Source organism: Lutra lutra, chromosome 6 (assembly GCF_902655055.1).
Source record: "Lutra lutra chromosome 6, mLutLut1.2, whole genome shotgun sequence".
Classification (NCBI taxonomy): Eukaryota; Metazoa; Chordata; class Mammalia; order Carnivora; family Mustelidae; genus Lutra; species Lutra lutra.
The window spans coordinates 78,841,828-78,986,006 of NC_062283.1; the positions used below are offsets into that span (position 1 = coordinate 78,841,828).

The window sequence follows — 144,179 nt, forward strand, 5'->3', positions numbered from 1 at the left end:
TTTTCAACAGTACAGTATTTTTTTTAATGAAGAGAATTCTCACTGCAGTGGCTATTAAAGCATGGTATTGTGTTTAGTAATAGTCGTCTCACTGGGTTATTGGATATAATTTTTACGTTCTCATTTCAGAGTACTATGTGGCAACTAGGCTGTGCCCAGGAAAAGTCATTCAAAACTGCGTGTTTGGAAAAATTTGGAAAAAGTTACTCTGAGAAGTACCAAGACAGTTACAGTTGTTTACTTAGCCTCACATAAAAATTAAGTATGGTGTTTCATAATTTTTGCGTTTTTGCATTTTCGGATTCCTCTGCATGAAATTCTCTTCTCTCTAGTCTTTACATGGTTGATTATGCCTGGATAACATCTCCAGAAAGCCTTCTTTGCACTCCCAAAACTCACCCCTCCGATTTTTTTTTTCTAATATTTAGTGTGTTTTCCCATCATAACACATCCTCCATATGGCTTCTTTCTTTAAAAAAAAAATAGGTTTCTACTGTTAATTTTTTAAAAGAAATTTGACTTTAGAATAAGCTACTTGGGCTCTCCGCAAAGTGGAATTTAGAGAAAACAATGGGGCCACTACAATATACTGAACACTATTTAGCTTTAAGAAGCTTGGTTGACATGCTTCCATTTATACTCTTGTTATTAAGTTTGAACAAATGCTCTGTTTCTCTTATTTGCTTAGATAATGCCTACTAACCTTAAAATACTCAGTTCAGATTTTACCTGCATTAGGAAGCCTTCTCTATCAGAATACAAAGAGAAAAACAGATACAAACCCCTCTGAGTATTTAAAACACAGGAAATTAGCACAGGAAATTGACTTTGCATATGAAGGACAAGTTTAGGAATCTAACCAGTGCGGAGTGGGTCAGCTCTGAGAGAGGGAAAGCAGAAAACCATCCCCAAGCTTGACAGACAAAGGGAGAAGACGGGATTATTGGAAGCAGCTAGAGGACGCTGGAATCCTGGCAGAACTTGCCAGGTAGGAACCAGCATCACAAAAATAACTTGCCTCTTTGCTTCCCTCACTTCAGTGTCAGCCACAGTCCATAGCCTCTAGGACATCAGCTATTGAGGTTAGCTCTCCTGAAAGTCTCCCTGCAGAGCAAGGAAAGGATGAGGCCGTGAATGAGGCACAGAAGAGTCCCTGCTGGCTCTTCTCTCACCTGAAACAGTAATCTCCATTTCTCCACTTACATCCATATTAGATGTTGTTCTTATGGTCTTATGAAATATGACTGCATTGCTTTGCATTGTGGTTACCTATTTACTTGTGTGGGAGATGCTGATATGCATGAGATCAGGGACTATGAATATTTGATGACTAAATGAATAAATGAATCAATTCTCCACCATGCTCTCTTCACCTGTTAACACACAATACCGCTTCATTTTCAGTCCCATGATGCTGATAAGTTTCCAAAAACTCATGGCTATAGCCTTTGAAGGCTAAAGCTTGCCCCATGTAATTGAACCTGGATGGATAATCAGTTGGACCTAATCCCTGGACGTTATAGCCAAATGTAACATGAGATTTTAGCCATTCCTTTCCATCTTGTCATTCTATAAATATACTGCCATGCCTCAAGGTATTTCAAAATAGGCAGTACAAATTTTACGCCTGGGAAAGAATAAAATACTTCCTTCATATTAGGGAAATTATAACCATAGATTTTTAATGTTAATATTTCATATTATCTTATTGCAAAATCATGGGATCTTATTATAAAATATTTCCCTTCTTTTAGATAAAAAAAGAAAATAGGAAGTCAGATCAGTAGAATAGTTTCATTCATTACAGCAGTCACTTATTTTCTTATTGTGAAAAGACATCCTATAAAGTTCTGTGGTGCCAAATATCCCTGTAGCTCAGATGTGTCTGAATTGAAGCATGACTCTTTCACAAAAGGGCTTGTAAACTGAGAGTTTTTCCCAAACTATGTTCCATGGTTTAACAGTCTGTTACCTGAACAGATAATTTTCTGGTCAGATCAATTTAGGAAATGATGAATTAAACAAAAACAGACAAGTTTCTTTACTGAAGAAATTTTTATTATAAGATGTTAGCATGCTTTGAATCTCCAAGAAATAAAAATAATTATTTTTTAGCAGAATACTTGTATAAAAGTGAGATTTTGAGATTTGTGAGAAATTCTACAAAAAAATACAATTTATTGTCAATAGACAAAACAACTACTTGAGCATTGATTTTTATTGGGTAAATAAATTAAATAATAGTAATTAATAGAAGTTACAAACTGATTGGAGGAAAATGTTATATATTTTTAGATTCTTTCGTGCTACCTTTAAAGTGAGAGTTTTTTGGCACCTGGGTGGCTCAGTGGGTTAAAGTGAAATTTTTCAAACTTAAGATTATTTAATGTTCATATTTGATTGAATTAATAAAATTCTTTTACAGGAAAAAGTCCCATCAAATGAAAGGCTGTGTTATTGCATTTGACTCTCTTATCCACATCTACAACCTTCCATTATGATATCATATAAGAAGTGTCATCCTTCATCTCATTGTATGAGATCATATGAGAACTGTCAACCTCAATAGCTGATGTCCTAGGGGCTATACAAGAAGTGTCATCCTTCATCATAATATGCTATAATGATATAGCATAATATCAGTATATGAGGAGGAAATAAAAAGTTCCTGAAGTGTTAGCTTTGTGACCTCTTATTTACAAAATAATCATTGTTGTCACAGTTGCCATAGTGAAAAATGAAGAATGATAAGAAAAGTCATTCATTAACTAAACAAATCTTTGTTTTCCTATTATGTACCAGATATAGGTACTTATAAACACTTAGCTCTTCAGAATAATTATTACCTTAATATATGTATAAATTTTAGTTTCTACAAATAAATACTATAGTTCCTGGAGATTTTCAGACCCTCTGACTATAACTGTTTACTTATTTTTATATTTTATATCTATTGGAAGATTAATCTAATAGAGAAAAATTTCTGTGTGGGTTTTCATATTTCTAGAATAGTTGAGTTATGAAACTAAGCTTTCATAGCTAACTATTAAAACTTGGTTTGATTATGGCAACATTTCTTCCAAATCTGTATTTTCTAAAATTATAAAATGTTTATCATATTATGCTCTTTTTTATATATGTAGTAATATAAGCACTATTTTTTTAAATTTTGTTTTCAGAAAAAAAAATTTTGAAAAGTTTGCTCTTTTCAAAGTTTGGTTTAGCAAAAGAATGACTTCAAAACAAGATTTGGTGGTAATTTTGTTATAAAATATCCCCAAGTCCCTATAAAAATTTAAAGAGAAAATAGAAGAGCAAAACAAAAATTCCACAGCCAACATCTTAAATAAAATGAGGTGATAACATATCCTTAAGAAATCCAGAACATGAGCAAATAGGACTAAATCAGTAATGACAGTAAATATAAGTGTTGCAAATGTTTCAGAAAGAAATTTGGCAAATCCTATCAAAATACATATATATTATACCCTGACATCCAGAAATCCCAGTCCTAGGTATATTTGAAAACCTAAAAAAACATTCAATAAGTTCATAGAAACATTGTTTGCAGAGGCAAAAAATTAACAACAACCCAATTATCTCTCAATAAGAGAATGGATTGATGGACTTGCTGTTTATTCCTACAGCGAAATACACTAGATAAAAATAATGAATTAAAGGAACATGGATAAATATGTATGATTCTCACAAATAATACTGAGCAAAAATTTTTTAAAATGCAGGTTGCAGAAGAATATTAAGGAATGATAATTGTATGGATAGTTGTAAAATTTGCAATAAATATTAAATATTGTTTAAGATATGCCTTAAAAACACATATATGTGGATATATGTAGACATATATGTGTGATAAATGTATACCATAGTATAATATACAATATATGTTATATATATATTTACATGAAATTTATGGACACAACAATCATTGGGTGTAGGCTATTGGTTGCACTGGGACTTGGAAAAGAATGCTGTAGGGAAGGTTTACATACATTTTAACTGCATTAGTAACATCTCTTTTCTGAAATAGATGGTAGCTCCATCCATGAGTAATCATTGTATTGCTCTTTACAGCTTTTAGTGCCTCAAATGCTTTATAATAAATGGAAAAAGTCAACAAAACCACTTTCCCTGACTCTATGAAATATAGTTCTCTTGTTACACCTGTGACCTAGAGCAAATCTCTGTATAGTCTCTTTTTATACCAATCCTTAGTGTGTATACTCCCATGTGCCACACAGAGACAGATATTATTACTTTTGGTTTTCTTGTCAGAAGTTCATCATTATTATTTAATAACATTGCCAAGTAGATATAAATAACTTGCTATTCAGGATCATTGTAGAACATGGTCCTTTTCAAGAAGCCTCTTTTTTGCCCGAATGGCATCCAGCCATTTACAGCAAATAAAACTCTCTGCTCAGGAATGGAGGAAAGGAGTAAGGAATGACTCTTTGGTTCCTTAGTCTCTCATCCAACAAGACATTGTGCCCCTCTAGTGCCTAGTGATTCTCTAATGTTCTCCAAAATATCAGCACTTCACATGAGGGTTTCCACTTACCTCTCCTTTCAATTTAAGAACAGAACAACCAAATTATACAAAAATTTCCACCTGTGATTGCTGAATACTTTCCTTAGACTTTAAGTGGCTATCATCACATGACCTAAAACACTGTCTCTGATTTTGGACATAAACCTTGCCATTTCTCTTTAGAGAAATAAAAAACTGTTTCATATAACATGACCCTGACCTATCTTCGTATTTCCAGTATACCCAGATTTTTCCATTCCGACATGTTTGCAATTCTGGAAGACAGTGTATACTGACATAGAGATTTATTGCCAGAAGCTTCCCAGTGGAGTCAGTGGCAGGAGATAAAATTTGGTCACAATTCACATGTGTTTGAAATGAGCATTCCAGGAGAAAATGATTAATTTCTCTTTAAAACCCAAAGGATAAAATACCATACTCACAAGCATTACTCCCTCTGTGTTTGCTCAGTCTCTCCTTTGTTCATTTGTTTCTTTTTACATTTTCCTCCCATTTTTTTTTTTTTTACTTTTTTTCAAGCAATGAACCAAGTTATTGTTATCCAGGAGAAAAAACTTATAAATGTGTAAAAGAATTTTATTCTGCCATTGACGCTTTCAGAAAAAAGAATGAAGTAAAGCACAGAAGAAAAGGAAAACTGAAGTAGAATAAAATGCTAGCCCTGAAAACTACGTTAATACTCCCAGTTTGGTATCCTCACTTTGTAAAAGAGGAAACCTAGAAAGTTTAAGTATCTACTCCTAAGTCATTTCATTCATGCAAGGGTTTGTCGAGAAAGAATGGGGATCCTGATCTTCCAGTTCTGAGAATCAGGAATCTCTGAGCTTGTAGGATGATACCAGAAGTTTTATTACCAGGCTTTCATGTTTTGACTTAAACTCTGATCAACATTAAAATGTTTCCCCCCTCCCTTTCTCTCTCCAAATAGTGTCCCCAAAACAACATTTTAAGTCTTTGTCCACTATACCATGCCAAAAAGCAAGTATAGATAAGAATAAAATTGCATAATAAATTATTTTAACCATCATAATATCAAATGGAAGTGACTGAAAGATGTCAGATTGCCTAAATATTTCAGCTACATTAAAAAAAATGTATATATATTCTTGCCCCTTGTGTGCAAGGTAATGTACGAGTCATTATAAAAGTATATGTGGCAAGGTTTTTATTTATGTATTAATATCAGGTAGTGCTTGTCTATTTTTTTAGTATTTATACTTCACCTGCTATCAAAAAGTATTCCCTGAGCCTATTAAATGGAGCATTGTTAAATGGCAGACTAGCAAAACCATTAACATAAGGATTTAAAAGAAAAAAATCTAATAGCCACTTCCATTCAGTTGCACACCCCAAGCTCCAACCATGGTCGTCATTGCTGAGTATAAAAAGGTGAATGAGGCCTGGTCCCAGTATCATGGGGTATCTCACATCCTAATGAAACATTTCATAATGCAGGCAAACTCTATCTGTAGACAAAACTGATTACGCACTCTTCAAAATATCTGCAAAACAAGCAGGCAGACTGTGAATAGAAAGACCTTTTCTCTAAAGTTCCAAAGAAATTTAGAGTCCAAGAATTTCAGGTTTAGAAAGGATCTTAAGAGGTCATTTATTCCCACACTTTAAATTAGTCCTCTATCTAATGCATCTCAGCTGAGTGCCTCTTTGTGTTCTCCTTGACCAACTCCAGTTATTGATGCTACATTCTATTTTGAAATTTCTCTAATCACTAAATTTTTCCTTAATATAAACTGAGTTACTCCAGACCATGTGTTCCAGTCTGTGGATTCAAATGGGTTCCCAATTAAAACTCCATTAATTAAAAAACATCCAAATTAAAATATCCGTATTCCAAATTAAAACATCCACATTAAAATATCCATATTCCAGGGGCTCATGCCCCACACTGACTCACATAGGAACCCAGCTCTTTAGAAATTGTTTCCTGCAACTCCTCGTATTTCTGATTATCCCAGAAAATATCTCAGAAAGTACTGACCAACACATCAAATCAACTGTCCATTAAACTGTTATGTAGAACCTGCCACTTCTTCTAGGCACGGTTGTCTCCCACTAGTAACTTGTCACTGTTCACCTCATTCCCTGGGGTTAGCAGTGGCTGGGACAGCCCTGAGCTGTACAGTAATCTGTAGAGCAGTAGGAAAGACATTTTTTCTCCCAATTTTATGGTGTATTCTGTTGCTGCTTATATGGCCATATCATCCCTCCCCAACCCAGAGCCTTCCAGGGCTTTTAATTTACTGCCCAGCCTCTACCCCCATGCACAGAACAAATTTGACTCTAAAAGTAGCTGAGTCTGAGATGAGTGTGAATGACAGGTATGACACTGTATTCAGAAAACCTTTTCCCCCTAAATTGCTAAGACGTTCATACTGGAAGCCCCACAAATGGAGTTCTGGGATCACCTGACCAATTGATCAGTCAGGTCTATGTCCTAGTGATAGGCACAACTTAGATTCAACCTTGAATCTGTGATAGATGGGCATTGAATAAAGTTGTGTGTCTTGTTACATATCTAATATCCCCTACAGTTAGTACACATAGAAAAAGATTAACAATGATAATAATCATAATAGTAACATACACTGAGTATTACAACCTTACAGGCAATATTTTGTTTAATCCTCACAGCAATTCTATGAAGTGGATACTGTTACTATTCCCATCTTATAGGTGAGTAAAGTATGTCAGGAAAAGACTAAGTAACGTGTTTATACGTAACTATGAGGATAGTAAGTGGTGGTACTGGAACTCAAATGCAGGCAACCTAACTGCAGAGCTTGTGAGCTTAACTGTCATATGTCACCCTCTACACAGAAGAGGCTCAAGAAATATTTTGAGGAAGTGACTGTAACTACTTCTTGTAATATGAATACATTGATTCTTTACTTCCTTCTGGAGACATAAACGGTGTGTGTTCACAAAGGAGGCAGTCACATATTTAAAGATAATTCTCATGCCCCTCAGCCATCAGAGAGTTTTGCTGTTTCAGTCATAAAGAGAGCGTAGGTACTAACTACACAGGTACCTCTTAGGGTGACCTGAAGATCAAAATGCTGAGCCACTCTAGGAATCTGAAAATGTCTCTATTTCCTTTGAGTGAGTGGTTTGAGCACTTAGTGAACCTTTCCTGGAAAACAGATTTCAACAGTTTGTTGCTTCTCTCCTTCTCTCCAAATCTATTTCCCGCCAGTCCTTTAAATATCCATTGGTAAATACCTTCAGATGCCTTCCTGCACAGCAATCTACACTCTTCAACTTTCCTATCCTTTTCTCCACACTGTCTCTCCTGCATCTAGAATGCTGGCTCATCATAGGTTCCTCAACGCATGCTATGCCAGTTCCTCTCATCTTGGAAATGTTTAAAGTAAGTACATTTACACAAAGGTCATGATTTATTAGAATTTCATGTATTGAATCATCAGGAGACTTTGTTTTAAAAAGTGTTAATAACTAGAGAAGACAATGGTTAATTCAAAAGAATTAATCCCTAACAATGGACTAGGAGGTTGAGTTGTTGGTTTTTGTTTGTTTGTTGAAGATTTATTTATTTTAGAGAGAGTGAGTACAAGTGGCAGGATGGGGCAGGATGGGGCAGTAGGAAAGAAAGAATCTTCAAGCTGAGCATGGAGCCCCAACAACTGGATCTAACAACTTATGAGATCATGACCTGAGCCAGAACCAAGAGTCAGCCACTTAAACAACAGAGCCATCCAGGTGCCCCTCAATGGAGTAGGAGTTTTGAGGCCTGAATAGTACTAAACAGTTTTAGGATAAGATATTTTCTTGAATCTCAAAAGAATAACCACAATAAGTTATGATGCACCTAAAAATTCCTTTATCTTATTTAGCTCTTTAACACCTTAAGATGTAAGTATTTTGTCGCCATTTGGAGAAGATAGGAAAATTTCTTAATTTGCACATCTAGTCAGAAGCATAACTGAGACTTAAACTCTGACCTGTTTGACACTTTGCTACTGCTTTATTGCCTAGCTGACCTCTTATAAATTCAGTTCTTTGGTGAATTCCTAGGATAATGTCCAGTTAACCTGAAAGACTATTTTGAGTTAAAATAAAAATAATTTAAGGATATCTAACATACCTTCCTTTTAATGACAGTTTTTAAGGCATTAGCCTTAGAAAATTGATTTGGTGGCCCAGAGGAAAGGCTTATCATGGACATGTTTGGGGGTAAGTGGGACTTTCTCTCAAAGTTGTGTGGGCAAAGAGCTCCTTGTGGAAATGGGCATTAGAAACTTGGCTGACAAAACCTCCCTCTGTCAGTAATAAGTGGTTTGATTTTACTTAGTTTGTCTGCCTTTCCAATTCCTCAACTATAAAATGAAGATTTGACAGGACCAGAGCACCTCAAACCTGCAAGCTCATCAGATGAGTCATCTTTCAAAATATCCATACCTGTTTCCCTTCACTCTCTTCCAGAAATCATACTCAAAGACTTGTTGCATCCAATTAAGAGGTCTAACATAACTTCTGACTTTACCATGTTATGGTTAAACTCTGGGAGGTATCATCATCCTCTACATAATAGGGAAAATAAAATCAACCAAAGCATATCAATGTAATTTTGTAATATCATGACTTTTTTGATTAGACACCAGTACTAGATAAAAAGTGAACCACAACAACAAAAATATATGTAATGTCAGAAATTTGGTTGACTTCATCTTTCATTTTATTTATTAAACAGAAGATATGCGTTGATATACTATTGTGATTTAATTGATTTCCAGTTAATTTTGTCCTCTTTTTCTTATAAAGGATGGGATCAAACAACTGAGTGGGTTTTTTTTGATAGGATTCAAAAGAAATATTTTAAAATTCAGGCAGTGATTTCTACATTGTGCACATGATGTCAAATAGCATGTCTGATTAAAACTTTCATTTTTAACTAGTTGTTTCAGCAATATTTCTTTTCCATCTTTATTTTAATCTGTCAATAGTATTTTAAATCTCTTAATTACGGATACCATACGTTTCATTCAGTATGTGAAACATTTGTCTCATGAGAAAAAATTCCCACTGTGGCCTGATCTCTCACCAGTTATGCATTCGAAGAAAAATATTTCTAAAAGATTGAAATGAGGAACAACATAGCAAACTTACAAATGGTACTGTTGATTGAGAGCACAATAGACAGTACCAAACTGTTTACAGATGTTATACTTGGCCCCTTTCCCAGTGCCAAATATTTGCATGGGAGATAAAGAGCATAATCTATTCCTATATAATGACTTTCCTCTCCAAAATCTTTTGAGGTTGGTTACATTTTAATAACCATTTGCTCTTGAAAATTGATTTCTTTCTTGAAGACCATCTGCATCTGTATAGCTAGGCACCCATTCCTTCCTTATCTTCAATACCAAATATTGGCTTCCCACCACAAAGTGCATGCTTGCTACACTGCCCAGTAGATTGTGCTCTTGCTGCTGTGAGGGAAAGGGAAACTCTGAGCGATATAACATATAGTGTTTTTTTTTTCTATAGAGCATCATATAACCATGTGGTGAAGTGAATAAGAAGACAGATTGTGATGCTAAATGATCTTTCTTCCTATTCTGGCTTCACCAGTTGTGTGATCTTGAATGCATGACTAAGCACCTTTAACTCATCTTCAGAAAGAAAATAACAGTATATATTTCCTAGAGTTGTTAGGATGATTAAATGAGAAAATGTATAAAGATTAAGTGCTCAGAAGAAGGTAGCTGTTGTATTTCTGCAGTGTCTCAGAAACACAAGAAAAGCCAATGTTGGGGGGAAAGTGGCTGTTGAGTCTAATGGAGGATAGCAGCGAATTTCTTTCCTGGGAATTAAAGAACTGTTTCAAATGTGATTGGTGAGTTGAAGTATATTTCTACTGTAAAAACCTTCTCAGAAGGATTAGATACAGGATAGAGATAAGAATACATAATTTTCCAGGTGCATCTCTTCTATGAGGAGGTTAGTATTATTTAGTTCAGTAGTTCTCTAACTTATCTCATTATAAGATCATTAATGGATCTGTAAAAACAAATAGAAATAATAAACCAGAATAACAAAAAAACGTGATTGGGTCTAACCACAGACCTACTCTATCAGAAGGTCAACGGTAGAGATATAGAAGCAGGTTTTTTTTTGTTTGTCTGTTTTAATTTATTTTCAGCATAACAGTATTCATTGTTTTTGCACCACACCCAGTCCTCCATGTAATCCGTACCCTCTCTGATACCCACCACCTGCTTCCCCCAACCTCCCACCCCCCGACCCTTCAAACCCCTCAGATTGTTTTTCAGTCCATAGTCTCTCATGGCTCACCTCCCCTTCCAATTTTCCCCTAACTCCCTTCTCCTCTCTAACTCCCCTTGTCCTCCATGCTATTGTTATGCTCCACAAATAAATGAAACCGTATGGTAATTGACTCTCTCTGTTTTTAAGAGTTCTCCATTTATTTCTTTTTCTTTTTCTTCCCATTTTATTTTTTTAAATTTATTTATTTGATAGAGAGAGCACAAGCAGGAGGAGCAGCAAAGGGAGAAGGAGAAGCAGGTTCCCCACTGAGCAGGGAGCCTGACTCAGGGCTCAGTCCCAGGACCCTGGGATCATGACCTAAGCCGAAGGCAGACACTTAACCAACTGAGCCACGTAGGCGCCCATCTATTTACTTCTGATGCACAGTAGAAAATTGTTGGGATTTTTAAATTCCCCTCCCCGTATTCACAGAGCCATATACTAATTATTACCCTGATGACTCAGGGAAGTCATATTCTTGGTAATTTACTTGCGGAAATGCAAAAAAAGAAACCTGTTTTGGGTTTTTTTAATAGTGTTTCTATGAAGAAAGAAGAGCACTAATAAAATGTGTCCAGAAGTAATTAATTTTTAGCACTATTAACCTACATTTAAAATAATGTAAGTGTCAGCATATTAACAGAAATACAAAGTTAAACGAAAGCAGTAGAAAAACGGAATTAGGGAAGTAGAAAAATTTTCATAATATAAAGATTATATTAAAATAATGAGATCAAGCAAAAGACACAAAATGATACAGAGAATATATAAAAGTTAGGATCAATATATTCAATTTAAGAAAGACTAGAAGCAAATAAAACAAACAAAAAACAATAATCAAACATATGACTAAAGAGATGTTCTAAATTGAAAAGAGAACAGGTGGGGCACCTGAGTGACTCAGTGGGTTAAGCCTCTGCCTTCCGCTCAGGTCATGATCTCAGGGTGCTGGGATTGAGCCCCGCATCAGGCTCTTTGCTCAGCGGGGAGCCTGCTTCACCCCTCTTCTCTCTCTGCCTGTCTCTCTGCCTACTTGTGATCTCTCTCTCTTTGTCAAATGAATAAATAATGTCTTCCAAAAAAAAAAAGAAAAGAAAAGAAAAGAGAACAGGTTTTTCCCTCAGGCAAAAAAAGAACTATAAAATATCCATACCTTAGACATGCGGTGTAAACATTTTAAAAATGTTTAAATATTAAAAAAAATCTAAACAGATAAAAGAACAGGTTATCTACAACTTACAGAAACTGAAGTGATCTTAAAATTTCCTTGTAACACTAAATATCAGAATTAAAATAATTTGGGGCAGTTGGGTGGCTCAGTTGTTAAGCTGCTGCCTTTGGCTCAGGTCATGGAGCCCCACATCAGGCTCCCTGCTCGACTGGAAGCCTGCTTCTCCCTCTCCCACTCCCTTTGCTTGTGTTCCCTCTCTTGCTGTGTCTCTCTGTGTCAAATAAAATCTAAAAAAAAAAAAAAAAAGATCTTATGGACTTTATGGATTTTATGCTTGAATAATTTAACATACATTTCATATATAGAAGCCACAGAAAAATCTCCTCAGATATATAAGAATAACAACAAAAAAATAAACCAGCCATTAAAGTTTCTGGAAAACTTTCTTAAGAATATATTCCAGAGGATGAGGCGCCTGGGTGGTGCAATAGGTTGGGTGTTCTACCCTTGGCTTTCACTCAGGTCATGATCTTGGGTTCATGGGATTGAGTCCCATGTGGGTAGGTCTCTGTGCTCAGCACAGAGTCTGCTTCAGGCCCTTTCTCCTTCTCCCTCTGCCTCTCCCCCCTGCTTATTCTTCCTAAAATAAAGGAAAAAATCTTAAAAAGAAGAAGAAGAAGAATATATTCCAGGGGCGCCTGAGTGGCAATTAAGCTGCCCCACTCATGATTTCAGCTCCGTCATGATTTGGGGTCATGAGATCAAGTCCCTTCCTCAGGCTCTTCACTGAGTGTGGAGCCTACTTAAGATTCTCTCTCTTGGGGCGCCTGGGTGGCTCAGTCAGTTAAGTATCTGCCTTTGGCTCAGGTCATAATCACAGGGTCCTGGGATAGAGTCCCGTGTGGGGTTCCCTGCTCAGCAGGAGGCCTGCTTCTCCCTCTGCCTGCCACTCCCCCTGTTTGTGTTCTCTCTCTCTGTCAAACGAATAAATAAAATCTTTATGAATAAATAAATAAATAAAAGATTCTCTCTCTCCCTCTCCCTTCGCCGCTCCACCCTTGCTCACGCTCACTCTCAAAAAAAAAAAAAAAAAAAAGTTATAGTAAACACAGTAATCATTAAGTAAAGAAAGACTGAATAATTACTATAAATATAAGGAAAAACTTGAGTGCAAATGCTATAAATAACTTTAAAACATTAACATTTCAGGGGCGCCTGGGTGGCTCAGTGGGTTAAAGCCTCTGCCTTCGGCTCAGGTCATGATCTCAGGGTCCCAGATCGAGCCCCGCATCGGGCTCTCTGCTCTGCGAGGAGCCTGCTTCCCTCTCTCTCTGCCTGCCTCTCAGCCTGCTTGTGATCTCTGTCTGTCAAATAAATAAATAAAATCTTTAAAAAAAAACAAAACAAAAAAAAATTAACATTTCACAATATTTTTGGAAATCTGTTAATTCTTTATTAAACTTATAAAATTTTATAACTGGGTAACAGGAAGAGAGTTCTCAAATTCCAAATTTCAAATCTTACAAAATGAAAAGTCATATATTTTCTTTTCTTTTCTGCTTTGATTTGATAAAGAAATATTTGTTTGAGTTGATTTTAAAGACTTAAACATTCACAGAATGTGACTGGAAGACAACAAACAAAACATCGCATCATAAAAAGACCACAAGGAAAATAGAAGAGGGTTTACAAAACAAAAGAAAATACTCCATTAAGATGACAGAAAAACAAACCTCACCAATAGCAACAAATAAAAATTATTTAACCTCTTTAAGTAAAGGACAAGGCAATCTAGTTTAATGAACAAACTCATTTGTATGTTGCTTACAAGAGATACATGAAAACCAAAATCATACAAACATTTGTTTGAATATTCAATAGTGATTTAAAAGGCAAATATAAATCAATGTCAGACATGGTAATAAGAAAATACAACAAAGTAAGATTAGTGGCAAACAAACTAAAGAGATAAGAAGGATCATAAATAATACTTTGATAAAAGAATTCACAATGAAAACAAATAGTGATATGTGTAAGAAAAAATTGAGATCCCTCCCAAAAAAGGTAGTGTTATAAATTAATATTGCTATTCATAAGTTTGGGTCAAATGTTAGCAAAAATTAGCAAAGAATTTTATTAATGTAATGCTAATAGATTAAGAAGTAATCATTAATAGATTAAAAGGTAAACATTGAATTCTACAAGATATATTTACATATGGTCATAAAACATATTGAAATTTTCAACAAATTCTAAATAATAGAAGTTTTCAGGTAATATTTGACCATTATATAGACATAGCCAAACTTAAAAGCAAAGTTGTAAAAATAAACATCCTATTGTCTGGATATGTACTTAAATATTTTTACACAACTGAGACAATTAAGGAAAAAAATAAATGCAATCTAATTTCATAAAAAATAAGTATATTAATATCAAGATATCTAGGGTGCAACCAAAGTTACATTCAGAAATAATTATGTAGTCTGATGGAATTGTTGTGTTTAAAAAGATGACAATTAAGCATTCAGCCAAAATCTGAGATTTTAAAAAATCTGCTTTAGGAGAAAATGACTAAATAGAAACCCCAGCCAATAACTTAGAAAAAAGAAATAAAAGATGGAATTAATAAATGAGTCTCGGAACTAATTCTTGAGGAAAAGTAAAATAAAACATCCTAAGTAGACAAAATTTCATTCAAATTCTACTCAAGAAATTAAAAGCCAAGCAAATAATGTCAGAAATCAAAAGAGGGACATAATAAAAACTGAATTCATAGTAAGCTTTTTAATTCTCAGGGCTTTGTTTTGTTCATTTTATTTATTTATAACCTAGCACACACATATTCTAACACTTCATAGGTGTAGCAGGCTCTCATAAATATTTATGCAATAAATGAATATGGAAGATATTAAAATTGTAAGAGGACACTTTGCACAGCTGTGTACTCATTAACTCTAAGAAAAAGTTTCAGATTCAAAGAGTTTTATGCTTAGTTCTTTCAATCTTTTGAAGGTTAAATACTTTTTTATTTGTCCTAGGATGTATAAAATATGAAAAACTTTCTGGTTCTTTAATGAAAATAGTAAAATACTAATGAAATTGGACAAAAATAGAAAAGAAAAAAGAAAAACTATCACAAACCTACACGAACACAAAAAAGCAAAGCAGGCACCACAAGTGAGAACAGCATCATTTATCTGCAATGGAAAAAAGATCAATAAGGTGCTAGCAAACCTAATTAAAATATTAAAAAATGGTTCACCATCTTAAAGTTGGGTTTCTTTCAAGGATGCAAACCCAACAATACAAGGCTGCATAGCCTGTGGTTATAAGCAGGACCTTGAGATCCAAGCAGCTCTTGATTCAATTCCCTATTCTCTCACTTAATCATGGTGTAACATTGAGCAAATAACCTCTCTGTGCCTTAATTTCCTCATCTGTCAAATGGGAATAATAGTATTAATCTTAAAGAGCCAGTAGGGAAAATTAAATTTTGTGTAAAATACTGAGCATAGCATCTGATGTCTACCAGTGTTGCTAGTATTATTATCATTATTATTGTCATCATGATCATCATCATCACTATCATGATTATTTTATTTAATAATCTCAGTCCAATTTTTATTCCAGGGCAGTAATGTGTACAACTGCTACAATGGTTGTTTTATAGCATTTTGATTGGCAACATGATTAAAGAAAATCAAAGGAGGGGAGGAATCATCTGTATCATATAATAAGTGAAAATGTGTCTAATTCCAATATTCTCCTTTCCCCAGGCCCAGGAAAGCTTTCCTTTGAGGCAGGTGTGTATAGCTCATGCATGGCCCATGCTTGGATCTCATCTGGGGAAAGCTGAAGCTCTGGAGGACATCCATGCCTTCGGCCCTATGATACACTACAGTCCTGATGTACTTACACCTCACGTGGGAATATTTTGTCAGCTAATACCGGTGGCTGCTCAGTGGTAAAGCTGGAAATAAAGTCATGGATGAGCTATTTTCCAAAATCTAGTGATTGATTTGGAGATGGCACAGTCCCCCATAATTTTAATTGGGGTTGTGTTTCCTAAGGAAACATGGCAAGTGGAGGTGGGAGATAACTAGCAAATGTCCCACTTTGTTCAGGGAAGGGCTAAGTCCAAGCACAGCCTAAGTCCTGTGCTTGCTTTTACTGTATGGAGTAAATTTGTCCCACTCCTTACATTAAAATAGGAAATGAAGATCAAATTATCTTTTCCATTATTGTAAACAGTTGTGTAAATGAAAAGATTGTCTTCTTCTGGGAACCCCACAGCCCACCAAGGAATCTTATGAAGTGATCTATAATCTGATACAGTAAGAAAAAAAATTCTGGGACTTTGATTCATTACCACTATGCTCACTACTATGACACGGCCCAGTAGTGCCAAAATTTCACTGCCACCCAAAACTGCACTACAATCACTGAAAGGCAGCAGCTGGGGCACTAGTGACCTGTCCAAAAACAAGAGAATTGATCAGGAAGTGGAGAAATGCCACCTCATAAATGTCACCAACCACATTTAACAACCACCAAGAGTTTACGCTGACCAACTTTGTATTTGCTATGATAAAAACGCCTCTTTCACAATACTGAGACCACTGAATTTCTCATGGACTGAAACATGCTGTAGCGCAATTACCTCCTCTCCCCGGGAGCCCTGCCATAGCCACAATATTTCCCTCGAGATGGACATCAATGTCAGATTTACATTAAGTACCAGTATCTTTCAGAAGAAAACGTGCAGCAACTTCTTCAACTTCAGAAACTGATCTGGATGACCAACAGGAGGATGCCCATAAAATTTATGGGAGACATCTGAGAGTGGAAGAAAGCATTAAAATAATTAAATTTGTATAAGTGTTGTAAAGTTTACTATTCAAAAATATAATTATATGTTGTTTGAAATTTTGCCATGTTTATAGACCTTAAAAAGTGCACTTCTATTCAATAATTACTTTTAGGGGTGCCTGGGTGGCTCAGTGGGTTAAGCCTCTGCCTTCGGCTCTGGTTATGATCCCAGGATCCTGGGATCAAGTCCCTCATTGGGCTCTCTGCTTAGCAGGGAGCCTACTTCCCCCTACCTCTCTGACTACTTGTGATCTCTCTCTCTGTCAAACAAATAAGTAAAATCTTTTTTTAAAAAGTTAGTTTTAAAATTGAAATTTTTAAAGATAAAACTAATATATATTTGTATACATCAAGAAAGGTTAAAAGATTACATTGATTATATAAACTATTAGGAAAGAAATATTTCTGGCACATTTTCACATACCTTATTCAGTTGCTTAGCTGATTCTGTCTCTAATACCATGTCCAGAAGCAGAGGAATATATTTTTTCATTAACATTCTACATTTAAAAAATGTGAAATCATTGACATTTTCACAAAACATTTCTTTGCGAAAGAAGTAAGAAAGTATCCTTTCTAAATGTTCTGTCCAAATAATTTCTGCTAGATGAAATATACTCTCAAATCCAATTTATTTTATACTGGGGTAAATATTTCAGCCCAAATATTTTCACAGGCACTGCCTTTTTGCTTCCATTTACAGTAGTTTCCTTCAACAAATATTTTTATAAGACAACATTTGTCAAATAAGTTGTCCCTATTTATGATTTCCCTGAAAGCTTTGCCAAATTTAGATGCTGTGGAATTGTATGTTTTCTCAATTTCAATACAGGATATAAATGTATTCAATTAAAAATAGAAGATTTATCAACTAATTCTTCCTGTAAGTCAGATATTCCAATGCTTTTATACAATTTCATAACTAAATTTTATACACTGTGGTCTCATTCTTTTAATTTGTTCAGCTTCCCATTGCTTTTGTAGGAAACATCTTCCCCATTGGCAAGATAATGTCTTCAATAATTTCAGTTTGCTAAAAGCTTCAACTGGAAGTCATTGCTCTTCTTGCCATATCATTTGTTGAATAATTTGCTTAAAAATTTCCAGCTGATTTTGAAGAAAATGCAACCAAAATTTGGAGAAATCCTTTACAAAAATATAAGTATCTTCGTAGGACATTAGGGCTGATGAATAAAGTAGTTAGTGAAAGGCTTAAACAGTGCTAACATCTTATTGGTGAGAATCTAGAAGGAGAGAAAGATCATACTACTTGGCTGAACATGTTTTAAATAAAAAAAAATTAAACAAATATGAGTTTTACCAATATTAGTTATTCCAACTGTGTACTTATAAAAATATGTACAGATTTTGACAATTGTAGCTTCTATTTCAGTTGGTAGAATATTACAGTTTCTTTGAGTGAAATTATGAATTTTATGTACAACTTTATGTACAATTTTATGTACAATTCCCAATACATTTCTCCTTCACAGGTTCCTTCGTTTAGTGAGAACATTGTTGTTACCATGCTGATGTGCTCTACAAAATTTTCTATTCATATTATCACCACAAAAACAAATGCTCTAACCTCAGTGTTGCACTTTCAACATTCATAACAATATCAGATGTTTTACTTTTGAGAGAATAAATTCCAAAGCTTTACTTTGATTCCAGCAACCATATGGGGGGAAAAGAAAAGAACAATTATCAGAATTACTGATTTTCAATTTGAAGCATCTGCTGATACAAAACTGATGTCCTTTAAACTCGAGAAGTTCTGCTCCTAATGGAGCCACAGCATTTTCTGCCATAACTTCCAGCTTCGTGCCCGTACAAACACTTGGAATTGAAAAGGAGCAGCATTAACTTCAACCAACAATCAATGGATCTAAATGAAAACTCATGCTTCCAAGAGTGATGTGTGGACACACCTTATATGACTGCACGGGTAAAACTGTCCTTTTGGGTACAGTGTTCCTAACATAACAATCTTGGATTGATACTGCCGGTTTACTTTTCATCTCTTCAGTGATATCACATGGGCTTGGTGATGAGCGGAAAATTTAGTATGTATTTTTTTAATTAAACATGCACTTTCATTTCTTGGGGTCATTGATGACAGAAGGATTTATTGCTAAATTTAAAGAGTATTACTAAACAATATGATACATAGCTACAGATTTATAATCGGTAGATGACATCACTGTACCGAGAGCATTGAAGCTACTTGCTACACATTTATAACCTGAACTGCTCAGCCTTGTATATATGTAAAACCCTTGCTTCTAGGGTCCTGGTGACTTTATGAACCTTGAAACCCCCACAGGTTGCAACACAACTGGCCATTACATCAAGGAGCTGGCTAAAGAATAACATCTAATACATGTACTGCTTCAACCACCGTCAGGACCAAAAGAGGTAGCTGCCCATACCCAAACGCTTTCCACATTGTCCTTAGATCTAGAAAGGATGAAAAATGGAAAGGATAAAGAGAGAGGCTTTTGCTGGTCATCTGCCAGTACATATGTCTTATACCTACCGCCAGGAAGAAAATGACAGGAGCTGGCAATAAACTAGCAGTCTACTGGAGGCATCCTGACTTATTTTTATAAAACTATCAATAGTAATACTTGAAAAAACTAAAATATTTGGGCATAGGACAACTGAATGGGATCCTGGGACCAAAGGGTGCATTGAGAGTCTCCTTTGCACAAGGGGATGATCCCCCTTCTAAGGAGAAGACTTGTTTAGGGACCATTTGCTGAGACCACACCTTTGGGTTTTTTGGAGATGAAATGGTCATCAAAATATGATCCCCAAGCTCTGTGTCTGCCCACTTTGCAGAGTTCAATTTTGCAAAGCATGCAGTTTTCCAGGCTGTTCTCACAATGAACGCCTTTGATTCAGATGTGGTTCAGAAAGCACCGCATCCCCTCTGCCACCACTGTTTGAGACTCTTCCAAACCCTCGGCCAAGGGCAGTGAACACGGGAGAGCACAGCCGGTCCTCTGCTGGTGTTGTTTTGAGAATACCAGCCTTTCTCAGCATCCACGGGGTAGGCCGTCGGCCCTACGTAGGCTTTCTTGCTTAGCCTCTTCTCTTGATGCCACTCAGCAGCTCTGAGAGCAGCCAAAGCCACAGGAATGTCAGGGTGATTATTGGCCAATGTCAAACTTACTTTGCAGCAGAGGCCCTTTAAGTTCAGGAGACAGATTTACCTTTCTTATGGCCTTAATAGAATTAAGCAAATCAGCACTTCCTGCTGAAGGCGGGCTGCACAGCCACCAAGCTAGCAGTATCATTAAGAAACCACATGTGTTTAAAATAAAATTGTTTCTAACATTAAGTCTCAAAGACCTGCTCTTCTGGCCTACTTTGTGATTTTTAAGATTCTGTCAAGCTGCGATGACTTTAACCTTATTCTTTGAAACACTCTCCTTTTCCCTCTCTTCCTCTGTTCATCTATTAAATTGAATTTCCTCTAATGAAAAGAGAAATAGAATATATTCAAAATATACTTGAGGATCAAACTGGTGCCACTTTTTTCTTCCTCATAAGACTTTTGCACCCCATTTCAATCAGCAGTCCCGGGGTGATTCCTATCCCAAATAGAAAACACTGGCTTTCTCACTGCTCTCGGTTCATGTAAGCTGCTATTCTCCCAGGTGTTATCATACTTTCCTAAGAACTGACCCTTGCATTTTCTGTTTACTTTTCATTCCCATGCTGTCTCCCCAATCTGACCCTTAAGAACCTCTTCTCTGTGAGAATGAACCTAACTTTCCACCTTTGCTAAGCTAGCGTCACAAGTGGGTAGAGCCGGAATGGCTGGTCAATGTCTGCTGTAATCTACTACACACAATTGGTCAGATTTAACCTCTATGCCTCAGTTTTTCATCTGTAAACTGGGGCCAGTGATTGTTCTCCGAAAGCTGTTGTGAGGATTAAATGAGTTATACATAAAGCACTTAAGAGGTGATTGGCCATCTTCTCAACTTTAGGAAATCAAGTAGGGCAGAGACATCATCCATTTATAGTCAATGCAGAGAAGCTTTGAAACTTGCTTAAGGCAACTCTCTTAGCATAATACAGCCAAGGTTATTAGTTTGATTGATCTAAGATCAAAATAATGTTCCTGAAAGAGACATGAATTCCTCATATAGAAGACATGGTCTTCACAAGAAATCAGTCCTCAGGGTTTGGGACATGTTTGATTTCAGATGTGACAGAAAAAAAATCAGCAGTCCAGAATGCACACCTTGTACAAAAATCAGAACTTTTCTCTATATTTCATTCAAGTAATTTATCCCATAGCAATCAATATTTTTTTGAACACTTCAGCCATAGGTGTTCAAAATTATTTTTGGAAAGGTGTTACTAAATACACATCTATCAAGTTTTTTTTTTCTTTACTCGCACATGTACAACAAATGATGGCAAAAAAATCTTTTTTTTTTACTTTGTAAGTCACACATATTATAATTTTTTTAAGAAAAGTTGTATGACTTTTTGAACCAGAGTCCTTATTTTTTTTAAAGATTTTATTTATTTTTTTGACACAGAGAGAGATAGTGAGAGAGGGAACAGAAGCAGAGAGAGAGCGCGAGAAGCAGGCTACCCATCGAGCAGGGAGCCCGATGTAGGGCTCCATCCCAAGACCTGGGATCATGACCTAAGCCAAAGGCAGATGCTTAAGAACTGAGCCACCCTGGTGCCCTGAACCAAGTCTTTAATAGTAAATTTAGGATAATTACATCAGGACCCAAGTTAATGTCAAGGTGAGAAAATGTAGGTAAAAGTACCTCGTAACCTGTCCAAATATGAGATATTAAATCACATGGTTGTGGTTTCATGTTTCAGGGTGTTGCAGGGAGGAGAAGTGCCTGGAATGGCCAGCAATCCCTGTACCAGAGCACGAAAGATTACTCCAAACTTTGCTTTCAAAGAGAGGAGAATGCAGGAGTGTCAACGCTCAGAGACCTCAGAGAAGAAGACCCTTTACTCTTCTTCGCTCCTGCTTTTCTTGATCCTTCAGAATAATCACAAGTCCTTATCACTGTTTCTCAAGGACGAGATGTGTAACAAAGGGTCTTACAGGAACTAGGAGGGTCTGTTTACCTGAAAGATACGATATGCTAATCTGCGTGGTCTAAGAGATCTGCTAAACATAGCCTAAGGGACAATGCACACATCTCTTAGATCATCACAGGGGCCTTTTTGGGCTAAGAAAGCTTGGGGAAGGCAACTCCCCTTGGTATTCCAAGGGCAGAGTGGTCACGGAGGCCTCGGCATTCCAAAGGCCCACGCCCTTCGTTGAAATCTTCTCTGCCCTCAGCAGCCTCTGTGTTACATTTTAGCAAGCCAGGTATTATGGGTGATTTCATGCTCTATATTAAACCCCAACAGAAAAGGATACTTGTTCATGGAAATTCAAACTACAATTGCTAGCCCATTTATCTATACCCATTCTCCAAGTTCGAGTCTGCTGTCACCTTTAATGGGTAATAATAATTGTTATCAATGATTAATCACCTGTAGTTTTCCTAAATTGGGATAGGTGCTCAAAACATAATATTCCTAGACTCATACTGTTAGTCCTATGAATGTCTGTGGCCTTCTAGGGAGGGCTCACTCTGTTCTCCAGTTTGGCTAGTTTTCACCAGGAACTCTCTTTGCCTTTCCCTTGTTCACATCAGAAAAGGGCTGGTCCTGACAGAAGATAGGCACACATCCCTGAGAAATTCCAATCAGTTCTTTACTCCATGTTATCAGGTGACTGAACACAAATTTAAACTATTAAGAGGCTGAGCATGGATAATGCTGTGTTCCCAACTCAGTCCAACTATGGTTGTTCTTGAGCATGGGTCTCACTGCCCGACCTTCTTCATTTCCCTTCCTTTCTGGACTGTAGCTCTTCTTCAAAAGTCCTTATGCTTCCCTTCCACGCTGGCTTCCTGAAATGAGTCATTGCATTTTTATCTCCCACCAGTTTTTTTTCTGCCAAATATTTGGAAAAGGAAACTAGGACTCTGAGAATGAAAGAGACCATGAAAGTCATCAGGATAGGCTTCTGCTTTAGTTCACTACATGTTTTTACTTTCTTTCTTCTTTCTATATTTATCTGTCTATTCTTTGTCTTAAAAAAAATAAATAAATAAAAGATTCAGGGAGCCTTGGTGGCCCAGTTTGTTGAGTGTCCCACTCTTGATTCCAGCTCAGGTGGTGATCTCTTAAAAAAAAAAAAAAAAAAAAAAAAAAGCTCATCTCCTGCCAATAGAATTCATTAGTTCTTCAAAAAAGATCCATATCATCCTGAAAACACAGCTTTGGATCTTATTAAATAGGCAGAAACTATTTCTTCCCCCAACTGGAGCTTCATTAAAACTTCTCTTCTATTAACTTCTTTTAATGAAGAGAATCATTCTTCTGGATCTGGATTACTTCTTCCCAATCTCTGTTCATTTATTTGTTTCCCCTTTCATTACATCAAAATAGAGTCTTGTTATGGAAAAATGCCCCTGTAATCCTCACATTAACATTCCAAACTAAGCATCTAGTGTTAAATATGAAAACCTGTTAAATTTATTAGAATTTCATGCTACATCATTAGCAGATGTAGGAACAATTTATTGACGCAAAGTCAATAGAATGAACAAAGCTTTTAAATGGAAAATAGCATCCAAATATATTCATAGGCAAAGATTAAAATATCAGAAATTCTAAAAACATGCAGAAAAATTATGACCAGCAACACTAATACTGTTATTATAACAACACCGCATCAATTACCACAACCACCATGTGATTTGAGACCACCTCAGAGACCAAGGGACACCATTAGCCTAGAGTGACTAAAGGAAACCGCCCTCTCCTGATCTTGCTCAGATTCCTTGCTATCTTGTGGCCTGCTGCCTTGTAATGTTCTCTTATCTCCTGCTTTCTGAACTGGCCCCTGTTCCTGATCATCATAAGCTGAATTACAGAGGCCCGGTCTCTTCTGAGTATCAGCCTTCCAGGTATTTTCAGAGAATTACTGTTACAGAAAATTGTTGAGAAATAATAGTTAAAATTAAGTTATAGTTTCTGCAAATGGAAGAACTAACTGGGCATTTCATTGAGCTAACCTGGCCCTATCAGGGATGTGCCTCGAGATAGAAATATGACACACTGATTTAAACCTTTAACAAAGTAGGGCTTCTATTAAAAATCTGGGTGTTTACCCAGAGGAAAATAAAAGTACTAATTCAAAAAGATATATGCACCCCTGTATTCATTGCAGCATTATTTACAGGAACCAAGGTATGAAAGCAACCTAAGTGTTCACTGATAGACAAACAAAGTAGGTAGATAGATATGGATACATATACATACATACCATGGAACAATACTCAGCCATAAAAAAGAATGAAATCTTGCCATTTGAGACAACATGGATGGACCCGGGGGTGTTATGTTAAGTGAAATCAGTCAGACAAAGACAAGTACCATATGATTTCACTTATATATGGAATCTAAAACAAAACAAAACAAAACAATAAATGAACTAACAAACAAAACCAGAAATAGAGTAATAAATACAAAGAACAAACCGGTGGCTGCCAGAAGAGGGGGTGGTCAGGAGAATGGGCAAAATAGGTGAAGGAGATTAGTTGGCATAAACTTCCAGTGATAAAATAAATAAGTCACTGAGATGAAAAGTACACATTAGGGAATATAGTCAATAATATTGTAATAACAATGTATGGTGACAGATGGCAACTACATTCATTGTGGTGAGCATTGCACAATGTATAGAATTGTTGTATCAGTATGTTGTACACTTGAAACTAATATAACATGTCAGCTATGCCCCAATAATAAAATTTTTAAAATAAAAAATAAAATAATACAAAAAATTCTTATGTGAACACCTAACATGTAAGTAATCAAAGGAAATTTTAGATTTTCTCTCTTAAGACAGTCTCCTATCTTTAGGCTCACAACAAAAAACGTTACCAAATTCCTGTTAAATCATTTTAATTTTCACTAATACATGCTTTGGTGGACATATTTAATTCATATGAAATTCCAATAATATAAGATCAAGCTATAAGACCATTCTTGGCAATCGCTATGAATAATTGCACCCTATATTTCTTCTATCTGTGTGGCTTTTACAGGGGCTTCCCAAACTCAAGATGAGACAATTGTGTTTAACTGTGTTCTATTTTGGAGCTACTGCTTGGCGATTTCTGCTTCAGCCTGAGGGAGACAGCAAGACGTTAAGAAGCAGCAGGCATCTTGCCATATGGGGTCCTATAGTAGAAGCCCATGGCCTAACTGAAACATGTCTGGGCCTAGCCCTGCAATGCCAAGATTTCCTATGACCCCAGATGTCCTCCAAATTAAGAACAGTTTTTCTGGTTTATGCATTACTATCAAAAATTTTTAATATGTATTTGACAGCAGCCTAAAACAGCAACAGAGATTTGTGGAAAAGCCAAGATAGTCTGATCCAGAAGTCTTCATTTCTTATTTACATAAAATTTCCCCTGCATTCTGAAATCACTGATTATTTTCTTCTATCTTGAATACAATACCCTATTTTGGTTAAACACAAAATATTTTTAAACATTGTTTTAAAGAATTTGCATTACTCAACTCTAGTGAAATAGAAGACATTCCTAAGAGAAATTAAGTACTTTTCAATGGTTGGGTTCAAATCAGGTACTTTGGAAGATAATGCTTCTGTGAAATCTTAACAATTGTTTAAACCCCAAAAGCCTGAAGATAAACAGATTGCTGAGGAGGGTGGGCTGGAGTGAGCCTGGAGCTCAAGGATTATCCTAAGGTGAGAGTGGCCAAATTCAAAGGACAGGTCAATTATCCAACAGAGGAGGAGAAAAATCCTTGATCAGAAAAAGGATATTTAGGAAAAGTCAGGACAGATAAGTTTGGCAAAGGAATAGCCACTGACCTTTCTTTTTTTCTGTGAAATAAAATGAGAAATCACAATCAATTCCATGAGAGAACATGAAGAAAAAGTCAAGTGCACTGTAAAAGAAGTTTAAAATAGAATTAGTTGACTCATGGGTTGCAAAAGTGATCATATAGCCACTCCTGTTTCTCTTGCATTCACTACCCTAACAAAATATATATGAAAAATCTAACATATGCCAAATTTCAAAAGTACTCCAATCTAAACATATTGATTGGTATCTTTTTCATTGGAAATTATCATTTCTAATTGCTGCAACACAAGTAGACCATTAGCTAACTCAAACCTAGACCCCAGAAGCACAGCACTCTGACTAGACCAGAGAGAGGAGAGTCAAGCTACCACCCATGTTCCTTGGAATACTAGAGGTTCAAGTCCTGTACCACTGACAAGAAGGGCTGGCAAGTACTTTCTTTGACAAGATGCCCATAGTCATTCCTTCCTTCCTTACCAACACTATCCAAATGTTTTTAAACCTTCAGACACTGGTGTCTGTTACAACTCAGTTTTGCCCATCTTACATTGACCCAACTAAATCACTTCTCATTACAAAATATCATTTTTTCATCAACTACCTGATGAATAATGATTTTGGATCTATTATCCGGTAATTTTGCTAGTTGCCTGGCAAAAAAGCATCAGGCCTCCACCAAAGCAGTAGTGCATAATATCTGAAGTAGTACTAGTTGTTTGTTCAGAAGAGAACATCTGTGACTTTTCATGCAATGTTTAAAAATTTTTTTTAATTTTACTGATATTTACTTTATACATGATAATGTTGACCCCTTTAAAGTATACAGTATATTCAATAGTATTAATATATCTACAGAGTTTTGCAACCATTACCATTATCTAATTTTATTTATTTATTTATTTATTTATTTATTTATTTATTTATTTTTAAGCAGGCTCCCTGCTGAGCAGAGAGCCTGATGGGGGACTCGATCCCAGGACCCTGAGATCATGACCTGAGCTGAAGGCAGCGGCTTAACCCACTGAGCCACCCAGGTGCCCCCATTATCTAATTTTAGAACATTTTTATCAAGCCCAAACAGATAACTTGTACCTATAGTCACTCCCTATTTCCACCTTCTACTCTAAGTCCAACATAACCACTAATCTACTTTCTTTAAATATTTGTCTATTCTGGACATTCCATATATATGGAGCCATATAATATGTGGTCATTTGTAACGGGAACTTTACATCCCTGCTATAGTATATCAGTACTTAATTTCTTTTTATTGACTAATAATATTCTAGTCTAGATATACCATATTTTATCTATTCATTAGTTGGTGGAGATTTCCATTTTTTTGTCTATTATGAATAATATAGATATGAACTTTTGTGTGGACATATGTTTGAATTTCTTTTGAGTAGCTCTCTAAAAGTGGAATGGCTGGGTCTTATGGTAGCTCTATGTGTAATATTTTGAGTAACGCCAAAATGTTTTTCAAAGTGGCTGCATCATTTTACATTTCCAATTGTGTTAGGATTTCCATATCTCTACATCCTCATCAACCCTTGCTAATATCTCCTTTCCCCCCCCCATCGCTATTCTGGTAGGTATCTGGTGGGTATGAAGTAGTACGTCACTGGGCTTTTGCTTTGTATTGCCTATTTGATTTGTATGACTGATGAAGTTTAGCTATTTTTCAATGACATGTTGGAGATTTGAATGCCTTCTTGAAGAAAGTCTATCTAAATTCTTTGCTTTTTAAGAATTGGGTTGCTTGTCTTTTATTATTGAGTTGTGATATTTCTCTATATATTCTGGGTACAGGTCCCTTATTAGATATATGATATGCAAATAGTTGCTTCCAGCCTGTGGGTTTTCTTCTTTTTTCATAATATCTTTCGAAGCACAAAAGTTTTTAATATCAATTAAGTGCATCAGTCGATCTTGTTTTTAATCAAATCATTGCCAAATCCAAGGTCACAATGCTGATTTTTTTTGCTCCTTGTTAAAAAGGGAACGGGACCCAGTTGTAAGGCACTGGGTATCTCTATACCATGACAGGTCACAAACATCAATCCTTGCATAGCTTTAATAAATGTCCTTAAGCATGTCCTGGTCTGTATTCTTCTCCTACTGCTTTGTCACCCAAAAGTCCCCAGGCATAGAGGAGCAGGGCAAGAGGAGATTGGTTGAAGTAAGCAATTAGAAAAAAAGAAAAAACTTACTAAGAGGATGTCCAACAAGGTGATCAAGGGTGAATCGTAGGTGTGCAATGATAGAATACTGCTATGGCAGGAAAATGACGCCCCCTTCCCACATTTACCTTGACAAGGAGATATAAGAATGAAGGGTTTTCTGCTTTCGGCAGTTGGGATTACAGAGGAGGACAATGGACTCTAGTAAGGTATATATGCAGGATGACTTTATAGCAGTGACATAGTTAATAATTATATAATATAAGCCTCTGGCAAGGAGTCCTAATTTTGAGAAGAAATTTCACCCTTCAGGAAAGCATTGACGACTTCACAGCTGCTCACTGGCCTTAGGACAGATGAATGAAAAGAAAGTGAAGGACATTGCAAAAATTCTCATTTGCCAAAGCTAGTGTATGTCACCAGTACCCAATGACTTCTACCTCCCAAATCTCATGTAAATGGCCCTCATCAGCAGAACCTGAACTATATCAGATTCCTTTCATTAAGGGATTCTGGGAAATTCAGTTGCCAGGCTTCTAGGCCTTGTGATACAGGGAGACAAAGGCAGGGTAGAATGGACAATATTTGCCAAAGATAATATCCAGCATAGAAATGTTGGGAGGAATCATTATTATTGATATCAAATATGGGTTATAAAGAACAACTTAAAGTAGGTCTCGGAGACTGAAGGAAAAAGAACAAATGGAAACGTATAAAGGACCATATAGTAGATGTGGATGGCAGAGCCTAATGATCGAGTATATACATATTGGACATTACTGAGGGGTGAGAAAAAAGATTGAAGAACATAACACATTTCCAATTGTGTAATAGAAGCTAATTTTCCTCATCTGAATGTGTAGATCGAAATTCATAAAACAGAAAGAATTCAATCCTAGATGCATTCTAGCAAAATTTGATAATTTCAAGGATTATTTTTAAAAACAGCAATAAACATGCTTGAGAAGAATTTTAAAATACAGATTACTAAATGCAAGAAACTTATACACTACAAATGAATGTGTAAATTTACACACTAAAAATTTCTGTAGTTGTCATTATCTTGATAAGAAAACTACTTGTCACATGTAGTTAAAAGGTAGAGACTGTTCAAACTAATTAGTTTTAGTTTTGCCTGATGTACACATGACTCTAGGTTAAATTGTCAAGCATTTGTCTTTCAGAATGATTTCTCCCTTTTCAAGGATCCCTTATTTCCTCCTTTTCCCTCACATGGTATGTAGCCCAGGAAAAGCATCCATGTCCACAAGACAGGGCAGAGGTTAGAGAGTGGCTTCTACTCTGCATCGACCCTCACTTGCTCCACTGGAAAGTAAGGTCTTTACTCTGTTGTTTTGTTTTTTACCTGATTTTTGGGCATATTGCATTGGTTTTACCTAGAAGCTGCTGTTTTCAGTTTCTTCTTCTTTTTTTTTTTAATTTAAATTCAATTAGCCAACATCGTTAGTTTCAGATCAGTATTGTGCAGACATTGAGCTGAATTCTCCTGGTACCTTGACCTTGGTGTAGTGCCAGTTCCAGAGATCCCTGAATTACGCAGCCTGTTGGTCTTGAAATCAAACCTTTTCTGGTCAGTTCTCTCAGCCCTGTTGTTTCTACTCCCAGTCAAGAGTTCCCAGAACGCCAAGCAAAGGCAATAGAAATGGAAATCTGGGATCTAGCTCAAGGATATCTGTCTAGACCCTTTCCCCAGGTATCTTTACTATACCATTTGATTGACAACACTCCTGTTTTAGGAAATGCCAATTTTCTTCTAGGAAATGCTCAGAATATCTCTAAGTTTTTCAGCTTTTTGGTCTACTCCTTCAAAAGGGAGACACTTAAGCTTTTTGCTGAGGAATTTCTTTTAAAACCTTCCATCTATTTGCACTGTGTCAATTCCATGATTCAGTGAGAACTGACCCTAAAGCAGGGGTAAAGAATGCAAAAGAAAAGAACAAATAGAAATCACCAGTATAAAGATGATCAAACATTATGAGGGATTGGGAAAGCCTTTCCAGGTGTCACTTCTTTTGATAGTGCTGAACCTGTTCACACGTTGCTCTCTGTCAGCAGAAATGTCATCCTCTCAATGAAACGTCCCCCACTGCTCTCCATGTAGTGTTAGTCCCTCTCCTGTGCTCTCCCACAGCACTTGGTTCCTGAAGCCTTACTTTTACTTGCTGCCTACTTGTCTCTGTGTCTATGAAGTCCTATGCCTGGCACATAACACATGCTCACAAGTGTTCATTTAATCAACTAATTCAGCTCCTAGTACTGGTATTTTATCCAATTATTTCCCTCTATTTCCCTTGAATTATTAGACTGCACACAAAATAGGACACAATTATAGGACCTGAGACTGATCTTGTTATCATATAAGACTGTTACAATATGGTCAGGAAATTATTCTAATTCCATCTGGAGCTCAGTGTTTTAGAAAATTTTTACTGCCTCCATTCCTTTATCTTCCAATTATTTTAAGCTTCAGTTAAACATATTAGCTCCGTAGCACATTTAACTAACTCTTTTTGCCACAGGACATAAATGTGATAATTATTGTTTTGTTTTGTTTGGGTTTGGCTTGTTGCCGTTAATGCCACCAGGCTGAACCCATGTACCAGTTTGTCTCTCAGAAAAGTAGCCGTTTAACAAATAATAGAGGAAACCTCTGAGTTCTAAAAATTCTTGACTGTGTAAAATACGCTTGTAACCTGCAGCTTATAGAATCAATGCATATCTTAATGGTTGTTCAGTAGTTTAAGAGGTGTTTGAATTATTAGGTGAGGGAAGTCACTGTAACAGTTAAGCAAAATAACTAAATACATCTGAAGCCATATAATTTAATGTATTAGGAGCAGATCTTTTGAAAATTTCCAGAAAGTTATCCAATATCCTATTGACCATCATTTTAAGACACATTTTATAGCTCAAACCCTTAAGTGCCTACGTTGTTCACTAAGGGAGAAAGAAATGGCATAATGGCAACCCTAGCCATGGAAAATATGCTGTTTCTTTAGTACACCATTATTTCCCAGTAAGTATTGTAATTGAGAAGAAACTTCCCTTAAATGTGCTAAATCAATTAATTACCCCCACACACTTGCTTTAACATCCTGCACTATTGAAACAACTTCCAGATGTTACATTTGCTAATAATTCTTTGGTCATCGTGTTTCAGTGGGTTGGCTGTATCACTCCAGAGGCGGATGCAGAGAGGCAGAATCACAACTGTCCCACATGTCAATCACTGGTGGTGAGATGAAGCTTGGCATAGCCACACACTCATTTTTATCTTGAGTAATTGTTTAATCACTTTATGTCTTGACTTCCTCATCTGTAAAAATGAGAGTAGTGATGCTAAGAACACATTAATAACAAAAATGCATATAAGCAATTCTGTGTTTTGCAAAATATATACGTGTGCGTACTAGTAATCATACTTTGATGTCCCATGTTCTTGCCTAAGAATGATCTCATTAACTTATTTTCCCATTGAAAATATGTGTATGGCAACGTTACATTCTGTTTGCTATTAAATGCAATCTTTTTTCATTTAAAGTCTAATGCTTGTTTTATTTTAGCACATTTTTTAAAAATGTTATTTTAACATACCCAATGAGTTATACTTCTGAAGTCCACTGTTGTGGAGAATCTGAATAGCATTATGTTTACCCTAATAGGTTTATTCATTAAATGTCATTTACGAGATGGAGAGATACATTTGGAATTGCTTCGCTGCCTTTAGATTTTCTAGAATCTTTAAAACCACATTAGCATTAGCTGAACTTTTTCTCAAGTTTGTCAGTCCTAATAACATAAAGCCATGCAGCAAATTTGCTTTCAATATCTTTCTTCTAGCTTTGTGCTTTATTAGAAATAACTCATTTACAGAAAACCTTTTATTTGAATTGGTGGTAAGAATAAACACATAGTTCTCTGTGACTTTTATTATTTATTATAAAGTAATTTGGCAGGGTGTTGTGTAGGCAACTAAACAAAATAAAAGATTAATCAGAACTACCAATCTTTTTCTGATTTGCAGAGTAACAGAAAACAGCAGCCCAGCCCGGTTTTATTCCCCAAAGGTTTAGTTCAGTATGTGCCAGTGATGGAAAACATCGTCCGCCTATAAAGCAACAATTAGGGCTGGTTTCCATTGACTCAATCAGTCAAATGTAAAAATACAAAAGACCAATATAAAATAAGCCCTCTTCTGTGGGCCTTCACATGCCAGAAACGTGAACATGCTTGGATATGTGTTGCTCCTGCTGTTTACCAAGGCTCCACTGGAATTTTTAGGTTTAAAAGTTCATATTTTAATTGCAGAATTGAATACAGAAGGATAAACATCAGCAGTTTCTCCCCAGGTTACAGCAGAGTTTGCAGGAAGAAAAGACATAGCTGGAAGAGAAGAGGATTAAATTCACTTTTTAGAGAAGGTTGGTGTCAGTGACACCAGTTGATAAATTGCTTAGTATCTTGGTATATTCATTTTTTATATGTATCCTGTATTAATTGATAAAAAATATTAGAAAAACTGAAGACTACTTAAAGTTGTTGGCATTCCCGGAAATAAACACACTTACCCAGAATTATATTTTAAAAAGGCCTGTTAGCATGTACATTGTCCTCCCTCTATTTTGAGGGTAGGGTCACAGAAAGCAATTTGCATTAATATCAATCTATCCAAAAAGGAACTCCTAAAATCAACGATAAAGAAATGTTAGAGAAAGGTAGAGGAAAGACATGAAATTCAGGTATTTTCTGAAAAACAAAACACCTAAGGTGATTAATACCTGCTAGTTTATGAAATGCTATTATACATTCACTAATAATCAGGTATTTACTATAACAAACAAACACAACATGTGTTTTATTATTTGGAACAAATTTAGGGTAGAGATAAGGAAGATCTGCCTGGCACTGAGAGGTGGGGAATTGAGAGTTACTTTTGATATCCTCTTCTCCAGTTAGAGCAAATACAATACTGCTTGAGAGGAAGGAAGGTAGATAGGTGATGGTTAAAGGATTTCTTCAGCTTAACCCTTGTTGAACAGTACACTTAGAATCTGTTACAGTAATAAGATCTTTGTGTGTCTATGTATGGTGACCTTGTGAATAACCTTTTATTCAGTTGAAATGTTGCAAAAAAATCAAACGTTTCTATTACTACTTTAGAGGATGGAAAAGCATTCCATCCCTATATCCTTCTTCTCCCTAACATTATGCAAAGGTAGCATATTATTTGTGTTCATAAACTTTTTTTTAAGATTTTATTTATTTACTTATTTGAGAGAGAGCATGAGCAGGGGGAGGGAAAAGGGAAGAAGGGGAGGGGGAGGGGTAGAGGGACAAGCAGACAGCCAACTGACCTGGGAACCCAATGAGGGGCTCAATCCCAGGACCCGGGGATCAGGACCCATGCCAGAGTCAGGCACACCTGTGTTCATAAACGCTTAAAGGAGTATTAATTCAGCATCAGTTGCTGCCTGATGACATAGGGTCTTTGCTTCAGTTTGGTAGGAATATGTAAGGTTTGTGCTTTTTTACTCTGTAGCTTGGAGGGAAGAACAGAGTTGTGTTCCTGGGTCCTCTGTCACTAGGCCTGGTGTCAAATGTATTCCAAAACAAGAAATTAAAAGTGAAAGAAAGGAAATTCCTATTCTGGTTAAAATGAGAAGGGGATGAAACTGAGAACTACCAGGTTTTGTGGTGAATCTCCATAACTTAAAAGTTAACACTTATTATTGAAAATAGAGCTACCCTATGACCCAGCAATGGCACTACTGGGTATTTACCCTAAAGATACAAACATAGTGATCCAAAGGGGCACATGCACCTGAATGTTTATAGCAGCAATGTCCACAACAGCCAAACTATGGAAAGAACCTAGATGTCCATCAACAGATGAATGGATAAAGAAGATGTGGTATATATACACAATGGAATACTATGCAGCCATCAAAAGAAATGAAATCCTGCCATTTGCGATGACATGGATGGAACTAGAGGGTATCATGCTTAGTGAAATAAGTCAATCGGAGAAAAACAACTATCATATGACTTCCCTGATTTGAGGAAGTGGAGATGCAACGTGGGGGGTTTGGGGGGTAGGAAAAGAATAAATGAAACAAGATGGGATTGGGAGGGAGACAAACCATAAGAGACTCTTAATCTCACAAAACAAACTGAGGTTTGCTGGGGGGAGAGGGGTAGGGAGACGGTGGTGGGGTTATGGACATTGGGGAGGGTATGTGCTATGGTGAGTGCGGTGAAGTGTGTAAACCTGGCAATTCACAGACCTGTACCCCTGGGGCTAATAATACATTATATGTTTATAAAAAAATAATTTTTTTTTAAAAAGGTAAAAAAAAAAAGTTAACACATTAATGAGCTGATGATTACCAGGCCTTTAGCCATTTGGCTTCTGTTTATCTCTCTCTCTCACCCCCTCCTAGTTGTCCTACCATCTAAGCATATCAAACTACTTTATGTCTCTAGAATGTAACATCCCCTTTCACTTCTGAATCATTTAAGTATCGATTCTTCTGCTTTGACCAATATTTCCCCTGGTCTTTCCAAAGGCTGGAATAATCTAAAATTAACATCATTTTCTTCTAAGAATACTAGGTCAGCTGGCTTTGTTTTCCTGTATTCTCACCATGGTAGGTAGAGTAGCTTGATGTGTTCAGATTCTGAATCATCCTTCCATGATGTGCATTACTGCAATCCAACATATTTTCTAGAGTTTCTTGTACCTAAGATTCTGAGTAAAACTTAGGTTCCCTCCCTTAGCTGCATCTGTGTAAGATCTGGAAGAGAAAGGGAGACAAGGGCCATGTTTCCTTATTTTTCAACTATTTCTACTGGCTTACAAGGTAATGAGGACATATCTTTTTTTCTACAGTAGCACTCTAATTTCAAGGGCAACAGTGATGTATTTTTATTAGATCACAGGTACTACAGAGTGTTCTTGTGTTCAATTGTTAACAATGGCGGCTCAGAGAAAAACACAATCAAGGTAATCATTTAATCATTTCATATTATGTGGAGGAAAGAATGATACAAAGTTTTTCATTATTCCCAGCAGTTTCTACAACGATGCTTATCGTTATTACAGCACTCCTATAACCAAACTCTGTCAGACTTTGTAATGTTACAAAATCAAGAACAACATATAGAAAGTACATAGATGTAGTATGAATTACTCCGAGGTTAAAGTGTTACCCAGGGATCATCTTTGCACTTGCATCTCTGGGCAAGCCTCAGTAACAAGGTATCAATGACACTTGTTGTTGTTGTTTTTTTAATAGCATAGGAAAACCGTTTTTGTTTTTGTTTTTGTTTATATTTTTTTAAAGATTTTATTCATTTACTTGACAGACAGAGATCACAAGTAGGCAGAGAGGCAGGCAGAAAGAGAGGGGGGGAAGCAGGCTCTCTGCTAAGCAGAGAGCCTGATGTGAGGCTCGATCCCAGGACCCTAGGATCTCCAACCCACAGAGCCACCCCATCTATGACACTTCTTTGCAAGTACTATTTTGACATTTGAAGAAAGAACTCTATAATTCTATCCCATATGAATTACTCAGATTTTGAACTACGTGAGGAGAGATAGCAGTAAATATTGTTTTGTATTAATGTCTGCAGGAAAAAAGAATGAAAATTATTTACATCACCTAAACAATTTCATAGTAACTCCTGATCACCTTGAATACTAGATGGGGCGATAAGTGTCTTAACTTTCTCACTCTTTTGAGACTGAGGTCTATGAAAAACTTAACAAAAAGCAATTATGTAGCATTGACCCAAACAAATTAATAGAAGGTGCCCAGGAAATGACAGGAGGCAATAGAAGTGTATCACCATAAAAAGTAGACACAAAACAAAAGGAAAATATACTAAGAGGATGGAAAGCAAAAGCAGCATAAACTATTGGACAGGGTGATTTTGGGGGGTAAGATGGTGGGAGCAAACAGACAGTCTAACACTTATAATCATAAATTACTAACTTAAAAAGGCCTACTTGAAAGGAATGTTGATAGTGTATATTTTAATCCAGTTAAACATTAAGATTTTTCACTCTGTTGGGATCTTAAATTTCTCTATGTGTCCCGTGTGCTCTTATTTTGAAGGGCCAGTTTCCTCATGATTATTATATTCCAATTACGGCTTTCTCCTGCACAACATCTCGTAAAATTATCATATCGCTTCTCTCCTTTAATGTGTTGTAACACTTATTTTGATGGTGTCAACATCAGTAACATGCTGCCTTCATGTTGTCGTTTAACTATCATATCTGAAGAGCAGAATTTCTCATAATTTGTCTGTAGCCACCCGCCCTTGTAGATGATAACATTAGACATTTGGAATAGTCCTGGCAAATTTTATTGAGTGAATAAATGCCTGGCACAGTTTTCCGAACAGAGGTAGTGGGGCACAGACTAGAAAACTAAATCCTATATTAGGTGTGAGAGGAATGCATCTCAGCTCTGCCAGTGCCTCGGTTATGACCAAGGTAGTCATTTAGGCCTCTGGGTCCTTATTTCCTCATCTATGAAGGGATCTCTAAAGCCTCTTCTAATTCAAGTCTTTTTGGAACCTATGGATCTTATCTATATATTGGGATAATACCTACAAAAAAGTACGGAAAATGAGTAAGAATATGGCCTCTAAAGGAAACCATACTATTAGAGATTTACCTCCTTAGTGTGTACTTAAGAATTATGCCATGAGATATTTCATTGTATGGCACACAAATCTGAAAATAATTCACCATTAAATATGCTACATAAGCTGTAAAACTCCTCTAGCTAAAAATGTCCCAACTACCCTAAAGAGCCATGGAAACCAAAAGGAAAGGTCAGTTTAAAGGTGTGGAAAGTGATGTTAGGAAAAGGTTACTGACACGTGTCATATCATAAGTGTCACTTTGCCAAAATAAAAAAGAGGTTGCAATCCACTTCTGTTGTGGTAGCTGGTTATGATTCTCACATAAAAATGATATATGTCCAGGAACACCTCATTATTTTAATAGTATGCAAAGCTTAATGAGGAAAGGATTAATATCTTTATAACCCCTACATAAAACTGGACTTGAATTATATATATATGTAATATATGTAAATATATTACATTAACTTATAAATAAATACACACATATAACATCTTTTTAACTTTGCAATGATAAGACAATGGCATAATATAGTTAAAAGTCATATAGAGATTTTTTTAAAACCGATCTGATTATCAAAATATAGAAACAATATTTTCTGAGCCCTCACTTTCCCTCTCCTGTACAACTCATCTATCTATAAGATCTTGTATTTACTGAAATATCAGAATGATGCCCCCATCTTCCTACATCTGGAAGGTAGAATTAATAGTCATAATCATAATCAACTATACTCTTTATGGAACCTTTTAGATAAATTTTGATGCTGTTTTTTAAGGCTGTCAGCCTTATCAATTCCAGAGAGTATAGTTTTGACCAGGTACTGGAATTTGTATCTAGTGTACATAAAATAAAGCCTAAATGTTCTCTGAAGATCAAGGTATAGAGCAAGTTGATTAACTTGTGGATAAAATAAGGTCGATTTTTAAGGAACTAGTTAAATATGTGTGATTTATTTATTTATTTTCCCCTGAGTGGCTAAATATTAATTCTCCATTATGTGCAAACTAAAACACTGGAAACTCAACTATTTCACCAATATCATAGTTTAAATTGAATCCTTCTTAAACTCCAAAATAAAAAAACGGTAGAAAGAATGTGGGCCTTGAAGGCATCCAAGCCAAGGTCACACATAGAACTTACCGAGTAATGGAGATGGCTAATGTGTATATGTGTTTTCTTGTGTGTCATACACATGATGGAATACTACTCAGCAATAAAAAGAAGCACATAGTGATACTTCTGAAAACATTGATGAATCTGAAAGCCATTTTACTTATTCTAGATCTTGTTTTGGTTGGTAGATACCCAGGTGTATGCAATTTAGTCATCTTCAGGTGCTATAAAAAAATACCACAGACAGGGTGGCTTAAACAATAAAAACATTTATTGAAACAATAAAAATATTTATTTTTTAAAGTTCTGGAGGCTTAGGAGTCCAATATCAGGATACCATCCAACTCAGATCCTAGTTGCTTGTGCGAGCTCTTTGCTGGTTTGCAGAAGATCACCTCCCTATAGTGTTGTCACATGCCTGGCAGACAGCTCTGATGTCTCTTCCTTTCCTTATATGAGCAATTATTCCATCATGAAAACTCCACTGTCATGACCTCATCTAAACCTAATTATCTTTCAAAGGCCCCATCTCCAAATACCATCACATTGGGGGTTAAGGACTTTACCATATGAATTGGTGGGGGGACACCTTTAGTCCATAGCAGTAACTGAGAAAATAACTGAACCAAACATTAATAATTTCTGAATTTTATTTTATGTAAATTATACCTCAATAAAAAATTGTGACACAAATAAGACTAAATTTTTGGAAATATTTGGCAACTCTGAAACTCTACACCAGAGATGTCTCCAGAGAGGTCTGCTTCATAGCATTCTGCCTTTAAGTAGGGTGACATATATCCAATTTACCCGGGATTATGCCAGTCTATACACGTTGTCTCAGCATGAATATGAATGGCTTTTCCTTTCACTCTGTAAAGTGCCCACTCTGGACCTTAAATTATATTTCCCTTCCTAATAAGCACCTAGACTCAACCTCTGAGTGACAAGCCTAGGAACTTCTTTCCCCTCTCTGGATTCTAGTGGTCACCAACACCAAACTGGGTGTTATGACATACTCTACCTCATCCATAATGCTGTTGTTTGTGACATAGATGAGTGATTCTAATACTGGCTCAGAAAATATCTCAATCAGATGGCTCATTCCCACACCCAAAAGTTTGAAGGTAGAAATGTAAACCAGTCTCCTTTCCATTTAATCTAGATTTCTATTTTTATTAATTCTCTGAATTGCCATATTTTCTTCCATATTTCTCAAACAGAATCTTCTCAGACATTTATGAGCCTCGTGCATCAAATAACATATTATTTCTTCCATCATCACCCCATTCTAAAACTTTATTATCTGCAAATTTTAAATCATCATAACAGCAGAAAAGATCCTCCATCTCTTTGATCACCTCTTAGGGGTATCTGCCCTAGAATTAGAAATAAGTTGTAAATGAGTGCCACAGGGTATAATTTGGAAAATGGCATTTTTATGTTTGGATTTTGTTGAAAAATGAAAGGGAGGAAAGAGAGAGGTGAAAAGAGAAAATGAAGAGAGGAAAAACAGAGTTTCTACATCAAATTCAGTGAAGAATTCAGTCAAGCTGTAATTTTAGCCACAGTAAAAGTCTACAGACTTTTCACTGAAAGTTACCAGACACTCCTTTGTTTAACAACACATACCATGTGTTCAAAAGTGTGCCATTCAATTAGGAAAAGAAAAAGCTAATTGTCTGATTTCTTTTACACAATATGTGAAGGAATAAAAATAAAGATTCTTGATTCCCCTGTTTTGTTCTGTGATTTTCCACTGTTTAAGATGAATATTGAAGATGAAGAGGAAAAGAACACATCAATGAGAATATTGCAAATACTTTCTGCCCATAAAAATGGATAAGCTTTAAGATTCTGCCCCAACTCGAAGATAAAACAAAAGTAAGAGGCAGAGATAAACCCTTGTATGTATGCACAGATATCCACATGCATTTACTTGGTCTCCTATGAATTGTATGTGGTTTTTAACTATATTGAGGGCCTCTAATAAGCCAAATAGTGAATCAGAGCCAATGGTACAACCAGCTGATTTAGTAAATTCATTCCAAGAGCTGATCAAATCCAATAAAACCAAAACAAAAAAATTAGGCAAGTGAGCCATTTGGCTGAAATGGTTGATTGAGTAGAAAAATACACTCCACAGTGCCAGGCAGACTAATACTCAGTCCCTCATAGACAAGTTAAAGGAAGGCCCCTCTTACGAATGGATAAGTAATGGGTCTTTGTTCATCTCTGTCTGTCTTGGGATAGACCCAAAACAACTCCTGAGCTGCAAGGTTTCTACTTTTGAAAAGAAGCTAGAACAAAATATTACATTTTGCATAGAATTTTGACTGATGACAAATCTCATCACTCTTCCCCTTGGCTGGTTCTCACTTTCAAGGTTTATCTGAATATTAACTGCCATCAACAGCTCAAATTTTCAATTAAGTTCACTGCAGCCAAAAGCATTGTGATATTAGAACATTCATGATATAGATAAAACTGTGTAGCAATGACTGCCTGTCATCTTAACAACATGGAGGCGTGCCTTTTCAGGGCATTAGCCATTGCTTGTTTCTGTGCATGAGTAGGAAATATTGGTAAAATTTGTACTGTGAATGACAAGAGTAGGAATGAAAAAGTATCATAGAATGGTTTTCTATACTGATTAAGAATGAAATTTTTATCGCTTTCAGCTCTGCTCTTACATCTGTTTCCTGGAAAGAAAGAATTCAGTGCCAGTAACAAATATGCTAATTACGATTTGGGCCATAGCTTCAAAATCTTTAAGTAAATGCTGAATACTTTAGTTCAGTCAGGAAATTTGCTAAGACACATTTCTTCTGACAACTGCCAAGGAGAATGTCTGTTTTTAATACTTGAAAGATATACCAGATTTGCACTTTTAAATAACCACAGTTTTATAGCTCCTATTGGAGTCTTATTGAGCTCTTGACTACACCCTCAGCATTGAATGTCAGAAAGAAGCCCACTTCAAATGGGTATTTTTGCTGCCAACTATACAACTACTCTAGACGGCATTTATTTCAGAGTCAAAGAGCTAATTATTTTGCTTTTCTTTTCCATGTAAATTCAGCATCACTGAACAATGAGAGATATAAATGTCCAACCTGCTGGTATCCAGAGTGCCTAAGTCTATGAGCCCAGCCAGCCCTTTTATCATGACTATCTTTAGGGGCAGGGCTATTCTTCATACTCAAATTTATTGTGTTGTGGTCCTCATTATTTTTAGATAGGCAGAAAAATCAACATTGCTATGTAATGATCTCTTTATTTCCCTCACTTAAAACTGGCATAGTTCTCCAAATGAAGCAGCCAAATTGGTGACAAATGGTAGAAAAGATTTTCCAATTATAGTTTTCCGGCAGAATATGTTTATGAAGAAAGCAGTAAAGGCAAAAATAGGCTTCATTTCAAAGGACTGAATGCATTAATGTATCAAAGATTTGTGCAAATATTTCAAATAAACTTCTTTTCTAGCCTCCACCTCTTCTTTCTCATGAAGATAAAGAAATCTAACTCCTGTTCATCAAGAAAGATTCAAATTTATTTACAACTGGATTTGAGCCAAGCTATGTTTCCTTAACATGACTCTGGCTGTCTTTTCAGTACAGGCCTACTCAGTATAGGATTTCAATATAGCTGAAATAAATGTTAACTTTCCTACAAAGACAATAGTCTGAATGTCTTGGCACTTTATGAGCAAATGGCACATTTTTCTGCTTATTTCAATTATTTGGTAAAACCTCATGAGAAATAGTAAAAATAGTCAATGCCTTAAGATTGTTCTTTTCACATCTATAATGTCCCTTGGAACTTGATATTCTTCAGAGAAGAAGAAACAAGTAGGTACTACTTAATCATCCTTGTCAACATCATCAGAATTGCCCTCAGCATTCCTAGAGCCTACTATACACCAAGAACTGTATACTTACAGTCTAATATCTCAATCAATTTCCACAAAAATCTTATATAAGGTAAATACTATTATCCAATTTCACGGTTGAGGAAACCAAGCTTCAGAAAAGTAAAGGTCACCTAGCTATTAAGTGGCAGAAATGAAATTCATGTCTAGGTTTGTTGGATGAACAATGTTTGCTCTTTACATTAGGTTATCTTAGAGGAATGAAAGTGAAAGAGAGCAAGGCAATTTTCTCTCAGGGAGAATAAGGTAACAAAATATATTTCCCACATTTTTTCCTATCTAATCCCCCAATGGTATCTGGGCTTAAAATATTGGTAAAATGTATTTTGAACTTTGTAAATTAGAAATCTTGCCTTACATATATCACCAAAACATGGAACACACGTAGGCGTTTCAGATTAGAAGATCTAGGAATACTTACAATTGGCTGCAGACTATGTCCAACCAAAGGTTTGGTCAGAAAGGACAGCCACAGAAACCACAAAAAAGTAGAGATGTATTTTTGGAAGAATAAAGGACAGTTTAACTTAAAGAAAAATCCCAGATTTTCAGGTCAAAGGGATTCTAACGAACCTTCTAATGTGTGAACTACTCTACCACATCTGATAATTTACTTGAGTATCTACCATGACAGTCTATTTTCTCTTGAGTCATTTATCTATTTACTCATTCAACACATCCCTAGGTATTTCTTGAAATTATTGCATGTCATGAACTGTGCCAGGCACTAAAAGGATAGACAAGTCAATCATCCTTTTCCTCTAGGTCTTTCTTATGTTGTCTCTTTCACTGCTACTTCCGATCTTAGGTATAAATTTTATCTGTTGAACTAAACAAAATATGGTGTTCAAGGCATAGCATTTCAATATCTTAAGTCATCCAACCTGCCACTTTGGACGGGAGTTGGTCTTTCCCCCATTTTTATTTTTTTATTTTTTTCCCTTCATTTTTAGAGAAATGAGAGTGGAAAAACTTCATCCTATGGAGGCGTCTTTGGTTTTGAAGAATGCAAAGGCCATTGGGCAAACAAAGGGGAAGGGAGACAAACTGGTTGATTAACATGGCTCTAGTTTAGCTTCAAGGGATCACAATAAAGGGCATGCTAGATGTATTTTAGTATTATCCAGCCACTTATAGCATTAGAAAGCAGAGGTTTGAAGGAAAATAATGAATATTGGCTAGAGAGGCATCTGGGTAGCTCAGCCCTTTGATTGTCTGACTCTTGAATCTAGCTCGGGTCATGATCTCAGGATGGTGAGATTGAGCCCTGTGTGAGGTTCCACATGCAGCAGGGAATCTTGAGATTCTCCCCCTCTGCCCCTCCCCCCACCTGTGCACACTGTCTCTCTTACTCTCTCTCCATTTTTCTTTCTAAAATAAATAAAATAAATCTTATGTATTGGCTGGAATAATCCTTGTCATATACCTCTTGAAGATCTAATTGCAGGCATGAGTGATTAGATGGGGTAGAAATGCAGCAAAAGAAAGGATATAGTAAACTCATTTCCTCATATAGCATGGCATGGCTCCTGATTCTATACCTCTCCTAATCACTGTCCTCTGAGTTTGTTCTAGTTTATCTATATCCATTATTAAAGAAGGCTCCCCAAAACTGAACTCAATATTCTATTTTGAATGTGAATGGAGGAAGTAAAGCAGAACAAATGATTATCTTGTTCTAAATACTGTATTTTAAACTAATATAACCAAGTCTTGCTTTGTTTTTGTTTTTGTTTTTTGTTTTTTTTGGTCCCAGCACTGACTCATGTAATAGGTTTATTTTTTTCTGTAACTCCATACTGTTTATAGCATATACTTCTATACTAAGTTTTTGTCATCTTTTCCATGTGCAGCTGCTGTTCAAACTTATTTTATTAGAAACCGTCTCTCACTCCAAATTTTCATCCCTAAATAAACTGTTAACCAGAATAATCACACTATCTCCCTATTTTATTATCTATAAATTTGATGAGAATACCATATATAGTTTTTTTCCACATCTTATTTAAGAATGGAAAAGAAACCCAAGGCCAAAGGTGTGACATTCTAACAACTACCTACTGTAGAGGGACAGAAATCTTACAATCAACTACATTCACCATTAACCTCTTATTGTCCTTACATCTGATAAGTTTCTTCACTTTCTTCATGAGAAGATATAAAAGTAGATGTCAACTCCCTGCTTAAATTGTCTTTTTTTTATTTAAACAATTTATTTAAACTAAAAAATATAGTTTATTCATTTCTCCCTATCCTGCACCTCTTACCTCTGATAACTAGCAAACTGCTTTCTGTATCTATGAGCTTGTTTTTAATTAATTAATTTTTTTTGGATTCCACATATAAGAGAGATCATATGGTATTTGTGTGTGCTTTTAATTTTTTATCACACTTCCTCATGGTCCAGAAATCTAATTTAAAAAAAAAAAACAGAATATCTTATCTTTACAGAAGCATGATGAGCTCAACAATCCCAATTTTTTCTTATGATACTTAAAAAATGTTACTAATAAATAATCACACACTACTATTCGTGAATAACTGAAAAATAAAGGCATGTGTACTCTTGATAGTGGAAGCAGATTTCTCTCTTGTTTTTTGTTTTTGTTTTGTCTTTTTTTTTTTTTTTGAGAATCAGAACACATGCCAATTTTCTACTTCTATCTTATCTCATTCACTGAAATTCTTCAGAGACCACTGCATTTATCTATTTAATATTTTATTTGTTCAGTGTTCTGAAATACAAATATTCCAGAGCAGGGAGGGGACTGGTATAAATTTGGGGATTCTAGAACTCGTTGATAATGTCTTTATACTTTCTCCTACTTTGACTGACAGTACTGAATATACTTCTGTCATATAGTGATCTATGGCCATAGAGTCAGTATCCAAACAGGAATTAAGGTCTTATGAAGTTGGGCCTGCTTTTTCTTTGAACAACTTGAAATCTTTACTAGGATCTATGGAGTTCAGGAAGAATGAATCAAAAAGAGAAAAGGTCAGGAATTCAGAAACAGCTTTCAGAGAGCTAAAGACAAAATGACTTTATAATTCTACTGCCTTACCCATCCTCACTATCTGGACCAGTACATCTCACGAGTGTTGTCCCAAGACCAGCAGCAACAGCAACTGCTTAGAGCTTGTTAGAAACACAGATAGAAAGAAAGAAAGAAAGAAAGAAAGAAAGAAAGAAAGAAAGAAAGAAAGAAAGAAAGAAAAGGGAAGGAGGGAGGGAGGAAGAAAAAAAGAAATACAGATTATCAGGTCTCGCCTCTGATCTACTGAATGAGAATCTCCAAAGGTGAGGTCTAGGAATTTGTATTTGATCAGTTCTCTGGGTGATTCTGCTGTATGTTAACTAATAGCTTTCATTCCTCAGATGTTTGGAATAGCAAATCTCCTAAGTTTAAGGTGCATTAGTGGATTGAATGCGAAATCTGTATTAAGGTTGAGATTTCCTTACTCCTTGTTCAGACCCAATCCATTCATTTTGTATTCCTCCTCAAAATTCTCATTTGCCTTTTCTGAGTAATCCAATGGAACTGTTTTTTCCTCACTAAACTTCAGGATGTATCAGGAGCCAGATCCAGCAACATCTCTTAAAAATAATTTTTCTTTGGTATCTTTTCTATTATAAGATCTTGCCAAGACCTTGTATTCCACTGCAAAATCATGTTGATTCAGTTTACCAAATGTTTGATTGAGCCAAACCAGGGATGTGCTTTAGGAAGTGGCAAAATATGGTGGAAAGTGCACCAGTTTCAGAATCAAATAGATCTAGAGGCTATTTACCGTCTGCCACTTACTAGCTATGTAATCTTGGGTAATTTTTTTAATGTCTCTGAATTTCAATGTCCTTGTCCATTGGATTTATTGTGTGATAAGTAATTCTTTATTTGATTATTTGTCTGTTTACGGATTTATTTGCATATGTCTATCTCAGTACAAACAGCTGATGAAGCAAATATGAAGTGTCTAGCCCTTTGCCTGGAGCCCACAAGATGTTTAAGAGAAGTCTAACTCTTAAATTCTTAAATTAAATGGTGTTTAATTCTCTTTTGTGTTTTGCCCTTATTTCTTTTGCTGCTGAGAATCTTTTCACAATGAGTTAAAGCATCTGCAGAGCCAACCAGAGGTGTGCAGTAATTGGCAACCTGAATATCATAGTTCAGATAAAAGGGTGAAAATCTAAGGTTTGCCACTCTAACCTTTAGCCCTGTGGTATCCAATAGGGCGGTCAAGTCTTCCTGAAGACTTGAAATGTGCCTAGTCTAAACTGAGATGTGATAGTTAGATGTAATTATAAATATGTAATAATACCAGATTTCACAGAATTCATGTTAAAAATAATGAAAATATCTCCCTAATACATTTTTATGTTTCTTAGGTATTAAAATGATAATATTTCAGATATATCAGGTTAAATAAATGTGCTACTAATTTCACTTATTTCCTTTTACTTCTTTTAATGTTGCTATTAGAAAATTCAAAATCATATATGTGGTTCACCTTTGTGGCTCTCTTAATATTTTTATTGGACAGAATTGCTCTAATTCATGGGGCTTTAGACTACATTTGCTCACCAAGTAAATAGTTTTGTATTTTAATTCTATTTGACTAATTTAAATATAGCAATGCCAATGGTCCCACATTAATGTACTTTCAATTTGTTTTTAATAACTACAGAGAGGACAACAAACTCTCAGTGAACTTGCTTATATAGCGCTACTTAAGAAATCAGAGGCAAAGGCTGGGCAAAGTCAATCCATGCAAAAAATCTCTACCCATCTGGTTTTTCCTAAGAGAAAAACCATTTCATGGCTGGTTTAGTAAACTTTTTACATAGGTGCAATGCCTTAATGCCCAAAGTAGAAATTACAGCTCTGAATGGATATGTACTGGTAACCTATCATTCTTTTAACAATAAACATGATGGGCCAGAATTTGCATAGGTAGTACTATTTTTCAGCACATATATTACATTAAAACTATGAATAAAATTATCCATTCTCCCTTCACTTCTGCCCCCACATTAGAAATGTCTGTCTTCATCACCTTCCTTTTTCTATACCTTATTAAGACCAACATCACCTTTACTTTGTACCTTCCCTAATCCACCTTAGCCTCTCTGTTATTGGCAATACTTATATTAGCCTTTCACTGAACATGATTTTGTCAGTTTTCTGTTTTTTAGTGTAGGTCTTATCTACCCATCCACACCCTGATCTCCCCAAGGGAAGAGCCATATCTTATGTGCCTTTGTGTACCTCACAGCCTTTGTTTAAGCAAAGCAAGTAGGTAATGTTGACTATAATAATAATGATGAAGGTAACAAAGAAAAATATGAAACTAACCCCTATGAAAATGTGCAATATGATGACAAGCTCCTTAGGTTCAAGAAATGTCCATGGTGCATTTTGATCTCAAAGTTATTTCTACAATTCAAATTTATCAGGGCTAAAATTAAATTCATTAATTTCCCTTCCCTAACTTATTTCTGTTTTGCTTCCTATTTTAGTAACCGGTGCTACTGACTCAGGTTAGAAATGTATATATCCTTAACTTACCCTCTGCAACTAGTCCCCAAGTCCTCTTGATATCCCTCAAATCCATTCAGCTATTTCAGTCCTCATGGTTAATATCTTATCTCATGCTTCCTGTCTTTTCCCAGCCCCTGGCCCAGTCAGTCTGAGCTATGAAAAACATAAATCTGAGTATACCATTCCTTTGCTTAAAGTCCTGATACTTTTCCAAGAGATAAAATCTCAATTCCCTCGTAGCATTGATCAAGTTTTTCATTATAATGTAGTCCATTTATACTACTTCAACATTAAGTCTCACACCTTTTCTCCTGACCCGAAATCATACTAACATTATTTTGTCTGTTCTAATCAGGCTTTCCTTCCTTTACCTCTGGGCCTTTGCACATACTATTCCCTTCACAGAACACATTCATTCTGTGTTGCTTTATTAACTTCTCCTACCAGCTCCAGTCTGTTTCTTCCACTGAAATGTGAGCAGAGAAGTCAGGGTATATCTCTTTTGCCATTGTATTTATTACCTTTAGCAACTGTATCTGGTCCATGAAGGGGTTCAATATTTTTTGAAGAAAGGAAAAAAGAGGTAAGAGTTGGCTGGGGGCTGTGTGTGTGAAGAAAATAGGGAGGTATGGAGAGAATGAGAAAGAAAGAAATTTATTTTACTATTCTGCTCACTTTCAAATACTTGAGGGTCATTCCTTAACCACCATTTTAGAGAATACTTATAGGCTGTTGCTTTTTATTCTTGATTCAATTATAGTCTCCTTCTTGCAATTAGTCTCACACTTTTGTGAGGAGTTGGTTGAATACAGTAGCCAACATTAATAAATCAAATTATTCCACCTAGGGATGAACACCCACCAAACCCCAATGGACAACTACACCGTGCTTTTACAAACTCAGCTCACTGGCCTGCTCTAAATACCCATTTATTACTTCCATGGAGTCAGCCAATAGCCAAGTGAATGCAATCAATTAAAAACTTAATGGATGTTTGTTATACACTCAGCATTGCACTAAGCACTCAGCAAACAGTAAATGAGTATGTGTCTTGAGAATCTGGAATATGCTCCTAAGAAACTTTGTCAAACTAAGAAAATAAAGCTAAACAAAATACAAGAAGCAATCATAGAGAAATAATGTGCCAAATACATGCTTCTGAATTCATGCATCAGAGTAGCTTAGAAAGAAATATCAAATTGATATTTGATCAATGAGTATCAAAGAAATGGCAACATCAATTAGAACTTCAAAATGAGAAAGCACAAAATATTAACCTATAAAAAAGCCCAATGGAGTTAACAACTAGGTGGATGTTTATTCACCAAAATCTCTCAGTCAGTAAAGGTACAATCGTGAAGGCCTGCTCTGTTCTCCCAGCTATTTAAATGAAAAGTAGAACGCCAAATACAGGGCATTCAGCAATCACTGACTCAAGCCATCGTCCTCAGCCAAAAACACCTCCCACATGTGTGGGGGCAGCAGCCAAGGTGTTTTGGTCAGGCCCTGTGAAATTGCCTTGGCTGACTAGGCTCTATGTGAGTCCAGCAAGGAAATAATACCCTGTCTTGTTGCTCGACCACATGTGCTCTAAAGCAAGAAACGATATCAAAGATTCCAAAACATCTTATCGCATTTTGTGCTCAAACTTTCAAACATTAAAAGGTAAAATAGTGTAAATGCTTTTGGCCACTTTCTTTTTCCAGCCAATAAGAGACAGTATTTGTTAAACTGTTGAAAGGAAACACGGCAGCTTATAGTCTCTTAGATGGGGCCATTTCACTCTATAAACACTGAGTTTGTTTAGAAGCCACAGTTAATTCTACTACCTATAGAGATGGCAAATATTGGGGGTTAGGTGTGCAATGGAATGATGCCATAGTGAGTAAAAATAGAAAGAAGAGGACAAGAACAGAGAATGTGTTCTGACTATACACTATGTTGGTTTAGTCATTGAGGTTATTTCTTGACTGGGGTTAAATATTTCAATACCTTATTTTCTTCTTTTAATAGCATAAGTGAGGGGCCCCAGGTGGCTCGGTTGGTTAAACATCTGACTCTTGGTTTCGGCTCAGGTCATGATCTCAGGGTCCTGGGATGGAGCCTTCTGCCTGGCTCTCCACTCAGCAGGGAGTCTAACTCAGGATCTCCTTCCTCTCCCTCTCCTTCTTCCCTCCCCTGCCCACATGCACACACACAAATGAATACATACATTTTTTAAAAATAGTGTAAGTAAAGCTTATTATGAGACCAATCATAAAGCAAAAAAACTTTCTAGCTAACAAGCAAGCATATTTTGTGGTCCCCATTTGCTGTCCAATTAAATGATACAGGGGATTATGGTAAAGCAATAAAGAGAAGAAATCTAGAGTTAGTCTTGCATTTTGGATCTGCCAATATTTACTCTCAGGCAATTTATCTGAAGCTCTCCAAGTCTCAGCTTCCACATCAGTAAAATGGGACTGATATAAATATCTACTTCATACAGTAATTAGGACAATTAAATGAGAACAAATCTGTTTGGTACAATGCCTAGTACATTATAAGCTTTACTATATATTAGCAATTTATTAATATATTTATACCTTTCCTTATTCCTAGTTCTTCAACATTATCTGTAGTCTGAATTAGGAATCAATTTAAAAACTCAAAGGATCTTTGATCTTCCATTAGAAAACAAGAGGATGCTCTCAGCATCTCTTTCTGAGTATGGAGAGACTCCTACCCAAATAAGCCCATCTTCAGAGCACCTAAGATCTCATATCACATGAATAACCTATATGTGCAAATGCCTTAAAGTGATATCTACTCATTTTATGTCTTCCTTTGGTAAACCAGGATTTCTTATAGATGATATCTAGCCTACCCAATTCGGTTTAATAATATCTCTAATACTAGTAAGCAGTGGAGAGATGTGTGGTTTTGGGGTAGGGGGAAGAAAAGGTTAAGTGGACTGACATTAGTGACTCTGAAGAAAAAAAGAAACTAAACATTAAAATGTATGAATAACTCCAAATGCTGGAAATAAGAATTTGTAAATATTTAGTGCTAGGATGGATCCTAGAGACCATTTAGCCCAATTCCCCTACAACCCCACACACCTCAGGAAAATGAGACTCAGCAAGTTAAATGACCTACCCAGATTCACATACTAAGGTCAAGACAGAAAGCAGCTTCAGCAACTTCTGGTGTGTGTTCTATTACAGTGTCTCTAACAGCTAGGAAACTGTTTTCTTAAATAGCTCAAATTGAGTATTTACAACAAAACTGTTTTATTTGAAGCAGATTTAAAATGTAGAGTCAATATTTTTCCCCCTGACTTTTAATTAGATGATTTTTTTTCCTGAACATTATAAATGTGAATGTCTTAGTTCATTCAGTCTGCTATAACAAAATACCTTAGACTGGGGGGTTTATAAACAACAAACTTATTTTTCACAGTTCTGGAGGCTGGGAAGTCCAAGATCAAGGCACGAGCAGATTCAGTATGCGGTGAAGTCTCGCTTCCTGGTTCATAGACAGCGTATTTTCAGTGTCCTCACATGGTGGAAGAAGCATAGAAGCTCTGTGGGGTCTCTTTTATAAGGGCACTAATCCCATTCACTAGGGCTCCATTCTCATGACCTAATAAACTCCCAAAAGCCCCACTTCCTAATACCATCACATTGGGGGTTAGGATTTCAATATATAAATTTTGGTGGTGACACAAACATTCAGACCATAGCAGTGAGTAATCAGCAAATTAAAAACAGGGGTTTTGCTGGTGCTTTGATATTTGAATGAAAATGGGTAAAATGGATTGCTGTGGGTTTTTTTTTTTATTAATTTATCTCTTCATATTCCTTCACAATGTATTTGCTTCTAATATTCTCTCTACCTAGCATGCCCTTTCTTCCTTCCTCCTGTGTCTGAAGCCTCTTTTCTTTACAAATGAGTTCAAATTAACATCTCTGAATCAACAGCTGTTCCAAGTTTCTGAAGAGACTCCACTCTTTTGAACTCCTGTTTCTCTTTATTTGAGTTTGACTCAAGGTACTTTTCACTCATAACACTACTTAAATATTTTTATATCCCCTACATTCTCAAGCATGGTGTCTTGCATATAGTAGTTGTTCAGTATTTAAAAAAAAAAAAAAAAAAAAAAAAGGCAACCAAGTCCGCATCTTAGTTTAAAATTTCCTGACCCAATTAGAAATGGCCATTGCTAATAACACAAATCCTTTCATTTGTGACAGAAATCCCAGGTTCATGAACCTGAAGCACTCTCTTTAGAGAGATATCTCAAGAAAATATGTTTATGCAAATAAAATACTTTTTAAATTTTAACTTTTCTTATTATTTGATTAAAACTTAACATTGTCATTTAATATCAAGAAATCACTAGAAAATAGTAAAGCCCTTGGTAAATAACAATGTCACCTATTAATAATCATTTCTGTAATGTAATTGTATATCTTTATAATAGTATTTATAGAAACCCAGCTAAGCTGATACTAATTTCGTTTAGGATTATGATTTCCAAGGATGAGAAGAGAGGATAGGAGAAAAGTACACCCAAGAGAACCAAAGAGTAGAAAGCCTCATTGCAAGAGGCTTAATTCCATCACATAGCTTACTTTATGGATTTGCAGGGGGGAAAAAATACGTGTGTATATACATACCTGGATGTACATATTTTAAAAATCATACCTTACATTCAAACATATTACTTAATATGCAAAGATTGTTACTATTACATTTATTTACCTTCCTAATAAATCTTTAGGATAGAATGAATAAATATTATTAGCCCTATTTTACAGAAGACTGGGATATGGAAAAATTAACTTATTTATTCAAGGTCATACAGCCAGAAAATTCCAGCCTTGGTATTAGAAACTATGTCTCCTGATTCACAGCCTTAGAATCTTTCTACTACTCTATTTTGACTTAAGTAAAATTGTACTGTTGTACATTTTTATATTTAGGTACCTAAAAAACCCCTCATGAGTAACAAAAGTAGCAGTAGCAGTACCAGTTGTTGCTGTTGTAATAAATTAAGCCATCTTAAAATGTCTTTAAATCCCTCATTAGACCTTGTAAGAGTGCATTAACTTTCAAAGAGCCTCAGTGTTTTCCTTGAGCTTAATTTTAGAGGATGTCCTTTTTCCTTTTCAGATATACTGACATGTTCTATTGCTTTAGAGAAATTTACAAATGGTGAACACTTAATTTCTGACCAGAGTATATATGAAGAGACTACAAGAACAACAACAACAAAAATGTCTTACGTGTAACTTGTACTTAATGTATTCTGCTTTCATAAAAGAAGCCATTAACAAACTCATTTCTACCATTGGCTGGGATTGTAGGCAAAAATCACCAGTTTCCTACCACTTAAAATTTTCTGTTTCAAAAGTAACTTTTCCAAAAATAAAGAAATTAAAGCATTAGAACGATTTCCATGACCACAGTTCTTAATATTAAGTGCCCCATTTGTTAATTTATCTAGCATGTACAGTCTATACAGTTGACTCTTGAAAAGCATGGGTATGAACAGCACAGGTCCACTTATACACACTTTTTTATGAATTCAGTATAATACTATAAATGTATTTTCTCTTACTTGTAATTTTATTAATAACATTTTCTTTTCTCTAGCTTACTATATTGTAAGAATACAGTACATAATACATATACAAAGTATGTGTTGACTGTTAATGCTACCAGTAAAGCTTTCAGTCAATAGTAGATTATTAATAATTAAGTTTTGGGGGAGTCAAAAGTTTTACATGGTTAACTGTATTACTGTTTTTGTATATCTATCTTGGAATAGGTCTTTTTCTTATATCTCCCAATAAAATTTTATTTTTTGAGAGTAGGATCACACATTAATTCACAGTAAAATATAAATAATCTATGAAGTATGTTGGGAGAGGATTGATTGATAGCATTTTGTTACTAATGCCTTTGTCAAAGTGTAATCCTTAGATCATGTGAGTCATAAGCACCTGTTTGTTTGTCAAACATGTAGCACCAGACTTCTGAATCAAAATCTCTCCATGGATTCTAGGATCTCTGTGGAGGCCCTGGAATTGGAGTCTGCTACACACTAGGGTTTGAAAATCAGTGAACGGAAGGACGGTGGTGGGGAGGGGGGGCAAAGAAGCTACAAATATAGACACAGAGTAACTTATAGTTAGGTCTGGCTAAGGAAAGGCAATGCACCAAAACCAAACTGCTCATCTCTAAACTTTGCCTGACTGCTTCTCAATTTCCTGCTCTGCAGGTTCATAGCACAAGTCATTTCTCACCAAAGATTATTAACTTCCTTATGTGATGAGATTTCACTGGAAATGTGAAATTGCTCTGCCAGAAACATTATCAGTGGGTTCTGAAGAAGCCAGTTCCAGACAGCCTGCTGGCTCAGTGGCAATGTGGGCAGTTATAACTGGGTTCCCCATGGGCTCAAGAAAGTGCTGTAGGTTGGGTGGTCTCTGTGAACAGTAGTTCAAGGAGTAGAACAGAAAACACTGAGTGTAATTTAATATAGCACACAGTCTCAACTCTGACAAGGCTCACGTCTGATCCATGGGAGGATCAGATTACCTCTCCATCCACAGAGGTACACCCCTCCCCACCAGTGCCATTGGCAGAGTCTGTGGGAAAATTTACTAGCAGCTGTGTTACCTTATCTAGTCAAAGGAAAGAAAGAGGTCATCAGATTCCAGGGCTGCCAGTTGTTAAACCTTTATAAGAACCACAAGGACAGGGGAGAAAGGCCTAGAGGGTTTTAAGGAATAGATACACACAAATAGTTATAATTCCTTCGAGAACATAATCCAGGGTTTATTTTCTGAAATAAAAATCTGAAAGGAAAAATAAACACACATTAAACTATCAATGAGCAAATATCACTTAGGGATTTGACTGTATTTTCCTTCCTATACTAATGTTATGGAGTCAAAGCCAAAATACTCAGAAAGAATAATTGCAAATGAAATTCAGACTGATAAGCATTTGATTAACTTTTATCATATTTATTTAATATATTATATTGGGCTGCATTAGTTAAGAAAAGTTAAATAAAATATAAATCTCTTCATCTAACAAAGAAAACATTGGACATTAAATGGACCTATGAAAAAGTCTTGGCATCAAAAACAACCCACCCATAAGATCTTCAAAACCAAATTAGCAATCACCCTGGCCTAGATAGTGAGTGATAAGTCTCATCATCAGAATGTTAACTGAAGCTAAAAGAAACCACACTTTGAAGTGAACATTTTGTTTTCAACTTTCTCTGTGAAAGCCTAAAACTAAAACCTCAAATTCTCCATTGTTGTGTCCCCAAGTTACTACAGGTTTTCTAGAAGTCAGTGTACTTCCTGAGGCACTGGTAGTGAATAATGTAACCCACAGTCTCCAGGCTGATCCCTCTACAACCTTGAGACCAACTCTATTTTACTGTTATCTTACATGTGTTTACCCCTATTTTAAAGTTTAAGCTTCTCAGGTCAAGCACCTTGTCGTTGGTGGTTTATACTTTCTGAAGCAATATACTCCTCTGTAAATAATTGTGTTTGATCATCACGAGACACTTCAATCAGATTTTCCCATAAAAGAGAAAGTTCTTTCAAGGGTACTTTATAGTTAAAGCATAACAGAACACTTTTCAGCCTTTTTCTATGAGGCCTATCAATACACAATATAAGCTCACAAACTCAAGGCACACAAAGCTAAAGTCACAATCAAGGAAGACTTAAATATCTCTCAGAGCCTGAACTGTAGTCACAGCAATGCAGGCAGAATCCTCCAAATTAGGTAAAAAGTGATTAATCTGTTAATTATTGTATTTTGTCTGAGACCAGACAGCTTGTTTTTTTTTCCCCAGTGAAATGACTATTATTTGTGATATTGAAGATACAGCCAGAATTTGTTCACTATTAGAAGTATTATCATAAGACAAAGTAGATGAATTTCACTTTCTCTTTCTCTAGCATGTATTTATGTTGTGATTTTGAACTCAGTGGGGCATCAGAATCCCTAAGAAACATTTAAAAGGAGTTAAAATTAAAATAACAGCCAGACGTCAGAGCTTTGTCTACCCACTGGTAGGGTCTGGGAATCCATATACATGCAAAGCCCCAGAGGTAAGTTGGATTCCTGTTGCTCTGCTGAGCTGGAGATCCCTATAGATGCCCAAAGAGTGGACTCCCATGAGGTGATTCCCTATACGTCTCCAAAGAACTTTATATGCAAAAGGAGGGTCTAGAGGCCCATTCTCAGAATTCAGATGCTCCCTCAATTCATCAGCACATAGTTACCTTATATTTGAAGATTATAACAGCCCTGAGACCTAGCTACACAGATAACTAAAATTGTCTTATAACTTTGGAGACAGTTGGAAAGCTGATAAAGACGTATGCCATTGGCTTATGCTTGCCTGTCCAATAAAGTCACCTGGGTAGCTTTATAAAAATAATCATGCCTGGTCTCTATCCCAAGAGATTTTGGTTTAATTGGTCTGAAGGAGTCCTGGCATTAGTATGTTTAAAAAACTCCTCAGGTGATTTTAATGTCTAGGCAAGGTTGAGACCCACTGGAAAGGATGAAATGATAATTCTACAAAAAGCATCAATGAAGTATTTATTTAAACAGTTACCTAGATTTTTAATATCTAAGTCTCACAAAAATATTTTGAGGTAAGCAGTAAGATTCTCATTCAGCAGATGAAGAAGGAGAAAATATGCTACCGTCTTCCTACTCAAAGAGTAGTCCATGTACCAGAAACACTAGCAACACCGGGAAGCTTGTTTGAAAAGGGCAGAATGAATCAGAATCTAGTACTTTAACAGGATTCCCCAGTAATTTACCTACATAGTAAAGTTTGAAAGTCCCACTGCTCTAGGGAGGATTCATACCCAGGAGGTTTCTACTAGGAGTGAATGACCCACCCCTGCACACTGCCTGCCTTGTATATGAAACTTGTATCACTTAGTTCCAACAGGAAGATTGTTTTCATGTGAGCATAACTGAAGTGGGGCTATATCACCTGATCTCCTCACCTTGGGTTTTTCAGTCAAATAACTACATATTACTTAATAAACAGTATGCATGTTAGAGAATCTAAAACAAAAATGGAATCGTCCAAAAGAGACTGACTTTTGTCTGATGTCCTGAACTAATGGCTTGTGTGTTACTTTGACCTTTGGCTACATGTCTGATACTTCAACCCCTATTTGAACCTTCAGCTTCTGGCTCTGACACTGTCTCTCCCTAAATCTCAGTAGAGCAAATGATAAAAGGATCTTAATTTCTACATACAGATGAAGTACTTGCGTTAGGTAGTATTAATTTACTCATTGTTTATTAACGGTGTACTGGGCATTGTGATCCAAAGACGAAGACGACAGCATTCTTGATTGTAACTAATTAATAAACTAATGGGAGATACAGACAATAATAGATCATTACAGCACGTGTGACAAATGAGAATACCATATGTTAGTGAAGGCATGATAAGATCCATGCTTTGTACACTGCTTGTTCAAGTATGAGTTACCACAAACTTCCTGTAAGCAATTTGGTAATATGTATTAAAGGTCTTAAAATGCTCTTGAATTTGAATAGTTTATACATGACACATTAAGGAACCCTTCCATGAGGTTTAGTAGGGAGGATCGACCCGATTTATATTTTGGAAAGTTTACTTTGGCTTAACGTAGGCAATGGATTGGAGGGATGCAAGACTGGAATCAGGAGTTTAATTAATAGGCTGTTGTAACAATCAAACATTTTTCTAATCTAAGAAAAGATGAACACCTGGAATGGGGCATACTTATGTTTGGCTTCTTTTTTTTTTTTTAAGATTTTTATTGACTTATTTGACAGACAGAGGTCACAAGTAGGCAGAGAAGCAGGCAGAGAGAGAGGAAGGGAAGCAGGCTCCCTGCTGAGCAGAGAGCCCGATGTGGGGCTCGAACCCAGGACTCTGGGATCATGACCTGAGCCAAAGGCAGAGGCTTTCACCCACTGAGCCACCCAGGCGCCCCTATGTTTGGATTCTTTGAACCTAATATGTTTCTAGTCTTACCTCAGAAATACTAGGAAATTACCAGACATGGATGAGCACAAAGTTTACAATGGTGTTTACTGTTGTGATGTTTGTGATAGTGAAAAGTAAAACAAAACAAAACATAAAAATACCTAAATATCCAACATTCAAGTTAACCTTAAACAAATCATGATATATTAATTTTGTAGAATATATAGTCATTAAAATAGTATTTATGGAAAATTTTAATGAAGTGAAAGTAGGCATATATATAAGACAGGCAAAATCCCGTGATCAAAATTATCCAAATATCTTAGTATGCTCTACAAATTCACTCAAACTCTTATCTCTACCTAACTTGTCTTATGCCCATGATACTTCCTCTGTACCGAAATGCTGGTTGTTCTATAAACATAGCATATTCTATCATAATCCCATGTTATTGAATAGGCTACATTTGTTTTGGGTTTTTGTTGTTGTTGTTATTTAAAAAATACTTTTTTTTCCTTTACAGTTCTGAGGTATCCATAACCACTTCCACTCTTTGTGTCCCCAAGACAGCCCAGGTCCCGGGAGCCATCTTTTAAGTTAATTAGTTAATGATCTATTTAATTGTCCCTTATAATTTTATGCATGAGTTGTAACTTACTTTCCCTCACCTTAGGTCTGGTGGGTACACTTTACCATAAAACTTGTAACTGTATACTTTCAATGCTCATCTCCAATTTCTCATTCAAAGCCTCTTCTTCATGCAGATTAACTACCTTACAGGAATAAAAGACTTCTTAGAGGAGCCAGATCTTTTCCTTTTGAAAATTTGAAAGCCACCAAACAGCACAGAATCTATCTTAAATATGCAATTCTGACTTCTTGAGAGATTGAATAAAAATGTCCAGACAAAAGTTCGTAAATAAATATGTCAATAAAATAGAGGAAAAAATTGTTTTTGGCAAACAGCTTCATGATAAATAAAAATCTCATCATTAAAAATATTGTGCAGAAGAAATTTCTTTCTTATTAGAAGAACAAAAATGATAAGGGAACTCAATGAAGAGACTGGACTTTAAAAGTTGGATATTAGGGGAAAATGCAACCTTAAGAGGAAAAACAACTTAAGGAAAAGTCTGAAAGTGGGATATTGTCAAGCATGTTTGTGGAAAGGCAGTGGTGGAGAAATTTGATGGAAAAGTCTATAAAGGGCCAAATTTTGGTGTTTGATGCCCATTTTGAAGTATTAAAACCCTATTTTCCATATTCTGGGGATTCACTGAAGATTTTTGTATATAGGCAATGACATGATTGTATCTGTATATTGTAATGATAAATGAAAGTATGTGAGAAGTTTAGCAGGAAATAGAACCTAGAGATCTGATAGTTCCCAAATTGATGTCTTCTGCCCACTCTTTCACCTGAACTCTAGACCCATAAACTTATCTGCTACAGGGCAGCTTCATATTCTTAGACACCAAATTCATCATGCCTGAAATAGAGGTTATCAAAGTTATTTGTTTTTCCCATGAACTAATTTGTTCATGAACAGCTAAATATATACACGTAATTAAAAAAAAATTCTTAAGATGTTGATTTCCCCAAATAACTAGAATTAGGGGTCCAGAGTACTGTACTGGGGCTCTTAGGTCCTTGGAACTTAGAACAGTTAAAGATGAGGGACACCACTTGCCAGTAGCTATAGGGCTTAGACGTAAGGAGAAAAATATAGAAGGCCATGTCTTGAGGTGAACCTCATTTGATCTGGACAGACTTTCCATCCAAGTCAACCTTGTAAAGGGCTAATTAGAAAGGGATAATCTGAAAAATAAGGGGAAACAAATTAGGGCAAGAGGACTTGAAGCAGAGGTGGGGAGAATGCTCCAGGGCAAATAAGGAGGAAGGCTCTAAGGACGACTGTGGAAACTCTCCATAGAGGACTTTAACCCATAGAGCATGGCTAGCACACATGTCCAAATCTCTGTCCTGGCTTGCAGTGCGTTATTCTTTCATCCCCCGTTTTTTCCCTGCCTCATTCTATTTCAGCTTGTTCTTACTTTCCTTTCCCTGTTGTATTTGTGACATCTCAGTATATAGGACTTTAAGTTTGAGCTTTCCTTCCACCAATATTTGTTTCTGATTTGTGGTACACACAACTAAGAGTTTTCTAGATCAAAAACCAATATGAAAATGAGGTAGTGCTCTAGTACACTTAGGAGGGCTAAGCCTTGCCCTCAACCTTTGTCTTCTTGGCTGGGTCCAGGCATCCTCTAAGCCTTTCCCAAATTCTCTCCTAAGCAATTAAACTTTACCCTCAGGTGTTGCCTGGGTCATACTATAATCCACTGACCATTCAGACTTGCAACATTGAATTCTGCAGAAGATAAGAGCTGTGATACTCTATCATCCACATCTCAAGTGTTGCAGTAAACACTAGGGACACAGGGTAACTAAGACTTCTGTATTCTAAACTCTGTCTTCCAAGGGTTATCCAACAATAACATGTGTCATTACAATATGATATAATAGATACTATAGATACACACACACACACACACACACTGCATTAATATTTTTTTAAAGTTGCATCATGAGTTGAGTTCTCAGGACAGGAGGCAGGACAGGAGACTGCACAGGAGCAGTGACTTCCTGCTAGGATAGCTGCACTTGGTTCCAGTGCGGACCAGTGCCTCAGGCCATATGTATACTTACTCACCAATGAGTGATCTAATTCCCATTTAACTTAAGCATTTTCACTTGGTGAGTAAATTAGAGCTCTGTTATACTGGCAGTGATGCATACACTGGACTGTAAATTATGCATTGGTTTCTATACTTTTTTTTTTTTTTTGGTCCCCAGATTTTCACCACTATTGAACTCACACCCTTATAAATATGGAAGGGAACAAATTATTTCCACAGGAGAGAAAAAAATGCTAAAAATCAAGAAAACTTCATACAGTCTGTATGAAGTGGTTGGTCATTAAGATTTTTGTGTCTTTGATGCCTCCATTAGCAATTCCTCACACTGCACCAAAGAGATCACGTGAAGTTAGAACTATGGCACTTCCATTGACACTTGACTAGGAAGAAGTTGGTTCTTCATTCTTTCCTTTGTGATGTGAGTGTTTAAGGCCTTGGTTTGCTTTTTGAGCAGCTGTGGGTCTTCCAAAATCAGCTCTTCATATTCAGTGGAAAGTAAATCACATATTGTAATAATATTATTACCACTGCCTAAGTCATCTTTACGTAGTGCTTGACAAATATCAAACTAGTTCTCTAATATTATGTTACTTGATTATCGCAGTAGCCCTGTAAAATGAATACAGCTGATTTTTTTAATGTTCATTTCACTTATGAGAAAGTCTAGCTTGCTAAAGGCCACAGAATTGGCAAAATCCACAATTGGCAAAATCCAGATCTAGGGTTTTCATACAGATGGATTACTATGTATTGTTCAAAACATTTTTTTCCCATTTACGGTGTATGAGTCTTCTCCAAGCTTCACATGTCTTTTATTTTCTAGGTTTCTAAGACAGACAATAACCTACACACTGAGGTTTTCTTACAAAAGAAATGTTATTTCAATGCATTGTTATAAAGAGCTCTAGTCTGATTCTGAAGAGAAATAAAACATTCCTTGTTTTTACTTTCTTAGTAACTTACTTACAGGAAACGGGAAAACAGACAAAACAAAAACACATCCAAAATAAAGAAAACTTCCAAATTTTTTTCTGAAATATTATATCTTGACAGACAACATAGGTCTGTGGATGAAGCCTGAGTTTAGAAGTTAGTTATGCTGCCAGACCCAATTCTTCCCACCTTGTTCCAATTTTCCTTTTGCCTTCTCATCGCCTTCTCACATACCACAAAATTTATACTTTAATTATTTTGACTCATTGTCTCTTCCCTCCAATTTGAATGTAAGTTCCAAGTAGGCAAGGCTCTCTCTTTCACCCTCTGAACACTAGCATAGTGTCTGGCGTATATTAGGAACACAGTAGTTTGCTGATTGAATGAGTGGAGATATACCTGGGTTGGAATTCTCACCTTACCATTTACCAAGAGCAGAAATTTAGGAATGGAATTAAACCTTTCTGAGTACATGTGTGGTGAAATGTACATAACATAACATTCACCATTTTAGCTATTTTTTTAATTATTTTTTTTATTTTTTTTTTAATTTGACGGAGAGAGAGATCACAAGTAGTCAGAGAGGCAGGCAGAGAGAGAGGAAGGGAAGCAGGCTCCCTGCTGAGCAGATAGCCCCATGTGGGGCTCGATCCCAGGACTCCAGGATCATGACCTGAGCTGAAGGCAGAGGCTTTAACCCACTGAGCCACCCAGGCGCCCCCCATTTTAGCCATTTTTAAGTGTACAGTTATGTGATATTAAGTACATTAACATTGTTTTACAACTATCCCCACCACCCACCTCCAGAACTTCTTCGTAAGCTGAAACTCTATACCTGTTAAACAACATCCCATGGCCTCCTCCTCCCAGCCCTTGGCAAACATGGGTTTACTTTTTGTCTCTCTGAATTTGACTATTCTAAGTAACGCATATTAATGGAATCATATAGTATTTATATTTTTGTGACTGGCTTATTTCACTTAGCATCCTGTACTCAACATTCACCCGTGTTGTAGCTTGTGTCAGAATTTCTTTTCTTTTGGGGCATCTGGGTGGCTCAGTGGGTTGAGCATCTGCCTTCAGCTCAGGTCATGATCTCAGGGTTCTGGGATCAAGCCCTGCATCAGGCTCTCTGCTTGGCGGGGAGCCTGCTTCCCCACCCCCCGCCTCTGCCTGCCTCCCTGCCTACTTGTGATCTCTCTGTCAAATAAATAAATAAAATATTTTTAAAAAGAATTTCTTTTCTTCTTAAGGCTGAATCATATCCCATTGTATATATGTATACCACATTTTGCTTACCCATTCCTTTGTTGATAGATACTTGGGTTCCATCCACCTTTGGCTATTATGAATAATGCTGCTATAAACTTGGGTATACAAATATCTGTTGTGTCTCTTTTTTTTTTTTTTTTTTTTTTTTTTGTCAGAGAGAGAGAGGGAGAGAGAGCAAGCACAGGCAGACAGAGTGGCAGGCAGAGGCAGAGGGAGAAGCAGGCTCCCTGATGAGCAAGGAGCCCGATGTGGGACTCGATCCCAGGACGCTGGGATCATGACCTGAGCCGAAGGCAGCTGCTTAACCAACTGAGCCACCCAGGCGTCCCTGTGTCTCTGTTTTTAATTCTTTTGACTATATACTCAAAAGTAGAGTTGCTGGATCATATGATAATTTTATTTTTAATTTTTTAAGGAACCACTATACTGTTTTACACAGTGCCACACCATTTTCATTCCCACCAGCAATGCACAAGTGTTCTGATTTCTCTACATCCCTGCTAACACTTGTTATTTTTGGGGGGGGAGGGGTTGTCTGTTTGTTTTTAATACTAGCCATCTTAATAAATGTGATGGAAGTCTGTCCAAGTTTTAACAGCTTCATCTATACAGTGAGGATATACACAGAAACTATCAACTAGCACAGTTCTAGCACAGAGTGGGTGTTAACCAAAAGGAGAATTTCTTTTGTTTACGGTTATATTTGGGAAGAAAATTCCCACATAAATGTTGAGAGTCACTTCCATTTTTCCTGTTGTTATCCAAAATTCACTCAGAGTGGCATACACACAAATCAGCCATAACATATAGGAAAAAATAGAGAGTCTTATTTTTATTTTTTTCTCTTTTCTCCCATGAAGGAGACTACTACTGACTGGATCCAATGGAAAGAATCTAAATAATTAAAAAGTGAGACATAACTTTAGTAATTTATATTTTCATTTAATGATAAAGACTTGTGAGGAAAATTAAAGAACTTAGGACAACCTGATTAATGTATGAAAGTACTACCCTTTAAATAAAACATGGTATTATTTCAGCTGATCAAATTATTGATTCACACATTTTTAAAAAATCACTGAAATTAGTTACCTCATTCAGTGAACTATTATTTGATTCATTTCATCATCTTATTAAGAAAAGTTATGATTCTCTCTGCCCTTCTGGAGATTCATGCTTAGTCTAGATGTAATAAACAAAATTTTTGGTGCTTAGGGAACTTTAATATTCAATGTAACTAGTTATAATTCAGCAGAAGTTTGTCAAACAGATGTCATGTGCAAAGCACATATGGAAAACAAAGAAGATTCAACATGTACTTTTAAGAGCTTGTGATCCAGGTGAGTAAATTGGGTAATCATTATTTTAACAGTTAACAAAAAACTGAAAGGATTAGATCAATATGGCAGGAAGAATAAACATTTCTACCTCTTCATTGCCTAATTTACCATAAAAGAAAAGAAAAATAATGTCTATATGTCTAAGTATGTCTATACCTATATCTACCCATGAATACAGTAACAAAAGGAATATAATAATCTTTAACAATTTCAAAGTACTTAAAAGAGGATTGGATCAATATGGTAGAAGGAATACATAGATCTAGCTGCTATTTTGTCTAAAATATCACAAAATAATATCACTATATCTAAAAATATATTTAAAATAATAAATCTATAGTTATTCTTAAAAATGGGAAAGAAGAAAGTAGTTATATAATTTGAAGTATTTCCATCCCAAATCACTAAAGAACTTATGATAAACATAACTAGAAGTCATATTCTAGTAGACAGGGATACTTGAATAAAAAATTTTCAGAAAACAAAAGAATTACCAATAATTTCAGGAAAACCAAAACCAAGAAACTTCAAGAAAGCAAACAACCAATAACTGTTAAAAGAGAACAACAACAAAAAAGAGACAGATATAATGTTAAACAAATTTTTATATATCCTCAGCTCTTTGAGAATTCTGTGTCCATAAAAAAGGAAATAAACTTTGTAGAAATGAAAGCTAAGGAAGTTGAAGTGTTTAAAAAAAAAAAAACAAAAAACAACAACAACTCTGCAGATGTATAGAATAGAGAATGGGCACAACTATGAGCTGAGCTGAGGATAGAGCCAAGGAAATCTCCCAGAACACAAAAGAACAAAGAAATGGAAAGAATGAGAAAAAAAATTAATAAACGAGGACAACAAATTCCAATGTCCATTTATTAAAAGCTCCAGAATGGGGCACCTGGGTGCCTCAGTTGGTTGACCATCTGACTCTTGATCTCAGCTCAAGTCTTGATTTCATGGGAGTTCAGGTCCCACACTGGACTCTGTGCTGGGCATGGAGCCTACCTTAAAAAAAAAAAAGAGCTCCAACATGATCAAAGAGGCTGGCATAGGAGAAACAACAAGGAAATCACATAAATTATAGAAGAAAATGTTACTTGGCACAACTGAAAGATCTTATGGAGTATCAAGAAAGATGTACCAAGCAAGATGAATAAAAAATAGAAATATACCTAGGCCACCATGCTGAGGTTCCAGAATCCCAAAGATAAAAAGAAAAATCCTACAAGATTTTAGAGTGAAAAAATAGGCTATTATCAAAAATGGACAAGAATCACCTAGGTAATACTGACAGCCAGAAGAGAATTAAGTTTTCTTTAATGCCATCAATAAAACACCTGTTTTAAACCTAAAATACTGCTCTTAGGTAAACTAATATTCAAATTGGAGACAAAATAATGACATTTTCAGGTGTCCAGTGATTCAGGAAGTCTACCACCCACAGCTATTCTCTAAAAAATCACTCCTAAGTATAGCACAGGAAAGTGAAGCCCAGGAAGTGGGAAATATTAGACCATCAGAAAAAGTGGTAAGCAAAGAAACCAATAATTCTAGTTAAGTTTAAATATTTGTTGAAGTATGATGTAAAAAGATCAAACAAGATCAAAATTTTGGAACTAAAATCTCTGGTGATTTTAACAAAACATCGATAGAGGGCTGGGAGTATGAGCATGAGGGAGGGAGTCAATTTGTAATGTCTTAAGTTTCTTACCTTTTCACAGAGAGTATATAAATTCAACTAAATGAATATATATGGATATATAGATATGATTATATATATAATTATGGTAAATGATAAAATTATATGTCTAAGCAAAAACAGAAATAAGTTCAACATAAGACTTATGAATAATTAATATTAAAAACAAATTAGTTGTATAAATTGCCAAAATCACTAGTGAAAAAAAAATGGCAAAAACACACGATCCACTTGATAGAAGAGAGGGAAAGAGAAAGCACAATAATTTGACAAATAAGTGCAGACATGATTATTAATTATAAACGTGTATATGTACAAAATAAACATGTATAGTATAACGTTACATATACTGAATTAGGATTGTGGAATTTAACACCCAATGAAAAATAAACAATTATTGAAATTAATTGATAGGTCTCAAATACCTGAAACATACAGAACATTATTCTTTACACTATAGAATGGTATGTTATTACACAAAAGTGCTGTGTTTGCTATCAAGACTGTGATAGAAGAAAAAGTTTTTAAAAGGCAATTTAGTGGATAAGACTGCTCTAGTGTACAATAGCAAAATTAGGAACTCTGAGCAAAGTATCAGTAAAGTTATTGAGGAGGATTTAGTCCATAGCATCAAACTCATTATAACAGGAACTCTATTATTTTATTGGCTTATAGGATATTATCATCAGTGATCATATAATTGTTCTCAAATATTTATCAATGATGTTGCATTGTGAAGCTCAAATAAAATGAAAGAAAATACAAATTTCTGTATAAGTCATTGCTCCTTGATATAGAAGAAAAGAAAAATCTTTGACAGAAATTGCAAAGTGGTTATATTGCTATCATCTAGACCTTCGCTGACATGGCACAACTCACTCTTCAAGGTCACAACTGGTACTTTTTTATTCTATGAGCATTTCTTGATAAAAGAAAGCATTGTCCTGATATCTCTACTTAGTCCTGCCTTTCCATATAATATAATAGTAAATAATGACTGCACCATACCTCAGTAGGTTCTAAGAACATGATAGGGCAGAGAGGTCACTCCAAAGGGTAGTACTATGGACTGAATTGTGTTCCCCCAAGATCTTCATATGTTGAACCCCTCACCCTCAATGTGATGATATCTGGAAGTGGGGCCTTAAGAAGGTATTAGGTTGATGAGGTCATGAGGCTCTCATGATGAGATTAGTTATCTTTATAAAGAGAGACATAAGAGAACTTCTCTTCTCTTCTTTCTTTCTTTCTTTCTTTCTTTCTTTCTTTCTTTCTTTCTTTTTCTTTCTCTCTGTCTCTTTCCCTCTCTCATCAAGGAAAGCCATATGAACACACAGTGAGATGGTGGCTGTCTCCAAGGCAGGGAGAGAAATCTCATCAGAACACAACCATTCTGGTACCCTGATCTCAGACTTCCAGCCTTTAGAGCAAAGGAAATAAATTTCTGTTGTTTAAGTCACCTTGTATATGATATTTTGTTATGGCATCTTGTGCTAACTAACACAGATAGTATCACAAACCAGTCAAGGATGAACAAAATATTCTGGATTGAATCACTTTATTTATATAGGGATGAACTTATATAGAAGTACACTCATATCAGATATTTTTTATAACTCATCAGGTATCAGCAAAAGCCCCAATATGAAAGGGGCAGATAACATCAGTACAGGTCTTTATGATAAGCTCTTTGGTAAACTTCTGGTTTGCTCTAATTAAGTGGAATGGTGTAGATCCCATGTCATGTATCAGAACTTCATAAATTGTTCTTGACCAAATTCCCAGTAGATCCTCTCGCTGAGGTTTCTGTACGAGACCCTAGGAATGGCTCACTTAACCTATACAAACCCTCAGTAAAAATAGACTTCCAAGAAGCTGTTACCAACATTCTTTCTTTTTCTAATTTGCACACAGATATAGAAGAGACAAAGTCCCAGAGGTGCTCAAGTCCATTAATTCTGCTTCTGTGGTCAACTGAATAGAATGGGATCTTCCTGACAGAGGGTACCTTCTGTAACACCCAGCCCTTAGTCATCCTGCTGTCCTCACCCTTTGAAATAAACTCCTAAACCTGGATGCCAATGACTGAGAAATATGTCTTGTTTACTTGAATCTTTGTTATCCTTCTTATCCTTATTTCCATCTCTTTCACTTTTCCCTGATTCTATATTTAATAAACCTCTTGTAGTATTTCTCCACTTTCCTACCCACGATCTGTCTATATATATTTTCCTTTTTTCCAACCCATTTTAACTAACCTAGTTTTTTGGCTTAAATTTCCTTTCTTTCTCTTCATCCACAAATTTCAAAGTGTCCTGCACTATTAGAAAAAAAATGTAAGTGGTTGCATCCCATTCTTACTATAAATGACCTACTTCTTTTTCCATCACTCCAAGAATGCCCACTTCAGTCCTCTAGCTGCCATGATCCACAAAGCTCCAAATGTTTCTTGGTCTTTCACTAAAAAAGATGACCTGCCCTACCTAGCTAGAGTGAGATTAAAGACCAGGAATAGAGCAGGATGAATAACGATTTGAGGCCGAAAAGGGGAATGAAGTAAAAAAGAAGGGGGAGATGCCCTTCATCATGGAAATGGTGTCTACTAGGGTACCAGAGAAGACTTGACAGGTAGGTAGGTGCTGGTCCATTCCCACTGCCACTGTGCTAAAGCCCATATCCTTCCGTTTCCAATTAAAGATGTGTGACTTGAGAATATTCTTGATAGAAATAATAATTTGGTGTAAAAACGTTTCTTAAATATGTTCACTTTACCTTCAACAGCTTAGTTGCAATAACATGAATGAAAATATAGCTCAGAATACCCATAGTCTCTTGGTCTGGGATTTACTATAAAAGGAAGGAAAAAAATAGACTTTTAAAGCTCTTATTCTTGCCAAAACTCAAAAGCTTCATGCTTTAAAATCCAGAATCTCCTGAAAGACTGTATAAAACTTTTGTTGCTTGTCAATAAGTGATACTGAAACACTGACTGTTACTCTAGACAATAGAGACTCCCAGATTCTGAGATATAACATTGGTCATTTGTGTGACTAACAAAAATGTTGGACTAATAATTACATTTCACAGTGGCTAAGTTCTTCCAACAAGAAGTTGTTAATCTAGCATAGTGAAGCAGTATGTACAATGATTGGACCAAATGCTGCCAACATTCCAATCTCGGTTCTGACCTCTTCATTTATTTGCTATGTGACTTTGGGCAAGTTACTTATCTTGGCCTTAGTTTCCCTTTTTAAAAAATAACAGTTGTAGGTGCTTCTTAGAATTTTTAGAGAATTTAAGGAGTTAATACATAAATACAACTTAGAGTGGTTCCTGATACATAAGAAGCACTCAATAATTAATTTAGCTACTCTTAAGAACATCTTAAGAACATCTCAGTCACCTCCTTTTCACTCTACAGAGTGAGTTCCCTAGGCATCATTAGGTAATACTGCTCAGTTACTGGAAGGTAAAAATTCTTCCATACTCACATTAAAGATGTTAGTACCTGTACAGAAGTCAAACAACATAAACACAAACACAGATTTGTGACCCTGAAGACAGAGAAATCTGGAATCAGAAATTCTGGTGTTTTATTTTGACAAAAAAAAATGCCCATTCATTAAACATTTTTATTCCTTAATTTCAGCATTTACAAAGTGTAAACATAGAGTCTGGCCAAGCTGAGAAAATATGCAGCATGAGCTTTAAATTATGAACATGGGTCATTTATACATAGATTCTTATATTCTTTAAAATTAAAATCATAGTAGCTTATTTAATCCTTACATAATGACGTGTTGGTGGTAGTTATGCTCCTAGGAAGTTATGCATAAATAATACATTAATCTGTAAACATTGCTTTTATAATATTGTATTACAATTTAGCTTTTTGCTAATATGTGGAGACACTGCATGGATTTAAGATGGCAGACATTTGAAACCATTCTCCACTACCTACCAACTAGCATGAGCTCAAGCAACTTACTTAACCTTTCTGTCTACCTCAATTCCCTCATTGCAAAATGGAGAAATGGCTAAATCTCCTCATTGTATTGTGGTAAGAACTTAATTATATAATATACATAAAATACCTAGAATATAGTGACAGCATCATAGTAAACACCCCAAAATTGTCAGCTTGAAATTGAAATATATTTATTTCTCATTTGTTACTTTTTCATTCCTTTTTTTTTTTATTTATTTAGTCACATAATTTACAAAAAAAAAAGGGGGGGTTGGTTAAGTCACAGTGGTTTGGTAACTTACTTGAAAATAAAAGTGACCTCTTTTGGTCATCTCCATGGTCCATGACTGCCTCTCCCTGGGCACCATTTAGGTTCTGTCCATCCTGTTTTCTCCAAAGAAATTCATTGAGTGTATGCTCTGGGCTCAGTGTTGCAGGATCAAGTATTTGAAGACAGGAGAGCTTAAGATAGCAGATTCTTAGGATCCCTGAACTTTGAGTCTATTGATTTCCTTCCACAGATTGTCTGCAAATTTAAACATGTTAAGACAGAAGGAAAATTCCAGAGATCTGAGATGAAAAAAGAATAGAAAATATAGGAAAAATAGGCTTAGAATTAAGGCAGCATTACTTAATGCTAAAGTTAAAAAAAGGAAAAGAATAATAAGAAAAAGAAAAGGACTTACCAGCCCTGGCATCTTTTGGGTACTTCTGATCAACCAGGCTCCAAGCATTCTTAGACTAAGCAAATTCAGATTTATGGCTGGATGCTGGAGAGTATGTGTTATTCTTCCTTTATTCTGGTTCCTTGGTCAGTTTTCAGTCATCAGTTCACTCAATACATTGTTTGTAACACCTTCCCTGGGCTAAGCCTTCATTGTATTAGACATCGGGACCCGGAAAATAGAGAAGTGGTTATCAAGATGAAAAAAGACATGATTCTTGACCTCAAAGAGCTTGTAGTCTGGTGGAAAAAAACTGAAAAAGGCCCAGAAACATTAAAATAGAGCCCTGAGTTCACGAATATAAGTACTAGGGGCGCACAGAAGGAGTGATGAGTTCTGCTGGGGAGTCAGGAACATTTTCACAGAGGATTTAACACTTCAGTAAGTCCCTAAGGAAAGCTAGTTACTCCCCAGCCTGAAATAAATTGTGTTTTCTAGAGCATGAGGCAGACAGAAGCATGTGTTCAGGAAGTAGTTATTCACTGTGGCTGCAGTAGAGGGAGTATGGGTGGAGGCAGACATGTAGAGGAAGAGGTGGGGTAGTTGAGAAACCATGTGCCCAAATAGGTTTAATATGTCCCTTTCATCTTCTCCTCCCCTGTGCCCCCTGCCCCCAGGGCCAGCCTCCCTAATATGACTAAAAGAGTGATGCTTGAAAGTTTCTGTTTCCGGTTCTGGGAAGGCAGTGAATCCATTCAACTCTTAGAAAAATGGCCCTGAGTGACCTGAACATCTGGAAGGGCCATTTTCAGTCTTAAAGCTGGGACAGTTGAGTGGCTAGTAGTGTCAGCAAGTGACTCAGCTGGACTGGGTCTGTTGTTAAATTTTATCATGTCACAGCCAATAGTATCAGTAAAACATACAGCATTACTTAGAAATTATTGTCAGATGGAATTTCTGTAATTGCTTTGTTGAGAATATCCGTGTATGGTGCATTGGTATAGATAGCCAGCCCTCTGTGTGTGTGTGTGTGTGTGTATACATATGCATGTGTGTGTATGCAGGTTGTATATGTTAATGTTCACAGCCTGTAGTCCCCAGAAGTCCTAAAGAACAAGCATGCCCTTTTAATATTCTTATTTCTTCACATATCTGTATATTCAGGATAAGGGTACAATAGGGGCATTTATGCCCATGGAAGTGTCATAACAAGGATGAAAGGACCAGGAGATGCTGACAGTCTAACGAGACATGACCAGTTGTTTCTTCTCTGGTGACAAAAATGTGGCAAGGGCTCTACTTTTCTCTAGCCAATCCTCTTCTCAGCCCAGGCCTTTAGGTATGGTTGAAACAAATACTCCTTTCTCTTATGTGTTCTAGTCTAGATTGTGCAAAATCCCTCAATCTGGCAGAAAAGGGCAATTCAACCCAAAGAATTCTTTGCCCATGTTTTCCTGGGACTCTCCCCAGTAATACTTCCTGGAAATTCTGCCTGCCAAGGCTATATGAGAACACTGAATAGCTTAGCAGAGAAGGAAACTGATATGAAAAGTGAACAGGGGGTTGCCAGAAGAGGTTTCTCTTGAATATAAGCATAAAAACATAAAAAGTCTTAATTGACTAACCGGTTTACTAACATGTTAGGAAATAACTCAATATCTGGCTACCCGAAATCGTATGAAAAAAAGAGAAAAAAAATTAACACCTTAATTTGTACAATATGAGGTGTGTATTAAATCTACTGGATGGTGATGCACCACAAAATAAACTTCCCATATTTCAATTTCAATATGATTTGCTCTTAAGGTACCAGAAACTAAACCTGAATATACTTTCCATTGGCATCGTATAAAAAGTTCTTACAGAATCTCAGTCTAATAGTTCAGCACCAATTTTGTGCAGTTCTCCTGAAAGCTTTCAGCAGTAAATCTCTAAAAATGTCCACTTAAGCAGTAGAGGTCATAAATACTTTGCAAGAGCAATAAAATAGAACAGAATTTTGGAAGTTATAATTTTAGTGGATATAACTGCACTATAAAAGAAAGGCCTCTGGGACCCAGAATAAATGCAAAACTCTAAGTGAACTGCAGTGCTGACCCATCTGCAAGCGGTAAATTATCCCCAGTCCCAGGTGTGGTGCATTATCCTAAGGGTGTCCCGTGATTAAAGGTAAGAGAACGTGGCTAAAATCCAAGGGAGCACTGAACATTAATGACGGCTGGAAATTGTCGACAATTTCTCTGGAAGTTTGATTTGGTCTTATTTGCTCACAGCCAGATCCAAAGTTCAGTGGAGAGCCTATGGACAGTATAGATACTCCAGTGGAAGAAGCCCAGAGGGTAAAAAGATATTGGCTCTTCATTTACCCCAGAAGGAGTTCTCACAGATGAAAGTAGGTCCATAATCCTATTACCTATAAGCTCTTTAACTTGCGACAGAGACCAGACACTCACTGGGGCCATTGTCTTAAAATTCAAATATTGCAAAGCAACATTAAAAATTTCATTATGTTTGTTCTCTATCACTTATTCTCATCAGTACACATTTGCAATGCATGTTCTTATAACATATTAAATCTGCATTAGGGTCTTAGAAACTCCCAAAGGGTCAAGGATATGTTTAATTGATTTCCTAAGCTCTTCCCCTATCACAAACACAAAGGACATTGTGCATTGCTGAATGCACGTGACAATTTCATGATTACATTCATAATTTTTTATAATGTTTGGGTACAAAAAGCGACCATTTTTTATACTTTTCCACCAAGTTCTTGAATTGCCCCCATGCCCCAATCTAGTTTTGATCAGTACAGTCTAGAAAACTGAGGAGTACAATATTGAATGAAGGTGGCAAGGATAAGAAAGTTACATCTGAAGAGCAGATGAAGACAATTTTCATGCAAGGAAACCCAAGCTTCCAATTTTTCATGAACATTTGATTGTGGCCTATTAAAATGCCAAATCACTTTGCAATATTGTGCTATGTCTTCACAGCTTAAAATAGTCACTGTGAAATAGTCATCCCACCCCATTTTCCCATCTGAAAATAGTAACACATTGTACCTTTTGCTGTTGCTTCTAATTTTTGGGCTTTTATGATTGTGTAACTGAAATGTCATCCTCCTGCATCTAAGGGTCACCTTCCAGTTTATTTGGAAAATAAAAGAACAAGAGGGTTCGTCCCATGTCAACTCCTGAGTCATCCGCTTGGCCCTGTTGTCTCTATCACGCGCTCCCCTCTGCTCTGCTTTCTGCATCGCCTTTGGTCACTGCTCTGTTCACTGCCGTTTACCACCTGAAACTTGGGTCTTCCTTGGTGGTATGGTGCTGATTCCAGAGGGCCACACTTTCCATCACTCATCTGTCACTTTCCTCCCATTAATACCTCACCACAAAGTTTATGGCTGTTAAGGATTTTGCTGCAGGTTTGGGGACTGTTCCAAGTAAAACTCTCTAGTTCTCTCTCTCTCAAAAAAAAATTGCCTGATACCTATGTGGATTAGTTTTACCCATGGCTTTTTCTTAATCTGGGCATTCCAGGGCTGTAATAATCATCCCACAGGGCATTTTCCAAATCCTAAGATAGGGAGTACAAAGAAAGACCATGACAATAATAAGTGGGAGCTGCATTTGCGGGGAGGAGGGGCCACAGAAAATAGTGTATGGTGACTTCTGCAGTCTGGTGACCATTCAGTCCTTGCAGCCAGTATGAAGCGAAACCAGCACAGGTTGTTGGGTGGACCTGTGTTGTTTCTGCATACCTAGTATCACTCTCCTTAATCTTATAATAGTGTCTTGACTTTCCTTGGGGATCAACCTCCACCCACTTTCATTCCATGTGGTTTAGGTGGGGCTAGCCCAACCCCTGGAATCAGAGGTGAGCTCATGACCCAGATCTGGACAATTGGTATTGTGGCTGGCCATGGTGATTGATTAATCCCTCTTTGCTCTAATCAAAGTAATCCTAGGAATTTTTCTCCAGCAACTCAGAAAGATATTTTGGTTTGGGGAGTTTTTTCTAAGAGTGCTAGCAGAGAGGATGAAGTAAGTCTGAGCTTCCGTCAGGCACCATAAAATCATAAAAATAAGGCCAATCAAGGGGAAATCAGTGCAGAGATATAAAGATAGATTGGCTCTAATGATGGCATTTGAGACTCTTGTATCCAGACATGATTAAAGTTGGTAGTGCTGGAATTTTCAGTATGGAAACCAAGATTTTTGTTTTAACCTAAGCCAATTTGAGTTGATTTCCTGTCACAATCCAAAGGCTCTTGAATAATATATTCTTGAATTTTTCCTATGGCACCAGGTCTCCCATAGATACCAGAATAAACACACATACACACATTTAACCCTCCCAAGGATAAACAATAATTTTAAAAATATGGCAGTCTAAATCCACACTTAAAGAAGCATTTTAGGGGGGGGCAAATATAGTAAAATCTATACAGAAAACTTTGTAAACAATAACTATAGTGCTTTATATTATTATGTACAAAGTTTTAGTTTCCATCTCTTATTTCTAGACAATAATCCTAAATCTTAGTGAATCAAAAGAAAACAGCTCTATTAGATTTCCATGACAAATGACAAAACTACATATTTCATTAGTTATATAAACATTTGGAATTGAGATTAAAATATTTGAAATTCAAAGTCAATTTAATAGTCAGGCATTCCCACCCACCCCCCATCTCACTATGTGTCTCTATCAGCAGTAGTTCCTGGTATAGAATTTATTTCCCTGATCCAACTCTTCAGATAAAGGAATGAGAGAGAGGTTGGCAGGAGCCTGGTTCGTCCAGTCACATCTTTAAGTTAGGCAACTTTAACCAATGATTATAAGGAACACAAAAGGGTAGCTTGGGTGGCTCAGTTGGTTAAGCATCTGCCTTTTGCTCAGATCATGATCTCAGGGTCCTGGGATTGAGCCCCAAATCAGGCTCTCCCCTCAGCAGCAAATCTACTTCTCCCTCTGCCTCTGTGATTCCTCTCCTTCTGTTATTGCCTTTGCTCTCTCTCAAATAAATAAATAAAATCTTGTAAAAAAAAAAAAAAGAACACAAAAACCTATGTACATTTCTCCAAATTCATTTATGACCTTTCTTAAACACATATATTCATCTCCTTTTCTGAGGGAAGAGTGGTTTAAATTAGAAACAAAACAATGGAGGGGATGCCTGGTTGGCTTAGCTGGTTAAGCATCCCACTCTTGATATCGTTCGGGTCATGATCCTGGGTGGTGAGGTTGAGTCCCTTTGCTGAGCTTCACGTTCAGTGGGGAGTCTGCTTCTCTTCCTCTCCCTTTGCAACTTCCCCCACTCTCTCTCTCTCAAATAAATAAATAAATCCTTAAAAAATAAAAGAAACCAATGGAGAAAGGAAAAGTTGAGAGATCACTATACTACTCCAGAACAGATGGTATTGGGAAATCTTTATCATTGAATTAAAGACATAATTATGCTAAATTTAAAGAAAGATTCCCAAATTTTCTTACTTTATGTGGAAAATACAGAGTTTGAATACTCATAATTCTATTAATATTTTGCTGTTGTGATGTACTTGTGTGTGTGTGTGTGTGCACGCGTGCGTGCATGTGCCTGGTGAAGGCAGAAGAGGAAAGGCAAGAACCACTGTATTATCTTGCTATCTCCCTTGAAGGAGAATGAAATTGGGGAAAAAGAAATGGAATCCCAGTATGGGTATCAGAAAAAATTATTTCCATTCCAAAAGACTCCAGTCTATGTTTCACATTTATATAATACCAAATAACGTGGACTTCTTTTCATGGTCAATAAGGATTAAATGCACTACCTACCTCCAGGAACCTGGCAGCAATATGGAAATTTGCTTAGCTAATCAATAGTTGGCTCTCCGTCCAGTATGCATTCTGATTCAACATATCTATTTAGTTTAGTGTTTTTTTTTAATTAAAAAAAAGTTTATTGTTTTTTGTTTATAAAAGGAAATATATCAAAGTATTGAGGTATCAGGAACAGTGAATTTGTGTCTTTTTAAATACCCTTTCTGCTTTCTGGCACCCCATTTCATTAATTCTTTTAGCCAATCTAAAATAGATACAAGGCTTTTAATTTAATCGGAGTAAAATACAAAGTTATTTACTTACCTTAGGCTTTTCTTTTTTTTTAAGATTTTATTTATTTTTTGACAGACAGATCACAAGTAGGCAGAGAGGCAGGCAGAGAAAGAGGGGGAAGCAGGCTCCCCGCTGAGCAGAGAGCCTGATGCGGGGCTCGATCCCAGGACCCTGGGATCACAACCTGAGCTGAAGGCAGAGGTTTGAACCCACTGAGCCACCCAGGCACCCCTACCTTAGGCTTTTTTAACAGCCTGGATCTTAATCTCCAGAAGATTGTTGACTCTAGTGTAATCTGTTGTACTAACAATTCTTTGGGATAAAAACCCTTCCCCTTCCTGGGTAAGCAAGTCTGTTTCAGTCCCATGAGTTGTTACCTGTTTGGTTTGACTACTCACTATTTGTTCTTCTCCTAGGTTTCCCCACTTATAATAGGCCCATCACTGGCTCTGCTTTACCTCCCAGAGCAAAATTCAAATTCTAGCATAGTATATGAGAACCTCCATTATCTTGAATTCTACTTCTATTAGATTGAACCATCTATATTTCTCACTGACTCAGACTTCCATCTCCCTGGTTTTAAATGCTGAGGAAATTCTTTATTTATATAAAATCATACACAAATAAGTGATCATTTTAACTGTTTAATGGTTGTTACCTAATAACATGTTTTTTTTTTAATTTTTCCAGCTAATGCATGGGATTTTGCTAATAGTTTTCCTATGTTATACAAGCTTGTTTTTTAGACCAAAAGGTCACAGCAGATAATTATTCCAATGTGATATATTCTGTTTTAAAATCTTATAGTTTTCATTAAAATATTCATAGAGAAAGTTGAATTATATAATTTTTTGACCTCTTTGACTTTTGGTACTAAAGCTAAATATATTTCTTAATGTGAAAGGGATAGTAACATATTTCACTTTTCTATTTTTTTCAAGCTCATGTAATATAAGGAACATTTATTCCATTACAGGTTTTGGAGAAAAGTCTCTAGGAAATCAAGTTGAGATAATAATTTTAGAGATAACTCAATTTCTTGTTAATGCATCAGTTTGGTAATTTTATATTCTTTTTTTTAAGATTATATTTTTTATTTGAGAGCGAGAGAGAGAACAAGCAGTGGGAGGGACAGAGGAAGAGGGAGAAGTGACTCCTGTGTGGAGCCTGATGCAGGGCTTGATCCTGGGACCCTGAGATCATGCTGAGCTGAAAGCAGATGCTCAACTGATTGAGCCACCCACACACCCTGGTAATTTGGCATTCTTTAAAGGATCTGTTCTATCTATAAAATTGTCATATGTGTTAGCGTATTGTTTTTTAATAAGAAGAATAGCCTTTGCCTTTCCTTTTTTTTTTTTAAAGATTTTTATTTTTATTTATTTGACAGAGAGATCACAAGTAGGCAGAGAGACAGGCAGAGAGAGAGGAGGAAGCAGGCTCCCTGCCGAGCAGAGAGCCCAATGCGGGGCTCGATCCCAGGACCCTGAGATCATGACCTGAGCCGAAGGCAGCGGCTTAACCCACTGAGCCACCCAGGCGCCCCAACCTTTGCCTTTCCTTAATGACTGGTTGGCACACCCATCTAACATGGTATAGTGTTTAAGAACACAGACTCCCCAAACCAGACCTCTTCCAATTATTATGGTCAGTTAGTTAAGTATTAAACCTTGTTAAAGTATTAAATCTTAAAATGCAGACAATGATGATAAGAGTACTTTTATTGCAAAGTTGCTGTGAAGATTAAATGAGCTAGTATATTGAAAGCACTTAAAAATGCTTTGTGTGTAGAAAATATTAGTGATTCCTTTATTCACTGTTGTTTAAAAAGCACCTCAAACTTAAGAGGTCCAACGCAGAATTCTGATCTGCTCCTGACCCCCCAAATCTGCTCCTTCTTCAAAATCCCCTTCTAAGTAAAAATATATAACATTTTCACAGTTACTCAGTCCAAAAATCTACTAGCTATCATTGATTCCTCTCTTTCCATCATCTCTCACATCTAATTCTTTAGCACATTTTATCATCTGTCAATTTAAATATCTTCTAAATTGGAGAGCTTCTCTCTACTTCTATTATTGCTGTCCAAGTTCACAGCCCTACCTCTTTGACTACTGCCATGGACTCTTAGATGATGTCTCTGGCCTTACTCATTTTCCACTTCATTCTGTTCTCTGCACAGCAGTCAGTGTCTCTTCCTTATAAGACAAATCAGATCAAATTATCTCCCTGCTAAAAATTGCTTGAGTCTTCCAATAAAAATTAGAATAAAATCCGAATTATTTATCCTGACCTTAAAAGGCTGGATACACTGGACCCTGTTTCATCCCATCCTCATTCTCTGGCACAGGGTCTTCTTACCAGTGTGTGTCTTCAAAACATGCTAAACTGTTTTTTATTGTGGAAGTGTTAAGATGTGGAGGAGAGGTATTCAATTATTCTATGACTAGGTCTCAGTCTTTTGGTGAGCCTATGCTCCTGGGCTTTGAACTTCACCTGTGCTTCTCATTTTAATTTTCTCTCTTTAGGTAGGACAGGATAGCTGGAGGGAGCTGTAGTTGTGTGTGTCCCTTTCCCAGCATGGAAGATTGGAGGGAGCTGAATTGGGTATTTTCCTTCTCCCATGTAGAAGGCTATTGCTGACTAGAGTTGGGTATTTTTCTTCCCCCAGACAGGTCAGGCTCTGACAAAACCCTGCAGATTAGGTTGTGTTAAAATAGTTTTTCCAGACGGATTGCCTTGTTAAGAAGAGCACAATGCCATGGCATATTTCAAAATGGTTCTTCTCCCCCTTTTTCTGCTGGAAGCACGAGGGGATTTTTCTCTGACAGTCACTGTGGGGATCTGGTGTTGCTCCTGGAGGTAAAATTTACGAAAGTGTAGGAGCTCTCTGATGACTGGATACTCCTGATTTTTTAACTCTCAGACTCATCCACACAACCTCCAGCAATTTGTCAATTGCATTTTAATTTTTCCTATCCTGGCACGTGTTCCTGGGGAGGTTTTACTCTGGCAAATTGATAGTCTCCATATCTCCATCTGCCTCTTCAATTTTGGAAGCAGCAATTTGCCCTATGATCTCATTTCTTGGACAGCTATGTGTCATTGGTTTTTCAATGGTTTTGAAATGGACAGCTCTGCGTCATTGGTTTTTCAAGCTTTTGACTTAGGCTGAGTGGCAACTTCTGTGCCCCTTACATGCTGGACTAGAAACTGGAAACCCTCTTCACTGGATGTCTGTAGAGGAGCTTTTTCAAATTTGAATTCCTTTTAAGTTCTTTGTACAACTTATAAAGTGAGAGAAAGAGTTGCAGTAGAAAAATGTTATTAATCATTGAAAAAACAAAAGCATTAAAGGATTGGACTGAGTTGTTATTTAACCCCAGCTGTAGAAATATTGGGCACACAGAGGATCTTCTAAAGGAGATTTAAATTCATATATTTGAACAGAGGACTTGCAAAACATTATAATGATATTTACATAGAACTTATCACTAGTTTGAGAGATTTATTGAACATAAAATCAGGCTATTTGTAATCCTAGTAATAGAATAAAGAAACCTGGATGTAGGAAAATTTAGTAACCATCCAAGGTCACCCTCTGATCATCTGCTGTATACTATAATAAATCTGAACATCTGAACATTAATATTCTTGTTTCTTCCATGAAAATTGATTCAGAAATATATCTCTCTTAATTGTTTCCCCACAGGATTTACCTCCTAGTGATAGGTACAAGAAGAATTAGGATACATGGAGGCAACATTTAAGTATCTCACACCTCAGGCATGTTTCTCACCTATTTCATAAACACACCACCATTGGAAAACCCCCCAGCTACCAGATTCATCAACATATTCCTTCAGAGGATGCAAGGAAAGGTGTGGGATATAAACCCAAGTTCTATAATTAAGGGCAAATTACTTAATTATTTCACAAAATGAATTTGAATGAATAAACATATATATTTATTTATATTAATAACCATGTCTGAAATATCACATTAAGAGAGTTCCTAAATGAGGGCAAAGATCCAGTGCATTTTGAGAGCCTGGTAGGTTTCCTATAGAGTTCTAAAGGAGAAACAGGGTCCATAAGTAACATCTATCAATGATGATTAGCAACAATCATTTGGATCATTTGGCTGCTAAAGGTTTTATTTAATTCAGTCTTTATCATGATAATGGAGTCAGTTCACAACACAGGGCAGAGAAGAGATGTTGAAAAGAAGCCTTTTTTGCCTTTTGCCAGAATAATAAAGTTAACACTGGGACAGGTATGATTTCTTACTCTAAAGGGCTTGTTTTACACGTAATTAGACATTCTCTGATAGTTATTGGAGATATTGATAGTGAAATATTGACAGTGAAGATGATGTGGAGAATATGCAAAGATATTTGCATAGATAGTATAATGGATAGTATAGTGGAATAGTATAGTATAGTGGAAAGATAGTATAGTGGAAAGATAGTATAGTATATACTAGATAGTATAGTGGAAAGATCACTCAATAGCTCAAAATCTGTAGTTTAATATAACAATATCTGACTTTAAGAGGACAGACATAATTTTATACTATTTTAAAGCACTCACTCTCCTTATTGTAAGTGCATTTGCATCAATGTCTGTCTCCCTCCATGGGCCTTTCTTAGCCCATGGATCAAGGCTTTTTTATCTTTCATCCCTCAGCTTCCAATGTAAGTTGTTTGTCCTCAAATCTGTAACCACAAAAATGTACTAAATGAGTAAACGAAAGAATACCTGCATCTGTAAGTCAAAGACGTATTTTTTTCTCCTTTCTCTGGTGAAAGGTAATTAGCATTTCTGAAGGTTTTGGAAATTTTTACTGTTTTATCTAATATAGGGAAGAGTTGCCACCATTACTTAGAAACATCGTAAGTAGTTGATAAAAACAAAATACAACTGCTTAAAATTATTTTAGATGATTAAGATATGATAGGAATAAAGCATTGGTATTATAGAAAAGGGAACAAAATGTTGAGACTTGATATTGAAGTCGCTTTTTTTCCCTAAGCACAGTTACACAAATCCATGAATTTACCATTGCTTTCTACTCTCAAGGAAATACAAATTAGTTAAGGATAATAAAACCAACATTCAGCTTCATGTTTGTGGGTTGAGTTGCTACATGGAATCAGAATGTATTTTTTGTGGCATAATATTTTTATAGTGAAGCAGCCAAAATACCACAAATGCATAGCACAAGTTGCAAGTATCCTGGCCCTTCCAGGCATTTCTGTGGTTTGGCGTTAATGAATGTAGGTGAGATATAGGTTGCAGTTAGGATCAAATTACAACAAACACAGAGTTTTCCAAAAATATAGGAGTTGGTAAAATAGCTTCCCTATTACCTTGGGAGAGGATGCCTGTCCATCAACAAGCTGACTTTAGAGCAAGTTCTCACAACTGGATCTTTTGAGCCCAGTCAAAATAAAAGCAATTACGAAAGACCTTTCCCTCACATTTCCACAATAGCCTTGTGCAGCAAGCACTAATATACAGTGGGACTTGCTTTTCTTCTTCCTTCTTGTTTCTTAATAGGGTATTTTTGCCTGTTATTGAATTTAAAAGAATTGGGTGATTCCCTTAATTTCAGAAATGATCCCAAAGTACTAAGACCAGGGTGTATATTTATTCTATAGAACACTACTTTGTCGGGCCACCTAATAATCACACTTATCACTTATGTGATTTCCTAATGTACAGGACATCATTTATAAGCCGGCAATTTGTCCGTGGGTTATTTTTCTTTGTATTTTTTCCATCAGTTTCTCCCTAACTGGTTACATCAGATAATGACATAACGTAGCTTGGCACCTACAATATGCACAGTATCTCGTGGTTATTAATAAGACATCTAAAAATAAGATACTTCTTAAGATTAAAGAAAAATAGGGCCTCTGATTTTTTTTTTATATTTTCATATGATTTTGATTTGTTTTTCTGGTATACTGAATGTGAAGTATATTCTATAGTTCTCCGATGTTGTTACTATAGCTGAACACTAGATTTTCAGCTATTCTTTGTGACTGATAGTATAATATGGAATTTGTGTTTTGAAATAATGTGGCTTTTTCTGAAGTTGATATGTTTTAACATTCACCATTTCTCATATGGGTCAATTTCTCAGTATTCTGAGAATATTTCTTGATAATAAGCATTTATGTGGATTTTGACGTAGCAACTAAGACTCTCATTTCATTTCAAACAATAAGCCAAACATTATGGGGATCATAAAAAGTTAAACTATGCTATACTTAGTTCTACTCTATATGAAAAAAAAATTTTAAAATGGTGCTGAAAATGATACTAAAACTTTTAGATTATTCTCACAGAATGGTGCCCTCAACACATCATCAATCATTTTCTTTTGTTTCCGTCTCTATGATGTCCCTTTATACCACTTTCAAGGAACTCCCTGTGGATATTTTGACCTTAAGACAACTGCCACCATTCTTATAGCTATACAAAAAGACATTTATTACAGTCAGATCAATGCAAAACTAATGCAGTTAAGCCATTTTCTAATTAGCTCCCTTTCCAATTAATCTCTGATGAATGCTTTCCACGAATTCAAAGGTTCCAACCAACTGATGTTTTGTTCTTTTGTTTTTATTTTGACAAGGACAAACTGAATTTCTCATTGCCCAGGAATACAGTCGCAACCATTACAATTATTTATATTTGCACTGTTAAATATTTCAGCCCTCTAGAACATTTAGTAATAAAGGACCTCTCGTGTTGGAAACAGTAGAAAGACAGTTACCACGTAGTCTCATTTCAGCTTTTGTATTGAAAACTTCCATTAGCAATGTAGAAAATGGTATAAGTTGATTGTAATCAAATTGAATATGTGAATCAAATGAGACAGGATAGATATTGGGCAATGAAACAGCTTTCTAACTTCCACACCACTATGAAGTCTGACGGACTCTTAATGATTCATTGCCTCCTGATACTGGAACCAAGCTCTTGAGTCCTGAAGTTAGGAAAGAGTCTGGGTAGCTCAGACATAGTTTTGACAATGCCAAAACAAGCTTGGGAAGGGAAACAGTTTAACCAAGGATTTGGCAGCATAAAAACCCAACAAATATGTTAATTGATGTTTGTTTTAATATTGAATATAGTCAAATCCTTTTTATGTAAAACCACCCCATTAAAGAAGACACCCTCTGAAGGAGAACAGTTGAGCAACAGAAGTCAAAATGTCAACTGAGCCATTCTTTGTTAGAAGTCACAAAAAGAGGCTGAAACTTTTTGATGAGGGTTCAAAATGAGATGGAAGGGAGAAGTGTATAAGAACTATGCTTTCCTTTAGATTGTATATATCAGCACTAGTTACAATTTGTAGGATAAGAAAAATTTTCCTCACCAAATTTTGGTGCTCAAAGGCTATAAAACGTAAGTGTATTAGCCAAACATCTGCAAAAGGCCTTTAAAAGATTCAAATATTAACATTTTATTTTCACAATGAAGATCCATGTAGTTGTGAAATATTATGCACTGAAATGCAAAATTTTGGTTTTGGGAATTTGTCTGCATTGAAATGGAGTTTAAATAAACCTTGTTTTTCCTCTTAAAACTTACTCTGGGTTATAATTACCAACATGTTGTGAGATATATAAATTCATTTGATAAAACCATGGCAGGTATAGGCCCCTGCTAATTCCTAAACACACCCATTATATTGAAAACAAACAACAAATACGCTATGTTTGATACATAACTGGCTATAGCTCATTCTACTGTTAAATTCTACTAACAAGGTCTCCTGATAAAACAAGTTGAAAGTTATATATCAGAAAACATGTAGCAAGGCTAATAGCACTTTCATTTAACCAGGAATGAGGTAGAGCATAATTATGATGATAATAATAATAACCATATTTGGAGAACCCACTGAATACCTACTCACAATATGGCAATTTGGATATTTTCTTCTATTTAATTATTAAACCAATCTTAAGGCCAGTATTATCATCCCCATCTTATAGATAAGGAAGCGTGTTAAGTAGCCTGTCCAAAAATAATCACACAATTAATGTGAAGCCGATACCCAGATCCAGATCTAACTGTACTAAAAGCCTATGGACTTTTCGCTCAGCAATCCTGCCTAAAAAAATAAAAATAAAGTGAAACACCAGGGCTAAAGAGAGAATATGATATCTCTGGTCAAGCCCATGTTGTGATTTCATGCTTTGAGGTCATATTCCCCCATTCCCATCCCACTCCAAACACAGCAGTTACAAAAAAGCAATTTCAGGGAAAACAATTAAATAATAGAACCAAATTAAAGAAAATCCAGACAGAGATCTCTGTGGGCCTGAAGTGGAAGAAAAACCACTAAGGACTAGTGAGCATGTGTGTTTGTACAAGTAAGTGTGGATAGGTTAGGTATTATGGTCATTTGTTTGTGCTCAAATCTATCTCCTGCCTTTCTTCTGTCTATATTGCAGGTAGCCACATTTCCCAAGCTCTTTTGACAGCTGGCTTTGGCTAGGTTGGCCAATAAGAAGCAATAACAAGAAACTGGAGAATAGGAAAAAAGGAAAAGTTAGGGTATCTGGCCTCCTATCTCTGCCTTACTGGCATCTGGCAGTGACTATGTCTCTCTAGCGGTTCATGGTCTTGCCAGACCCATTCCTTCCATGGTCCCAGCTCCCCCCTCCCATCCCAGGCTCCTTCTGGTTTCTGTCCAGTGGCACTAGTAGCTAGTCTCTGATAACAACAGCTACAGTGATATAAGAAATGGTGCTGGAGTAGATGTCCCAGGATGGAGGAGGGACTCAGAGGAGGAAACTGTAAGCAAGAAATGGATAAACACAGAGAGAGGAACAGACAGAGAGAGGAGGAAGGAGAGAGAAACAACCTTACCAGATTAGAATCAAAACTAAAATTTCAAGCTAATTAGAACTAAATAACCCTAAGAAAGGCTGCCTGAAATTTCAGGATGTTAACACATGTAGATAAAATGGGGAGAAAACAGAAAAATCTCAAAGAAACCTATTATAAATTTATAAAATTAAGATCTTTAAAGAGATAAATAACAAATAAGATCAATTAAAAAGAAAATTATAGGAAAAGAATAAGATTGTGAGACTAGAACTGATGGTTATGAAAAATAATAATTGGTAGAAATAATAGATATCATATACCTCATCCCCCCAAATCTTGAAATATCAGACTTATCAAATACATATTATAAAAAAATGTAATGACTATGTTTTATGCCACTCCACTGGGTAGATCCAAACAAATTCAGCATACTATCATTTTCTCCTTGTGATATTACCATACAACAAGTCAATTGATTAGGACACTGAGAGCAACCAAGTCATATTGGTGGGCTGTTATTTAACCAAACCAAATGTGGTGTGAGTACATTTTTCAGATTTTAAATGGCAATGGGTGACATATCGTGGCTTTTGCTTTGAAACATGTGCAACTAGAAATCAACTCAGCTATGTTTTAAGTTGCTAACCTTTGAGAATTTACAGTTTATTTATTCATATGCTGTAGAGGATGATCGATTGATCGATCTATCTATCTACTTATTTATTTATGCCTAAAGGCAGTCCTGGAACTTCTAATAATACTTGTGTGACCAGCATCTGTTCCCAGAGTCTTAACTATCTATTTACACAAGAATCCTGGTTTGCATCCTCAAATTTCACAATAAATGTATCAGCTCTATCATTTACTTCACTTTCATAAATAAATTGCATTTCTATGGATCAACAGTACAGAGTAACTGGATTGCAAGCCCGTGTCAGAGAATAAACATTCAACTATTTCTTGTCCTCTATTTATCAAAAACTCTATTGAGATAAAACATATTTATGGAAGGAAACATCAAAGAGAAATAATTCTCTAGTCTAATTGGTTTACTTAGTTCACCCTGCACTGCTGGAAAGCCATAAACACCAAAGTACATTATCATAGCTCCCTACAGACCTATTTTTACTGAAATGTACATTGGTGTTGTATAGTGAGGGCTGCTGTAAGAAAAACAACATGAAAATCTCTTTGATTAGAGTAGGCTAATGTACTTTAACAAACAGATCCAAACATCTGTAAGTGTCTCAAACACAGCAGAAGCTTATTTCTTCTTCACCTAATAGTCCAAAATGGGTGCTCCCTGTAGGTGTACAATTTTCATCCATGCCATGATCTGGGAATATTTTGTGGCTCTGTCATGCCGTAGTTTTTCATCATCATGTGCATCCAACAGGTAGACAATGATGGAGAGCCTGTTTAAAAGCCTTAGCCAAAAAACAAAAAACAATAATCTTATGCTCGCTTTCCATTGATGGGAACTACATAAACAGTCATATCTCATTGCAAGGAGTGCTGGGATATGTGGTTCCTAGGTAGGCAGCATCTTCCTATTGATGATTCTATATTTTGGAAAGGCAGGATAGAATTTGGTGGACAAATGTGTACTCTCTGCCACAATATTATCTGTTCTAACCACAGCAACGTATAGAGGACATTGATCATGACTTTAAAAAAAAAAAAATGTGTAAAGTTTCTTTCAAAATAAGCCAGAGTAAGCTTTTCTTTGCTTAAGAAACTGGTATACCTTTCCTTTTGAATGATATAAATTGTGTAAATGATCATGATTTTGTTGTTGTTTGTTCAATTACTATTTCTTTAATTTTCTGTTTGCTTTGATGTAAGGGAAGCTTAAATCAAATTGTGGTTGAAATTTAGTAACTGTGCAGGATCTTATGATTTGCATAAAAGAAAAGTAAAATTTATGTATTTATTATATAGGTAATATATGAACATGGTAAAGCACTCAAAAAGACGAAATGATGTCAACATTTGATTATCTCTTCCCAGAGCCAATGACTTTTATAAAGTTCTTTAGGACCTTTGCAGAGCTATTTCCTGCACCTATAATCACATGCAGTTTTTTTTTTCATTTTCCTAAAACACGTGGTTTCCTCTGTCTAAACATGCACATCTTACATATTTCATACATGCATGAATTACATGTTTAATTTTATTCCTAATTATTTTCTCTTTCATTGCTATTTTAAGTGGGGTTATAGGGCTTTTTTCTCTATTACATATTTTAATTATTATATGATAGGTGAATGCTACTAGGTTTCAGCTGAGCTCGGGTTTTTCAAGTATACAGTGCTATCAAGTCTATAATAATTATAATTTTACTCTAACCTAAACACTTGTATTCTTATTCTCTTATTTAAGTTAGCCAGTACTTCTAGAACAATCTTAAATAATAGTTATGATAGCATATTTGTTTTATCCCAGCATAACTGGGAATGTTTCTGAGAATTCCCCTCTTAGCATTTCTCCATTGGATTAAGATTTTTTTCCTTTTTTATGGTAGAATTTATTTACTTTATATGCAGTAATTTTTAATTCATTTTTAGTGCTATTAGCTATTAGTTTGGTTTAAAAAGTAATGCTACATTGATTAAACAATTCAGAAATCTGTTTTCTTTTCTATGCTCTAGAGCTCTCAAATTAATTAGAGTTTTCTGCTCCATACACTAAGAAATATTGGCTTAAAATTTTAGGGTAGAGTGGGTAAACAACATAAATTCTTTCTTAGCTTTTATGACAATTGAACTATTTGTTTTGGGGGTGGGGTTGCTTTGAAATGTTTTTTTTTTTTTTTTTTTGTAGAAAATCTCCCATTTTATCAAGATTTGTGAAGTTACTTGAATAAAGTTAAGTAACATCAGGTGGTCCTTTTAGACTTCTCTCAAGCTATAGTTATTTCCCCTTTCTCAATTCTTATTCCTGTATTTGTGTTTTCTCCTCTTGTTTTTTCGTTGATAAGATTATCTGCTTACCCAATTTTTAAATAACTTATTGTTGGATTTATTCAGTAGTTCTATATTTTTCCACTTTCTAATTTATTATTTTTTGCTTTTCTCTTACTACTATATCCCTTCTGCTTTTCTTAGAATTATTTTGTTGCTGGGGCACCTGAGTGGCTCAGTCGGTTAAGCCTCTAACTCCTGATTTCAGTTCAGGTCATGGTCTCAGGGTCATGAGATTGAGCCCTGTGTGGGGTTTCACGTTGAGCATGGAGCCTGTTTAAGAGTTTCTCTCTCCCTCTTCCCATGCCCCTCCCCATTTGTATGCTCGCTCGCTCTCAAAAAAAAAAAAATTATTTGTTCTTGTTTTTAATTTTTTTATTTGCTCATAGTTTTTTTTATTAACACTTTTTCATTATTACAAAGGGAAAGGTGTTAAGGATATAGAAAGAAAGGCCATGCATACAAGGGACACAACACAGCATCACTTTAGATTTCAGGAACCAGTGAGCATCTATCTGATGGTTGTTTGGGAAAATGGGAAAAGAGGGGAATCACTAAAGAGAAAGACCAACTCAGAGACAAAAAGAGAGGCTAAGAAATGGAACATCTTCCTGGAACCACAGTAGAGAGACTAAACGAGGTCTTCGTTTCCTTTTCAGGGATTGCAACTTCTCGCCCACTGCTTGCTCTGGAATTCCTGCTCTCACTGCACCTCCATTGCCTGCTTCAGACACTGGGCCTTCATCTTTCTGGCATCTGCTGCATTCTCAGCTGCCTGCTTCTCGGCTTGCAGGAGCTGCTGGCTATCCTGGGATTGGCCATTTCTGTCGTTATGGCTGATGCTGTTTCAGATGTTGTTTTTAATTTTTATTATTGAATTGTAGTTGATACATTGCTGTATTAGTTTTGGGTGTACAACATATTGATTCAACACCTGTCACCATACCAAGTTATTACAATATTATTGATAATTGTTCCTTTCTACCTCCCTGAGATACTCACTTTGTTTTTTTATTACTATTTCTTTTTTATTAGTATAAAAGCTGAGAATTTTCCAAAATTTAGCTATACTTCATAAGTTCTGATATAAGTGCTTTCATATCATTTTCTAGGTATTTTTCATTTTGCTTTTGTTTTTTCTCTTGTTCGAAAAAGGTTTTTGTTGGAGTGCCTGGGTGGCTCAGTCCATTGTGTCTGCCTTCAGCTCAAGTCATGATCCCAGGGTCCTGGGATCGAGCCCTGCATTGGGCTCCCTGCTCAACAGGGAGTCTGCTTCTCCCTCGCCATCTCTATCACTCACCCCCCCCCAGTGGTGGCTCATGCTCTCTCACGTGCACCCCCCTCTCTCAAATAACTAAATAAAATCTTTTCAAAAAAAGGGTTTTGTTTGTTTTTAATTTATAAGTGAAAGCATTTGTCACTTTCCAATTTGGTCACTTCCCAATTATTTCTATTTGTATTATACTGTGATCAGAGAATGTTGTCTGTATTATTTCTCCTATTTTGCATGTATTGAGATATTTTTAATGTCCTACATACAATTAAACCCCATAAATGGTCATTGTAATAAAGGCATATAGTTTGTTTCCAAAGTAATCCAGAGTTTGTCAGGTCAACATTATCTTATCCCTTGTTTTATTTTATTTAGGGCTTCAGTACCCTTAAAAATCTTTCTCTAATAAAGGCATCAAGGACAAAGAGGAATGAATAAAAATAAGGTATCAATGTTGTCTGTGTATTTTCGTATGTGTTTGAGTTTGTTTTTGCTTTAAGAATCATGATGTTATGTTTTTGGCAAAAAGATATTCACAGATGTCATGTTTTCACTGCAGAGTGCACTCTGTCAGCATTAAGGATTCTTTTAAGTTTCATTTAGTGTTAGTGTGCCAATTTTAACCATGTCTGATATAATGATATGTGTCCTTGTATTTTATTTTCATTTGTTTGGTATGTTCTTTTCTGTCATTTAATTTTCGATCTCTCTGAGTCACATTGTGTTAAATAAATCTCTTGTTTTTGTTGGTTTTGCTTTGTGATCCAATTTGAGAATGATTTTCTCTTAAATGACTCTAGTTCGTTTGCATTTGTTAATATCTCTTTCATGTTTATTCTTAACTGTGTCATCATACTTTATATTCTGTTTTCTGTCTTATATTTTAAACCTCCCACTGTCTTATTAGTTGTATTTTCTTTGGCTCTGGTATGTTTTGGGGTACATTGTTCAACAGTGCTTAAAATATATTGTGGTATAAGGTGGAGAAAGACAGATATTTACATAGGTAAATGTGTGCACACAGAATATATACCTATTTATGTACATGTATTCATTTATAAAATTCTCTGTCAAATAAAAAATTTTACATTACTCATATCACAGATGGCCAGAGGAGCAATTCTACAATAGAAAGAACACTCAAATAAGACGCAAAAGACCTGGATTTTTGTCTGGGTCCTTCTTCTACTAGCCAGAATACTTTAGGGGTATTATTAAGTTTCTCTATAATGTTAAGATAATATTTCTCTTATGGTAAAATTCTTTAAAAGGTAAAGTATTTTAAAGCGTACTGTTAGAATTACCAGCTCTGTCTCCATCTTTTTTGTATTTCTCAAATAATCACCCAAACAACAAAATGAAAAGTCAAAACCTTAACCTTGACATTGGAAGTGAATTGGAAATCTTCATACACACAAGCTCAGAAACACAAACATTCTGTAACCCCACTGAATTTTATCAGATTAATGACCTTCTGCAATGATTTTGACATTAACCCATTCAGAAGTCCCCCTGACTGTTTATGTAATCTGCACAAATGCTTCTGGTGACTTTTAAGGACAACTGACAGGCACCTGATGATCACCATGATGAGAACACATTATTGAGTCTTTTATGCAATGGCAGCCGGTGGCTTTAGACCTGGAAAGACATAAAGTGGGAGGTTCTCAGTCATTTAGAATCAGTCATGAGGCTGCAGGAGGAAGCTACATGTACCACAACATGAAAATAAAATAGCAAATGTTCCTCACACAATAAAGAAATGAGAAGATGGGCCCGAGCATGAAATGTAACGTGAGCTTAGCTGGTGTCTGGGCTAGTACGTCATCCCTTTGTCCTTTGTTGTGCCTCAAAATAGAAAACAAAGGCCACCGACACCTCCTGTGCAACAATCTAAATCTACATTAATTTACAATCTCAGTTCCCTTGTCACCTAGGAACCTCATGGGCATAAATCATCTCTGTAATGTTACTGTAAATAACAGCCCTCTGGGCTCTTGTTGATTCATTAACTTCTCACTGTTTCTAACAACACTCCATTTCATGACACAGGGGATCACCACAGGCATAAAGGAAAAGGTTATTAGGTATTTTTAAGCACACCTCACTGTACATTACATGTAAGGCAGGGCTGCTTTTTTAGATATAGCTTTTAGAGGTAAATTAAACTGATTGGCTTTAATAACTGGAACAGTTATTATACCTCTAAATCAATGTGTGTACAAGAAAAACATATACCTCAGAAAACACAAGATGCTTTTATCGAATTGAAAGTTGAAATTCTACGCAAGGGTAAAAAGAAGGTAGCAATTATTTAGTGTCTTCTAATTATTTAGTGTCTTCTAAGTGCATTCTTTTTGTTTCCGTATAGCAAGTGCTCTCTTTTTGTTTCCGTATAGCAAACTCGCACAGTATGTGTTAATGTTCTTATTTTAGAAGGGAGACAACGGAAGAACAGGAAGGTTAAGTATGTTTCCTATAGCCATTTAGCTCAGGAACTGCAAATACAGGAATCAAGCCATGGTGTGTCCGACTCCAAAGCCCTCCCTTTCATTTTTTTCAGTATATCACATTATTTCCTCTAGGTCATATTACATAAGAGGTACCCACCTATGCAATGTAAGGTACTTAAAACAGATAATGCAGGGTCTATAACACAATCTATGTCAGAAAATGTGAGGAGACATTAACAATAGTAGTAAGGGACTGAAATAAAATCTATATCAAATCTGAACCACAAAATTCAGAAAAGAGTTCATGACAAAGATGACATTTCAAATGTTTTTTAAAGTATTGGAAGAAATTGTAAAGAAAAAATACATCATTAAGCATATCTTATAAACTGTATGCAGTTGGATGTGCTCTTTACTTTCTTTTATAGATGCATGGCCATTTTACCCAGTGTGTTTTGTGAAAGAAGTCTTCAGCAGGTAAGAAATTATTGCTGGTAAGATTCATTACATCTACACTGAAAACATGCCTGGGAAAAATCTGGAGGCTTTTTTTAAATGAGTTTATCATATTTGTATACTAGCCAGATTTAAAGTTACAAATCTGTTCTCAAAGACCACACCAAGAAAGGATTCAACTAACCACAGACCACGAAGAAGAATTTAGCAGAAAGGTATGTCAGTTAAAGTTCTAAGGTATATATTACAATGTGTATATATTTAACACCTGGAAAGCTTGTTCTTGGGAAATTGCACCAGCCATCTAAAATTCAGCTGTGTTGAGGTTCTCGGGTTAAGATTGGACTCAAAAGACTCCAATAAGCCTGGTAATCTTGAGGACAGTGGGCCACATTCTTACTCAAAACTGCCACTGACATCACGGAAAGGAATCAGACTTCAGCGGAAGGTGACCTTGAGTGATTTGGTGCAGCACTTGTCCCCAAATCCACTATTAAATTCATTTAAAGTGAATTTAGCCCACGGAAGAATGCAAAGTCGTATTTTAGCATCATGAATAAATCATATTCTGCATCTGTAGGATCCCTCCACAATAACATGGGTTAGTGGAAGTACTGCCCTCTGCTTAGATTACTTCTCATGATAGGAACCACAGTACTCTCCACAGAAGTCTAGAGCATATGAGATACTTCTTGTTACAGAATGATTTCTTCTATCTAATTTTCTTAAAAAATCATATTTTCCTAGCTGCTTTAGGTTTAGGTTAAACTATATTTTAACATTTTCCAGGGTAGCTTTGTTTTTGGCTTAGTTTTGTCATTTATGTTCCTCATGTGTTACTCGCTTTTATAAATATCTTTTCATTGATGTAGCAATGGCATTGCCTCTTTCTTAACTGCAAAAGAAGATATGCAGATTGTCAATGGGATATACTTAAATATACTTACTGCTTGTTTCTTTGTCTCCCTATTTCTGTCACTTTCATATATGTAGAAGCTGAACACAATGGCAGCTGAAGGCAGCATTTAATGCTTGAAAGCACACTGGTGGGTGAAGTGCATTCTGTAGGAATCAAGAAGGTCCATAAATATGGTCTATGAACAGTAGATGTGCAACGAAAGTTCCTGGCCAAGTTCACATCAACAAGCATCCTGTTTCCTTTCAGAATCTCAACTCTTGCTCTTTTCTCCTTGCTGTAAATGCTCCAGACAAACAGAACTGCCTTCAGTTCCTACCAGTCATTTCCATTCTCACCTTTAATCCTTTTTATCGGCCTTTACTCAGACCCCACCTGTTTCAAATGGCTAACTCTACTAGTCATTCAGATTTCAGTCTAACCATCATCCTCCTGTTCCCTACTCCTGTCCCCCATGCCCCACAAATAGGCTCAGTTAAAAGCCCTTTGTACTACTATACCTTACATACCATCTTTCTTCAACATTTATAATTGCCTGCCTACTTCTCTGACTCTCACCTCTTAATGAAAGCTCACTGAGAGGGGCATATTTTGTTGGTCTTGTTCACAATTATACATCTCACAGTGTTTGGCACATATCAGGTATTCAGTATTTATTAAATGAATAAATGAGTGAGTGAATGAACAAATGACTCTCATGTTATACCTATATGAGGTATGGCAAGGTATATTTGCTAACTCCATATGTAATGATTGATATTCCTCAAATCTATTGTTATTGTGGTAAGCAGACAAATAGTATACAATATTACAACTTTTAAACAAGCCAGATAATAAGCAATTTGGGCCTGGGTGGAATTACCTATACAGGTAGGATTTTTAAAATTAGCCTTCTTGATATTTCTAAATTTATCCAATTATGCTAAAGTGCATCTGGTCTAGTCTTTAAGTTATTAAACATTCCAGAGTACTTCAACAGAAGGTTAAGTCCATTGAACATGTGTACTGACTCCTTACCCTGGCTTACAGTGCTGGATAGAAAAGTGACAGCTTCAGGACCACACACCTGAGAGTATTCTTTTTCAGTACTCACCTGTAACTACGCTTAGCCAGAATGTTTGTGACTGCTTCTCATAGATAGAGTTATGTCAGGCATCTAGCCATATAGATCACTTTTAAAGGCTCCAGTGCACTCTTGGCTAAATACTGATGGATTGGATGAGACATCTTTAACCTTTACCATCCTTTCTACTTTCTGACATCTGTGAATGACACATTCAGAAATTTAATGCAATTTTAACTCTCCAATAGAATGGAATGTGGAATATTTTGAATCTTGGGGCTAGGGAAGGGGAAGAAAAGATGTTGGAATAAAAAAAAAAAAATAAGAGGACTGTGAATGGAAAGGGACCAGGGCGGCAGGGGAGTAAGGTTGTCACATATAATGAGGATTTAGTGCTTTAGCCATAAATCTAATTCAGCTAGAAGAGCATGTTGCCAAAACACTGTGCAAGAAATACCCCCAAGGTATCCAAAGGGTCTCTTTAAATCCTGTTCAGTTCACATTGCATATTTGAACACAGACAGTTGGAGTTCAGAGAGCACACATCTGGGTCATTGTGCAAATCCCCATTCTCCTTTAAAAAAAAAAAAATACATATGCACTCCACCTACTCTAGACTTACTCTACTGCTGAGTCTGCCAAGGAAAACTATTCTATTTTGGAATACAAAAGCCAAAATACAAAGTGGAACCAACCCACATGGAGTCATGCTCTGCTACTTTATGTATCCAAAGAAAGAAAAATATTCAAGGCACAAATTCTCAGATTACTACTCCCACAGACCACTGTACCTAACTTTTTTTTTTTTTAATTACTGTTCTCTTCTTCTCCAATGTGGACCAGAAATCTTCAAGAAATCACGAGCTTTCATTGAGCAGTATTTAGGACCATCTACTTTTCTTGCACTTAATGTACAATCAATCTCTCTATCATGGTTTGACATATGTGCTATTGGTACATTACTCCTAGGTTCATCCTGATGACGTAAGAAGAAGAGCTTTGTAAATTTTAAAATGTTACTTCTATAAAAGGGAAAGGCTCTATGATTATAAGTTGCTTTCCTCTCATCTTTATTTTATACCTTGATACTTTAATATAAGAAAGCAAATATGCATGATTGTCTCATTTTAAGATTCTCAAGCCCAGTTCTGTATATATAAGTTGCTGTATGGAAACAGAACTTCTGATCTTGAAATAAAATATATCCTATGTTTTTCAAAATTATTCAATTAAAGAAAAAATGGTATATAAGCAGATGCTTGTTAAGGGAATTTCAAAATTATTATAGTAACACAGAGAACCAAGCTAAAGCAAATCAACTGTTGTTCCTAATAAGGGTAATCTAGGCTATACACTAGTTTTTGTGTTGTTGTTTTTTATTTAAATTCAAGTTAGTTAACAGATAGTTTAGTATTGGTTTTGGAGTAGAATTGAGTGGTTGATCACTTACATATAACACTTAGAGCTCATCAAAACAAGTGCCCTCCTTAATGTCCATCACCCATTTAGCTCATCCCCCTACTCACCTCCCCTCCAGTAACCCTCAGTTTTGTTCCCTATAGGTAATAGTCTCTCAGGGTTTGTCTTCCTCTCTGTTTTTATCTTATTTTATTTTCCCCTCCCTAACATGTTCATCTGTCTCTTTTGTTTCTTAAATTCCACATATGAGTCAAATCATATGGTATTTGTCTTTCTCTAACTGACTTATTTCACTCTTGTTCTATCCATGTCATTGCAAATGACAAGATTTCATTCTTTTGATGGCTGAATTCATTTATAAGTTCTAACAGATTTTGATAAGAGTCTTTAATAGAGTTTTCAATGTATAATATCATGTCATCTGCAAATAGTGACAGTTTTACTTATTCCTTTCCAATCCAGATGCCTTTTATTTCTTTTTCTTGTCTAATTGCTCTGGCAAGGACTTCCAATATGTTGAATACAAGTGGCAAGAGTGGCATCCTTGTCTTATTCCTGATCTTAGAGGAAATATTTTCAGCTTGTCATCATTAAGTATGATGTTAGCTGTGGGTCTGTTATATATGGCCTCTATTATGTTGAGGTATGCTCCTTTCATATGTATTTCGTGGAGAGTTTTTAATCAAAAATGGATGTTGAATTTTGTCAAATGCTTTTTCTGCATCTATTGAGGTGATAATGTGATTTTTATATTTCATCATGTTAATGTGGTATATCATGTCAATTGATTTGCAGATGTTGGATCACCCTTGCATCCCTGGACTAAATCCCACTTGATCATTGTATATTATCTTTTTAATGTATTTTTGAATTTGGTTTGCTAATATTTTATTGAGAATTTTGTGTCTATATTCATCACGTATATTGGCCTATAACTTTTTTGGGTGTGTGGTGTCTTTGTCTGGTTTTGGTATCAGGCTAATTCTGGCCTTGTAAAAATTGTTTGGGAGCTTTCCCTTCTTCTCAATATTTTGGAAGAGTTTGAGAAGGATAGATATTAAAGCTTTTTTAATGTTTGGTAGAATTCATCACTAAAGCCATCTGGTCCTGGATTTTGTTTATTCTGAGGTTTTTGATTACTGATTCAATCTCCTTACTAGTAATTGGTCTATTCAGATTTTACTGTCTTTGAAGATTGTAAATCTCCAGAAAATTATCCATTTCTTCTAGGTTGTCCAATTTATTGGCATATAATTGTTAATAGTAATCTCTTATGATCCTGTGTTTTTCTTTGGCATTATTTTTAACTACTCTTCTTTCATTTCTGATTTTATTTAATCTCTTTTTTTCTCTTGGTCAGCCTACTTAAAGGTTGATCAATTTTGTTTATCTTTTTGAAGAACCAGCTCTCAGTTTTATTGATCTTCTCTCTTTTTTTTTTTTTAGTTTCTATTTCACTTATCTCTGCTCCAATGTTTATTATTTTCTTTTTTCCATTAACTTTGGACTTCGTTTATTTTTCTTATTTTAGTTTCAACAGGTGTAAATTTAAATTGTTTATTTGAGAATTCTTTTGTTCTTGTGGTAAGCTTATATTGCTATGAATTCCCCTTTTAGAACCACTTTTGCTGGATCCCATAGATTTTTGTACATCATATTTTTGTTTTCATTTGTCTATAGTTTTTTTTAATTTCTCCTTTGATTTTTTTCTGACTCAGTAATTTTTCAGTAATGTATTGCTTAATCTCCATGTATCTGTAGTTTTTCCAGTTTTCTTCTTGTTATTGTTTCTAGTTTTATACCATTGTAATCAGAAAAGATGCTTGATATGATTTCAATCTTCTTTAATTTATTGAGACTTGTTTTGTGTGATCTATCCTGAAGAATGTTCCATATGCACTTGAGGAATGTGTGTATTGTGCTATTTTTGAATAGAATGTTCTGTATGTATCTATTAAGTCCATCTGGGCTAATGTGTTATTTAACGTCAATGTTTCCTTATTGATTTTCTATCTGGATGACCTATTGATATAAGTGGGGTTTTAAATTCCTTACTATTATTATATTACTGTCAATTTCTCCTCTTAGATATAATATTTGCTTTTATATTTTGGTGCCCCTATGTTGGGTGCATATATATTTATAAATGTTATATGTTTTTGTTGGATTGATTCTTCTATCATTATATAGTGACCCTCTTTGTTTTTTATTATAATGTTTATTTATTTTTTAAGATTTTATTTATTTATTTGACAGGCAGAGATCACAACTAGGCAGAGAGGCCGGCGGGGGGTGGCGGGGGGAGCAGGCTCCCTGCTGAGTAGAGAGCCTGATGCGGGGCTTGATCCCAGGACCCTGAGATCATGACCTGAGCTGAAGGCAGAGGCTTAACCCACTCAGCCACCCAAGTTCCCCACAATCTTTGTTTTAAAGTTTATTTTGCCAGACATAAGTATAGCTCTGTCAGCTTTCTCTTTGTTTCAATTTGCATGAAGTATCTTTTTCCATTCTAGTCTGTGTGCCCTTACTTCTGAAATGAGTCTCTTGTAAGCAGCATATATATATATGTCTTTTTTATTTTTAAATCCACTCAGCCATTCTGTGTCTTTTGATTGGATTATTTGGTCCATTTACATTTAATGTAATTACTGATAGCTAGGTACTTATGGCCATTTTTTTAATTGTTTTCTGGATGTTTTGGTAGCTCTCTGTTCCTTTTTTCTCTTTCTCTCTTTCTTTTTGGTTTAATGATTTCCTTTAGTGTTATGTTTAGATTCTTTTCTCATTTCCTTTTGTGTATTTACTATTAGGTTTTGTTTTATGGTTACTATGAGGCTCACATATACCATCCTACATAAATAACATTCTATTTTAAGTTGATAGCAACTTAACTTCGAACACATTCCAAAACTCTATGTATTTACTTCCTCACCCCCATTTTACATTTCTGATGTCACTTTTTACATCTTTTTAGTTTCTGTATCCTTTAACTAATTATTGTAGTTTTAGTTAACTTTGCTACATTTTTCTCTTAAACTTCTTGGTAGTTTTATAAGTGATTGATCCACTACCTTTACTATATATTTACATTTTCCAATGAGATTTTTTACTTTTGTATTTTTTTTTTGTTATTAATTAATGGCTTTCCTTTTCAGCTTAAAAAAGTCCTTTTAATGTTTCTTAAAAGACTACTTTAGTAGTGAGGAGCTCCTTTCACTTTTGCTTAACTAGAAAACTTGTTATTGCTCCTTCAAATCTGAATGATAATCTTGCCAGGTAGAGTATTCTTGCTTGCATTTTCTTTTCTTCCTTTCAGTACTTCAAATAAATCATGCCACTTTCTTCTTGTTTGTAGTTTCTGCTCAGAAATCTGATAGCTTTATGTGATTTCCTTTATATATAACAATTTGTTTTTTTCTTGCTACTTTTAAGATTCTCTCTTTATCCTTTTTGACATTTTAAATATAATGTGTCTTGGTATGAATCTCTTTTGCTTCACTTTATTTGGAATTTTCTGGTCTTCCTCAGTGTGAATATCTTCCCTAAGTTAGTAAAGTTTTCAGCTGTTATTTCTTCACATAAATATCCTCCCCCTTTCTCTCTCTCTCTCTCTTCTCCTCTAATACTCCTAAAATGCAAATATTCTACTTGATGTTGTCATAGAGATTCCCTAAGTGATATTTATTTTTTTAAGATTTTATTTATTTATGTATTTGTCAGAGAGAGAGAGAGAGAGAGACAGAGACAGAGAGCACAAGCAGGCAGAGTGGCAGGCAGAGGCAGAGAGAGAAGCAGGTTCCCCACTGAGCAAGGAGCCCAATGTGGGACTCAATCCCAGTACCCTGGGATCATGACCCGAGCCAAAGGCAGCCACTTAACCGACTGAGCCACCCAGGTTTCCCAAGTGATATTTATTTTTAATCTTTTTTCTTTTTGCTGTTCTGTCTAGATGTTATTGCTTTATATTCCAGATTGCTTATCTATACTTCTACTTTATTGAGTCCATTGTTAAACACCTCTACTATACTTTTCAGTTCAGTTATTGTGTTCTTTATCTCTCTCTGTTACTTTTTTAAGTTTTTTACTTCTGTTTGTTACTTTTTCATATTTCAGAATCTTTGTTGAAATTCTCACTGTGTTCATCTATTCTTTTCCTGAACTTAGTGGACATCTTTATATCCATTGTTTTGTGTTCTTTATCAAGTAGCTTACTTCTCTCTTATTATTAAGTCTTTCTCTGAGGTTTTGTAATGTTCTTTCATTTGGTACATATTTCTCTGTTTTCTCATTTTGCTAGACTCTGTGTTTGTTTCTAAGAATTGGGTGTAACAGCTATCTCTCTTAGTCTTGAAGGAGTGGCCTTGTGTAGGTGTTAATTTTCATTCCACTTTGTCCTAGCTTTTGGTCACCTCTCAGACCTTTGTAATTGTCTAAATTTCCTGTTTTATTCTTGACATGTTCCCGTTGTTGGGAAGTGTCAAGACCTGTTAGTCATCTAAAGGGAGGATTCTTATTTAGCACCTAGATTCAGAATGACTGGAAGTAATATCCTCAGGCAACAGTGTTTACAGTATGTAAACATATTTAGTCCTGTGGTCCACAATCATATCCCTGCTGGCCTCTAGACTAGAAGGCCTGAAGTATCCCCTGGAGAATTGTTGCAAAAAATTGGAGCTCTTTTCTAATAAGTGTCATCAAGCTGTACTGAGGCCAAGGAAGTGTACAAGGATGGTGTCTCCCTGCTTGTTTTCTGGGAGCACCTCCCTAGCTTTAAATATGTAGAAAACCTGAAGGGTGTTCCTTGGGCTGAAGCTCTAGGCTAAGTAAATAAGGGTTTGTTTGTTTTTTTTTTTTTCATAGAAAAACTTGGGTTGTGTTTTAGTCTGATATTGCTGCAGTGCCCTAGTAGTGGTAGCCTGCCAAGAGCTGTCTTTCTAATTTTTTTAGTCCTGTGGAGCTTGAGAATGCCAGCCCTCTTGGCCACCAGAGCCACGCAATCAGAGCCTGTTTGATTGTGTACTTTTCCTGGCATTAGCAATTCATCTGGGACATCTTCACCAGCTTCAAAAGGGTATCAGGAAAATGTCTTTTCTGTTCATGCCCATGGGCTTTAGCAATACAGTCGGAGAATGCCTTATGTGTGCTTGTGTGCTTGTGTGCCAGCATTAGACTGAAAATTTAAGAATGTCATGACTATTTGTACTTGACAGCCCCAACCAGGGGCCCAAAGAGTTTGCAACCACCCATTCTCACAGACTTAGAAAGGGAGTGAAAGAACCTCATGACCATTTGCATTTGTCTACTCAAGCCAGGGAGCAGAGAAGCACTGCAACTACCCATGCTCTCTGGTCTCAGCAAGTGCCACTGTTCCTCACCTTTGCCCATCCCAGCAAGGCAGTAGAAGACACTGTGTCCAAGCTTGTCACTTGTGTTAGCAAACTATGTGGAAAATGCAACAATGGCATCCACCAGTGACTCTATCTCCATAGAATATCTCCAATGTCCACCATCCCTTTAGTCAGTGCCCCCAATCAGCAAATGAATTGCCTTCATATATAATCCAGGCACTTTTCAAAGTGCTGTTTTTTTTTCTGGGTCTTGGGGTGAGTAAAACCATACATGAATCTTCCAAGAAGAGAATCCCAGTTTCCTATAGTACTTTGGGACCCCTGGACATCAGCCCCATTGATCTCCTAATGACATTCTGGCAGTTCATCTTTTGGGGGCAGATCCCTGGGACCAGGGTCTTGGTAAAATCCCTCTCTATTGTGTATTTCTACATGTGAGACCATGTCTCTGCCTCTCCTACCCATCACAATGTACCCCTTTCACCCTTTGTTGTGTAGGGCAGTTCATGTAATTTTCAGATCTTTTTTTCAGAGGGAAATGATCTCCATGTAACTATGGATTTGGTGTCTGTGAGAGAAGGTGAGTTCAGGATCTTCATCTACCAACATACTGGTCCCCCCGTTGGGCACTTTTACTATCTCCATTTAAAATATGAAAGAACTGAGTTAGAGTCAAAATTTTAGCATTGACCTTCACAGGGTCAAGCCCAGAGGCTTCCTCTGTAATTACCTATGCATGTTTGGGCAAGTTGGCTTATAAAATAGGCAGAGGTTCTTCATAACAAAAATTTGATAACTATAGGGGTACCTGGGTGGCTCAGTGGGTTAAAGCCTCTGCCTTCGGCTCAGGTCATGAGGGTCCTGGGATCGAACCCCAACCCCGGGCTTTCTATTCAGCAGGGAGCCTGCTTCCCCCTCTCTCTCCGTCTGCCTCTCTGCCTACTTGTGATCTCTGTCAAATAAATAAATAAAATCTTTAAAAAAAATTGATAACTATATATTAGATTCCATTTTGAAACCTATATCTAATATTATTATATAGTATAACTTGATGGTTTACTACATATCTGAGGTTAGCCTGTAATCACTTTACCATATGACCTCAAAATAAAAGAAATCATGTTCACATAAAATATTGGAAAAACTTTAAAAAATAATGATTTCAGTTATACATAGAGTTCATAGGTATTTTTTTTAACCTCCAAGTTAGGTAAAGCAAAACCAGATTGACCTCTAGTAAGATAAAACAAAATAAGGCTCTAGGTTTCAATAATTTTATGATGGTTAGAGAATACTTTTTAATTTTATCAACCATTAATTTATAAAAGGAACCCAAATTTTTATGTTTCAGGAACTATATTCCAAATCTTGCTTAGTTCAATCTAAATAAAATTCATTATGGAAAACATTGTGCTTCTACTATTCTTCTAACAAATAGTACTATGATTAATTAACAAGCATCAAATCTACAGTTGATAAAGTACAAAAATAATCAATATACAATTTCTCATTCTTAAAAGAGAATTCAGGTCTCATATACATTCCAGTCTCATGTATTCTTTAAGCTTCTTGTACCCTAAAGAGTTTTCAATTAACTCCAAAATAATTTTAAAAATTTCCTTAGCTATAGTAGAGGTCTATGAGCCAAAACGTCTTTAAAATCACACAGATTCTTTAATTGTACCAGTAGAAGTTCATATTCAGTAGTTTTGGATGACACTGGAATATTCATAATTTTTTTAAGATTGTATTTATTCATTTGAGACAGAGAGAGAGAAGAGAGCATGAACAGGGAGAGAGGCAAAGGGAGAGGGAGACACAGGCTCCCTGATGAACCAAGAGCCCAACGAGGGTCTCTGAGCCAGAGGCAGATGCCTAACCATCTGAACCACCCAGGAGCCCCTAGAAAACATAATTTTTAAAACACCCTAGATTCTATCTTATGTAACAATTTGGTATCAATGAGGGGAGCTGCAACTGGAAACTCCTGAAATATAACATTTCATTACCTGACAATGCTGATGAACTAGGTATTATATTTATAATGCAAATAAATCTAACATCAACAATTTACTGATAACATTTTATGGTGGATTTGTTTATGGAAAATGTGTGATAAAGCAAATCTTATTTTAATGTGAAAAATATTGGGCTTATGTTATATTCTGGATCTTCCATCCAGTATTAATCAAATTGACTACAAACACCACACTGACTCAGCTACAAAGTAATTATTTTTATGCTGTAAAAAATATTTTGTTTTAATTTTAATTACTTTTCTAGTAATCAATATGCTATAACAGGCATTGATAGAAACATAAATGAATCAAAGTAATATATAAAAAGATAAAATTGGAGAGTCTTTAAATAACTAAACAGAGAAGTTTGTATTTAAGTGTAACTATCAAAGGTTCAGTTCAGTTTTAGAGAGGAAATGGACATGACTGAACTTTGTTTTAGAAGAGCACTCAGGAGGCAATTGTGGAGGATGGACTTGAGAGGTAAAAGATTAGTAGCAAAAGAAATAATTCATCAGTAATAGGTAATGAGAGTCAAAAGTCATAGCAGTGGGGATAGAGAGGCAGAGAATAATAATAACTAGCATTTAAATAATGCTTACTGTGGGGGAACCCAGATGTCTCAGTTGGTTAAGCATATAACTCATGATCTCAGCTCAGATCTTGATCTCAGGGTTGTGAGTTCCAAACCCATGTTAGGGTTCACACTGGACATGGAGCCTACTAAATAAATAAGTAAGTCTATAAATAAAATTAATAATGATTACTATGTAGTAGACAATGTTTTAAGCACTTTATACTAACTCATTTAATCTTCACTGTAACCGTATGAAGTAGTGTTATCAATTGACTTTTTCTGGATAATAAGTCAAGACATAGTACTTTCAAACAGCAATCATTTGTTTAGTAAATAAGTCTCTAAATTGGCAGTTCTTCTGATTTTGGCTAGCATCACACATACTCTTTAGTCATTTGCCTGGTTGGCTGGGGACTGGCTTATCTATCATGGCCTCAGTCAGGAAGGTTTGACACATGATATTTCTTTCCCTAGAAGACTGGCTCAGTCTTATTCACATAATAGTTGGGCAAGTTTTCAGACACTAGTAACATTAAGTGCCTCTTAAGACCTGATACACACAATATCTTCTTCATTCTACTGACCAAAGCAGGTCACAGTCTAACCCTTATTTCAGATGGGAAAATCAACCTCATGTCTTAGTGATAGATGTTGCAAAGTTACATTGCAAAGGGAAGGGTAGACTGAGGAAGAAAAGGTTGTGGCAATGCATGTAGTCTGCTTTAGGTGGGTATTAGTATTATCATGCCCATTTGCAAACAGGGAAACAGAAACACAAAGTTGTTAGGTATTATACCTTAGATAATTCACTAAACATTGCAGTGTCACTGTTGTCAGAGGAACTGACCTATACATCTCTAAAGTTGTTTTTGTTTTTTGTTTTTTGTTTTTTTTCCAAGGGTGGATGACTAGAGAAGTATTAGGAAGAAAAATCAGTATGATTTAATGATTAATTAGATTGGGAGCAGAAAGTCGGAGAAAGAATAACAGAGGATCCAAATTTGGAAAAGTGGTAATATTATTAAGAGATGGTAGCATTTGTTGATGACCCTATCCAAAAATTAAGTAATATAGCATTAAGATTAAGTCCTAGCCAGGGATAGGAATAAGCTAATAAAAATGTTGATTTATACATTAAAGACTGAGGTATCTTCAAGTTATTTAGGTGGATACATCTAGTGGACTACTGGAAATTGAGTGTTTCACTTAAAAGAAAGAGATCTGGATAAAGATGTAGATTTTAGCTACATATAGTTAGTCTGGTAATTGAAAGCTGGTGACTAGATGAAAAGACCCAGAAAGATTTTAAAGAGAAGGCCATGGACTTAATTCCAGAGAGGCATAGAGGCAGCACAGAGAAAAAGGAGACTTCCAGGAAATATTTAAATGATAAAACCAAGAAATGGCAATATAAAAGCAGTAAGGTAAGAGTAAGGTATTCCCACTAATGGAAGATGAAACCACCATTTGTCTCTGACTGAAAATAATTAGAAAATCTAGATAAAATATTTTAAAAACTAAAGAATCACATTCTAAAATAAACCAGAGAACCAGCATGATAGTAAAGGATCTAAAATAAGGAAAGAGACCCACAAAGGTAAGCACAGAATTTAGGGTTACTTTATCATGGGAGAGTTTGACAATTACAAAGAAAGCTTCTAAGAGTATGGGCTGTGCTTTTGACAGCCTTACAGGTCTACAAGATCTTGAATCCATAGTCTACCAAGGTAAATGGCTTCAGTGAATTCTTTACACTTTAGTCTGGTACCTTAAAAAGCTGCCCTCTAGGTGTAACAGTAAACCAAAAACTGACCATTCTTCTCAGAGCACTGAAGTTTTCCTGAACCACCTGTCTCTTAAATCAGATTAAAGAAATTTATTAATGGTGTATCACCCATAATATCACCAGGCATCCTCCAGAATATAAGCTCCTGGCAAAAACACACTCAAATTTAGAATCTTTTTGTGATACAGTAATGTTGTTCTAGTCTTCAAGTTCTATCTACAAAATACTTAAATCTGAGATCCTCCACATGATCAAAATAACCAGCCATACTAGAAGACAAGGCAACACGAGCAAAGGCAAAACAGCAATAAAAAAGAAAAAGCAAACAACAAAGAAGACCCACAGGGGCTTCAGAAATTGACAGTTATGGATAGAGATATTAAAATAACTTCAAATGCTGTCCATGGGATTAAAGACAAAATAGAAATTGATGAAAGAACTTGAAAATATTAAAAGCATCCAGATAGAAATTCTAAACTGAGAAATTCAATAAAACAAAATTAAGAATTTAATAGGTAGCTTTGCTAACAGATTAACATAATTAAAGAGATAATTAATAGCCTAAAAGGAAGATCAGGAAAAGAACAGCCAGAATAAGAGAATAAGGCATGTAAGATATAAAAGAATATAGAGGAAACAATGGTAAGGACTACATATAATGTTTTGGAATATCAGAAAAAAGAAAGTTACCTCAAAGAACAGGTATTTCAAAAAGATAACATCCAAGTGATCAATAGACACTGGTAATGTGTTAACTTCATAATATTCAGGAAAACACAGATTGAAAATACAAGGAGACAACAACTACATACCAAAATGACTAAAACTTAAAAGACCAGAATTACCAAATTTGGCAAGAATGTGAAATAAGAATTCACATACCTTTTTAGTCCTGTAAGGAAAAGAGGAAGCCACTGAAGAACAAGACCTAAGAACTGGAAAGAAGCAAATAACCAAGTGGAAGTTTACTTGTAAATCATCAGAGGTGAAATGTACCTTTCTTTTGAGAGGAAGAAATGATGTATAGTGATATAGATTGTTTTGGAGCCAAAATTTTGAGGAAGTTCTGAGTGTATTCTATGTTCTTTGTCTGTGAGAATGAGTCCATTGATTAAGGGGAGGAAAGCAAATGTGTGTTAGAGAGTTTTCAAATGCTACAGAAAATTTTAGAGTGGCTGTCATGTGGAAGTTGGAGTTGACAAAGCATATGTAAAAAGGTAACAGAATACTGAGAACTAGGCATATAATGAAAACAATGTAATTTGGGTGATTCCAACTTTAGCGTTTTAGTGATTTCTATGGTCTCAGTGATGCAGAAATATCTTGGTTAATGAAGTCTGTCATAAGTATCATTCTAGTTGTCTCTGAAGTCAATTTCATTTAGTGAGAAGCAGAAATACTGTACTCACTATAAAAGAGCATTATAGATCTTTTCAGAATTAATTGTACGTAGTTGTACTGAAAAACAGGCCAAGAAAGTGAAGACGAAGCATTTACATTGAATCTGGAATCGAGTGGTGACCTTGACCTCGGAATGGTGTTTAATCCACATACTTGCCTAGAAACAGTTGGCATTTAAATTATTTTAGGCACTCTAGCATCCATGTCCCCTAAGCCATCTCAAGCAAAATGGTGCAGGTCCTCAAATGTTACTAAACTTCCAGCAAGAGAGATTCAGCCAACTTCTTTTGCGGACCATTCTAGTTTCTCCCAATTCTCATGGCCTGGGCATACTTTCTTATATGTTTCATGGTCTATTTAACTTTCCCTGAAGTCTGGAAAACCTCAAAAGCCTGTTGACAGCAAGGATTTTTAAAAGTCTTTCCTAAGAAAGCCAAAACTATAGCTCATAGCCAGCACAGAAACAATTTTTTACAAGCAAACCAATGATATAGGTTTCCCTCCCACTCAATTACATTCCCTCATTTCAGCTCAGCTTTGCATATGAGTTTTACAAAGCTGAGTTTGACGAGATGAAATGTTGTTAGGAACTAAAAGGCAGGATCATGGAAACACCTCACCAGAGATACATTTAATTAAAATGACTCACCATAACAGCAAAAGAATAGGCAATTTGTAGGTTGTCTCCCAAACTTTCTCCTTACCTTACCACCAAACTTCATGTGGTCTTAAAAAATAAAAATCCCAACAAAGGGTAGATAGAGTCTGGAAAGGAATACACGTTTTCTTGGTACTCTTTTGCATTTTGTTATCCCTCTAAACACCAGAACAGGCAGGACCAAGTTTGCAAGCCCAAGAGACACTTTCAACAGCAACCTTATCTTGTTGGAGAGTTTGCTCTGAGGTCACATGGGGCGAGCCAGAGCCCAACTGACAGTGTGTCAAAAGGCCTCAAGCTAGCAAAAGAAAGCACTGTGAGTGCACAAAGGTCGAGCATCTTTGGAAGTGGGTAAATTAAAACAATATGATATGCCTTGCCTAAAAACATATCCCATTTTCTAACTGCAAAAAGTAGTTTGTGATCTGGATTCTTAGCAGTAGAGGAAATGAAAATAAATAAAATTAAGTTAATGTCAGAAGTGTTGGACTTTTGTTGTTGCTGCTCATGGTGGTATTAAAAATGAAGATAACAGAAGCACATAGCTAAATATATAGACAGCAATTCCTTCTAAACCCTGAAAACTTTAGGCAAGCCCAAACAGCATGCACCTACCATCCAGTTCAGGGGGAACCAGGACAGCATTGGATTTCACAGATAGCACCACAGACAGCTATTAAGCTCTAATTCGGTGTCACATTTCTGCCCAGTGCTGGCTGACTACTGGACCAATTTGCTGGCTTCACTCTCTCTGTGTTTCTTCATTGTTTCAAACCAGGCAGAGACTTATCTTAATAATGGGTCAATCCTCAGCCAAATGTGTTCAATTGAAGGCCACCATGGGAGAATGGCAGGATATTGTCTTTCCAACAGCAAGCGAATTGCAGGCAGCTTAAGGCAATATCCATTTCACTATAATGCTGGTTTATGTTACAGCCCTTTTCAAACTTCTAATTGCTCTGTATTGCTGACATTTATAGACATGCCCTATTTTAAATGAAAACACAACACTGAGGTCAGGAGGAGGTTCTGGGACAGCAGAGACCCCAGGTGAAGCCAAAGGGGGAAATTACTTTAAAACTTCTAAATGCCAAACATGTTTGAGAAAAGGAGGAAAAAAAATAAAGTCTTGGGGCAGAAAAAACATTAATCATGGCCCCATGGTATAAATTAATAATAACTATATTTAATTTTCCTATGTAAACATTCTATGGTTGGATTATATAATTTTTAAATGAAAGCAAATATTATTCATTGGGCCTGGTAAGTCTGGTAAGTCTCGGTTTATGTGGAATAACTTTGGATATGATTTTTTTCTCCCAATTTCACTTTGATTTGTTAAAAACAAATACACCAAGCTAACCAGGTTTGTCAGCTGCTTTTGGCAATCATGATATGTTATGAGTCTTTCAGATTATTCTAAAAGTCACAATGACTAAAATAATATATCACATTTATGTAGGACTTTTCACCTAGTATCTCATATGGTTTTATAAACAATAAATCATTCATTCCAGAATTGCAACTAAGGAGTCTCAAATAAAGTTCTAATAAGTAATTTCTCCCAGGTAGCTCCAGAAGGAAGGCACATAAAGACTACAATCATTTTCATTTGTTTATTCATACATTCATTCACTGGGTTATCGAGTCATTGATCCATATCCTGAACAAATATTTAAGTCATGTTCATGTGTATTTAACACTGTGTAGATTTCAGGCTCTATAAAGAACTATTAAAGAGCTTGCACTCCAGTTGGGTCCTGGTTAGGAAATCAATTGTTTAAGATCCTACTGTAAATTGCCAGAACAAATTCTTTTCAACATTACGCTTACTTAACTCCCTATGAATGTCTTATTGAGGAATAAGAAATTATTAAGGAATAATTAACAGTACTGTTTTCTTTTTACATATTATATATGTCATAGAAAAAAATCAAAAAAATAAAAATCACCATTTAAGATTTAAAAACCACTATTAGAGGAGGGGGGCAAGATGGCAGAGGAGTAAGGGAACTTATTTCAACCAGTCCCCTGAATTGAGCTGGATATCTGCTAGAGCACTGTGAGCACACGTGAAATCAGCCTAAGATGTAAGATTATATACTTCTGGATCTCTTCGGTAGCAGAGGATCATCAGTCTAGAGGTACAAAGGACAGAGTTGGGATTGCACAGAAAGATATCAGAGGATAAACAGAGGGGGAGGGAGGACCAGAAGCAAACCACTGGAAAGTAATATCCCAATGTGAAAGTGCCCTGCACTCGGGGAGCAGGGATAGCTTGGAGACCTGTGTCGGGAAGGGACTGATAACAGCATTCAAACAGAACAAAGGGGCTTAAGGGACAATCCTGGGACCTGGGGGCCACAGGCACAGACCTAAGCCCACAGTCCCAGGACCAGCTGTAGCCGCTGCACCTGAAAGGTCCCGGTGTGCCAGGACAGCAGCTGCTGGAACCTGGCAAACTGAGAGGGTTGCTGGGAGTGCATACTGCCTGTGGGAGGCTGCGTATTCAAAAGTGCTTACAGAGGGGGAGACTGTGTGTTCTGGAGGATTCAGAGATGAGCAGTCTGCAGCTTCTCTCTGAGGTAGGGGTCTGGGTACAGACAGTTTACTTTGCTCTGACCCTCCAAAAAGGCACCAAAAAACCACCGGAGAACAAAAGCCTACAGAGAACAAAAGCCTGAAAAATTTTCCTAGGAGCCTAGCCCCTTGACAGGGGGCAGAGCAGCTCCACCCAAGCAGGGTTGACTGAAAAACAATGCAGCAGGCCCTTCCCCCAGAAGACAAGAGGAAAGAAAGAAAGAACAAGAGGACCACAGCCACAGGGTCCCCATAAAACTGTAAAACCCCAACACCACGGGAAAACAATATATTAAACCCCTGGTATTGCCTCACAGCCTGTAATTTCTTAGATAGAACTTCTCTCTCTCTCTCTTTTAAAGATTTTATTTATTTATTTGATAGAGATCACAAGTAGGCAGAGAGGCAGTCAGAGAGAGAGGAGGAAGCAGGCTCCCTGCTGAGGCTCCCAGGACCCTGAGATCATGACCTGAGTTGAAGGCAGAGGCTTTAACCCACTGAGCCACCCAGGCACCCCACTCTCTCTTTTTAAAGAGAGAGAACTTAAAAATGCTATCATTGAGATACAATCTAATCTAGATTCTTGTTCTTTTTTTTAATCTACTTACCATTTCAACGAGATGTTTAATACAACATATTCCATAGTAAGTTTTTAACTTGAACTTTTTCATACATATACTTTTTTCCTTTTTCCTTTTGAAAATATATATAGCTATAAGCTTCAATGTAGTCCTTTTTTCCCTATTCAATACTACCTTTATATAGATATCAGTTTTAATTTCCCTGTATCTCTGGAAAGTTGGGTTCTCTAACATAGATAATAAGATACACCCAGGTGGAACTGAAATACCTTTCCTTGACCACATCAAGGGATTATAACCACCTTCCCATCACCTCTCCTTTTTCTTTTTTTTTTTTTTTGTCAGTCTTTTTATTTGTTTGCTTTTGTTTTTGCACTTTATAAATGTTATTCTTGGGGCTCATTTTGGTGGGGTTTTTTGTTTTTGTTTTTGTTTTTGTTTTTGTTTTCTTCTCTTCTTCTTCTTCTTCTTCTTGGTGATATCTGATTGCTCTGAAACTTCCCAAGGTGCACCTAGCCTGGATAGTGGTTGATATTTTCAGCTGTACATCCCCTCAGCCACAACTCAACAGAATGACAAGGAGGAGACAATGGCCTCTCTGGCAGTTCCAATGGATATGGATCTAAGCAAGATGTCAGAAATAGACTTCAGAGTAGCAGTTACGAAGACAATAGTCAGGCTGGAGAAAACTATTGATGGCAACATAGATTTGTTAAGGGCAAAAGTGAGAGCCGATCTGGGAGAACTTAAAAATGCTACCATTGAGATAAAATCTAATCTAAATACTCTAACAGTTAGGGTAAATGAGGCAGAAGAATGAATTAGTGATCTTGAAGACAAACTGTTAGAAAAGAAGGAGCAGGAGGAGGCTTGGAACAAACAGCTTAAAATCCATGAAAACAGAATTAGAGAAATAAATGATGCCATGAAACATTCCAATGTCAGAATTATTGGGATTCCTGAGGGGGTGAAGAGAAAGAGAGAGGACTAGAAGATATATTTGACAAAATCATAGCTGAGAACTCCCTAATCTGTGGAATAAAAGAAGTAATCATATCCTAGAGGCAGAGAGGACAACCCCTAAGGTCAATGAGGGCAGATCAACCTCCAGGCATGTAACAGTAAAATTCGCAAATCTTAGAACCAAGGAAGCCATTTTAAGGGCAATTAGGGGGAAGAAATTCCTTACGTACAGAGGGAGGAATATCAGAATAAAGTCAGACCTGGCAAGCCAGAAGCGGCTGGCAAGACATAGTCAGGGTACTAAATGAGAAGAATATGCAGCCAAGAATTCTTTATCCAGCAAGGCTGTCATTCAGAATAGATGGATAGATAAGAAGCTTCCAGAACTGGCAGAGACTGAAAGAATATGTGACCACTAAGCTGGCCTTGCAAGAAATATCAAGGGAGGTTCTATAAAAGGAGAAAGACCCCAAAAGTGTTACAGAACAGAGATGTAGAGAGACAATCCACAGAAACAAGGACTTCACAGGCAACATGATGACAATAAAATATTAGCTGTCAATAATCACTCTCAATGTGAACTCCATAAATACTCCCATAAAATGGCACAGGGTTGTAGACTGGATAAAAAGACTGGACCCATATATATGCAGTCTACAAGAGACTCATTTTTGAACCTAAGATACATCCAGACTCAAAGTGAAGGGATGGGGAACTGTCTTCATGCCAATGGACCTCAAAAGAAAGCACTGAAAAAATGAAAAAATTAAATTAAATTTAAAAAAATTAAATTTCATTAAATTTTGAAAAAAGAAGAAAGGTGGAATAACAATTCTCATAATAGACTAATTAGATTTTAAGCTAAAGACTATAGTTAGAGATACCGAAGGACACTATATCATTCTTAGAGGGTCTATCCAACAAGAAGATCTAACAATTGTAAATATCTATGTCCACAACATGGGAGCAACCAAGTACATAAGCGAACTGTTAACCAAAACAAAGAGACATACTGATAATGTGTGTTCAAAAAGAGACTTTAACACTCCACTCTCAGCAACAGACAGATCAACTAAGCAGACAATCAACAAAGAAACAAGAGCTTTGAATGACACAGTGGACCAGATGGACCTCATAGATATATACAGAACATTCCACCCTAAAGCAACCAAATACTCATTCTTCGTGAACACACATGGAATTTTGTCCAGAATAGACCACATAGGTCACAAATCAGGTCTGATATCAAAAGATTGAGATTATTCCCTGCTTATTTTCAGACCACAATACTGTGAAACTGGAACTCAATCACAAGAAATATTCCCCATGGATAAGAGGGGGACTACTGTATTGAGCAAACAACAAACAAAGGAACACCAGAGTGACTAACTATACTAACAGCAGATAAAATAGATTTTAAGCAAGAATTATTAGGGACAAAGAAGGACATTTTATAATGATAAAAGGGTCAATCAAGAAGATATATACATATATATATAGAAAGAGAGAGAGAGGAGAGAGAGAGAGAGTGAGCATACATGCACCTAACCGCAGATACCCAACATACATGAAGGGAAAAGTGACCAAAATGAGTGGAGAAATAGAAAATTCAACAATAATATTTGGAGACTTAAATATGCTACTTTCACTAATGAACAGAATGACTAGGTAAAAGATTACAAAGAAATATAAAACTTGAACACTAGAAATCAACTAGACTTATCAGGCATCTGTAGAATACATCACCCATAACAGCAGAATACTCATTATTTTCAAGCACATGGAATATTCTTGAGAATAGACAATATGCAAGTTCACAAACCCAGTCTCAATAAACACGAAAAGATTGAAATCACACAAAATGTGTTCTCTGACCATTATGGAATGAAATTAGAAATCAATAACAGACAGAAACTTGGGAAATTCATGAGGATGATTCTCTGATGAGATCAACAAAATTGACAAACTGTTCAATAAACTAACCAAGAAAAATGAAAGAAGATTCAAATTACTAAAATTAGATATTAAAGAGGATACATTTCCACTAACCCTATAGAAATAAAAGGGATTAAGACTGAATATTGGGAAAAATTACATGCCAGCAAGTTAGGTTACTTAAATGAAATGGGTAAATTCCTAGACAGACATAAACTATCAAAACTTATTGACTAAGAAAAGGAAAAATGGACCTATAACAAGTAAGGAGTGAATCAGTAACCAAAAAAAAGTGCCCCCCCACGCCACCAACACACACACACACACACACACACACACACACACACAAATCCCAGAACAAGATGGCTTCATTGGTGAATTCTGCCAAATATTTAGAGAGTCAACACCAATCCTGCACAAAATCCTCCAAAAATAGAAGGTAGAAATACTGGCTAAGTCATTCTACAAAGCCACAAAAATCAAAGATATCACAAGTACAGTAAAGAAAATTATAGACTAATATTCCTTATGACTGCAGGTACAACAAAAACATTAGCAAACTAATCCAGCAACATCTAAAAAGGATTAAGTAATATAACCAGGTTGGATTTATCCTAGGAATGCAAGATTGGTTTGTATATTAAAAATTAATGTGATATTCCATATGAATAGAATAAAGTAGAAAATGCATTTTTCAATAGATGCATAAAAAGCACTTGACAAACCCTAACATTGTTTCATAATAAAAACACTCAATAAGCTACAAATAGAAGGGAACTTCTTCAATTTGATAAAAGGCATCTATCAAAAAACTACAGCAAAACTCATACTTACTGGTAAAAGACTGAAATCTTTCCCCTGAATATCAAAAAAGAGAGAAGGATGCCCATTCTCCCCACTTTCATTCAACATTGTATAGAATGTTCTAACCAGGGCAATTAGGAAGAAAAACAAATAAGGGCATCCAGATTGGAAACAAAGAAGTAAAACTATCTCTATTTGTTAATGACATAATCTTATATATTGAAAACTCTAATCAATAAATTACTGATCTCTCAGATTAAAATCTCATCAATTTAAGTTAAAAGGACTTAAATGTAGATTTTTAAAATTAATAATGTGCTGTTTTTAAAGAGGAGTAGCTAAAGAATGATAGTTGCTTACCGATACTGACTTAATTATGTTTTATTGTAATCAGTTCTGACACTACCAGTTTATAAATCCTTCTATTGACAACTTTTTTTTTTTAAAGATTTTATTTATTTATTTGACAGACAGAGATCACAAGCAGACAGAGAGGCAGGCAGAGAGAGAGAGAGGAGGAAGCAGGCTCCCTGCTGAGCAGAGAGCCCGATGCGGGACTCGATCTCAGGACCCTGAGATCATGACCTGAGCCGAAGGCAGCGGCTTAACCCACTGAGCCACCCAGGCGCCCCCTATTGACAACTTTTAATAATAATGGAATTCCCACAGGGCTGCATTTCTCCTTGAATCAAATCATCAAAAAAATGGGCCAATGTAAAATTTGCTTAAATTATTAATGCTTTATTTCTTCCTGCAGCTATTGCCCTTGTTTTAAAAAATGTTTGAGGGACACTTGGGTGGTACAGTCGGTTAAGTGTCTGCCTTCAGCTCAGGTCATGATCCCCGGTCCTGGGATGGAGTCCCACAGTGGGCCCCCTGCTCAGCAGGGAGCCTGCTTGCTTCTCCCTCTGCCTGCTTCTCTCTATGCTTGTGCTCTCTCTCTCTCTCTCTCTGACAAATAAATGAATAAAGTCTTTTAAAAAATTATTTGAAAGGGAAATAAAATCTTTAGCCTACATTATGATTTTCCAGTGTACTTTGAAATCTTGAAGAGACAATGTTGGCTTGGAGGAAACTGAAGCCCACAATAATGCAAATTTACCATATTTTAATTTTAGGAAAAAAGTTTCTTTTGTTATTTGGAAAAGACAATAATATTAGTTCTGTTCTTAATATTGATAATGAGGTCTCAATTCTTTTTGCATCAGCATTTTAACAGAAAAATCTGTCAAAAATATATGAGTGTAATATCATTGTTTTCTAGCAAGATCTGCCATTTAAATCAACAATACTAAGAAACAGTAGAAGGGTTAATCTCTAACCGATTTACACTCAAACTGTGACAAAATAAGAGGAGCAAGATTGTGAAGGAAATTTGAATATCAGGAAAAAATACAATTTAGTATAGAGACTAAGCCTAGGTCAAATGGCTTCAAAAACTTTTTGAAGTAATGGAAATGTTCTAAATCTTTATTGTAGTGATGCTTATGTGACTATATACATTTGGGAAAAAACACAGAACTGTACATCTAAAAAGGATGAGTTTTATTATGTATAATTATAACTTTTAAAAAATGATTTCGGTCAGAGATGTGGTTGCTAGTGTTTGCTCAATGAATCAATGCTATGAGGGTCAGTATTATGGTTTATTTTTGACATTCAATAAAAGTCTCATACAACTTTTGAAATGCAGCCAAAGCACTGCTTCTAGAGAAATATATAGCTCCTAGTGTGTCCATTATAGAATAATACTGAAAATTAATAAGCCAATGATTTCTCTCAAGAGATTAGAAAAATAGCAGCAAAACAAATGCAAAAATAATGGAAGGTAATAATAAAGGAGAAATCAATAAAAAAATCAGCAAAGTCAGAAGCCGGTTATTTAAAAGCAATAAAATTGATAAACTTCTACTGAGGTTAATTTTTAAAAAAGAGAAAGAAGAAAGAAATAACTAATATCAGATTCTTCAGATATCATGAACAACTTTAGGCCAACCATTTTGAAAATTTAGATGAAATGGACAAATTCTTAGGTAATACAACCTATAAAACTGACAAAGGAAGAAATAGAAAAACTGAAAAGGCCTAAAGCAATCTTTAGTAATTGCTAGCAAATCTTCAGTGAAGTAATTAAGTATTTAAATTAAAACCTTCCCACAAAGAGAAGTCTTGGCTCATACATGAAAAATTACATTTAAAAAATTAATTCTTGTAGAGATTAACAAAAGTTGGAATACTAGTTCTATCAATCAAGAGAGGCTAGTTCATGACTAGGTTATTAACAACAAATAACCTCAGAAATCTCAATAGAATATCATTTTATATATAACACATATGAATATACATAAAATATTTATTTATACATATACATGCTATCTACATACTACATACAGATAATATAACATATAGTATATTAAAATATAAACCACAGGAATCTTAATATGATATGAAGCATTCTCAATATTATATATTATATATGCTACATAAATACTATACAAATAGTACTATATGTAGTATAAAAATATATATTAAGCATTCTTCTTGGTCGTAATAGTCTTACATTACAGAAATACAGGTGAGCTGAAAACTATAAGATAATTGAGATATACAAGGACATTCAGCAAAAATTGCATATATGAAATAAGAAAATAACATAGAACTATAATAATTAGGGCAAATATCTTACAGTATTCACATACAGTGAGTTAAAGAACATAGTTTAAATTATTTCAGTCTTTTGAACTTTGCAGGATTTTGTTTAAAGCCTAATACATATCATATTTGCAAATGCTTCATTCACATTTATCAGATTTAGAAGAATGGCCACACTGAAGGGCATGAAATTGGCAGTCCCAACATTATCCCAAAATGGCCAGGTGACACAGTTTGCAAATGTAGGGCAGTCAATTTCCATTGGACAAACTTCAACTATTAAGAGACAGGAGATGGGATAGAAGGAGAGCTAAAAGCCATCTCACTCTTTCTTCTGTTACAAGACAAGAATTCCTATAAGGATTTTCTGGAGATGCCTCACTTACCAAGCAACCAGGTACCTCTTTATATTCACAAAGCAGGAGGCAACTCAATAACCTAGTGCCTTAGACCCATTTTCCTTCCTTTCTTATCTCAGGTCCATATTCCCTCATTTTGTTGATCTGGAATTTTACCTCCCAATAAAATATTAGTTCTTTAGTCTCAGCTTTTAACTAGGGAATTCCAACACAGACAAAAGGACTAAATAAAATTGAGTTTGAAAAATAAGGTAGCATATCTAGTTGATAAGATTTGTGGAACACCTCTAATGGGAACAGAAACTGAATTGAACCTAGAAGGGAATGGGTGTGATTTCTGTTGGTTGAAAACGGAAAGTGGATACCAAAGAAATAGAAATGAATTTTAGGTAGAAGAAATAGCACTAACAGAACAGTAAGAGGCAGGATACATGTATTTTTTGTTAAAGGGGATGGTTTCAGATATTACAGAGACAAAGTATAGAACTCATGTTGAAGGGGGGTGCTACCAGGTATTAAATATTGGGTCATTCAAATCTATATTTTGTAGACAAAAAGACTTCTGATTGGAGAAAAAAAAAAGCCAGAATGGAATAAAGGGTTTTCTGATGGTTAAGCTTGGGGCAATATACCTTTCCTAAATCAAATATCTGTTTTCCTATTTGTCCTCCTCAGTGCTCAATGGTTTGAGTAGCCTGCCTGTCTTTCCAATCTGCTGTATCAGGACAAGCTAAGTAATGCGGTAAAGCAACCACAATCTCAGTAAGTTAAAACACCACAGGTTTATTTCTTGTTCTTGTTATGTATCCATTCTACCTTGCATTGTCATTGTTCTCACTCTACAATCCAGGCTGGAAAAGTAACTCCTATCTATAGCATTTTCAGTTACAGTGGCAGAGGGGAAAGAGAAAATGCAGTATAGGAGAACAGCCTCAGAAAGCTGTAGCCAAACTATGGAAAGAACCAAGATGCCCTTCAACAGACGAATGGATAAGGAAGATGTGGTCCATATACACTATGGAGTATTATGCCTCCATCAGAAAGGACAAATACCCAACTTTTGTAGCAACATGGATGGGACTGGAAGAGATTATGCTGAGTGAAATAAGTCAAGCAGAGAGAGTCAATTATCATATGGTTTCACTTATTTGTGGAGCATAACAAATAGCATGGAGGACATGGGGAGTTAGGAGAAGGGAGTTGGGGAAAATTGGAAGGGGAGGTGAACAATGAGAGACTATGGAATCTGAAAAACAATCTGAAGGGTTTGAAGAGGTGGGGGGTGGGAGGTTGGGGGAACCAGGTGGTGGGTATTGGAGAGGGCACGGATTGCATGGAGCACTGGGTGTGGTACAAAAACAATGAATACTGTTATGCTGAAAATAAATTAAAAAAAAAGATTAAAAAAAAACTGAAAAATTTTAAAAAAAAAGAAAGCTGTAGCCCATAAGTTACAGAGAGCATCATAATTCATTATTTATTAGCCAACACAAATCACTTGGTAAAGACTAAATTCAGTTATGTAGGGAATTATAACCTTAGGAAAAAAGGAATGAGGAAAAACATATTGAGGAATAGTAAGACAGTTTAACAGTAGGCACTCACTAAAATTTTCCTTTTCTCCTTGACGTCAATATCCACATATAACCTGCCTTGTTTTATTTCACAACTTTTCACTATCTAAAGGGAACCAAAAAAGGAAATAAAATACTACCACAAGAGTCAGAATGTTAAAAGAAATCTTTAAAAATATTCCTATATTTGTTTTTGATGAAACTTCACTCTTAAGCCATTTATTTTAGTTCTAATAACAAGCATATTAGCTATTTTGTGGCAAAGATTGTCTCCCAGCATTCTTTCTGTCCATCAGTTTTGTTTTATAGTATAATTATTGTCACATGAGTTGGGAACATTTATGCCCTGCTGTACTCTTAATTTCTAATCTCCTTTGCAACTAGATGTGTCCTTATAGTTGATTATGTGCCAGTAGATTGTAACTGGAAATAACTTGTGCAGTTTTTTTAGTAATTTCCTTAAAGATAAAATCACTTTTCATAGGTAGGGCAATTTGAAGAACTGCCAGGGGCACTTGTTGGAAGTCATGTGCATACAAGTAAAAATAGGCAGATCTCACCCACTAGTTCAATCACCCATCTACACTCAATCTTCAAATGTAAGAGAAATAGGCTACTTCTTTTGACCAGTGTTGTTGGTATGCCTTTGTTACATTAGTTTGATTTATGCCCTAATTAATGCTCAGCTGTTAATTTTGTTCTACCTTGAGTCAAAACCCCACATCTTTACTTACTACTCTAAAATTTTGTCTGAACCAGGCTCACAGCAGGGTCTGTGGGGTAGCTTCAGAGGTGACCATCATAATTTTAAGACCCTTCCAGTTCCTTCCAAACACCCAACAAAACTTTTTCCTCTTGGACTTCCCATTAACTGCCTGCTTCCAGTGTGAGAATACCCTCTAGTTTTAAATTCATTTGCAGACCAGATTAAAAGTCCAAACTCAATTAAAGTTCAAATTTGTCTCTACTCACATTACTAGATCTTACCATTTTGCTGAGTCTATTCTTTCTTTTCATTTAAATGCAATATTGTTAATCCTCATCACAAGAAGTATAGGAAGTGATATGCCAGAATTTTATTGTCATAGCTGTATCTTATAAAAATACCTTAAAAAGATAATTAAAAAGTTAGTAAGACAAAACAAAACTGCTAAGTCAGTATATATGACCCTTAAATAACGTGGGGATTAGGAGTGCCAAACCCTACATAGTCAAAAATTGGTGTATAACTTTTGACTCCCCCCAAAACTTAACTACTAATAGCCTACTGTTGACCAAAAGCTTTACTGATAACACAAAATTCGATTAATACATATATATTATATACTGTATTCTTTTAATAAAGTAAACTAAAGAAAAGAAAGTATTATTAAGAAAATCATAAAGAAGGGGGAATCTGGGTGGCTCAGTGGGTTAAGCATCTGCCTTTGGCTCAGGTCATGATCCCAGAGTCCTGGGATCTAGCCCCACATCAGGCTCTCTGCTCAGCGGGAGCCTGCTTTCCCCCTCTCTCTGCCTGCCCTCTGCCTACTTGTGATCTCACTCTCTCTCTCTGTCAAATAAATAAATAAAATCTTTGGGAAAAGAAAAGAAAATCATAAAGAAGAGAAAATACTGTAAAAAACCCTATATATAACCCTTGTGCCATTCAAACCTGTGTTAAGCACTCAAGGTTCAACTGTAATTAAAATTAAAATAGGCTTTTTGTCAGTAAATGTACATTTACACATTTATAAAATATTTCAAACAGCCAAAAACAAAACAAACAAATAAAAAAAAAGCAGCTGTAATTTCCTTGAGGAGTACTGGGCCATTTTCCCCTGAAGATTTTACTTTTATTAACTGGTCCTATTCATTACCTGATAATGTTTAATGTTATTTGCAACACAACGGTAGTGTTTGTGCTTACCTAATATTTAGAATCAGACAATCTCCGTGGGTAATTGTATAAAAACCCATTTTATTTTTATTGTCCCTGTAAAACATTGTGTTCCCCAATGTTTCTTAACTCTCTATTTCAAAGTGTTAATGAAAACATGCCTTTGCCTACTATTGTTTTGTAAAATGTCTATTGTTCATGACACAGAATAGCCCTCCTGAATCATCAACAGTTCATTCCTTGTCCTAAATTTGGTTGTAGTCCTAAAGGTGCTTAAAGTATCTATGTGCGCCTCATCTACCTTCCTTTTATCCCTTCAGAATTCCATGTAGACAGCTCTCAAACAACTTATAATACATTTCTCATATTGGCCTCCACAATTGGGGCATGAGCTTCCTGATCTCAAGGACTGTATCTCTTCTGTGTCTGTATCTTCGATGTCTGTTACCTCTTAGGTCTTCAATGATCAGGTTCTAAATAGCCATGCATGAATGGATGAGTGGATAGAAGGGTAAATGAATGGAGAAACAAATATTCATGCACTAAGATAATCTCAAAAATTTTCCTCTAAATAAGGGCAAAAAAAAGTGTTAAGTAACTGAAATTGTAATTTCTCTTTGTTGGTAAGTACACATTTCCTAAAATTACTTACTTTATTATTGATACAGTTGGTAAGAACTAAATTTGACTGTTAACCTCAAAGTGCAGGTAAAGATAGCTTTAAAGTAAATAAAAACGGAAAACAGAGACTGAACCACATTCATCCATTTTCCCCTGGAAGGAGGAGCTGGTGTGAGAATAAAAACTGTTGGGTGGAGAAGTCCATGGAAAACATCTGCCAGTAGTGTTTCAAAGAGTGAAGAGGACACATTATGTGTGCTATTGCCAAAGCCCCCCAAAACACAACATCAATAGAGTGCTGTTTGTTTTTATACAGTCAATAGATCAAAAGCCTGAGCAGCCACGAGATCTGCTCTTTGTAAGGAGAAAAGGTCTATCCAGAGAAGTGGGGGAACACATCTGGAAATATCTGTCTATGAAGCTGCTTGAAAAATCACCATGTAGCAGCAATAGGAGAAACATCTGTGCAGCATGAAGCTGACCAGCCAAGGAAGGGAGCTGCTGGGAAGAGAACCACATAATCAAGACACAGATTAGGGTGGAGACAGGCACCCCTTGAATGACAAAGCTTCCCAGATCACATTTTTAGCCACATGTAATCAATAAGGACAGTTTTCCCTTCTAAAGAATTTAGATTAACAGCACCTGCTCCACGCACACCAGGGCAAAGGCAGAACACAATATGTTAAGGTAATTTCTCATAGGGATCGCCAAATGTCATTGAAGAGCAAAATCTGTGTTATGAGTTCACTGTGAAGTTCTAAATACTAATGTATTATTTTAAAATAATGCAAGACAGCAGCTCATGAACATGAATTTTAACCCAAATTACTTTAACTGTCTTTTTTAAAAGATTTTATTTATTTATTTGACACAGAGAAAGAGAGAGAGAGCACCCAAGTACGCAGAGCAGCAGGCAGAGGGAGAGGGAGAAACAGGCTCTCCACTGAGCAGGGAGCCCGATGTGCCAAGACCCTGGGATCATGACCCAAGCCAAAGGCAGCCGCTTAACATACTAAGCCACTCAGGCACCGCAACCCAAAATACTTTAAACACAGTTTTCTTACACAACTTATATACACAAGTTTTTAATCAAAAGTAGTTTGAAATATTATTTTTTATCAAACTAACAAGAATTCAACAATTTTCTTAAAGTTTGGTTTTATTTTGAGTTAATGCCATCATACTAATTCTGAAAAATAAATATGCAAGCAGTGAATATTCAGTTGCAATCCCTTTAAAATACAAATTATTTTCCACATTCCTAATGGGACAGCTCTGATTTTTTTGATAAATTAAATCAACTCTGCTATTTAATTAAAATATAAAGTTAGAGAGAGCTGTCATTTGCATCTACATTTTTAAAATACCGTACAGCTGTGAAACTAGATTAAAAATACATTCAGTGTTTTTGTTATTTCTGAAATCTGGCCTGCAAACATGGTTACCAATATTGGTATTAATTAACAAGTTGTCACTTTATATTAGGCTGGAATTGTTTAATACTCTCATTGCATCTTGAGCCTGGGTTTACACTGCAAAGTGCAATATGGAGGAAATCATATAGCTATTTCAGACCAAAGTACATTTGCTGTTGTGGAAGACGTCAGGGAGTTGTGTCAGAATCAAACACCTTGGCTTTCCCCATTGAATGATTTCACTAGAATATTGCACAACTGTTTTCATTTTTCTCAGGCATGTGGTCAGAATTTTAAAAAAAAAGGTATCTTTCAACTTTCAAGAGATAATATGTCTTACACATATAATTTATAAATAACCTTATTCTTTGACTCATTTAATCCTTTCTACACCCTTGTGTTAAGATGTTATTAACCTTATTTGTGAAAAACAAAACCGAAGTTCTAAAGAGTGGTTTATCTTGCCTCAATTTGCATAACTGATAAATGGCAAAGCTAATATTTGAACCCAGGTATTCTGATTACAAGTCCAAAACTTTTTTCTAACTATTCCTGAAGAATATGAAAAAGCTATTAAAGACTGGGGTAGGGGGGAGCTTATAATTATAGTCTCTAGCATAAGCTTTGCAATAAGAGGTGTATATGTTATTTAAATTGGTATTTGCCAAAATCTTGTGAAGTAGCTATTATTTTCTCTATTTTAGATGAACAGTTTTAGAGAGGATGAATATTCTGCCTAAAACGGCACAACTGATGAGTCACAGAGCTTGCATTCAAATACCAGCCTGATGGATTATCCTAGACCTTTGCTAGTCAGTTCTTCCTCTTCAAACAAGTGGCATGGGCACCACCTAGAAACTTGGTAGATACAAAGAATCCTGGACTACCCTGTCAAACTAATGACCATTTTTCACAAGATCCCCAGAAGATTCATAAGCACATAAATGTTTGAAAAACACTGCTATATATTGTATTAGTCTAATATCAACATTTAATTTATTAAAGAGCATAGCAGAACACAAAGAGTCCATAGGCTCATATCTAGCCATCCCCTCTACACTATAAGCTCCTCAAGGGTGAAGTCTAAAATTGTTCCCAGCAGTGGCATAAGGCCTGGTGCTAATAAATGCGTAATATGTGTTTGCTTCTTTGCTTCTTAACTGCATATACAAAATAAGTATTTGGCCAACACTTGTATTTGCTGCATGTATCAGGGGATGTTAAACAGGGAGTAGGTTACTTTAGTTCTGCTGTGCCTATAATTAAATAAAATATAAAACTATCTTAATAAAATGTGATCTTTTTTTCAAAATATTATCTAGATAGCTTAGGTATTTTTAAACTGGGTTTGCTTCTTGGGTTTTTGGAAAATAACATTTATGTTAGGAACTGAAGAGCTGCTCTAATATATGGCTATTTATATCCTGCTTCGAACCCTACAGAGAGGAAGGGATATAGTCAGGAGGCTTAGAATCTCTGTGAAGAGACACAGAGCTGCAGAGTTGGAGAAAGGAGTAGGATTCACAATGGGAAGGAATGACAATGATACAGGTCACTTTAGTGGTTTGGGTCTCATGATAGATGGACAAGCAGAATATAAAAGAGATGGAGATTAAGACTCAAGAGAGCTTTGGAAGATGTCCTAAGAAAAAAAGAAACAATATTATGCTATTAATATTATGTTATTAATAGTTGTCCTTTATATTAACATATTATAGCATAATATACAACATAGTATAGCATATAACTATATATTATATATTAGCATAACAATATATATTGATACTATATTAATAATAATTATATTATTAGGAGTTAAAAGATGGGAAAAGAAAGTAACATCTATTAAATGCTTACCACATGCTAGAAACTATGCAAGGTGTTTTCATATATTAGCCTGTTTAAATTTTACAAAAATGTAGAGAGGCTTCCATTTTTCAGAAAAGGTAATAGAGACTCGAAGAGGTGAACCAATTTGTCTAAACCAAAATTTAACTCCTGCCATTTCCACTGTTCCAATCCTGCCTGAGATTCACAATCATCCAATGGGTTCATAAAATTATAAATATCTGAGCTCTTCATCTGTAAATTTCATTAATATCTACATATCTGTTTAAAATTCTGCAAATGTTTATCATGTACAAAGTTGAAGAACACTGCATTATACAATACTTCCTCTGATCCACGTGTGTAAAGCAGTATATTAGGAGAAACAGGGAAGAAAAATCAGACATCTTGCCCTCAAAGTCTACTTGGTCTGAAAAGTCAGTTTCAAAAATACCATGATATATGGGAAGATGATCTAATTCCAATGTTATTCCTTCAACCTCCCAATGAATATTGCTATTTTACTGGTCCATGAGTACAAATAACCAATAATCAGATAACCACAAAACAAATACTCCCTTTACCTATACAAATTCATGGTAAATCCATTTTCCTTACACCCACTTCAGAATAATTTTGACTCTTCACTTACCCTTCCACAGACACCAAATATTTTAAATTATGTCTTCATAAAGTTTTTACCTTTTCTTATCAACCATGCCACCAACTTTTTTCAGTCTAAGTCATCATTACATTATTTGACATTGTTTACTTTTGCCACTTAGTTTCTGGTTGCCATAGTGAATGTTAGCAAGAACATGGAGTAACCAGAGCTCTCATGTATTTTTTAATGGAAATTGTGAAGATCTCTGCAAATTCCTCATAAAACTAAACACACGTCAACAAAATTAAACACACGCTGACTTTATGGTCCAGGAATTTCACTACTAAGTATTTTTCTCAGGAAGGAAAAATGTATACAGGAATATTCATAGAATCTTTTATTCATAATAGCCCCAAACTAGAAACAGCCCAGGTGTTCATCAATAGACAAAAAGATAAACTATAGTAAATTCATACAATGGAATACTACTCAGGTATAAAAAGGAATGAACTACTGATACAGCAAAGTAAATAAATCTCAAAGATAGTATACTAAATTAAAGAAAAAGAAAAACTGATCTATGGTCAAGAAGTATCAGAATATGGGTTACCTCTGAGGCAGCGATTAGAAAGGCTAACCAAAAACAGAAACAAGATAACTTTTGGAGTGATCATAATGTTATGTATCTTGGTAGAGGTTTGTTTTATAAATGTATGTGTAGTTGCCAAACACATTTAATGGTACACTTAAGATTTGGGCATTTATTGTATATTGATTTTACTTTCAAAAAATAACAGTAAACAAACATTGAACCCACTTAATTGATATACATGATGAAGTGTTTAGGGATGAAATATACTAATATATGGCAACTTACTTTTAAATGAATTAATAAACGAGATGGATTGTCTTATAGAAAGAAGGATATATAGATGGACACATGTGTGATCAAGTAAATGTACTTAATATGCTAACTATGAAATTTATGAACGTTTGCTGTACAATTATTTCAATTTCTGTGCTTTGGGAAGGTTTTATGATAAAATGTTAGTGGAGAATGGGGATCTGACTTCCCATTACTTCCAATATACCACTATTTTTGCAAGCATAGCTGACTTCTACTTGACCATCCCCATTCCTTTTCACAACTGTAACGTTTAACTTATGAACCACATCCCCTTACCTTCTTTCATACTCAAACCCAGCCTTAAAGCATCAGACTAACCTCTTCCTCAAAACTATTGATGACTTATTCCATCTGAAGGGATACCTTCTTCTTACAATGAAGCTTAATCAATGTGATGGTTTTCACTTGTACTTGATTACAGAGGGCAGTGAAGAGTGTTCTATTATAGTGACATAGCATAGTCCATGCACTAGAGAAATAGCACCTAGTTTTTTTTTTTAATCTTTTTTAATCATTTTTTAAATTTATTTTCAGCATAACAGTATTCATTGTTTTTGTACCACACCCAGTACTCCATGCAATCCGTGCACTCTCTAATACCCACTACCTGGTTCCCCCAACCCCCCCCACCTCTTCAAACCCTTCAGATTGTTTTTCAGAGTCCATAGTCTCTCATTGTTCACCTCCCCTTCCAATTTCCCCCAACTCCCTTCTCCTTCTCATAGCACCTAGTTTTAATTTCAGTTCCAGAACTTCCTCACCCAAGAGACTTGGGCTTGAGTTTTCTCACTTATAAAACCAGAAAACTACTATCTTCCTTAGATGATTACTGTGAGGAATAGATACATTAGTGTTAATTCTCCTGCCTGACACACAGAGCCCAATAAATGTTAATAATTATTATTTTTTGGTACTTATACTAGTATCTTACAGTACATCTTCTATAAATTTCTTAACAGCACAGGTTAACACATACATATTGTTTCACTTCATTCTTCTGCAAAAATGTATTAGGTTGACAAACATAAAGTAGCCACTAAGAAAGTATTTGAATGAATGAATGAATGAGAAAATAAGTGCTTTAGTGTGTTTAACTAGTTTTCTGTCCTTACTATTTCTTTAGAGAAATATTAATACATTGCTGGAAGCTGTAATTTTATGCACTTCAAAAGCAAGAGGAAATCAAACATTCTACAGGATCATGGTAAGACTAAGCCCCACTCATCGGCACTGTAGTGATGACAACACAATCATTTTTCTGCAAAGTGGAAGCATAAGAAACTTATAATCAGCTGGGTGAGAAAATTAGCAAGTTATACACCAAGTTGGAGGGTCCTACCTTACCGCAAATTTAGAAGGGCCCTACAGAAATTATTAATAAGTGTAGTCTTTTGGGAAGTCTATCAGAGATGAGTTTCCATCCCAAAAGCTTATACAAACTTTTCAGAACTCCAGGACCATAGAGTAATTAAAAATCATAACTGCCTATGTGTGAATAATCTCCTTCTTACATGACATAATGGGAATTTAAAGCTTATGCACAGACGGCTTTAAAATGTCAAGACAGTTATTTTGTACTTCTCACTACCCAGGACTTTTAGAGGAGTTCTCAGATCTATAACTTATACAAAAAGCCTGGCTAGAGCACAATTCTAAAGAAAGCCTAATGACTTTGTTCTGCTTTGAGGCTAAGGCTGGGTGATTTACTCCAGCCTGGAGTCTTGGAAAGAAAGTTCCCAATCATAGAAAGATTGGAAAGAAGTTGTATGCATGAACATACTATTGGAATATCTCATAGTAAAGGCGCCACAAAGGTCTGTGGCCAAATAAAAGGGCACATTTGGTCGGGGGGTGGGGGCATCTGTCCCTGCCTACAAACTAACTGGGCACATTTAAACAAACAGCAGAAATTGCTCATGCTTCCCTCAGAGTAGAAAAGGCTGGCTTGACTCTAACTGAGGTCTTTAAGGGCTAATGCCTCTAGGTTCACCAACAGAGGAGCTCTTCATCTAGGGGTTTCAATTTTTGGAGTCCTTTACTTACTACCCTTTACTAACAAGTGCCTCCTGTACTGGCTCTTGGTTATCACAGATTCAGTGGGTATCTACCTATGTGAGAGCAATGAGGACTCATTGCATGTGAAGGTTAGAGGACTTGTGTAGCAAAGTAACACCAACCCTAGAATTAATTTATAAATATTATTTTATTACATTAATTTATAAATATAATTAATTTATAAATATCATAATTCATTTAACATCTAAATCTCCTAGTCTACTTCCCCACTACCCTAATAGTACCTAATTGCCTAACTCATTAAGGAGTGTGTCCACCAAATAATCCCAATTATTTGCCTCAATCCCATAGTTTGTGATCTCTTCAGACTAACTCTCATCCTTTCTTCTCTCAACTTTTATAGACTAGAATTGCTCTTTATAGTAGTCTGGCCTCTCAAAAGTTTATCTTAATACTCCAAGGTTTAGAAAACCCCTACATTTTTCAAACACAAGAAATAGATGGCAATACTGATAACTTGTCTCAAATGTTCCCAAGCCCAGAACACTTAGAGCAGCTTCAACAACATGTAATAGTCATAAAAGAATGCATTTCCTTCTTTATTTGTTTTCTGTGACAACTGTAACAAATTACCACAAACTTGGTGGATTTAAACAATAAAAATTTACTCTGACACAGTTCTTTGAACCAGAACTCTAACATCAGTGTCATTGGCCAAGATCAAGGTGTGAGCAAGGCCATACACTGCCTGTAAAGGAAGAATTGGTTCCTTGGCTCTTCCAGTTTCTGGTGGCTGCCAGCACTCCTTGGGTTATGGTCTCATCACTCCAATCTCTGTCTCTGTCTTCACATTATCTTCTTTTCTGCATGTTCATCTTCTTCTCTATCATCCATGGCAAATCTCCATCTGCTTCTCTCTTATAAGAACTCATGTGATTACATTTAGGGTCTACCCTGATTAGTCAGGATAATCTCCCTATCTCAAAATCCTCAACTTAATCACATCTACAAAGACTGTCTTTTTCCTTAGAAGGTAACATTTACAGTTTCTAGGGATTAGGATCTAACATCTTTGGTGGCCATTATTTAGTTTACTCCACCCTCCAGTCACCATCATCTCATTCGGAGTCCTTTCTCTGGTATCAGGGCATCATTTTTGCTCCTACTTCTTTCTATATACCATTCATCATACAAATTATATTTAGATATGGTTATATACTGACATGTACAAGAGTAAAGCTCATCCACTATGTATAAGGGAGGACTTAATCTGATAGATGAGATCATTTCAAGTAATTTTTAGGCAGAACAAACAAATACAAGGACAAAGGACAGTCCTGCATTAGCTGAGGTAAACCATCAAGTTCCTTTTGCCTTAATCATGGGCATATCAAGGCACACCATAGGAAAGGGTATATAAAACATACCCATAAGATAGTTTTAAGATAGTACTAAGTGAAACAGGCTAAGACATAAGTCAAGAGAGCTCAGGGAAAGTTGTATTGGCCCTTTGGGGCCATTTGACTCAAAATAGAAAATGAGATGAGACAAGTTCATGAGCCTACTAGCAACACTGCTATCACAGCTTTAGGAAGCTATAGACTTCTTTGATTGTACTCTTAATATTTTCTGAACTCTCTGTGCTTCCCCTGGTTATTTATTCATTCCCTCATTCATTTAATCCACAAATATTTATTGAATGCCCAGTATGTGCCAGGCACAGCATTATCCCCAGAGTATGCAACCGTTAACAAAACAGATCTGTTTCTACCCTTCTTGGGCTTACAGTGTGAGAGAGTAATTCCCTGCTGTTTAAGAGTAGGAAATCACTGACTACCTTACCATGTGTATGTTGAGGAGCCCAGGGTCAGTTGCTTATTAAGAGCAATCATGAAGATAGGAGTGACAAATATGAAAATAAAGGAAGGAGATCCAGAGCAACTCAGTCAGCTCTGCCCCCTCACTTGAAGATTCCCCTTCCAGGGAAAACCCATGATGTTCCTATATTTTGTTTTAACAAAGAAATTAGAGTTGCTATAGAGCAAGGGTCTTGAGAACTCTCAGAGAATCAAAAGAGCAACGTGATGAGCCCTCTCACGAGCCTGCTACAGAGCAGCTTTGGTTTCATCTGGTTTACATCTTGGGCTTTTAAACAAAGGGTTCTACAATAGGAGAATGAAGATTGAATACTCCTGCATTAGAGGAGCAGACCCCCATAGTGACCAAGAAACCTCCCGCAATGTGACATGCATGGGAAACAGCTCCAAATGCAAGCACCATGAATGGGGGGTACATCTTATATGAAAGAGGGACTATTAAATTATGCTTAACCAATGACAGTGTCCAGTGTATTGATGATAAACTGATTCTTTCTGGTGTTTCATTTCTTTCTCATGTAACAGGAGAGATAACCAGGAAGGGCATGAGAAAAGGCAAACATGTTTCTCACAATACTTGTCACCTGTCATGTCATTATTTCCCTGCTCATGTTCTGAATGTTCTTCCCTTTTGAAGCATTTTATATCTCTATGAGTTTTTGAAGAACTGTTCCTGGGGATTGAAAACACAAGGATCACAGGACTTGCACAAGTTAATTTTTTTTAAAAAAATGAGTTGGGTTCTAGAGGTTTGATGAAAACCTCTTCTTACCAATTGCATATGTATCATTTTTTGTTATCCTGTGAACCTTTAGAAAAATAAGTGAAACTCCTATTTCCCAGACTACACTAGCCTCTAAGTAAGATAAGGTAATCACAACAACAATCACAGTATGTTCTGGCTCTATTTCTGCACAATCTAACTTTTAAAAAACTCTCCCCAAATGGTTCTGAGTCTTTTTCAGTGGCATCTTATGCTGTGGCACCTACTAAGATCAGGCCTTTCATTTTTGCTCACAGTCACAATTTCTTTAGTCACCTTTAACATCAAAAGTGGCAGCTATACCATGATGATCACAAAGACTTATAATGAACTGGTTAAGAGTTCTAGCACTTTAATCAGACTGCTCAAATCTGATTTGAGCCTGAAGGGACCTGAACAATAGAAGTAAAGACAGTTCAAAGATGTCTGCAAGCATTAAATACCACATGGGACAGTGGGTTTATGCTCACATAAACAGGAAAACAATGATAAGGACCAAATTGCTGAACCCACTTCCCCAGTGCCTTGGCTCTGCTTGCCCCGGTGTTTCAGAATGCAAATACAACTCTAGGAACAGAAATGGAGTATATTGAGAACATTATCCCAATACTTTTCTACGTCCAGAGGAATCATGTTCATATAGACAATAAAATTCTATTTTCTGATCACTTGAATTCATTGATAACTTTTTTCCTTTATGTAAAATTATTTAAATGATTAATCATGCAAAATTAAGTATTCATTAAGTCTAAATATATAATTACAATACATAATTATAAAGTTATATTGACAATAATGTTTAACATTCTATATAATTAACTACTATAAAACATTAATAGTTTATGTATCTTCTTAGATAATTCATTTCTTAGACAATATTCCCCCCAAAATATTTCCCAATTTTTCAGCTTTTCATTGCTTTGTAAATGGTTTATTAAATCAGTTGGAGTCCTACATTTATAGTTATGGAGAAAAGAATGTATGTTCTATTCCAATGAATCAAGAACACAAGCTATAATAAGGCAGTGTTAGAAGGGGCCCAAACTCTCAAGACCATGGCCCCTTTGAGAAAAGGCTTTTAGACATGTAAATTGAAAGCTGTCCTTTCTCAGTCATTCTCCTTGTTTATTTAAAGAAGTTTCCAGCTAATCTCCTTAAGTACAACTAAAAACTAAATCTGCATCTGCTAAGTTTCCCTTTGAGAACTGAAAAACACATTGCCATTTAACGGAGGCTAAGTTAACCCCCTCCCAACACACCAACAACCACTGCACCCAAAAACTTCAGCTGCACAAGGGAGACTCGGCAACAGAGTATTGTTTTAAGAGAACAATAGATCTTCTTATAGATTCACTGGAGACAAGAGCAACAAAGCAACTACTGGAAAGTCTGGTAAATCTTTGCATGCATCTGGAATTGATAGGAAGAAATGACATAGGACCATTATTTGTCTTATATGAATTCAAAAAGTCATCTTGTTGAGCACAGTATTATTTTCCTAGGGATATTTGTACTTCAACATAGCGTAGCTCTTTCTTGTACACAGATGTACATGATGAATGAATAGTGCAAGGGACATTGGTTTCAAAGTTCTCACCCTCCAAAACTGAATTTACCAAGACACTGCTAATTACACAATAGTTCTTCTAAATGAAAGCTCACAACAACAAAACTCACAGTAGGGGATTTTAATGGATAGTATAATATTGAGTAATTAACTCTTTAGCCCTTGAAGTGGTACTCAGCTTTTTTTTTTTTAATTTTTTAAAAATTTTTTTTATAAACATATAATGTATTTTTAGCCCCAGGGGTACAGGTCTGTGAATCACCAGGTTTACACACTTCATAGCACTCACCATAGCACATACCCTCCCCAATGTCCATAACCCCACCACCCTCTCCCAACCCCCCTCCCCCAAGCATCCCTCAGTTTGTTTTGTGAGATTAAGAGTTTCTTATGGTTTGTCTCCCCCGATCCCATCTTGTTTCATTTATTCTTTTCCTACCCCCCAAAACCCCCACGTTACATCTCCACTTCCTCATATCAGGGAGATCATGTGATAGTTGTCTTTCTCCAATTGACTTATTTAGCTAAGCATAATACCCTCTAGTTCCATCCATCCATCTCCAATTGACTTATTTAGCTAAGCATAATACCCTCTAGTTCCATTGTCGCAAATGGCAAGATTTCATTTCTTTTGATAGCTGCATAGTATTCCATTGTGTGTGTAATATAATAATTAATAATATATATATATATATATATATATATATATATATATACCACCTCTTCTTTATCCATTCGTCTGTTGATGGACATCTATGTTCTTTCCATAGTTTGGCTATTGTGGACATTGCTGCTATAAACATTCGAGTGCACATGCCCCTTTGGATCACTACATTTGTATCTTTAGGGTAAATACCCAGTAGTGTGATTGCTGGGTCATAGGGTAGCTCTATTTTCAACTTTTTGAGGAACCTCCATGCTGTTTTCCAGAGTGGTTGCACCAGCTTGCATTCCCACCAACAGTGTAGGAGGGTTCCCCTTTCTCCACATCCTCACCAGCATGTGTCATTTCCTGACTTGTTAATTTTAGCCATTCTGACTGGTGTGAGGTGGTATCTCATTGTGGTTTTGATTTGTATTTCCCTGATGCCGAGTGATGTGGAGCACTTTTTCATGTGTCTGTTGGCCATCTGGATATCTTCTTTGCAGAAATGTCTGTTCATGTCCTCTGCCTATTTCTTGATTGGGTTAGTTGTTCTTTGGGTGTTGAGTTTGCTAGGATCTTTATAGATTTTGGATACTAGCCATTTATCTGATATGTCATTTGCAAATATCTTCTCCCATTCTGTCAGTTGTCTTTTGGTTTTGTTGACTGTTTCCTTTGCTGTGCAAAAGCTTTTGATCTTGTTGAAATCCCAATAGTTCATTTTTTCCCTTGCTTCCCTTGCCTTTCGCGATGTTCCTAGGAAGAAGTTGCTGCGGTGGTACTCAGCTTTTAAAGTTAAAGGCAACTAGACCTGGATGGAAAGGTGCCATACAATTAATAAGGAGAAGAAATAGGACCAGAAACCAAAATAATTTCCTTTTTACCACATTTCTTCTTCCATACACATTTCATACATCAACAAAGAGGGCTATCTTGCTTACTATCTCATCAAGGCATATTATATTTATTTTACTGTAGATACTGAATGGAAAAGCAATTGGACTCAGGTAATAAGAGTTCATTTTTTCATATTCTGAATAATTACACTATTACTGATATTAATAATTATTTGTTATTATTAGCTACCATTTTTAAGCACCAAGATACTGTGGTAAGACTTAAGCATTAAACTAATTTTGTCATCAACCTATGTGGTACTATAATATTCCTCCTACAGAGAGGAAAATGGAAGTATACAAGTAAGTATGTTGATTAAGTTCACACAGATAGTAAGCACTGAAGAGGTATTCAAAGATGGGGCTTTCTAAATCTATTAGGATAGAGGAGATTTTGACTAAATAGATATTACCTCTCAAATATACTTTTTTTTCTATTTGACTAGAATTGTAGAAATGCTCAATTGTAGAAAAAACCTAAACAGACTGGTTCTAGATCCCTTGTTAAGATTTTAAGTTCCTATATAAAATAAAATGCTACCTTTTATAATAAGGATCTGGTGTTTCAAGCAAATAATACAGAACCATCTTCTTTCTCACATGGAATCTCCTTGAGCAAAGAGTCAAGAGGTTTCAGAGAGTGTCCCACTTATTCAGGCAACATTGGGACAATTCTAAATCTAACCTGATTCTCAGTGGAAACACTATTGATATTTGAGGTGAAACAATGATTTGTAGTGCTGAATTGTCCCAGTCACTGCAGGAAATCGCATCCTTGACTACCACCCAGTATATATCAATGGTGCCAAAAGGCCCCCACACAAATACAAACCCCTCTGGGGGTGATACTGCCTCTAGCAAAGAACCCCGGAGTTCATTCTTTCAATGTTCTCTAGTCATCAGGCAGCTGCTATATACCTGCAAAAAAGTGGTCCTGACCTTTCCCTGCAGGCTTACATCATTTTTATTCTAGTCCACAAATGTTAGGAGCTGATAACATGAGGCCATAGGCAGATCTGGACTGAGCCACTGCTCTGGGGCAAAACTAGAAGATCATGGGAGAAGGGCTAAGGAGTCAGATCAGAATCTGTAGGGTGCCTGGGGGGCTCAGTGGGTTAAAGCCTCTGCCTTTGGCTCAGGTCATGGTCCCAGGGTCCTGGGATCGAGGCCCGCATCGGGCTCTCTGCTCAGTGGGGAGCTTGCTTCCTCCTCTCTCTCTGACTGCCTCTCTGCCTACTTGTGATCTCTCTCTCTGTCAAATAAATAAATAAAATCTTTAAAAAATTTTGTATAAAAAGAATGTGTAGAAGTGGAAAGACAGTCAGTCGCCCTACTGAGTCATAATCATTAATGGGAAGGAAAAGAAAGAGAAAACACATTAGGAGGTGCATGTCTCCAGTTCAGTGGAAAAAAGGAGCAGTAGTAAGCCCATTTCAGGCTCCAGTTGTCTGGTTGCCAACTTCCCACATGCTATTGGTTGATGACATGGTAGTTCTCTGTCTGTAACCTAACAGTGCTTTCTGACTTTACAGTCAGTCCTCAGTCACCTAGTAACTACCCATAGGCCTTACAAAAAAAGACAAGCCAACTGTCTACTTTCACGTCTGTTGCAACTTATTCTTGAAATATGTCACTAGAGGACTAAAGAGCTTGATGTCCCGTTCAGCACATTTTGAGTTATATTTTTGAAAGAGGATGTTTGGGCAATGACACACAAATTACATGCACAAAGCCAAATTAATTATTTGCAGATATGTAGTATAATTATATGGGTTTATGCTATCCATCTGTGAACCTTAGTCTCCCCTGGTGCAAGTACTGCTTACAATAAAAACAGTTTAGTAGCTTTAAGAAAAATGTATTATACTTACATTTGCACAAAAGGAAAGCCTTCATTATTTGATGGCATTCATGGGCTTCTTGAGTGGAGGAGATCTCGATAGGCCAACTGGTCCATTCTCTGACATTTAAGAAGAATCAGTTTTAAACAAACTCTGAAAGATGGTGGCAAGGAAGTATCACAGCCACCTGAAGAAATACTTCATTATTGAGTATCTTTTACACTCAGGAAATTCTTCTTTTACTGTATCTACATTTCCTGCAGCAATTTAAACCATTCAAAAATGATCTGGTGCCCACTGATCCCAGAAAACACCCAGTTGTCTCCTCTATGTTAGAATAGGTCATGGCTCAGGGTTGTTATTCAATGATTTCTACCTCCTCTTTATTCTTATTTTTTATAAGATTTTATTTATTTATTTGATGGAGAGAGACACAGTGAGAGAGAGAACACAAGCAGGGGGAGTGGGAGATCGAGAAGCAGGCTTCCTACATAACAAGGAGCCTGATGCTGGGCTGGATCCCAGGACCCTGGGATCATGACCTGAGCCCAAGACAGACCCTTAATAACTGAGCCACCCAGGAGCCCCATTTACCTTCTCTTTAAATTGAGTGTTATCAGTACAATTAGGCTTCCCTAATTGGTCTTGTTTAATAAAACTTAAAAAGATTTTTAATGATAAAGAAAATTGTGGGGCACTGGGTGGCTTAAGCGTCTGCCTTAGGCTCAGGTCATCTGGGATCAAGCCTCACCTCTGGCTCCTTGCTCAGCAGGGGATCTGCTTCTCCCTCTCCCTCTGCCCCTCCTCCCTGCTTGTGTTTTTTCTCTCTCTCTCAAATAAATAAATAAATCTTAAACAAAAAAAAAAAAAAAGGAATGAAAATTGTACAATAAGACTGGACAATGCAGGATTACAAAATGACAGGAAGTTCCTCTCAGGGGTCCTTATATGTATTTTTCAAATTTGTATTGCTATCACCTCAGCTTATAAAATAGCATCATGTCTCTGGCTGTGTGCTTTCACGTCCAAGTGCCTCATTATTATGGTACAATGATGTAAGAGTGGACTTGGCAATCACATAAGTTATAGAAAGAGGTTAAAAAAAAGAAAGAAAAAAAAAGAGGATGGAGTGGCTGCCTTTGCCATGGCTGTTAGGGTTGCTTTACAGTAGTGACCCTTCAGTTTCATCTTCTAGAATTGAGAAGGAACTTTCTAACTGTGAAGAGGGAGTTACTTTTAGAATATTATATGATATAAATGGATGGATCCAAAAAAATAGACTCATGTTTTCACGCATTCCAGCTTGCTGATACACAGGTTAAAGGGAATAAAATGATGGAAGGAAAGTAAAATGTATTGAGCACTGTCTATAAGCTGGATGCATCACATATATGGTTTTATTTCATCTTTGCCATGGTTGTATACACTGACCCAGATTTTTACTCATGAAAAACTCAACAATTCAGAAGGGTTAATACTGTGCCTGGGGTCAGACAAATGGTAAGTGATGGAACAAGGAGGAGAGCCCAGGACTGGCTTTTCTGTGTTTATCATATTACTCTCTTATTCCAAAACTGATAGACAGAGCAAAACTTATAGATAGGGAGATAGATGATAGACAGATAGATAGACAGATAGTCAGGTCATGAGAACCTTGATTACACTGCTAACAAATTTGTATTTTATAGGCTGAAGAGAATTGGAATTTTTATAACTTTAGTTTTAGAAAAAAATTATAAAAACAACTTTCACAACAGTGTGGATCAGAAATTTAACACAAGAGAAATGATTTCAGAAACGTTGTCAGAGGTTAAAGCAATAGTCTAGGGAAGACCCAGTGAAGATCTAACCGAAGGCAGTAGCAGTGAGGATAATAGGGAACAAAGAGATTCACAAGCTCTTTCAGTTTTTATCTCTTGGGTTTGGTGACTGCTTTGATGTGGGAATGAAGTTTTCTGAGTCTGGGATCACTCCCAGTTTACTAACTTTGGCAGAAGATGGGATGTGGTAAATAATGGTACTATAAATCAAGATAGTAAATGCCATAAGAAGCAGCCAGTTTGGAAGTAAATAATGAAGAGTTCAGTTTTAAAAACATGTTAAATTTGAAATAAATATATCCTATAGGTAAGGAGCCTTCTCAGAACAGCTGAGGGTTGGTAGAGAAGAGAAAAATCATCCTGAGAAAAGACATAGAGTCAGGAGAACATGGGCTTAGGAAAAAACCTCCAGGGCCATCAACATTTTAAAAAATTTCCATATAGAACAGGAAGTGGGTATAGAAGAGGAAGGGGATTCAGGGACTCATGCAAGGGGTGGAAAGTGAACTAGGAGGTATGGTATCTTAGACTCTGAGACAGGGGCATATTGAAGAACAAATAATGGTGAGTGGAGACAAATTATACTGGAACTTGTAAGAACCTACCGGTTTGAATCATTAACATTAGTGGTATTATGGTCCAGAGAAGCATAAGTAAAGTTATTTGGGCTAAAGAATAGTGGTGGTGAATTAATTAAATTATTAACTAAATCAATTAAAGAATTAATGAGAAGTGACGAAGTAGAGATAATGAAATAAAGTGCATTTTTAGGAGCTTGGAATATAATAAATGAGTTGAATATACAAAAATCTTAAGTAAATTTACTATGTCTTTAAAAGTCTTTGTTAGGGTCTGTGATCAAAGGAACGAGACTGATATAAAGCGAAAATCAAACAAAGCTTTATTTCATGCCAAGCATCAAAAATCAAACTGACTGGTCAGGGCTATCTCTTACGAAAAGATGACGATGATGATTCCGACAAGGTCACTCCCAAGAAGGCCGCTCCAGATGAGGCTGCTCCGCAGATGAGGCCACTCCCTGGTTGGAGCCGCTCCCAAGAAGAGGCCACTCCCAAGAAGGCCGCTGCTGGTGAGGTTGCTCCCCGGACAGGCCCACTCCCAAGAAAAGGCGATGACGACAGCGACGATGACAGGGAGGACAACACCAATGACACAGATTCTGCTCCCCATGACACCTCTCTGACAAGGCTGCTCCGGCGAGGCCGCTCTGGAGGAAGCCTGTTCCCTGACGATGCTGCTTCTACAGGGCCGCTCACCAAGGAGGCCTCTTCCCAGACGAAGCCGCTCCCTGGAATGACACAGCTCAGGCGAGGCAGCGGCTCAGGGTTCCCGGTGAGGTTGCTGCCCTCTAGGCTGTTCCCCGTGGCGCCGCTGCCGAGGGTAGCAGTGTGTGGGTGGGGCCACTGGCGTCGGGGCCACTGGTGTCTCGGTGCTGCAGGCATCTCGGGGCCGCAGGCGTTGGGGCGCTGATGGCGCGGGACCACTAGCAAGTTGACAACTTGTACCTTTCATTCCTAAGGGCAGAGGGGAAGAGGGATATAGACTCACAGAACTCCAAATGTTCTCCTCAAATATCTGTCTCAAAAAATATTCTCCTTTATTTCTAACCCTAGATGATTCTATATTCTTAGTATGTGAGGAGTATGAAATTCTATACGTGATCTACTATGTCCTCTATATTTATCATATATATATATAAATACTATATCTTTTATATATATAGTAGAGGATTAAAAAAGATACTATATCCTCTAAGATTAAACATCTACTGGTTTGCATAGAACAAATCCAACCTTAATAACTTCATAATGAAAAGGATGAGAAATAACATAGTAGCTAAAGAAAAGAATCGAGTTTAAGAAGTATTTAAAATTTTTATTTTATTTTGATGGAAAGTGAAAATGATTTATGTAGGTTCAAAATTCTGCTTGCATGGACTTAGTCAAGAAGAAAATATTCAAAATATATATATTAACAAAAGGATATTCATTTTCTTAGTTTCCTAATCTGCAAAGTGGAGCTAATAATATCAATTAACATGCAGCAGTTGTGAAAATTAAATGGAAAAAAAAAGTGAAATGTATAATTCTCTCTGGCCCAGAATAAGAGCTCAAAGAATCTGGAATTTGAATATTAGGCCAAAAATACTTAAACATTTGCCGGAATCATAACATAGATTTTTTTTTAACTCAACTCTTAATCTAGCAGTTATTCAGTGTTTTAGTAACTTGGATGAGAGTAATCTGAATGGATTTATGCTTCATAAATCTAAAACCCCTTTCTTTTCAAGATGTCTGCCTTTTGGCTTTAATATTAATCTCTCTCTTTTATTTTCTTTAATTCCTAGTATAATTCATATATATGTATGAACATACATGATACTTTAGCCCAGGTTCTTTTCTCTTTCCAGGAACATTCTGATCTTTTATGATTTCATCATAACTGTTTTCCCTGGAGTTATTTGACCCAGTTGTTTCATTTAACTACAACCAAGTCACCCAAATCTGCTGACTCCACTTTTCTATTGAGGCAACATTCACCTTTAATAAAGTAATGACAATAGAAGACTAACTAACAGACACTGAGTGGTTGTGTGTAAGCTTCTGTGTAAAAGAGATCATTTGCATCAATACCCACAGTGATTTTGTGAGACATGTATTTTTATTATCCCCATTTCACAGAAATCTCTTAGAGAGATTAGGTTTTCAAAATTATTCTTTCCCCCTGAACTGGCTAATATCTTAAAAGCAACAAATTTTTAGAAAGGACAGGAATCCTAGTAAGGAGGCAAAGTGCTAAAACTCCTTACCCAGATGTAGTGACATCCCATGGAGCAACATTTGTCCCCACTGTGACATGAGTCAGTGCTAGCACTCTATCCACCTCAGAAACACACCTCACCCATAATAAATCCACAGAGATTTTTACTGAAGAATTCATAGTATAATACAGAAGAATATTTATGTTGCAAAACTGCATAAAATCCTCCTTGGGATTTTCTTTCTCTAAAAAGTCCTTCCGCCAAACCAAGCATTTCATCTCCCTTTTCCTTCCTCTCTTTATCCCTTAAGAAAGAGAATCACCTGTTTGAATATACCACTGAACAAACAAAGTTAGAACAAACAAACAAAGGCAGTTCAAGGAATATCGACAGTTTTACTTAAGCATGCTCCTTCAGTTAGCATGGGAAGAGGGTGTCTGTCTCACCCACCTATCTCTAGTGGCCTATCCAATTTATCCATTATATACTTAATACTCATTAGGGATCAAGAGTGGAAAGACAGATTTTGATACTAGCAAGAGATTCTTCTCATTAGTCCTTGCTGAACCAGGACTAGAACTAACTCCCTAAAAGCAAAGACCAAAACACATAATAGAGAACAGGATGAACATGCCTTCTTAGACACTAGAATAGATGATACCAAGCTTCTTCTCTGTGAGTTCTATGTATTATTAAGTGTTTGAATCAACCCTTGTGAACCACTATGCAGAATTTGAATTAGCCTTTTAATATCAACTGTCAGTGGCATATTTAGGTGTGGGTTACTACAGAAATAGAGGAAAAAGCAGAGATGCTTCCTATTTAGAATAAAAGAAAAAAATAAAGAACAAGAGGAAGGAAGAAGGAATGATAAAATCATAGTAGAAATGTAAACTTTTCTTTATCAAACTGTCTTTTCTAGAACCATGTTTCCTAGTTTTGTCAAACTCTGATTTAGATGTAAGTTTTCTTTAAAACACATACATTTTATTGTTATTTATTTATAATTATTTTAAGGTACTTATTTATTTGTTTGTCTATTTATTTATTTGTTTATTTTAAATTATTTTTTAAGTAGGCTCCATGCCAGCATGGAGCCCAATGTGGGGTATGAACTCATGACCCTGAAATCGAGACTTGAGCTGAGATCAAGAGTCAGATGCTTAACTAACTCAGCCACCCAGGCATCCAAAAACAAAGAAATTTTAGAGAGAATGTGAAAATAACTGTATTTTGTAAGTTTCTCTTCCATATCAGATTTCAAGAACGTAAGTCTTATTTTTTGTCACAACTAAATATATATTACTAGTAATGCTCTTACCCTATGTGAGAAAATTTTTTAAGTATTTTATTTAAATTCTGGTTAATGTACAGTGTAATATTAGTTTAAAGTGATTAAATATAGTGATTCAACACTTCCATACAACACCCAGTGCTCATCACAACAAATGTACTCTTTAATCCCCACCACCTATTTTACCCGTACTCTAACCCACCTCCTGTCTGGTAACTATCAATTTGTTCTCCATAGTTAAGAGTCTGTTTCTTGGTTTTTCTCTCTCTCTCTCTTTGGTTTCCCCTTTGCTCATTTGTTTTTGTTCTTAAACTCTACATATGAGTGAAATCATATGGTATTTATGGTATTTGTCTTTCTCTGACTGACTTTTTTCATTTAATATAATACTCTTCAGCTCCATCCACGGCATCGCAAATGGAAAGATTTCAATCTTTTTTATGCCTAAGTAATATTCCATTGTGTATATATATTACATCTTTATTCATTCACCTATGGATAAACACTTGGACTGTTTCTACAGTTTGGCTATTGTAGATAATGCTTATATAAACACTGGGGGGGGCATGTATCCCTTTGAATTAATACTTTTTTATTCTTAAATATCTAGTAGTCCAATTGCTGAATATAAGGTAGTTCTATTTTTTAGCTTTTTGAGAATCCTCCATACTGTTTTACAGTGACTGTACCAGTCTGCACTTCTACCAATAGTGTAGGAGGGTTCCCCTTTCCCCACATCCTCATCAACAATGCCTGCTATTTCTTGTGTTCTTGATTTTAACCATTTTGACAGGTGATATCTCATTGTAGTTTTGATTTGCGTTTCCCTGATGAGTGATGTTGAGCATCTTTTCATGTGCTGTAAGCCATCTGTGTGTCTTCTTTGGAAAAGTGTCTAATCATGTCTTCTGCTTATTTTTTAATTGAACTACTTGGTTTTGGCAGATAATCACATCAAAAAATGGGCAGAAGACATGAACAGACACTTCTCCAAAGAAGATATGCTAATGGCTAACAGACATATGAAAAAATGTTCATCATCACTAGCCATCAGGGAGATTCAAATCAAAACCACATTGAGATACCACCTTACACCAGTCAGAATGGCCAAAATTAACAAGACAGTAAACAACATGTGTTGGAGATGATGTGGAGAAAGGGGAACTCTTACACTGTTTGTGGGAATGTAAGTTGGTGCAGCCACTTTGGAAAACAGTGTGGAGATTCCTTAAGTAGTTAAAAATAGAGCTATCCTATGACCCTGCCATTGCACTACTGGGTATTTACCCCAAAGATATAGATGTAGTGAAAAGAAGGGCCATCTGTACTCCAATGTTCATAGCAGCAATGGCCACAGTCGCCAAACTGTGGAAAGAACCAAGATACCCTTCAATGGACAAATGGATAAAGATATGGTCCATATATACAATGAAGTATCATGCCTCCATCAGAAAGGATGAATACCCAACTTTTGTATCAACATGGATTAGACTGGAGGAGATTATGCTGAGTGAATAAGTCAAGCAGGGAGAGTCAATTATCATATGGTTTCATTTACTTGTGAAGCATAAGGAATAACGTGGAAGACATTGGGAGATGGAGAGAAGAAGTGATTTGGGGGAAAACGGAGGGGTAGACAAACCATGAGAGACTGTGGACTCTGAGAAACTAATGGAGGGTTTTGGAGGGGGCGGGTGGAGTGTTGAGTGAGCCTGGTGGTGGTTATTATGGAGGGCATGTATTGCATGGAGCATTGGGTGTGGTGCGTAAACAATGAATTCTGGAACACCGAAAAGAAAATAAAAATGAAAAAAATTATTTGGTTTTGGGATGTGAAGCTTTATAAGTTCTTTATATATTTTAGATACTCCTGATCATATGTGTCATTTGCAAATATCTTCTCCCATTCTGTAGGCTGCCTTTTTGTTTGTTGATTGTTTCCTTAACTGTGTAGAAGATTTTTATTTTGATGAAGTCCCAATAGTTTATTTTTGGTTTTTTATTCCTTGCCTCATGAGATATATCCAGAAAGGACTTGCTACAGCCTAGGTTGAAGAGGTTGCTGCCTGTGTTCTCCTCTAAGATTTTTATAGTTCAGATCTCACATTTTGGTTCTTAATCCATTTTGAATTTATTTTTTGTATGGTGAAAGAAAGTGGTTTAGATTCATTCTTTTGCATGTTGTTGTCCAGTTTTCCCAAGACTGTTGAAGAGACTATCTTTTTCTCATAGGATATTCTTTCCTGCTTTGTCAAAGATTGACCATATATTTGTGGTTTCATTTCTGGGTTTCCTATTCTGTTCCATCGATCTATGTGTTTATTTTTGTGCCAGTTTCATACTGTCTTCATTACTACAGCTTTGTAATATGATTTGAAGTCCAGAATTGTGATGCCTCCAGCTTTGCTTTTCTTTTTCAAGGTTGCTTTGGCTATTTGCGGTCTTTTGTGCTTCCATACAAATTTTAGGACTCTAAATTTCTAGCTCTCTGAAAAATGCTTTGGTATTTTGATATTTTGATATATTGATATATTTTGATATTTTGTATTAAATTTGTAGATTGCTTTGGGTAGTATAGACATTTTAATATTATTTGTTCTTCCAATTCACAAGCATGGAATGTCTTTCCATTTCTTTTTGTCACCTTCAGTTTCTTTCATCAGTGTTTTACAGTAATCAGAGTACAGGACTTTCACCTCTTTGGTTAGGTTTATTCCTAGGTGTCTTTTTACCTTTTGGTGCAATTGTAAATGGAATCGATTCCTTGATTT

The 144,179-nt window shown here is 36.0% G+C and overlaps 1 long non-coding RNA gene across 2 annotated transcripts; it reads right to left on the minus strand.

The window, feature by feature from the left end:
* Positions 1-68,856: 68,856 nt before the first annotated feature.
* LOC125103122 (uncharacterized) lies at positions 68,857-107,383 on the minus strand. 2 transcript variants are annotated; one of them, XR_007128287.1, is made up of 5 exons: positions 107,249-107,383; positions 92,964-93,078; positions 90,682-90,748; positions 69,941-70,126; positions 68,857-69,824 (listed from the first exon to the last, which is right to left on the minus strand). It is a non-coding gene; the product is annotated as an uncharacterized LOC125103122 (long non-coding RNA). The 2 variants fall into 2 exon arrangements; XR_007128286.1 differs by lacking the exons at positions 68,857-69,824; positions 69,941-70,126 and having other exon boundaries at positions 89,185-90,748.
* Between the last annotated feature and the right edge of the window lie 36,796 nt (positions 107,384-144,179).